This window comes from Equus asinus, chromosome 10 (assembly GCF_041296235.1).
Source record: "Equus asinus isolate D_3611 breed Donkey chromosome 10, EquAss-T2T_v2, whole genome shotgun sequence".
In the NCBI taxonomy this organism is placed as follows: Eukaryota; Metazoa; Chordata; class Mammalia; order Perissodactyla; family Equidae; genus Equus; species Equus asinus.
The window spans coordinates 16,540,422-16,677,790 of record NC_091799.1 but is presented as its reverse complement, the minus strand read 5'-3'; the positions used below and the strand labels follow the sequence as shown (position 1 = coordinate 16,677,790).

Genomic DNA, 137,369 nt, shown 5'->3' with positions numbered 1-137,369 from the left:
ACACCCAGACGGGGAGGTGAAGTGACTCAGAAAAGGAGAAGCAGCACCCAGAGTCCAGCTCCCACCCGGTGGAGGCCAGGAGGGAGGAGGGGCAGCCTGAGCCCGTGACACTGGAGGTGCAGTCTTGATGGGGACCAGTTGGAACTGGTGTGCCGACCTGGGGGTGGGGAGTTGGCACACTTCCACAGAGAGGACAGGCTCAGCACCCAGCTCACAGAAGCATAAGTTTCAGGACTAAAAGATGCAGGAACAAGACTCAGAATGGTTAGAGAACAAAAACAAAGTGAACAGATGAGTGGATAGTGGGTGAGTGGTAGGTGGACGGATGGATGGATACATGGGTGGGTGGGTGGTAGTTGGATGGGTGATGGCTAGATGACTGGACAAGTAGATGGATTAGTAAACGGGTAGGTAGATGAATAGACGGACGGATGGATGGATGGATGGGTGGAGGATAGATAGCAGATAGATGAGTGGGTGGGTAATGGGTGACAGGATGAATATGTGGATGGGAAAACGGATGGGTGAATGGGGTCATGGATGTGTGGGTGGGTGGGTGGGTGGGTGGATAGGTGGATGGAAGGATGGGTGTATGAGTGGGTGGATGGATGAGTGGATGGAGGTGTAGATGGGAAGATGGACAGGTGAATGGGTTCATGAATGGGTGGGTGGGTAAGTGGATAGATACACGGATGGATGGAAGATGGGTGGATGAGTGGGTGAATGGATGAGGGGATGGATGGGTGGTGGATGGACGAGTGGATGGAGGTATAGATGGGAAGGTGGACAGGTGAATGGGTTCGTGGATGGGCAGGTGGGTAAGTGGATAGGTGGAAGGATGGATGCGTTGATGGGTAGATGGGGAAATGGATGGATGAGTAGGTAGTGGGTGAGTGGCTAGATGGGCAGATGGATGGGTGGGAGGATAGGTGGATGGGTGAGAGGGTGGGTCGAGGTAGCACTGGCATGCAGCAAAGAGCACACTGGCTGTGGGTCAGAGAAGCTTGCCATTGCCCTGATTCTGACCCCAATGCCCTATGGGACTTGTAGTAAGTCATCTGGCCTTCTTGGGCTTCAGCTTCCTTATCTGTCTAAAGGGATAATAGTCCCTGCCCCCTACTACCCAAGGATCAGAAAAGATCCCTGGGCTGTGAGTGCCCCCTGACCCCATGGCCTCTCCAACCCTACTGACCCATCTCACCCTGCCCACATGCCTGTCCTGTGACAAGCTTCCTCTTTCCTGTGTCCACAGGGACCTTCTGTGCAGTTTCCATCAGCATGTTCTAATAGGGGTCAAGGGAATTCTGTTCACAGCCAAGTCCAACACGGGGAACACCCACCCCCTGAGTCTGGTCAAGCCCAGCTGATATGGCTGGGGTCAGGGGGCCATCTCTCAGTTCAAGAAGTGGGTTCTGTTCCCAGCTCTGGCGCTCAGTGTGCTGGGGCCCAAGGCAACTCACCGCCCCCCTCTGAGCCTCGCCTTCCTTATCTGAACACAGGGATAACAGCAGCACCCCACATGTGGGTGCTGGGCCCGTGTGGGGCCCAGGGCTGGGCTCACCCTGAACCGAATGGCCGCCCGCAGGGCTTGCCATTCCTCCTGCGAAGAAGGGCTGGGGGTACACAGGCTTCTGGAATGCGGGACTTCTGGGGGTCAAGAACCCCGGGGTCCAGGTGGTCTCAGCGCCACAGTAGCCAGCTCCGATGCCAGCTCCATGTGGCCACTCTGTGGCTTCACGTGCACCTCATCCTGAACAACCCAGGGCCCAGCTCCCCATTACCAGCTGGGTGACCCTGGGCAAGCGACTTCACCTCTCTGAGTCTTGGTTTCCTCACCTATGAAAGATGGCCTCAGAGGCCCCTGGTGGCTTTGCCGGTTCCTTCCCCATCACTGCCTGGTCTGCTGCCCAGCAAGGTGCGTGGGGCGGGCAGCCTCCACCACTGGAGATGCACATGCTGAGGTCCAGAGAGCTTCTGGACTTCACTCCAATGCGGAGCTGGATAAAAAGGCAGACCCCTCCCCAGCTTTGCCCCCAACCTGCCCTGAGGACTCCAGCGGAAGCCTGGAGCCCAAGGTTGGACTCTGGGGCCCCCGGGCTGCCCACAATCCCTCCTGCCACTCCTCCCTGCCAGCGCCTGGCATTTCCCGCTCAGCAGTGGAGTCCTGGCTGCGAGCTGGGGAGTCATGGGGTTCTCCTTGCAGTGGAGCCTTGAGACTTGAGACACTGCCCCCATTGTCCTACCCCCCAGGGGACCCCTGACACCTTGCAGACCCAAGGGGCACCCACAGAGTCCATGGGAAGTGGAGCAGCCCAAGCAACAGGGTTGTTGGGTCAGCTGCCCCCTCAGCCCTGCGCGACCTGGGCTGGGGAGAGGTGCCAGGTGGAGAGGAGCAGGGACACAGGGGCCCTGGGGGCAGCCAGCAACAATGCAAGGTCCCACCTCCTCCACCCCCGCTCCCTCCTCCCCTTCCCCAACTGCAGCAGACTCTGGTTAAAACAGCACCTCCGCCATCTGTCATCCCTCCCCCACTCGGTGGGCGCGGCTGTGACTGGGGGGCTGGCTTGCCTCATAAACAGGAGGCTGGCGGGTCCCCAGGGCCAGGCCGGTGATGGGCCTGGTGCTGGCGCGGTGCTGCCGAGCTGGGGGGAGCCCGCGGGTGGGCGGGCAGATGACCAGGTACCAGGAGGGTTCCACGCCCTCCTGGGATGGTGCCCCTTCTCCCCAGGGCTCCCCCTGCGGCCCCGACTCCCATCTGCGCCCACCCCCTTCCCCGGAGCTGCCCCCAGCTCCCCGGAGCTCCCACATCCTCCCCGCCTGGCTTCTGCTGCGTTTAGAGAATTCAAATCAACACTGGGGTGTAAGAGGCTCCCAGAGCCTCCCTCTCAAGGGCTGCCTCCCTGGGCAGCACGCACCCCGCCTCGGGCATCTTTGCTTAACAACCAGGGAAACTGAGGACAGACAGCAGGGCAGCGGGGAGCTGGGAGTGGACCAGGACTCCCCTCCGACCTGGCCCTGGCTTGGCCTTGCCTCCGGGTCAGAAGCAGGTGCGGGGAGGGAGGAGGCAGGACAAGAGGTCAGGGGCCTGAGTCCTGAACCTATAAACAAGCTTCCCGGCCTCACTTTCCCCATCTGAGGAATGGGGGAGCCAGGCTGCTCAGAGAGGGTATGTTCTGAGCCAGAGAACACACGGAGACTGGCCATCTGCAGCACGGGAGGGGCAGGGGAAGGCGGTGCCCCGCAGGCGTCTGTCCAGGTCAGGACCCTCCACATCCGTCCCGTGAGTTCCGCGGCTTCTCCCTCCCCCACCACAGCGCTGCCGGCGGCGGCCCCTCCTCTCCCGCCTTCTGACTGCCAGCTCCGCCGGCAGAGCCCCCAGACCCCAGCTGCAGTGCTTTTACAGCTTTGACCATCCGCGCAGCGCCCCTGCTCTCCCTCCTCCGCCTTCTACTCTCTCCTCCTCCCCCACCTCCGTCTTTCCCCCTCTCTCTATCCTCTCTCCTCCATCCTCTCCCCCTCCTCCTCTTCATCTTTCTCCCTCTCTTCTCCCCCTCTCCATCCTCTCCCCTCCTCCCCTGCGTCTCCCCCCTCCTCCCTCCTCCCTCTCTCCCCCCTCCCGCCTCCCTCCCCCCTCCTCCTTCCCGAGCTCTCCCTCCCTCCTCCCTCTCTCCGGGGGAAGAAAGGTCACCGTGCAGCTGATTACTCAGAGCTCAGTTGCTGTAGCAACCGGCGAGGGAAGTGGGACAGGCTGGCTTTGAGGACGCGTGAGGTCGGCCGCGGGCGGCTGGAGCCGGCGCGGGCCCCGGCGCTCCTGCGAGAGGGAGGCTGCCGGCGCCCGGCTCCTCGGCCGCCGCCGGCCGGCTCCGGGGTTTCATTTTTAATGAAGAATTCCTGCTACCCTCTAGTACCCCTCCCCGGCCCCCTGCCCCCCTCCCCGGGGTCTGGAGGGGAGCTTCGCCCCTCCTCGGGTGGGCTGCTTCTCTCTCTCTCTGGATGCCCGGCTCTGCCTCCCTGTCTGTCTCTCCCGCTCTGACACAGGCTCTGATGGCTTCTTTCTTCCTCCTCCTCTCGCACAGCTCAAAGGGACAAGCTCCTTCGCTGCAGACGGGTGCACAGAAACCAGCATTCACACACACACACACACACACACACGCATGCATGCCGCTTTCTCACCAGCTTGGTAAGGAGCCCAAGAAAGCCCTGGGCACCACCCCTGGAGCCCCCGGGATGCCTTTGTCACTGGCCTGGGAGACCCCCCCCCCCCAGGCTTCCTCAGTGCAGCCAGAGACGAGAGGCCACAGAGGGCCTGGCCGGCTGCTTCCTGGGGCACTGGCATTCACCTGGTACCCACTGTGTGCCCAGCCGGCCCTCCCAGAGCCGCTGAGCCCCTGGGAAGGCAGCCTCTGCTCAAAGAGGAAGCCAGACCCACAGTGGGGGGGCGGCTAATGCAGCCCAGGGGAGCTGCCTGCTCCTGGTGGGGGGGGGGTGCATCTCAGCCCCCTGCCTTCTCTTGGCTCCTTCTCCTGCCGTTCTGTCCAGGGAGCAAGGCCGGCCCTGAGCCGGTCAGGGAGGTCCAGGGCTTGGCAGTGAGGGACACAGGCTCTGGAGCGTGGGACCCTCCTCTGCTGCTGGTGGGGGGGTAAAGTGGCTCAGCCACTATGGAAAACACTGGGCAGCTTTTAAAAAAGTGAAACGCACACTTAGCATATGACCCGGTCATTCCTCTCCTAGGCGTTTATCCCAGAGAAATGAAAACTGAGGTCCACGCTGACTTGTACCCGGATGTTCACAGCATCTTTATGGGTAATAGGCAACACTGGGAACGGCCCACGATCCCTCTCCAGGCAGTCGTGCATCCCGACAGTGGAACACTGCTCAGCAATAAGAAGAAATGAACCACTGATGCACACGACACGGAGGAACCCCATGGTTGTTATGTTGAGTGAGGGGAGCCAGGCGACGAAGAATGTGTACTGTGTGATTCCACTCAGAGAAACTTCTAGAAAGTGCGAACTAACCTATAATGAGAGAAAGCAGCTCAGTGGTTGCCTGAGGACAGTGGGGCCCAGGAGGGACCACAAAGGGGCACGAGAAAACTTTCGGGGTGGTGGATATGTTTACTGTTTTGATGGTAGTAACCGTTTTATGGGTTACAGATGCCCAAACTCATCAAATTGTGCAATTTAAATATGTGCCGTTACTGTGTGTCTATTACACCTGAATAAACTGAAAAAACAAATTCCTGCTCTGCCATTCACCGGCTGAGTGACCTTGGGAGGGTCACCTCACTTCTCCCAGCCTCATTTATGAGAATGGGATAATGACAGTGGCAGCTTCACAGGATGGTCATGACGATTCAGTGAGATAATGTTAGTTAATTGCTCAGCTCCATCCAGAGCAAACCACCGGTGCCCCATCCAGGGCAGAGAACCACACTGTGTGACCCACCTGCTCCTTGCCAGACTGCAAGATGTACCCTGCTTTATGTTGTCCCCCGCCCACCACTCATGCCTTGACAATGAGAATGGGAACCCCCGCTCGATGCCAGGCCTGGCCACTTCCTGGGTAAACAGAGAACTCCATCCTAACTCCATCCTCATGGGCACATACTCTGGAGCTGCAGATACATCTCTGACCATTACAACACGAGGAAGAGACGTTCCAGCAGGTGCAAAGGCCCTGTGGCTGGTGGGAGTATGGTACTTCTCAGAATCCACAGGGAGGCTCAAATGGAGGCAGCAAGAGGGGCACAGACAGGCCGGATCGTGTGACATCTTGGATCATGTGACATCTTGCAGGCCCTGCTGAGGAGTCTGCAGGCCTCCTAAGGGCCACCAAGCCCCTGCGTGTGGTTTGCTGGAGACTGGGGCGTTGGCTCCATCTCGGTGCAAATCCTGGCTCCCAGTTCACTGCCACCTTCTCTAAGGCTCAGATTCCCCATCTGGCCAATGGGGGTAACGAGCCCTCATGGGGCCTGGCCCAGAGCTCAGTGATTAGGGGATCCAAGCTGTGCCCAAGTCCCTTGTCGTGTTTGTCACACCATGTTATAATGGTCAGCCTCTGGGTAGCTTGCCCGCCTGACTCTGGGCTCCGGGGGCAGCCCCTGCAGCCCCTCCAGCCTCTGCCCTCTGAACCTTCACCCCTGGCACAGATCAAGCAGCCCATAAACGTCTAAGGAGGCAAATTGAGGCACATGGGCAGCAGGGGCAAAGCCCCTGCCCGTCCGGGGTCCACTCTCTGGCTGGAAGACAAAGAGACGCCGCTTCTGTGGGTAGGCAGGCGAGGACCCCAGGGAGCACTCAGACGGTGTTGAGACCGCCCCCTCCATGCTCAGCTTCCATTTAGAGCCTTCTCTCAAATTTAGAGCAGACAGGGGCTATTTTCTTGGTTCTCTGAGCTAGGGTTGGTTCTGGTAGTTAATTGTGAACGACTTTGACCAGCCAGGTTTTCACCTTTTACTCACCTGAGAATGAGGTCCTGGAAAGGACGAGATTCTGAAGCTGCCATGACCAGCTGCCGAGAACCATCATGGTGGGATGCAGTTGACATGAGAGATTGTGGCCCACAGGGGCCAGGCCAGGAGGGGCTCAGCCAGCCCCCACCGCATGACCAGAGAGGCGGCACGCCTGGGCCAGGTGCACAGCGAGGCCCTGCCACAGCCTGCCTGGGACTCGCCGTCCAGTGCACTTCCCACAGGGTGGGCCAGTCTGCAGACCAGCTGCCCGATTCCTCTTCTGCCACTGAGGCTCACACGGGAGCTGCCCAGGTTTGCGCCAGGGAGAGAGAAGGAAAGCGCTACTCTGAGACCCCACAGCAGCATCTGCCAGGAAGGAGGGCCCTGGCCTCTGAGTGGCTCGTGTTCCCATGCCCCCTTCGAGGCTCCCTTCCCAAAGAGGGTGGAAGTGTGGCCGCCTTTCCCTGGGACTCAGCCCCATTCAATCACCAAGGGCAGGACAGCATCGGGGCTGAAGTCAGGCAAACAGCATTCAAACCTCAGCTCTGCCGCCTGCAAGCCGCGGGCCCTGGGCAAACCTCTCAGCTCCCTGTGCCTCCATTGTTTCATCTGTAAAATGGGGAGAATAACCACACACACCCCCCTCCCCCCACAGGGCCAGAGTAAGCAGTCCACAGAGTCAGGCCGGGCATAAGCAGCTCAGCCCGCATGCCCGGCACGTGGTAAGGGCTCAGGAAGTGGCAGCCTGTGAACAGCGTCAGCAGACGGCACCGTCAGCTGGATGTGGGGCCGTGCAAGGGGATGGGCGGGCGGAGGCCTGTGTCCAGAGGCAGGGCCCTGCTTACTTTCTGACCAACGAGGTGCATCCGTCTCCCTTCATCCCTGGGCTCCCTCTATCTCCAGCCTCTACCCTGCCTCTCTGCCGGGTCCAGGGACCCCGTCCCGTGTCAGGAAGTCCACTCCAGCAAGGCCCAGCACTCCCTCGACCTCACGTAATCTTCTAGCTTGGAAGACCTTAGAGAGCGTGGCATCCAGCCTCTCCAGCTGCCCCATCTACCAGATGTGGAGCTGAGGCTCAGAAGCAAAGGCACTTACCAGAGGCCCGACTCCTAGCCTGGCGCTCCTTGAGCGGGTCCTCGGATCACTCCTGCCGCGGCAGTTCTGGGGAGAATCCCCTTGCTGTGGGATGGCCTGTCATCCTCGGGCAGCGAGCTCCATGTGGGCAGGGACCATGACTGTCTTGTTCACGTTATGGGCCCCACCCAGGCCTGGAACCTGTGAATGAATGAATGATGAGTGAGTGAATAAATGAATGAGGCTGGAATCCATCTGCCTCCCAGGGCAGCATCCCAGGAGAAGCCGACTTTGGCTCCAGCCTCTGTGGGGTCACCAGGCCCGGCCCAGCCCAGAGGAGAGAGGTGGCCAAGGTTGCCATCGGTTCAGAGGCTTCCAAGAGTCTGTTGACGAAAGGATCACAGGAAGCAGATGACAGAAGGGCAGGAAATGGCTGCAGGGTGGGTGGGGGCGCAGAGCCCCCCGCCCAGGCCGGGATGAAAGAGGCACAGGAAAAGGACACAGATGGATCGGCCGTGGGGGGTGGAGGATGACAGGATGTGGACAGAGGGTCTCGGCCGCTTCCCTTGCACAGAGGATGGACTGGATGGCTTGCTCTCGCTGTAGGACCCCCCTTTCTGCTCCCCACCACCAGCATCCAGCCCCGGGCCCGGCACGCAGAGGATGATCAACAGGTATTTTCGGATTCACCGTGTGCACGAATGAACGGAAGCATTTGTCAGCTATTTCTGACCTGCCCAGAAGTCGAGGAGGGGGACAGGCAGGGGATTTTGACACAAAACCCCACTTGTTTCAAGGAGAATATTGTATTAACAGTAACTTTGACTATTATTACAGCCAGCGCTTACTGAGCAACTACTGTGTGCTCCAGCACGATATCTCTACATTATGTCCGCATTAGCTCAGTGACCTGTCACCACCTCTACAAAGTGTCCTTAGCTTCATCGTACAGATGAGGAAACTGAGGCTCAAGAAGAAGGGTCTTGCTCCCGGTCACCCAGCAAGTCAATGACAAAATTGAGATTCAAGTCAGAGTCTTTCCAAGTCTATAAACTCTGCTCTTAAATACATATTCTCAGGCTGACGGCAAAATGCCTTATCACTCATCCAGCCATGCCTTCGTTTACCCATTCATTCATCCCGCAGGCGTTTACTAGAATCCCACCCACGTCGTGCGCTGGGCACTCAGGGCAGCCGCCGTGAAGGAAGTAGTCGCGGTCCCTGTGCCCCGGGACTCCTCGTCTGGAGGGCAGACTCCACCCGAACAGTTAATTCCTTGTGATTTTGGAAAGTGCAGGAAGGAGAAAGCTGGGGTGCAGAGGTGGTGTCTGTGGGGACCTGCCCAGTCCGGGGGCCTCAGAAGATGCCTACCGTGTAGACTGCAGGATGGGAGGACATCACCAGTAGGGAGTTGTGGACAGGCGGTAGACAGTCAAGGACTGTGGAAGGGATGAAAGAAAGTAACAGTCATAATCCTGATCTGAGCAGGCACGGTTCCTTGAGGCCTTTCTCTCTGCAAGCTGCTTGCATGGATTCTTTTATAATCTTTACAAAAAGAGGGAGATATGGATGCCCTTATCATCATCCATCACCATCATAATTGGGTCATCAACATCAACATCATTGGAGAGACCAGCTTACGTGGCTGCTAAGAGGCAGAGTCAGGGGCTCTCTGATGCGGGGGTCTCAGCTCCCGACCCTGTACCCAGCGAGGGCAGGAGAAGAGACCCTCCCACCCACCGGCTGGGGGTGAGCTGGACCCACGGGGATGCAGTGCTCAGTGGAGGTGCTGCCACCCACCAGTCCTCCTCGGGCTGGGAAGGGCTTCGGGTCCAGAGCGGAATGTTTCGGGAGGGGACGTTTCGGAGCTCAGATCACCTGGTGCTGCATCAGGAGGGACAGAGAGCCCTGCCTGGCCTTCTGACCAGAGTTTGAGAGGCTGGGGTCTGCAAGGTAGACCCTGGCCTCCTGCTCTGGGCTGGTGGAGGCTGCCATGCTCCATGAAGGCAGCCGTGGGGCAGGGCTGCAAGACCCCCAATGTCACCTGGCTCTCCTGTCCCCAAGCCCTGAAGACTAAGCTGCTTTTCTATGTTTTCCTTGAAGGGAGGGAGGAGGCCCAAGATGCTCCCTAGCCTGGGCCGTGGGGCCCTGAGGGGTTGAGCTGGGGGTTGCTGTCTCTCAGTGCTTCTCCTCATCACCTAGAGGACGCAAGGCAGGGATGGAGGCCCCCACGATGCAGCCAGAGCTCTCCCCGGGCTTGGGCCTCAGCAGGTCCCTGCATCCCTTGGGAAAGTTCAAACAACCCCCGTCTGTAATGCCAATGATAACAGCACATACTTCCTGAGCATCAGCCATGTACCTGGCCCTGTGCTGAGCATCTCCCCAAAGTATCTCCCTGACTCCCAGGTGGCAGAGGCTGCTGGCTATTGCCCAGTATCCATTCTGCCATCTCTCCTTCAGTAACACAACATCCCTTCCTGGGTTTTAATGAGACACATGGCTGCCAGGCTAAATACTACATCTCCCAGTCTCCCTTGCAGCTAGGTGTTGTCATGTGATCAGTTCTGGCCAATGGGACGTAAGAGAGATGAACCATGCACCTTCCACCTTGCCCTTAAAAAGAAGAGGCGTCTCCCACCTCCTGGGTTCCCCCAACACACTGAGGAAAGAATGGAGGTGGGGAGGTGGTGGCCATCTTTGGCCTTGTAGATAGGAGAGACAGAAGGGGCCTGGGCCCTGGACCAGCTCCCAGGGCAGAGCCCCCTAGACCCACACGGGAGGGAAATGAGCCCCTCTCTGCTCCACCCACTGTTCCTTGGGTTCTGCAAGAGTGGGCGGGCGCATCCTAATGAGACACTGAGCCCACGTGAGCCTGGACCCGTGAGGCCAGACTTGAACTCAGGCCCAGGGGGGTGGACTCAGAGACTGTGCTCAAAGCCGCTGGGCTGACCACGCTGCTGCGTGCAGCGGATGCTCAGAACATGGTTTTCTCGGGCGGATGGATGAGTCAATGAACGGGGCCCAGGACACCTTCTAGGGAGGATCCCGCCCTGGAAGAACCGATTTCTTCCGGGCCCTAACTGTCACTCGGTTTCCCTGGGATGAGCCGCAGCCTTACTTCTAACTCCTGTGCCCAACATTCAGAGAGGATCCTGTTGACCATGTCTTCCGGTCTCTAAGGCACCTTCATACCCCCGTCAGCATCCACCTGACCCCTTGCTGGGACATCAGCAGGGAGCAGCCGTGCTCCCTCCACTTTCAGGTGACAGCAGCATGACCTCCGCACACGTGACCTGGCCCACGGCAACCGCTCGCTCGGGTCACGTCTTCCCGTTCCTTTAGGAATGTTCACTGAGTGATGTGTCACTCCTAATAGTCTTTAAAATATCGTTTTTAAAGAGGAATCGGATGTGGGAGGGCAGCAAAAGCCCACATGGAGGAGTCAGGAGACCCAGCGGTTGGTCGGTGGAACTGCTGGCGACCTTGACACGGCTCTCCCCCTCTCTGAAACGCGTTTCTCTGGTGTAAAATGAGGACGCTGGGTGAGATAGTCCCCTCTCCCCGTTCCCATTCCGGGTTCTGCTGCTCTGTCCCCCGGGGTTGGGAGTGGCCCGGGTCCTCGGCCCTCCACCGGCGTTTCCCAGCTCCCTTCCTGAGCCTGGCTCTGAGTCCTCTGGCTTCGAAGGTCAGCTCTCTGAGCCTCAGTGTCCTGGTCTGTAAAACGGGAATGACAGTAAATGTAAGGACATGGCTCACAGACTGTCATGTCTGCTATGTGTGTTTATACATACACAGCGCTTAGAATAGAGCCTGTCTCAGTAAGTGCTCAGTTCCTAGGTATTACGGCATTGATCGTGAGTTATCAGTAATATTATTATTAATCATTCTAATGAAAGGTTAATGGGCATTTGCGGATGACTGCAAGAGAGAGCAGCACATGGGAACATCCAGAAATGGCAGTTCTGTTGGAAGGCCAAGGGCTGGGGGCTTGGCTCGGTGGCCCTGGGGGCTCTCCAGGGTCTGCGGTTCCCAGCCTGGGCACCTTAACCTGCCACCTTCCCTCTGTTCGTTTTTCACATTGGCCCCACTTAGGCTGCTCAGTTATGTTAGGAATGGAAATTCCCAGGCTCTCAACACTGAAAAAGCTCTGCAAGTTGCCTCAGCCAGTGCTTTTCCCGAGTCATGGCTCTGTATACACACACACACACGCACGCACGCACCTCACCGATCCTTGAATATCTCCTCAGGTGGAGCGCTCACTACCTACAAGGCTAGCTTGACTATTAGATCATTTATCTTGTGAGGCAAAACCAACCTCTCTGGGTGGTGTCCCCCCTCAGGGACCAGGGGCAGCAGCCAGTAAATTGGCCCCTCCCCGCTGGAAACCTCCCGGGGCCTCGACTGCCCTCCTGGAGTGGGAGTCATGCTGCGCTTGCACAGGGCTCTGGCTCCGGGAGCGTCAGTGATACAGCCCCGCAGACAAGCCGAGGGGGCACGCGGCCGCAGCAGCGTCCACCCGCCCGCCCGCCAGCAGCCCCGCTTCTCTCCTCTTGCTGACCAGGCCCCTTCCCTTTTGCACCAGAACTGCTGGCAGAGAAAAGGCAAAGATTTGCCTGAAGCAAACACGTGAAATCCTTCCGCAAACACACATTCCCAGAACGCAGACTCCAAAGATACCAGGGAGAAGAGGCCGCCTGGATCAGATTTCTTTGGGGTCTGTCGCCTGAGTTGGTTGGCCATCTAAGCTCGGGGTCCCTGTATCGACTCTGCAGGGTGTCTGCTTTCTCCCAGCCATTCACAGGCTGCTGTCTCCGCTCTCAGATCCGGATGTTCTCGCGAGACCCTGGCCGTTTCGCTCCTGAGCTCAGTGGGCCCGCAGACAGCCTTCTGTCTCCAGCCTCCTCCTTCCCTGGTGCCGTGTCCCTCTGCAAGTCACTTTACCTCCCCAGGTCTCAGTTTCTCCATCTGTAAAATGGGACAACAATTGTCCCTGCCTCTTGGGGTTTTTGTGAGTGTCCAGTGAGGCAGGTCTCTGAAACCTCTGATCCAGTCCCAGGCACACAGTAGGTCTTTAATAAGCATTAGAAACGATTAGCTCTCAGCTGGAAGATGAGCTCGCTGCACTGGTAAAATGAGCCAGAATTAGGGGAAAAGAATCCCCTTTGGGAGAGGGGCTTGGTCTAGACCCACATTTGCTCTTTCTGGCTCTGGGTCACTGAGTCTCAAACTTTACTGAGCTTGAGACGCACCGAGGGAGCTGTAAAATGCAGAGCCCCAGGCCCTAGGCTCAGAGAGCCTGATTCAGTAGGTCCGGAGAGGCCCAGCAATCTGCAGTGTCACAACCTCTCCATCACCCCTGCCTCCTCCTCCTCCAGCCTGGACGAGATGTTACTGCTAAATGTGCTCCGACTGGCTGCTCCGTGCCTGTACTGGGCTGAGAACGGGGTGCAAGGCCAAAGCGGACAGATCCAGCCCCTGCCCCCAGGGAGCTCACCACCCAACAGGGGGTGTTCCCTCAAGGTCAGTGGAGGAGCTGGAGTTCTGGAGTGTGCAGGAAAAGCTGTGGGAATGAAAAGGTCAGAAGAGACCTACCTCCTGGTACTGTGTGGTTGTTGTCAGAAGTGAGAAAGGAGCCTCGGGGCATGAAGGCCTTGGGAGGGAGGGGCACAGGCTGGTCTCCCTGGCCTTGCCTGGGCTGGACCCGCGTGGGGACAGGTGACATGTGGCCTGCAGTCGAGGTGGTATGTGCTCTGAGGTAGTTCAGGGTGTTGCCTGTGGGGTAAGACCTCGGCTCGAATCCCAGCTTTGCTCTTTCCAGCTGTGTGACCGTGGGTCAGTGAGACCCCACCTAAGCTCTGTTTCCACCTCTGCAAAGGGATGGCTATTGTGTCACCCACGACAGAGGTGACTTACCAAGAAGCCAACGAAGCCTTGGTGCCAGGGACTCTCGCTGGCACGGCCCTGCCAAGGCCCTGGGCTCCATGGGAATGCAAAACTTGGCACCAGTTTTCTTAAAGAGGGTCCCCATATTGTAAACGTTCAGGCCCCATGGAACTTGGCTCTGCCAGGCCCACCTCACGCGGCCGGTGGAAGATCTGGTGGGAAGACACTGGGCCCTTCGGCAGGCCTGGGTCTGGCAACGGAAGCCCCTTCACTTCTGGGCCTTGGAAGGAGAGCAGACTGGCACCCTGGACAGGGCGAAGTCTGTCGGGGGAGGGAGGGCCAGGCACTGAGCCCGGTCCTGTTCTGACTGCCCCTTGCCCCCAGACCTCAGGGCTCCGACCTCTGGCCCAGCCTGGGAGCAGGGAGGAGCAGGCCTGGACAAGAGGGACCTGGGGAAGGGAGGAGGCTGGGGAGGAGGGCGTGGAGGACAGGAGACTGAGCTGGGGCAGGCCCCGCTGGCTGCCATCCGCAGCAGCCTTGGAAGGGCCAGGCTGGTGAGAAGCCAGCCAGAGGGAGGCCCCGGGCAGAGGCCTTGGGGTCGAGTTGGCTTTGTTAAGGACCCTCCAAAGTCTGAAACCAGGGGAGGCTGCAGGAAACCCAGGACCCACAGTTGGCGGGGATACTGGGGGCCTGGGCGTGCCCCCTCAGTGTGAAGAGAGGACCCACCTCCTACCCCCCACTCTGTGTCAGGTCTGGCCCAAGAGCCCCATTTCCCTGAACCCTGACCTCCACCTCCTTCAAGTCCTCACTCTGCTCATCTCTATCCTGTCCACGAGGAAGTGGAAGCTCAGAGAGGGCAAGTCCCTTGTCTAAGGGCACACAGGAGGGGAGAATACAATAGGAACCAGGATTTGGATCTGGTCCTAAGTCCAAATTCCTGCTCTTAACCCTCTCCTACCACCACCCTGGGCTGTGGGCATAGGGGCACTTGGTGGGCTCGCAATAAAGATGGAATGAATGAAGTAAGGAAGGAAAGAATTCACAGGCCAGACTCTTCCCACGCCCTCCCCCCACCTGCCCGTCGGCTCTTTCAAGCTACGGCCGCCTGTCCCCCCTTCCCCCTCCCCCTTCCCCGTCTAACTGGGAGGTTACGGACCGGCTCACCGGCTTCCGCAGGTTCCCCCGCGCTCCTCCCGGAGCCCACCCCGAGGCAGCTTTCTCGTGGGGACGCCTGAGGACCCCGAGGCCCCGCGGGAGAGCCGCGACCTCCAGCGGGGTGGTCTCCGCAGCCGCTTTCCCCTCCCGGCCTTCCCCGTCCCCACCCCGCCCCCTCCCTTCCCCGGGCAGCTAAATAATTGATTCGACCATAAATAACCGGTCTGTGTTGCGCCCGCGCCCTCTGGCCCCCAGGGTGCGGGGGGTTCCCCGCTAGGGTTCGGGGGAGTGGGGAGGGCCAGTGGACGGGGACCGCTGTGCCGCGCGCGCCCCTGGCGCACAGTTTCGCTCGACGGGCCTTTCTCTCTCCCTCTCTCCCTCTCTCCCTCTCGCCGGCTTTTTCCCTTTTTCTTTTTCCTTTTTTTCTTTCCTGGAGCGGAGCCCGGCGCCAGGAGTCTGGAACCAGCTTGACAAGCTTTTGAGTTATGGAGGGGGGAGGGGAGGGAGCGGGCGGGCGGGCGGGGTGGCGGCGCGGGGAGGGGAGCGGAGGGGAGGGGGCGGGGTGCGGGCGCGGCGGCGGGCTCCCGCGGGCAGGGGCGCGCGCACCCTCCCCCCCTTGGAGACGCCCCCCAACTTCGGGCGACCGTCGGGCGAGGGTCTGCCGGGGGCGGGCGCGGCGGCGGGGCGCGAGGGTGAGTCACCGGGGCCCGGCGAGCAGCCCGGCTGGCGGAACGCGCCCGGCTGGGGAGCCGCAATAAACGAGGCCCGGGCAGGGGGGGCTGCGCCGCCTCCCCGCCGAGCAAGACATTCCTTTCCGCTGAACCGGGCGCCCGGGGCGGGGAGGGCGCGGGGCACGCGGGAGCGAGGCCCGGGGCGGCCCCCTCGCCTCCGCGCGGCTCCCCGGGAGCGCACTGCATCTTCACCTGCCCCGAGGGAAGGGACCGGTAGGCCCGTGAGGGTCGTCATGCCGCGCGGGTCCCGCAGCTGCCTGCCCAGCGTGTCTGGTCCCCGCTCCTTTGCCCATCCACTCCCACTCCCCCTCCCCTGGTGGCGACTTGGGGCCTGGTACAGCCCTGGGGGCGCGGGGCCGGGCGCACGGTGGGGGCCCCCGTAGCCACCGGCTGATTTCCCAGGAGCCCCACTTCTGACTGCGGGGTGCCAGACGCCCCCGGCCCCAGGGTGGGTGGGAGACGTCTGGAATTCTTGGTGTACCAGGACCACTAGTAGAGAGAACTTTCCAGACTTCTTCAGGTCCAGAGCCCAGGAGGACACTTCTGGGATGCCAGGAGAGGCCCGAGTTCCAGGCACACCTTCCCCTGGACTGCAGAGTTCCTGGTCAAGCCTGGTTGACTTCTGTGTACACAGTTCCTTAGGGGCGCCCAGTGTTTCCGCCACGCGGCCACCGCTTGGTGCCTTCCTGCCCCGCCTGCTCCCAGCAGTGAGTGACCTGGAGCTACTGTCAAAGGCCTGGGCTTGCCCCCTGGCTGTGTGGCCTGGGGTGGCTGCCCTCCCCAGTCTGAGCCTCTCTCGCTCATCTGTGAGATGGGTTAGTAACAGTGCCAGCCTTGCCTGGATGCTGGAAAGTTCCATGAGGCCATGCAAGCCTTGACTTAGCACAGGGCTGGCACACAGTGAACACTGAAGACGCGGTCACTGCTGTTGGAGCTGGTTGTTGGTGGTGGTTGTTATTTCTGAGGGACTCACCTCGGCCTAGCCAGGCCCCCCTGCCCGTCCCCCCAAGCAGAGCCGTGAGAACGCCAAGGCTGTGGAGCGCCCGGCCCCTCCTCCCGGCCCCCGCTGAGCGGAGTGTCGAAATCATCCAGAGAAGCCGCTGAGCAGAAATTTCCAGTCTCCCTGGCAAAGCCGACGAGAGTTTGGGTGCGGCTCAGAGACAGTTGGGCAGGCTCTGCGGGGCCAGGGCAGGGGAGGGACCCCTGGAGGGTCTGCGAGACCCGCATCCCCGACCCTGGGGGGGCGCCTGGCCTCCAGCTCCAGCCCCAGATGCTCCAGCCCCAGCCCAAGCCTGTTGTCCCCCTTGTCACTGGAGGGCTCAGGCAGGAGCCGGGCTGGCTCAGCTCCCTTTACCAGGCCTGCACCCCGGGAGTCGAGTAAGCACCCCTGGGAGGGGGGATAAAAGCGTACCGGGAGGATGAAGGAGAGGGTGCCTGGGAGCACCAGCACAGCCCCTCGCACCCTGCCCCGGGAGGCCCACTTCTGCTGATTGCTTGGCCACCAGGAGGAGCAGAGGCCCCCATCAGGATGGTGGGTCTCACTGGGGCTGTGGGGACTGTGGGGTCCCTGTCCTAAGTGGCCTGGAGAACCCACAAGGAACCTGGCAGGCAGGCTGAGCTTCGCTTCGCTCACAAGGCTGTGTGACCCCAGGTGAGCAACTCAGCCTCTCTGGACCTTGTTCTCCCTCTCTGCAGAACACAGACAGTGGTCTGTGACCCTCACTCACCAGAGGGGAGTAAGGAGCACTGGAGTAGGAGGAGATGGGGGGCGTCGAGTCCCAGCACTGCCCCAAACTGAACGGTGACCTTGGAGAAGTCTGAATGAGACTAAATAAAATGAGACTGAATAACGCTAATAACTAGAACATGTCAGCCGCTCTCTGCTTCAGCCATGCTGCGTGTTTTACATTCACTGTTTCTCTTGGAGGAAGGTTTTATTATTAACTTTCTTTTCCAGATGAAGTCGCTGAGGCTCAGAGAGGTCGATTCACTTTCTCAAGGACACACAGCTAGGAAATGAACGAGTCAGTATTCAAATGCTGATCTCCTGGCTTAGAGCCTGAATCCCTAAAGAAAAAGCAAGTTGCATGTTTTCAAAAATGAACCATTTTGAGCACCTACTATGTGTAAGACGCCAAGGTGGGCAGCAACAAAAATAAGGATGCATGGCTGGGCCTTCAAGACGCTCTTAACTGAGTGAGGACACAAGACTCTAATGAGACTCTCACGAAGGAGAGGTCGGCTCCGTGGGGGGTGGAGGGAGAGGTAGGGAGCTGGCCAGGAGGCACAGAGTGGGGTTGGGGGGGGGACAGGAAAGGCTGGTCTTGAGCAATGAAGAGGAGTTTTAGTGGAGGGCACGGCCATCCCTGGAGGCAGGCCCAGCAACGGCAAAGGCAGGCAGCGTAAGAGGATGAAAGCTGCGGGGGGCCGGAGGGCGGTGCGGAGAGAAGCCGAGCCCGTTGCTGGCGCTGGGGGCTGGGCCTCGAAGGCCTTCCAGAGCCGCCGTTCTCTCTGAAAGCGGGGAGCCGCCGAGGGTCTTTGAGCAGAGGTGGACAGCGTCCTCTGGGAGCGTTAGAAGGACAGCTCTATTCTACAGGCAGAGAGGTGTCCTGGGCGCGCACACACACAACTAAAAGGACAGGGAGGGTCAGGATCCGTCGCATGAACTTTTACCGCGTTTCCTTTAAAAAATTTTTTTTGCCTTGTAGAGGTATAACGATTCCAAAAAAAAAAGAAAGAAAGAAAGAAAAAGAAAAAGAGGAAATTTTCAAAGGGAAGAGGGGGCCGGGAGGCAGGGAGATGGGGGAAGCCACAGCAGAGGGAGCCGGGATGGTTGGGCAGCTGCCTCTCTGGCGGCTGTTTGAGTGATGGGCGGTCAGGGGCTGCATCTCAGAGACCTACAGGGAGCTGAGCGGCCAGCTGCAGGCATGAGACCCTCCTCTTGCCCAGAGCCTTAGCGCCCCCGACCCAGGATGGCTTCAGCCCGTCCCTGCTCCTCCCAGATGTCTGTCCTCACCAGTCTCCTCCCCGCTGGCTCGGCCATAGGACATCGGCTGGACCTTAAATCCTATCATGGGCTAAATGGGGACGGAGCCCAGGCTCCCACTGTCCTTGAGGACAGACTGTCCCATGCAGGACCCCAGGCGCTGTCTAGGGGCCTTACCGCAGTGTCTCTTAGTCTGAATATAATCCACAAAAACGTGTGTTGCTCTCCCCGTTTGACAGCTGGGGAAATGGGGGCTCAGTGGCTCACTCCCCAAAGCTCTCACAGGGAGGCGGGAGTGGGATTCTCACCGGGGGTGGGGCGGGGGGGTGGGGTGGGGGGGGTGGTTCGCCTGAGAGTCCCTACACCAGGACGCCTGGCCTCAGGCTCTTCAGGAGAAAACCCGTCCCTGGGTCTCCCCAGATCTCATGCCTTCCGCCTGCCCGGGTCCTGGAATAGGGGCAAACTCCTACTCGACCTGCGGAGCCCCGTGAAACCCTTATTTCCTCTCCATAGAGTCCTGCACTGGACCTCCTGTCCCCTTATCTGTGTTGCGGTGGAGCTCCCCCGAGAGGGAAGGGAAGGCTCGGGGACATGGCTGGGACAGGAGTTCCAGCCCAGCGCCGCGTGGGTGGAGAGGCGGGAGCAAACAACCAGCTTGTTCTAGGTCTCAGAAGGCCAGCACTGGGGCAGGGTGGACGCGAGAGGGATGACAGCCTTGCTCAACCCTGGGAAAGGCGGATCAGCCAGCCCCTGGAATTATTTGGCTTAGAGGCGGAGGAGGACAAGTTCCAGAAGGCGGGAGAAGCAGAGACGCAGGCTGCTTAGCACGGCCTGGCGGCTCCCCACCAGCCCCAGGACGACGCAGCCCTTTTCTGCCCCCTCCTCCCGCGGCGCATGCGCACTCGGGACCGCTGCCGCAAGCCTGGGGCGGGGAGCCATCTTTAGGGCACAAGTGTCCCTAAGCCCACATCCCTGGTAGCATCCACACAAAGACGAAAAGCCCCCTCTTAGAGCCCAGAGGCCCCCCTGGGTGGAGAGGACCAGAATTGGGAACAGAACGTGGGCTCCTTGTAAATTCGGAGGATTCCCCAGCGCCAAGAACAGTGACTGGCATATAGCAGGCGCTTAAACATTTGTTGGATGAACGAATGAATGAATGATTTCCTGGCCTGAGGCCCAAGGAGGGCCAGGAGCCTGCCCCCTTGTGAAGCAAGACCTTCCTCCTGTGGAGCCCCTGGTGTGCAGGTGGCTGTGGGCAGGCTTCAGGGTGGGGGGCAAGGAGGGGTAACTGTTAGCCCAGCAAAGCGGCCCGGGGAGGGAGACAGCCGGTGAGCCGTGTTTCTGGGGAAGCACCCACTCTGTGCCTGGGCCTGAGGAACTGCCAGGTACCCCCAGATCACGCCGGTGGGGCCCCCCAACACATACACACAGGTTCCCAGGGGGCAGCACGGTGCCGTCCTGAAAGCCAGGGGCTCTGGACTCAGACGTTTCTGGGCTCCAGCCCCACCCCTCACTAGCTGGACCGGTTGCCTCAGTTTCCCCATCTGTGCAATCAGGCTCTGCTAACCCCAACAGCCTTGACCCTTCCCCCCAAGCCCAGGCCAGACAGGGACACACCCCCGCCTCCCTCAGCCCTGCACACAGCCCCCGGGGTTGCACAGACACACGTGTACATGCGCACACACACGCAGAGCACACACAGGCCCACAGCCACAGGCACATACGTGTGCACACAGACGTATATTCACACAGGCACAGGCGTGCACACACAGGCACAGCCACAGCACACACACTCTCACACATTTGCACACAGACCCCACAGGCACATCCTAGCTCACGCTCAGCCCCCACCCGCACCCAGTCCTCCCCCTCCCACCCTGGCCCTCGCCCACGGCACCCACACCCGCTCACACTCATGCGCACACTCACCCCCCCCCCAGATCTGTGTGCACCAACTGTTGGCGCGGGCGGGGCTGGGAGCGGGAGGGAAAATAACCCGCGATTCAGCCGGGGAAGAGGGGCGCGGGGGTGCGCGGGCGAGGGAGATGACAGCCCGCGGTCCCCCTCGAGTCTCGGCTCATGAATATTAATGCGGCGGTAATTAAAATGCAGGGACGCAGCAGGATGGATGCGGCTGCCTCCGGAGCGCTGGGAGCGCGGCGTCTTTGCAGGCGGGTGGAGCCCGCTCCTCGCCGGCGGCGGGGGGCCGGGCCGGGGCCGGGGTGGCCGAGCGGGGCGACCCGGCGTCCCCCGCGCCCTGGCCCAGGCCGGGCCGCCCGCCAGGCCGCGCTTCCCGGAGCCGGCCCCCTCCCGCCCTCGCGCCCGCTGATGTCATCGGCACAAAACTTTCCGCTTCCCGGCCCGGCTCGGCCCTGAGTCATCGCCGCCCCCGGCCCGGCCCAGCCCGGCCCGCGCCGTCTGTTTGTGCCGAGCCGGCCCGGCCTGACGTCAGGCTGGCAGGGCCTGGAGCCGCGTGGGGCGGTCCGCCCAGCGCTGGGGCCACCAGGGCAGGGACATCACTAGTTGGGGAGGGAGGGCTGGGGGGCAGGCCGCGGGGAAGGGCACACCCTGGGGTTCCAGGTTCAAACTTGGGAGTCTTTTACGCAGACTGCTTGACCTTGGGCCTGTCCTTTAGGCTCTCTGAACTTTAGTTTCCTCCTCTGCCCCTTAGCAGATGCTCAACTGATCTTCCCAGACTCAGGAAGTGAATTGCACAGCTGGGCGAGCCCAGGCCCAGAGATGGGAAGGGGCCTGCCCAAGGTCACACAGAAGGTGGGCCAGTCCAAGCTGGGTTTCTGGGCCCTGAGTTCCAAGTTCTTTCTGCGGGGCCACAGGCTGGTGCCCCGGTGTGAGGACCCTTTTAGGGTCTACGTGGAGAAAACCACACGCCTGGGTTTGCGTCCTGGCCAGGCCGTGGGCCTCTGGCCAGCGTTTTTGTCTCTAAAGCAGGAGTGATAATCTAGTATAATAACCATGCGGAATCTGGGAGGATGGAGGATCAAATGAGGAAAGACAGGTTGCCTGTGAAGTCGGGGGCAGCTGTTAGTGTGTGATTAAGATGATGCTCCAGCTGAAGTCAGCTGAGAGGGCCGTTTTGGAGTCGGTCGCCTGGGTCCACATCCTGGCTCCCGCTCTGCGCCCTTAGGCCAGTGGTGCCAACAGCCGAACCCTGTGCCAGGGCCCGTCGGCTTCTGCTCCTCCGGCCTCGTGGTGTGCTGGGAAAGCTTGTTACACCCACCCGGTCCTTGCCAGAGCCGCACGGAGAGTGTGCCAAAAACATCTGCAATTCTTCGGCTTTTTCTTGGGCCTCTGGCACATCATCCCGGGACGCAATTTCTAGATGGGAAACTAAGAAGCTGCTGCTCACAGAGGCTGAGCACTGAGTCAGCTCAGGGCTGGGGGCCCAGGCCCTGCAGCCTCCCACAAGCACGGCTGGGCTGCGGGAGGGAGGGCTCTGGCTCTTCCCCAGGCGCCAGGCACACCCTCAGCTCCACCCAGCATCTGCCCTGGTCCAGGCCCGCCCCTCCCACCTGGCCAGGTGGCTCAGCGCCTCTCTGCTCGTGCCCACACACCCCCTCAAGCTCACAGAGAAAGGCCTGCCCCACCGCCCCCATACCCTGGCCTCTCCCTACCCACCCCCAGGCTTCCGGGAACTCTTTCAAGTCCTCTGCTGCTCCAGGCTGCTCTTTGTGCCTCCAGGCCTTTGCACCTGCTGTTCCCCCTCCCTACTCGGAACACCCCGTGTCCTCTCCCCGCTTCCTGGTTAACATCTCCTCCTCCATCTCTCCTTAGCTCTTCCCCTGGGGAGTGTCCCACTTCCCACCACCCCACAACACACACACACACACACAGCACACACTCCCCCACATCACACAGGCCACACCACACAGAGGCACAGACACACCACACAGATCAGAGACACAAGGTGCACACACGTACTCGCACACTCCCTATGCCATAGGCCGCAGACACACGGACCCCACGCACGTCACGGACCATTCAGTACAAACGCCTTACGGACCCTGACCACACAGTAAACACACACGTTCACACACAGACCACACAGCACGCATCCAGGCGGCGTTGGTGCCCACACTCCCCCCCCACCCCCGCCGGGCTCCTCCAGCCTCTAATCTTGCCCCCTCACCCCCATCGTGGGGTTTACCCCCCAGTAAGCGCAGGGCCCCATCCTCCTCCTCCATTCCAGCACAGGGACTGGCATCAAGTCTCGCTGGTTGGTATCTCGACCCCTGACCCCCCCATGGTCAGTAGTGTCCCAGTCCCGCCCCCATCGAGGCCCTTTCAAACGAGTGCCTGCCCCCATTGCTGCCAGCAGCTGTCCTCCCTCCCTCCAGAGCTGCTCTGGGCCGGGCCCTGTCACCGCAGGTCACTCTGACCTGGCCTTTGGTCAGCCCCACTCCCACCCCAGACCACGGCTACTCAAGAGGAAGCACCAGTGTCCAGCTGCCCCCTGTCCCCACTCTGCCACCCCAGCCCAGGGCCTTGGGGCTATTTCGTGACTTCAACTGGGCCAGAGTCTTAAGGTCCCTTTTGTCTGGGGCCTCAACTTTCTCATCTGTAAAATGGGGCAGCACTGAAGGTACCTTGTAGCAACTAAGAAAAGTCATGGTGATATCAGCATGGCCACCGGTTTCCTGCCAGGCCGAGTTTGTGGGTGAACTGAGCTTTGCTGGGTGCAGCTCGGCCCCTCGCTGAGCCCCTTCCCCAAATGTCACGCCCTCCTGCAGACTGGGTCCCTGAGGCCCTTTGTGCCGGGCCCCCCAGGGTGGGGTGTTGGGTTGGGGTCCTGACAAGGAGCAGGCTTGTCTGTCCCTGGCGCTGCCCCTCGCGTTCAGCAGCCCTCGGGGGGCCTGGCCTGCAGCCCACATCCCCAGAGCACACCCTGGCTGCCCGGCCTGTCAGGAGAAACGCACAGAGAGGGAGGGCCAGCCTGTCCCGTTGGGTGACCAGCATCAGGAGGGAGAGGAAGGGGATGGGCGGACACAGGGAAGGAGCGAGTGGCCGGCCTTCGTCAGGGTGGACATGTTCAGGGGAGATGGACTTGGATGAGCTGCCCCATGACCGCACGCGCCTACTCTCGTCCTCACTGCCCCTTGGGTGCTAGGGCCCTCCCTTGGCCCAGGAGGAGCCCAGCAGCTCCCCTGAGCTCTGACTCGGAGTGGCACCCCCCCATCCCCATACGCAGAGGCCGGAGCGGGGAGCCAGGTTGCACAACCATCTGTCGCTCATGTGTTTTCATTCACAGGAGCCACTGGTGCCTTTCGTGTGCCCCGCACAGAATCACGTGCTGGGTCCACGGTGAGGAACAACCGGGTGCTGCCCTCGGAGTTGAGCAGAGTTGACAGATGACAAGCAGTGAGCAAACGGAGGCAGCAGGACAAAAGCAGGGAAGGAGAGGTGCTGGCATGGGGACGAGGAGGCACCCCTGCTCCTTTATAAACACTCCCATACACGGACCCACATGTGTGTCCCAGGGTTTCTCCCACAAATTTTCTGATCAGTTCACTCATCCTGTGTGTGAATATGTTTTGATCACCTTTGCGGAAGCAGGGGGCAGAGTGATTAACAGCAAAATCCAGGCTCCTCCTTCTGGCTGTGTGACTTTGGGCAAGTCGCTGTCCCTCTCTGAGCCTCCATGTCACGTCCTCTGTAAAATAGGTGGATATCTCACGGGGCTGTTGTGAAGAGTCCCTGAGATGGTGTGTGTGAAGCTCTTGGCCTGGGGACCCAAGCTTAACTCTGCTCCAAGTGTCCCCTGGCCCCTGACCTCTGCACTCAGGCCCCCCAGCACACCAGCCTCCAGTCTCTGCCTGAACCCCAACACCTGGCAGCCAGCTTATCTACATGGCCCGGCCTAGGAGGGCAGAGCAGCCCTCTGAGATGCAGGCCCAGCACAGCTGGCCGTGATGACCGACCGCCAGGCGCGACTTGGGTACCCGACCTGGTGCTCAGAGCGCCTGCCTCTCTGAGGTGGACTGCTGCCCATGGAGGTAAGTTCTAGAACCACAGGGTTAATTTGTTGGGGGAGCCACGGGCCCTGCCTCCTGCATTCTGGGACCCACTGGTTAAAAAAAGAAAATTGGCCATAGTTTCTAAGTACTGACCACCCCCAGCGGCGTGAGCCAGGCCCCATGAGCCCTTCTGACAGCCCCACGAGGCTTGTATGGGGCAGCACGGGTGAGGGGAACAAGGCCGGGCAGCGCCAGTTAAGGTGAAGGAGCCCGGATTCGCCCTCTTCTGAGCCCAAGGCCTGGCTCCACCCCCAGCCTACCCCTGCCTTTCTCTCGTCTGCAGAGAAATGAGTGTGTCCCGTGCCCACCTTGCCTAACTCACACCCCACTGTTCCCCACCCACCCAGCTCCTGGGCATCACCCCCGGGACCTCTGCAGAGAGCCTTTGCCTGTGACCTGGGGAGGGGGGCTGAGGGGAGGTGCTCCGCAAAGGGCAGATCATCAGGGGAACTTCCCAGGAGGGGTCATGAGACCCCAGGTTGTCAGAACTGGAAGGGACCTCAGGGATCACCACTTTGGCAACCCTATGTTGCACACACAGAAAAGCTTCAGCTCAGAGAGGTGGGGACCCTGGCCTGGGGACCCACAGCAAGGTACTGGCCCAGCTGGGGCTAGATAGGCGGAGGTGGCTGAGCTTTGGGACTCAGCTGCCCGCGTCTCAATCTGGGTCTGTGGCTTGCCAGCTGTGAGCCTGCGTCTGACCCCTGTGTGCCTCAGTGTCCTCGGTCTGTAGCATGCGGAGAGTGATAATTCCTGTTTCAAAGGCTGTTGGGAGACAGAAGTGAGTGAATACACAGACCGTGCTTAAAAACAGGGCCTGGTACACAGGGAGCATGCCACAGACATCAGTGGTCACTCTCAGTCTGCTGATTTCTAGTCCAGCCCAGACCCATCTGTCCGGTGAACCTTCAGTGTCGCCTGCTCCGGGCCAGGCGCCCCGCCGACACCGAGGATGGAGCAGTAAACAGGACTGACAGAGCCTGCCTCCTGGCGCTCACGGTCCCGGTGGGGAACACACCTGAAATAGGGAACACCAGAGTGAATCGGCTCATTACAGTGTGGTTTCTGCTGGTCTGGGGGGTCAGGGAGGGTCCCCCACTTAAGTTGAGATTGGCAGGATGAAGAGCAGAAAGCACGGTTCTAGGCAGAGGGAATACCATGCATGCGGGCCCAGGGCAGGAAGGACATCAAGCTGTCCAGATCAGAGAGGAGGCCCAAATCACTGGGGTTCAGAAGCCAAGGCGAGGCGAGGAGAAGAGAAGCTGGGGGGAGCAGACATGTGGAGCCTGGGGATGCTACACCGAGATCCCGAGAGCCAGGGCGCGTTAGGGAGGGAAGGAAGTGGTCAGGCTTGCAGTTTAGAAACATCTGTCTGGCTGACACAGAGGGCAGACTGGACGGGGAGAGGGCAGAGAGTGGGAGCGGGGAGCCTGGCCTGGCTAGGAGCCGGGCAGCGGGCGAGGGGTGAAGGGAGCTGACCCCTGTAGGTGGGCAGCTTCTCATGTCTTGCCAAGGATTGGGCTGGGGGCTGGGGAGGAGAAGTCAGGGATGGCACCTGGGCTCTGGCCAGGGTCGGGGTACATGGCTGGAAGGGATGGTCAGAAGCAAGTTCAAAGAAGACGGGAGACCCTGCGTCCAGCCTGGGACATCCCAGCTGCAGCAGCCCCTAGGGACCTCAACAGCACCCTCAGACCTGAGTCCCAGACCTCTGGCCCTTTTGCTGTACCCTTCCTCATGGGGAAAGGAATCCTTGTGACCAAGGGGACAGGCCCAGCTAGATCCAAGAGCTGGGCACCTGGGACCCTGGAATCCCCTGTTTAGTGGCCCCAGCCCACTTCCTGGGCCCATCCTCCGGAAGGTAGTCTGAGCTGCATTTGAGCACCCTAAGCCCCAGGGTGGCCCCGAGGTTGCTCTTTGCAGGGGATGTGGACAGAGTTTATGCACGCAGACTGGAAGGTCCACACCTGAGCACACAAAACCCTTCCTGGAAAAGGGGAAGAGAAGAGGGGCCGAGTCGGGGCTGCAGGCGGCGGGGGGGCCGGCTGGCCCCAGGCTGCCACTTCCAGTACTGGCCCAGGAGTCTGGATTCCAAACGCAAACCCAGCCTTCCAGGGGCATTTGTCCTTACGAAGGTGTATTTGTCAAAGAAAGAGGACAGAACATATTTTATTTAGCAGTTTGTAAGCGTGATTTATAACTCGTAAACACTCAGCCATGAGGTATGTGGGCCTCCTCTTGTGCTCCTGGCTCCCTGCTGCGCAGAGAGGACCCGCTTCCCTGGGCATCCGGCGGCTGACCCTAGACAAGCAGGTTGACTCCAGGGGATCCTCCAGACTTCGAGACCCCACTTAGTGCCTCCCCACTGTGCCCTGCCCAGTCCCTCTGCCTTTGTCTCAGGCTCCTCCCGCCCCTCCTCCTCCAGGAAGCCTTCCCTCCCTGGAGGCCCTGGCTCTCCAGCTTGTCACTGGTGTCATTTGGTCACAGTGATGCTTGGTGGTCTGACTGGCTGGGGAACGTGAGTCCTGTGCCTCCTGGGGGAGCAGGAGCTCGGAGAAGGAGCACCTCCCAGCAGAAGCAGGATCTTGCATTGGGTAGGAGTCAGGCTCAGAACGCACAGACACTCGGGGGTCAAATCCCAGCTCTGTGACTTTCCCGCTCTGTGACCTTGGGCGGCGGCTTCACCGCTCTGAGCCGCTTTCCTCGTCTGAAAGCCCATAATCATAACGGTACCTCTTGCAGCGAGGAGGCAGCGTGGGGTGCGGAGCCCACGTGCGCCCGGCGCTGGCAAGTACTCGGGGAAGGAATTACGAAGGGCAGGCGTTACATCATTCGCTTCTTTTTTACAGCTGAGAAAACAAGCGGAGGAGGCTCAGCGAGGTGAAGCCAGCTGCCCAAGGTCACACAGCTAGTAGCGGGGGAGTGGCCCACGCCAGGCTCTCTGACCTGTGCTCTAACCACTGAGAACCCCGGCCGCGGGCTCGCCCCCACGTCACCTTCCCCCGGTCTCCGTGGCCCTGGGGCTCCTGAAGGCCGCGTGGGCCGCGGAGGCAGGTGGCCGGCCAGGGCCGAGCCCGCGGGGCGGAAAGGGTTACCGGCTCGGCCGCAGTGGGCCGGCCTCTGGGGGAACCAGCCAATGGGTGCGCGCCGCGATGAGGTAATGCCGGGACCGCGCGGGGTGGGCGGAGCCGGCGGGCCCGCCCCTGCTCGAGTTCCTCCTCTCTCCGCCAACCCCTCACCTTTGACCTTGATGTCCCCCCCCAACCACGGCCGTACACCCGCAGAAACCCCGGGGCTGGAGCTGAGGGTCTCCGTCGGCCCTGGATCCTTTAAGGTCGGCGGCAGGAACCTGGAGACGTCCCGCCTCCTCTGGGCCTCAGTTTCCCCCTTTCGATGATGAGAGTCGATGATGGCTGAAGGCCGGAACAGCAGTGGACGTCCTTCGACCCCAGGACATTTTCAACCTCTCCTTGCCCTTGGCCACACTTAGCGGGCGCGGCCCTGGCCCTTCTCAGGCGGTGCCCAGCGCCAGGGGGCAGGGAGTCCTGTGGCCGGGTCACACCCTCCACGTGGCCCCATCCATGGATCCATCAGCCCCTCCCTATCTCTTGGGTTTCCGCGCCTGAGTGCCCTCTGAGGTCCCTTCGCTGCCACCAAGCCCCCGAGTTAGCTGCGTAAGCAGCTGGACAGGCCGGTTTGGTGGCCAGAGGTCAAAGTGCATCCAACCATCAGCATTAATTGAGCGTCTACTATGTGCGCTCAGAGCTTGGGGCTTGGGTGCTGCCCGGCCAGCCTCCGGGCGCCCCGCACCCCCTGCCGCCGTCCACGCCGCCGGGCACGAAGCGGTTAATAGCTTTCTCGCAGAGCTGGCACCGCTGCCGCCGGGCTTATTAGTCAGCTCGCAGGGAGGGGGCGGGGAGAGGAGGGGCTGGGCTGAGAACCGCAGAAAGCTATTCTCAGGGGCTCCCAAGTGTGGGGAGGGCGGCCCAGCAGGAGCTGCTGCTGCTTCCCAGAAAGTTGATTATTTTTAACCCAGGAAGAAGGAAGGAAGGAGGCGAGGGAGAAGGACTCAGAGAAAAGAGGGGAGAGCAGAGGAGAGGAGAGGAGAGGAGGCGGGGAGGGGATGAGGAAGGGGAATGGGGAACGGGGAGCAGAGGGGCCATGGAGGGGAGTGGAGGGAGGGGCTGGGCCAGCTGGGGTGGGGGGAGCCAGCTGGTGGGGTCTCTGGGAGGGGAATGGATGTGGAGGGGCGCTGCCCGCCTCCTCAGCCCTCCCCACACCCCTCTGGCTCCTCACCCGGGACCCCTGCTCTGTGGGCTCTCCTGCTGGACCCCCACCCAGGCTGTGCATCCTGCTGTTCCCCGTAGCAGCCCCAGCCCAGGGCTGTGCAGGCACGGTGGCTTGGAGAGTGGGGGTACAGGGCGGCCGCAGCCCTGCCCTTGGGTGCTCTCCAGCCATCAGGAGCACACCATGTCCTTGCCCTTGTGGGGACCGCTGCGGAGGGGACAAGGGGGGCTGCCCTGAAAACCCGTGACCTCCGCAGGGAGGGGCTCCTGGAGGGGAGGGAGGAAGGGACCTGGGGCTCCCCTTCTCCTGCCTTGGAGTGGAGTGAGGAGGGGGCCGGGGACACAGTGACAACAAGACAGACGCAGCCGGGCCCGCATGGGGCTCCCAGTCCTGCAGAGGAGGCAGAGGCTGCACAAACCATTATGAATAATGCATCATAATGACGAGAGGGCAGCGGGCTGGCAGGGGACAGTCAGGGAGCTGGGGGGGCTGGCCCCAGGGGCCTGCCCTCTGCAGGAGTCACAGGAGGGGTCCCTGAGGAGGGGTGCCTGAGGACCAGGAGTGTTAACTAGGTGAGGAGTGACTGGTGGAAAGGGCAGGGCCCCCGTGGATGAGGTCCCAGGGGCACAGACCTGAGCCTGAGAGAGGGTCATGTGGCTCTCGTCCTGGAGGCGGCCGGAAGCTTTGGAAGAGTTTTATAGAGCAGGGTGAGGAGAGCAGATCTGCAAAGGTCACTCAGGACGGTAGGGGACAAGAGTGGATGCAGGGAAGTGGTACCAAGGTCTCGAGATGGCAGCCTGGCCCAGGGAGGTGGCCTCTGAGACAGAGGGGAGGCTGGCCTTGGACAGATTCGGGAGGAACAGAGGACGGGAGTTGGTGCATCATGGTGTGAGGGGTGGAGGAGGTGTCAGGGAGGTGCTGGGCGCTGGCTTGTGCAACGAGCAAGGCTGGTGCTGTCCCCTGAGGCCGATGGTGGCCAAGGGGAGCAGGTTTGCAGAGTTCAGGCATGTGTGTTGGGACCTGGTGGGGACAGGCCGAGGGAACAGCTTGAGCAAAAGAACAGAGAGAAGGGAAGAGGGAACTGCATGTGGCACTGTGGATGTGCTGGAATCTTCCAGAAAGGCTGAGTCTGGTCGTGGTGGGCCCTGACAGCAGGCAGAGGGGTCTGAACTCAGCCTGTAGTCAGTGTTGAGCCGTGGAAGTGTGGGGGCAGCAGAAGGGCACGTTCCGGCGCTGGCCACGGCGAGGGCGCTCAGCAGGCCAATGGCCAGGGCCGGCCTGGGCTGAGTCCCCAGCAGCTGCCGCCTGTACCCCAAGGTGGAGGAGGGGATGTGGGAACGGGGGTGTGTCAGGGCTCCAGGTCTGGGCAGCCTACGAGTGTGAGTGTGTGAGAGTGGGTGTGTGAGTGTCCCTTGCACTGAGTGTCCTGCCCTCCACTTGAGGCAGGACCTAGGGGACACATCAGTGTGTCCAGGACCAGGGAATGGCCTGGCCAGGCTGGACAGGGGATGATGGAGGGAGGAGGACCTCAGCCCCAGCCACCGCTCTGCAAATCCAGCACGATCCCCTCCACTCCTGGTTATTCTGGAGCCCAGGACCAAATCTGACCCCTCCCCAAGGAGCCGGGGTGGGGGGCACTGGGTTATTGGCTGGAGGGCAATGTCTGTACCCTTAACCGCTGCAGGGTGCTGAGGAGGCCTTATTGGGGCATCCCAGGTCTGTCCCCTCCCAGGACGGGAAGGCAGGTCTGCTAGGCCTGGAGCTGCCCTTAATACCAGGGCCCAGGGGCTTAGCCAAGGCCAGGTTGCAGACAGCACTGGGGGCAGTGGCCTGGCCACCTGCAGCTCTGACCCTACCTGCAGACTCTTGGACCCATGGGCCTGTGGCTTTCCCGTCAGTCCTGCCACCGACCAGTAGCCCTCCCACCCCCAAGGTGGGTACACATCACAAAGTCGTGGTTAAGATGGTGAGACAAACCTGAATCCAAGCCCCTTGCTGACAGGCTGTGGGCTCTGGCCAGCGTTTCTGGCCTCTGTGTGCCTCAGTTTCTTCATCTGCAAAATGGAGATAATAATGGCAGAGGCAGGGAAAAGATGGAGGTGAGGCCCTTAGCAAGGGAAGTGGCCTGTCCCGGGTCACTTGGGGCCCTGAAGTCTTGCCAGGTGTGTGCTGAGGGCCATGGGCTGCAGCAGTACAAGAGGGGGAGATGTTCGTTTCCCACCCTCTCCGGGCGGGCAGGCCAGGTGGCAGAATTGTTCCTGCTTTGCAGATGAGAAAACCAAGGTTCAGAGAGGTTATCCCTGGCCCAGTGCCACACAGCAGAAAGGTGGGGGACTGGGCCTCAGACGCTGAGGGCTGCTCTGCCCTCGGGAACTCGGTTCCCTCTGTCACTGCCCTCCAAGTGAGAACCGCGTGCCGGACACACTCCCCTCCAGGACACCCACCCCTCCCTCCCAAAGGCACACGGTGACCCTAGCCTGGCCCCCTGGGCCCTGGAGGAGCCCTGTCTGTCCCCCTAGGGCATCTCTGAGCTGTGCTTTCCCGTCGATGGAGCACAAAGAGGGGGAGCCGGCAGAGAAAGAGCCCCACAGGCGAGGAGCCGGCTCCATGGGTGCTTTTCTCCGCTTTCTTCCTCTCCCGGCTCTTTGTTAAGCTCCCTTTCAGCTGAGCCGGCAGAGCCTGGGTGTTCTGAGCTGACAATAATTGCTGCGTCTAGACACTGTCTGGTTTGAGGCCTCCCTCTCCCGCCTGCTGGCCTCCCCAGGCTCCTGCCCCAGCCCCAAGGCCCTGCCCCGCGCTCTCCGGTTCCCACACCCCTCTCCTCTCTGGCTGCCTGGCCCGTCCTGCCTCCCTCCTGCTCCCACCCTCACATCCCTCTCTCCCTCTCTCCCCCGCCCACCCTCAGGAGCACACTGGCCCCATTCTGTCCCCAGGACCCGAAATCCAGGGGACAGAGTGACTTTGCATTTGGCTCTGGTTAGGAGGCCTTTGAGGAAACTGAGCCCAGGAAACCCTCCCCAGCTGTCAGCCCCCCGAGGAGCGGAGCCCGCTCACCTTGCTGGATGCTGGGCTGAGCTGGGGAGCTCTGGGATCCACCCCAATCCTTCCCTCATCTTTCCCTCCAGGCCCGGATGGGAACCCAGAGGAATCAGCTTAGGAGGGGCTTAGGATAGGTACAAGGAAGAACTTCCTGGTGACTCTGACCCTCACACACACATGGAGTGGTTTCAGGAGATGGATGTCTGGGAAGTCAATTTTCATAGGTTCTAAGATCCGTTCCTGCCCCAGCTCACATCAGCGCCTCTGAAAGATTTCCCAGAAGCTTGTGTCTCTTCACGGGTGTCAGAATTGAGGCCCTCACGGCGATCTGGAGACAGTAATAATGATATCCAGCCCTTTCCTGCTCCAACCACTGCAGAGACTCTTACACATATTCATTCGTTTAATCCTCCCAACAGCCCAAGGAGACAGAGAGAGAAAACACGCCTATGATTTGTCCCGTGTCACAGATGAGGAAACTGAGGCCCAGAGAGGTTAAGTAACTTACCCAAAGACACAGAGCCAACGAATGGATGAGCCTAGATTTGAAGGCGCAGAGGCGGGCTCCAGAGCCCCAGTAATCACCAATACTAGGAACATGCAATGCTTGCTGAGCACCTGGGGCTCCGGCTAGCACTTTACGTGCACTGGGTCCCTTATGCTCGCAACACTGTCACACAGGATCAGGATTCTGTCCATTACACAGATTAAAGAGAGTAGCCCAGGGCTGCTGGGCGTGGCCAGACGGTCACCTAACTCAGGGGCGGAAAGACCTAGAAATCCAGGCCCTCATCGTGGGGCTGTTGTTCCGCTTGTGAAAGGCTTGGCATCGAGTAGAAGCTCCACAAATGTTGCTGCCATTTCCCACTTCTTCCCCCTGGACTTTCTTAGTACCCCCTGGGCACACGGCCCCCGCCAGGCTGGGGAGACAGAGCCAGTGTGGGGCTCTGTCCTCAGGAGGCCATGGTCTAGAGGGGACTGGCCAGTCAGCCAGTTTCAATCTGGAAGGGGACTCATGATGACGCCAGGGATGCAGGGCCTCTGAGGGCCAAGGGGAGGGGCCCTAATTCCAAGAAGGCTTCCTGGAGGAGGGGAATCAACACCACGTCCTGGAGGATGAGTAAGAGTAAGGCAGGCAGAGAGGGGAGGGAACGGTGTTCCCGGCAGAGGGAACCACACAAAGGAAGGTCCCGAAGTGAGAGAGGAAAAGGGTAATCTCAGAGGACCAGAGAACCCTCAGCAGCTTTGTCAGGCTGAACAGGTGCAGGGGGCAGGGAGGGAATCGGGGAGAGCCATGCGGCTGGAGCCCAGCTGATCAGGACTGGCCTCCATCGCCAGGCCGGCTGGGAGCTGGGCCTTCCCCCCCCCCCCGCCCCCCGAGGCGGGGAGCCCAGGGGGAGCCAACTGCAGGGGCTGCGATGACCAGGAGGATGGGGAGGGGCGGGCTGGGTGGACTGGAGAGGCCCCGAGGAGTTAGAGAAAGGTGGCCTCCTCTGATCTTGGGGGCTGGCCTACAAGTTTGTCTTCAGTGCCATTCCAGACACGGGGAGCAGCGTGGACGAGGACCTGGGCGAGAGTGGCCCCCGGGAGGTGTGCTCTGGGAGGAAGCCGCTGGGGCCAGACACCGAGTCGCCTTCAGGAGGAAGGTGGAGGGAACGGCACAGTTTGGGGCCTCAAGTAGGAGGATTAATTAGGAAGATCAATCTGGAGCCTTTGCAGGATGGATTCGAGGGGCAAACCCCCGGGCAGGGAGGCCGCTGAGCGGTTTTCCTCTCCCAGCCACTCCTCCCTCCTGCAGAGCCGTTTTGGTTCTGCACCGTCTCCCTCCCCATGGCTGCCTCACCCCCTCCACCCCTAGCTGGGGAGGGAAGGCAGCCTCTCGCCATTCCTTCCTCATCCAGGCCATCGGTGGAGATGTCAGACAGCACGCGTCCACGCCTGGACACCTCTCGTGGCCTCCAGGGGCTGACACTGGCAGACCCATTAGTGGGCTCCATGCCGGCCACCTCCAAGCTGGCTTCAGAGCGGTGCGGCCACAGGCCGGGGTCGTGGCTTCTCTGGACTCGACTTGGGATGTGCCGCGTGGGCCTCGCGAGGGGCTGTGGGCAGGCGGAGACGGCACCTCCTGTCTGCAGACGGCGAAATGCCGTCCTGTTAGTTAACCTGCTACTGGGAGTTTACAGGCTGGTGAAAAAGAGACAGGAGGCGGCACGTGTGCTCAGGCAGGTGGGGATGGTCCAGGAGCGCTGACGGTGGTGCCTGGATCCCGCAGGCCCGCCACCCCTGACCCCAAATCCCTGGGCAGAGGGTTCCAGAATTCAGAATTTTTTCAGTCGCAGGAAGATAATGTGACACATATGCCACCTATTTGCTAACACCCCCATGAAGTGTGGGGCGGCCCCCGCAGTCAAACACATTAATACATCTGCAGCGAGGCGTCTGAACAAAGATGGGAAACACCCTCTGAATCTGTTTCTCATCTCTAAAGTTGGCAGTGATGGCACGCTGCTCACAGAGCCGCCCTGAGACCCTGATGCCCTCAGGATGCTGGCCGGCCTGTGGGGCCTCAGACCCCGGCTGGCGTCCCGCCCAGGCCCTTGGCACTCGCTGCTCCTTTCGGGAATATTCCTCCCAGAGAGAGGAATGGCTGTCTCACTTCCTTCAGGGCTCTGCTCCGATGGCACCCCCTCAGCTGGCTCGCCCTGGCCAGCCCCGCCTCCTGCCACCCTGCTGGCTCTCCTTTCTCCTCCTCCACAGCCCGGTCACCTGACATTCATTTAATCAATTACTCAGTTATCAATTGCCTGTTCTCCGGCAGCAGCATTCGAGCTCCAGGAGGGCGGGACTCTGTTCTGTCACCTGCTGTGCCTCCAGAACCTAGGACAGCACCTGCATGGGCGGGCACTCAGATCCGAAGGACCGATTGTTCATGCCTGGCACATCGAAAATGCTTAATGAAGCCCAGCTGGCACCATCACCATTATTGTTGTTATTGATGTTGCTGCTATTATTATCATTATCATCATTATCATGTTCCCGAGCTGATCCCAGACCTCAGTTCTCCTGTCTGTGAAATGGGCGTCCTGGGGACTGGGGCACCAGCCACCAGAAGTCCATCAGGTCCTTGCAGGACAGACAAAGAACGTGGCCCACCCCTCCCCGGGGGGAGCCTGCGCCCCTCACTGGAGAGAGAGGCCCGAGAGAAGCTTGGAGAACGCCAGCCCCAGTGAACAGGGCTGCCAGAAGGCCATACATAATTCATTGCCAAATGGGGCCGCGGGCGGCTCTCGGCGGTGCGCGCTGGGGCTCACTCTGCGCCTGGCACCTTGCTGACTGCTCCTCACACGTCGCCTCATTGCATCTTCACGGATTTGCAGGGTGCGATCCATCCCCCCACCCCGTTTCACCCAGGGGGAGCCTGAGGTTCAGAGAATGGGGCCACCTTGCAAGTCCCAGCTTCTCGGTGGCCACACAGGGTCAGCAGATTGGGATCCAGCAGCCCCCAGTCCCTGCCTCTCTGTGGTGGGAAAAGACACCTGGGGAGGGCTGGGAGGGACAGAGGAGACCCCCCCCCCCACCCCCAGGCAGGGCAGACGGAGGGCAAGCTCTAAAGAAGGCTCAGGGGGCCATTGCGTCCCAAGCCCCCAGCCCCCAGCCCACCTCCCACACCCGTGCCCTGCTCTCCTTGAGGAGGCGCTCCCTGCTGTGGCCACCGAGAGCGCTGGCTCTGGAGCTTCAGGGGCTCAGCCTGCTCAGCTGTAAAATGGGAACCACAGATGCCGCCTCCGGGGGCCATGAGATCATGCAGACACTGTGCTGGCTCCCAAAGTGGCATCTGCTGGGGGAAACAGCCAAACGCATAAGGTGACAGCTCCCTGATGCCGCTTAGACGACATTTTTAATTTTTTATTTTATTTTATTTTTTTGAGGAAGATTAGCCCTGAGCTAACGTCCACTGCCAATCCTCCTGTTTTTGCTGAGGAAGACTAGCCCTGAGCTAACATCTGTGCCCATCTTCCTCTACTTTATATGTGGGATGCCTACCATAGCGTGGCTTGCCAAGCGGTGCCATGTCTGCACCCGGGATCTGAACCGGTGAACCCCGGGTCGCCAAAGTGGAATGTGCGCACTTAACCGCTGCGCCACCAGGCTAACCTCAGATGACATTTTTGAAACAGCAAAAGTTTAGCCGTGGAGGTCAGATTGGAGGTTGCCAAGGATGCAGGAGGCGCCGGATGGGGGCGGTCTGGAGTATGGTCACAAGAACAGCAGGAGGGGGTCCTTGTGGCCATGGAGGTGTCCTGTGTCCTGACTGGGATGGAGGATACGCAGCCCTGGGGTCAGATGGCACAGAATGAACACACACACAACAGTATACTCAGCGCCGGGACATCTGAGAAGATCTGTGGAACGTGTCAACGTCCATACTCCACTTGGGAGATTGTCCTATGGTTCTAGATGTTTCCATAGGGGGAACTGTGTAAAGGGTAGCTGGCATCGCTGTTATTTCTTACAACTGCATGTCCATCTAGTTATCTCAATAAAATTGTCGATTAGAAGATGTCGTCTGCCTCTGCCCAGAAAGGGTTAACTGAGCCCCTGCCCTCAGTCCTCGCCCATCACGGAGGGCGCCCAGACGCAGCACCAGGGGGCATCTGCAGGCAGTGGGAGTTTTCCTCGGCTGTCAGTTGTCCTTCCTGCCTCGCTCTGAGTGCCCCTGCTCTTATTCCAGAATGTTCCTGTCCTCCTACACCTTCCCATGGACAGGAATTCAATACGGCCCCAGGGGACTCCAGAATAGACTCTGAGGAGAACAAGGAAGGCCTTTGTCGTCAGTCCCCATCTGCGTGGGTCTGGGAAACCCGGCCGGGCTCCGAGGCTCAGTCAGGGTTGTGGAAACCGCGAGCCCCTCCTCCCTCGGCCGCCTGTCTCCAAGAGAATGAGGGGCAGGGGGGAGAATGCTGACTGTCAGGCAGCGCGGGTCCCAGATCCCGCCAGGCTTCTGTGTCCCCACGTGACTCCAGACCATCCCTGTCCTCCCTTTGGTTCTTAGTGTCCTCGTTTGAAGCACAAAAGAATAGGACTAGATTACCCTTAAGAGTCATCCGGGCCCTTGAAGAGGTCGGCCTGGCCTCTATGCTGCTGGCCAAAGAGGGCTTTCCTTTGCGTTCTGTGTGGTTGGACAGGAATTGCTGGGCCCCAGGCCTGCCTCTGGCCCTTCCCTGCATGTGACCTTGGGCCCTCTCTGCCTTTCAGCAACAATACGGTGAGAAGGTTACACAAGCTCAGGTCATTCAGTCACTCAACAAACATTTATTGAGCACTCGCCAAATGCTAAGCACCGGCATAGACACTGGAAAAAAAAAAAGGTGGGGGGAAAAATGCCATCACTGCCTTCATGGAACTTGCAGTCTAGGAGGGAAGAGTGCCACAAATAAACCAAAAATTGCAGCTGGGATTGTACAAAGAAGACACGCGCTCAGCTAGGGTGGTGTGCCTCAGGGCCATGGTGGGGGCTTCTGTCTGAGGTCTGAGTGAGAACTTAACTCTAGCAAAGGGAAGGGCCGCAAGGGAGAGGCTGCTCCGAAACAGGGAGCAGGCGGAGCTGGGGGCCTGTGCAGAGGGCTGGCCCAGGGCGGGAGCTCGTGGTCCAGAGAGAGACCCCCGCTCCGGGGGATGACCAGGAGAGCAGGTGCAGGTGCGAGGTGAGGCTGGGAGGCCAGAGGGCTGGTTCAGGACCCTCGTCGCCGTCCCGACGGAGGGCAGCCTTTGCTTTAGGCAGAGGGGGTTACCACGCTGGCCTCGGGTTTTGAAAGTCGCCTCCTGTTTGCCATGAGGAGAAGGGAATCTGCTGGGCCCTCCTCGTGGCCTCGAGCGATCCTTACTGTGCTGTCACTTACACACGTACCAACACAAAACGAGGCATAAACTCCTTGTAGCTTTCACACAACCAGAAACCGAGACAAATGGATCCATCAAACACAAAATCAATTCAAATAGGATTAATTTTATGTGACATATTACGTCTTTTGTTTGAAACCCTGTCATCACCTACTGTGCAAATAAGTCCCAACCACGGGGGCTGTGAGCTTGTGGGGCGGAGCAGACCGGCCTTTGAAATCAGTGAGAAAAAGGCAGACGACTCAAGAGAAAAATGAGGGGGAATTCTTGGATTGAAGTATTTCACAGGAGAATATCCAAATGGCCAACAAACGCGTGAGAAGGTGCTCAGCCTCCCAAGTCGTCGGAGAAACACAAATGAAGGCAACAGGGAGCTGGCCGATCAGACACCAGGAAAGCTCACGCGGAGAAGACTGACGACACCGAGTGTCAATGAGCACGTGAAGCAACCAGAACGCACCGTGGCGGCGGGGATGTAAATCAGGACAACCCCGGCGGGAAGCGGGCGCCTGCTCCACTCAAAATGAGCACGTCCCACCCTCTGACCCCTTGCTTCCGCTCCGAGGCACAGACCCAACCCACGTGCACCCGTGTGTTCACCAGAGGACGTGACCTGGAATATTCAGAGCTGCTCTGTCTGTCACGGCCCTGCACGGAGTGAGTCCACAGGTCCTGCGCTGTGGAATGGATAAAGGAATTGTAGACTATTCATCCAGAGGGCGACTGGTGGCTTTAAGGATGAATAATCTACAACTATGCACAGTAATATGGACGAATCTCACAAACATCGTGTGCAAAAGATGTCATTTATATAAAGGACGAAAACAAGCGAAACTAGTCTATGGTGTTAGAAATTGGAGTAGAGGTTCCCCTCAGGTGGGAGGAGGGGTAGTGACTGGAGGGGTTTGGAGGATGGGGAGACCAATGGACTGGACAGTTAGGAAGTTGCTGGAAATCGCACTTTGGTCCTCAAGGCTCTGAACTGAACTGAGAGGCCAGATGTCGGAGGCAGGACTTACAGACATGCAGCTCATGGTCCTGGTCCCCCTTTCCTTGCCCACACAGACCACCAACTAGCAAGTGGTAACCTAGGGCCTATAGTCCACCCTGGGCTCATGGAGCCTCATGCACCCTCTCCTGCTCCACCCCCACGACACTGCCTTGTTGTCCTGCACCCACAACCTGCTGACTGAAGGCTGTGTGCTCTGGCTCGATCAGAGGGAGCTAGACGCCAGGCGTAAGAAAGGGGCTGACCGTCCAGGCCAGAGAGTAGGAGCTCCTCTGGCGGAAGAGGCCTTGCCTGCAGCCCACGGGCACTGGGAGATTGGTGGGCAGACCCCTGGCATCAGCTTCCAAGAAAGGGGAGGGCTCTGGGCAGCATGAGGTGTCTGCACTGGCCACAGGCTGTTGACCCCAGCCAGTCCTGGCTTTGAGGATCCATTTGCCTTAGCCTCCCCTCTCCACCCTGCTTCGGAGCAGGCAAAGGAGGAGGGCCACTCCCTGCTCCTGAAAAGTGAACAAATAACCCACATGCAGCCCTCAGTGAGGAAGGACCCGTCTGTCTGACACGAAGATGGTCCTCAACACCAGCTGCTTGGATGGATGCTCAGCTCTGGGCCGGATGCTGTGTGGGCAGCTGACGGGAGCCTCCCCACAGGAAGTTCACTGCCAGGCTTCCAGGAAAGTGGGATCGTAAAATAAGATCAGGGTTTTCACTTAAGAAGCACCCACCGTGGCCCGGCATGGTGCTCAGGGCTTTGATGCACAGCCGCATTCCATTCTCCCACTTAGACAGCCAGAACTCAGACATGGCTGTTTTTCAAATCAGATCTGACAATACCTGCCCTTCAGTTAGAGTTTCTAGTCCTTTTACATTTAGTGTATTTATTCCTGGGTTTACATCTCTTGTCTTTCTATTTGCTGTCTTTTTGTCCCCTCTCTTCTTTGTTCCTTTTTCCTCCTGTACTGCCCTCTGTCGGGTTAGTCAAGTATTTATAGACATTCCATTCTCCTCTGCTGTTTAGCTATCTCTCTTTATATTTTCACTTACTCTCTCAGGGGTTACAATATGCATTCTCAAGTTACCACAGTACCCCACTTCATGAATTCTGTTAGCGCTTTACCAAAGCAGAATTCCATTCCATCCTCTCCCGACTTTTGAGTTATTGTGGTCATATATTTTACTTTTAGATATGTTATAAATCCCAGAACACACTGTTATTTTTGCTTTAAGGAGTCGATTAATTTTTAAAGAAGTTAAGAAAAGAAAAATAGTCTTTTGCATCTATTCACATATTTACCATTCCCAGTGCTATTTTTTTCCCTGTAAATCTGAAATTCTATCTGATATCATTTCCCTTAACCCTTAAGACCTTCTTTAGCATTTCTTATAGTCTATGCATACTGGAAACTAATTCTCTGTTTTTATTTATGCAAGAATGTTTTCATTTTTCCTTTTTGAAAGATATTTTCACCAATAGCATTCTAAGTTGACAAATTTTTTCTTTCATCGCTTTTTAAGTGTTGTTCCATCGTCTTTTGACTTGCATTGTTTTTATGAGAAGTCCGCTGTCTTAGCATCATCGTTTTCCTGCACCTCATTGTCTTCTTTTTTTCCAGCTGCTTTCCAGATTCTCTCTTAATCTTTAGTTTCAGCAGTCTGACAATGATGCACCTAAGTATGGTTTTCTTTGTATTTATCCTGGGTTAGGGTTCATTGAATTTCTTGGACCTGTAGGTTAGTTTTTCAAATTTGGAACATTCTTATCCAATATTTCATCAAAATTTTTTTTGCCCCATTATCTCTCTTTCACTTCTGGGTCTCCAATGACATGTATGTTAAGACAGCTTGATGCTGCCCCATGGGTTATTGAGGCTCGGTTCGTGTATTCAATCATTTTTCTCTTCGTGCTTCAGCATGGATAATTTCCATTGATCTGTCTTTAAATTCATTGGTCCTTTTTTTATTGGGTCTAATCTCATCCAAGAAATGTTTATATGGCTGTTAATCCCATCCAATGAATGTTTGACTTCAGATCCTGTATTTTACAGTTTAGAATTTGATATGGTTCTTTTTCAAAAAAAAAAAAAAAAAGATTTCCATAACTCTCCTTGTTAGGAGTTGAATTACATCTCCCCCTCCTAAAAAGATATGTTGAAGTCTTAACTCCCAATACTTCAGAGCATGACCTGATTTAGAAATGGAGTTATTACAGATGCAATTAGCTAAGTGAAGATGAGGTCATATTGGAGTAAAATGGGCCCTTAATCCAATCTTACTGGTGTCCTCATAAGGAGGAGAGAGACACAGGGAGGACACCATGTGAAGATGGAGACAGAGATTGGAGCGGTGCATCCACAAGCCAAGGAAGGGCAAGGATCGCCAGCCATCACCAGCAGCCAGCAGAGTGGCCTGGAACCCATTCTCCCTCAGATGGAACTAACCTGCCGACATCTGGATTTCAGACTTCTAGCCTCTGGAACTGTGGGGGAATAAATATCTGTTGTTGTAAGTCATCCAGTTTGTGGCAGTTTGTTCTGGCAGCCCTGGGAAACTAATGCACTCCTGCAGTTTCCCATGTCTTCATCTATTATAATCACCTTTTCCTGTAGATCCTTTAACAAATTCATTGTAATTATTTAAAAGCCTGCCTATAATTCCAACATCCAGATTGTCTCTGGATCTGTTTCCACTGACTTTAAAAAAAAATCTTGTTTATGGGTCACATTTCCCTGTTTCTTCCCATATCTAGTAGTTTTTAATTCTATGCTAGACATTGTGATGATACAATGTAGCGCTTCTGGATTGTGTGATCTTCCTCTGAAGAATTTTGCATCTTGTTCTGCTTAATTGCCGGCCATTCGGCTTGATCCTGTGGAGGTTCGATTTTAGACTTTGCTAGAGCAGGTTTATTTTGATCCTTACTCCTAAGTCATGGTCTCCCAGGATCTCGATGAAAAGCCTGGCTTGTTTACCATGCCACTCTAACTTGGTGAGATCTGAACTAGAAAATCTGTCTCCTTAATGCCAAGCAGCAGCAGAAACCTCTGCTCAGTCCTTCCAGCCATCCAGCTGTGCTTTCCCCTGGGTTCCTTAGAGTCACACCACATGCCAAAATTAGCCAAGAACTGGAGGGGAGTTTTCTCTCTCTGTGGCTCTCTTTTCTGGGATTTTTCTCTCCCGATTTCTAGCTGCTCTGGGGGCCCTGAACTACAACGTTCCACTCCTCAGCCAATAAGCCTTCTGCTTTCCGCTTGAGCTCTATCCCCCATGCACTACATGAGCTAGGGAGTGCCCTTAAGGGAAAAGCCAGATAAATATGTCTCTCACCAGTGTGGTTTCCTTGTTTCCCCTCCAGTTTCTGCCTGCTTTTGGTCACTTTCCAGTAATCCCAAACAAATCTGTTTTATATATTTTGTCCAGATTTTATAATTGTTACCAGCAGAAAGTTAACCTGATATAAGCTATCCCTCCAGTACCAGCAAGTCTGTGCCTTGTAAATCCTTACATTATGCTGCCTAAGACTTATAATTTAGTGCTCGTGTTAGGTCTAGTTTTAGACTTGACTTTGGAAGTCACATGGTTTAGTAGAACATGCAGGCCATTTTGGGGGGTCTGAAGCCAGCCAGCCCTGATGTTGAGCCTTGACTCTGAAACTCTGCTGTGTGACCTTGAACACAGTCCTTCATCTCACTGAGCCTCAGTGGCCTCACCTATTGGAATCACAGTCCCTGCCTTGCGGGATGAGGAATGGAAGTAACTTGAGCAAAAGCCCCACCCCATGCCCACACATGGTAAAGTGCTCAGTAAATGGGAGCTGTTATTAACAGTGAATCACATGGTTCTCTTCTTGTAAATAAAGATCCCCAATGAGATGATGGTCAGCTGGACCCAATTCTTGGCCCTGAGTAAGTACCCACTCTACTCTGTTGACACATTTCAGGATACAAGGTGATGTCCTCAAGTTTGGTTCTCACGGTCGTGTCAGAGGTGCATCTGCTGAGTCCAGGGAGGGACGTCCATCCTCTGAGGTAGCCCACACTGTGCCTCTGGGCAGGAGAAAGTCCTCAGCTAGAAGACCAGCGAGGACTCCAGCCAGCTCACACCTGGGCAAAGTCAGGTCCTAGTTGAATGAGACGGGCCAGGTTGGGTGACATCACTCATGGGGCTTAAACAGCAACCCAGATAAGGAGAAATCAACACACTGGGTATTTACAGGGAGGGTCCCCTCTGAAGGGGCAGAGGCCACTGACACAGCCACAAAAACAAGCACCTTGGCAGAGGAGCCCATTGTCTTGAGGCAGAGCTGTGGGGGCCAAGGCTGCATTCTGGACCAGCTGGGTGGCCTTGGGCAAGTCCCTGTCCCTCTCTGGACCTCCTTTGACCATCTGCACAAAGAGATGACATCTCAGGGCCCTCTCAGCATGGGATCAGAAATCGGGGGCCCTGGCCCCTAGCTGTGGTCCTGCCTCCATCATGGCAAGTGAGGTACCCAACCTCACTCAATCATTCTGCCTCAGTTTCCCCATCTGTAACACAGGGCACGCATACTCAGTACTCCCTTCTGCACCAGGCTGTCATGGGTCCCTTAAACATAACAAAGTACTCTGAAAGCCAGAATATCAAACGTATATTGTGCCCCAAGATCTACAGCCTTGCACCGCGCTGGGCAAGCTCAATAGTCTCGCATTATAAGGGCAAGTAGGTGAAATGGAGCCAGCCCCCCTTGGGAAAAAAATGAGAGCTTTCAAAGAGAGACAAATAACTTGCAATTTAAATGCATAAGAGACCAGGCTGTGCCACCGCATATGCAGATAGATGCAAATGATATGCAAATGGCCCAGAATAAGCCTGAGTTTGCCAATGTCTTCTGCCAAGCAGCCACTTATGGGGTTCAGCCAGGTCTGGTCTGTGCCAGAAGCTCACATCTGGGGCCCAGAGGCCTTGGGGTGACTGTTCAGTTGCACCTCCTCCAGTAAGCTTTCCAAGACCCAGCAGGCTGCAGCCCCTTCCACGCCCCTCCCCAGGCCTGGAGCCTGCCTCCGGATTCTCTGCAAGGGTAGTACCTTCTCTCGCTCCAGACCATGAGCTCCCGAGGGCAGGGGCTCCGTCTCGCTCACCGTCGCACCCCCAGATCTGGCACCGAGCCTGACACTGAGTGGGCGCTCACGGGTTGCAGGCTGAGTGAACGCAGGAAGGCAGGATGGGGGGAGTGAGTTCATTTCCGAGTCCTCCTTGACCCAGGGGACAGGCTGAACCCTCCTCAGGAGCTTTCGGTTGTGCTGTCACCGATAATGGGTGACATTCAACATTGGTACGCTGTTACCTGTGAAGATGAAAGGGCTGAAATTTGCAAGGGACTTGCCTAATTTATGAATCAGGAAAGGCTGCACTTGGTTGATATAATGACCTCCTTACCCCTCCCTCTTTCCTTCTGCCGTCCTTTCTGGGCTGGGCCAGGGCCTGACCCAGAGGCAGTGGACAATAAATATGGTTGACGAACGAATGAATGAATGAATGAATGAGGGCCTGAATGAACAAAGGAAGTTTCAGCTAGCTTTCTAGAAACTGCCCATAAGCCACAGCCCATTCTGTCCACACCAGCCCTCAAGTTCAGCCACTGATCTCTGTCCACGTGCGGCAGCAATTCTGAATTCTTTTTGGTGTCTGTAAACTTCAGGGACCGTAGCAGACATTTTGTGCCCCATCACATCCCTCGTCCCACTTCTGATTTCAGCTGCAACAGATGGACAGCCCTGACTCCCGTGGACGAGTGCGCCACCCAAGCAGGCGCTTTTCTGCCATGGGGCTTTCCCCAAAGCCTCCTGAGCCACTAGACAGCTCAGAAGTGGGAAGCAAAGGCCCCGGGGTGACCTGCAGCGGTGGAGAGGAGCCAGTGGATAGATGCTCACTTCCCGTCTTCTGGAAGGCAGTCCTGGGAGGGTCTCCACATGCTTCTGGAGCTCCTGGTGGAAACCAGCCTCCTCTCGCCCACAGCAGAGGACGCCCCATCGCTCCTCCTCCTCCCCTGACTCGCTCTCCTGACTCCTGGAGTCACTCCCAAGTCCTAAACTCAAGTTCTGCTTTCAAGGGGCCCCAAATCAGGACAGGGGTAGCTCCCAAATCTGGTTGCACCCAGGGCTGTGCATCTCATGAATATGAGATACCTGCAAATGTAGAAAATGGATTGAGAATGGCTCATCCCCACAGCCAGAGAAACGGTTTCATCTATAAGCCAATGCCCCGTGGTCTTGGACAAGCGCTGGTTCACTCGCTCAGCACAGAATTCTTGGCCTCCTGTCTGTGCAGGATGCAGCAGACGAGGCCCCGCCCTGGCGCTGCTCACAGCCTAGTGGCGGTGTGACAAGGATACCGATGGGCGACCGGGAAGGGCTCTCTGTGAATCCTGAATCCTGAAAGCCACCCTGTTCCCCTGTGGGCACAACTGTGTCATTTACAGAGGAGGAACTGGGGCTCAGAGTGAAGGGACTTGTCTCAGGGACGGTCAGACAGCTCCTGGGTGGTACAGCAAGACCTAAACCCCCAGCATCTAAGCGGCGGCCTGCAGAGATGCCTCCTGTCCTGGAGCACGCCGCCCTGCTGGGGGCCCAGGGCGGTACAGGACGGAGGTCTGCTTGCGAGGCACGCGGCCCGGACTCTAGACCAGCCTGTCCAGTAGAAATAGGACACCAGCCACAAATGCACGTAGGCGATTTAAAATTTCCTGGTAGCCACATTAAAACAAAGTAAAAAGAAACTGGTGGCATTTATTGTAATAATATTTGTATTTAGTCTAATATATCCAAAATATTATCCTTTTGACATGTCATAAATATTTAAAATTATTAAGGAGATATTTACTTTTTTGTTTTTCATACTAAGTCTTGGAAATCTGGTGTGTGTTTTAGACTAAGGCGCATCTCAATTTGGACTGGCCACATTCCGTGTGCTTGCTAAGTGGTGACGTGTCGCTGATGGCTGCCAACTGGACAGTGCAGCCACACCACCACCACCACCACCCCCGCCCCCGGCCATGTGTGACCCCTGCCATGTGTGACCCCAGCAAAGTCCCTTCCCAGGGTTCCTTCATCAGAGGGAAAGTGCTTTGCAAACTCACCATGACTGGGGCACTAGGACCTTCCTCTCACTCATCCGCCCTGGCAGATGAGAGACCCACAGAGACAAAGTTTCGGAGGGCCACAGCTTTGGGGAGACATGCACCCAGGTCCCCTTGTGGTAAGAGATGTCTCTTCCCAAGCTTATGCCCTGGCACCCCGCCCACCCTGGAGAGGGGGACCGGAGGAGCTGGGGGAGGAGTCAGCGAGCAAATCTTTCCCTCCTGCTCAGCTCCCTCCTGCCCCTGCCCCAGGAGGAGACCCCGCAGCTCTGGGGAGGGCTAATTACAGTCCGTTTGAACCCAATGGCTGCCACCTCCCTATTAAAACGCCAGAGGCTAGTTCTGCTCCTACAGTGCAGGGCTGGGGTCTGCCACGCGGGAGGGAGGTTAAGGTGAGTTTAGCGACCCGGCTGTAACAGCTGCTTTAATTTTGTAAAATAGGAGGTCTGTGCTTGGAGCTGGTTCTGGGAGAATGCCGGCTCGCGCCTGCACGCATTAAACACGTTTATCGAGCGCCTCGGATGTTTATGCGTTACCGCGAGGATGCTGGAGATACAGACGGGAAAGGAACTGGGCCTGGCGCCGGGGAGTGCGAGTCCGGTGGACGAGGCTGGACGGCGAGCCAACAGCCCTGAAACTCCGTGCGGAGAGCTGCCAGGCGCTGGGGCCGCCACTCCGCCTGGGCCAGCGAGTTCAAAGAAGAGTGAGATGGGGCTGGTGGTCAGCTGTGTGCCTGGAGGGCAAGAGGCCTAGGAGGGTACCCACAGTAGGCTGGGGCCAGCCCAGGATGGATCTTAAATATTCTCTGAGACTCTTGCTCCAAACAGCAGGACTGCAGGAGGAACCCTGACTCTGCTGTGGCCCCTGGCAAAATCCCCAATTAGGTGGGAATGTGTCGATTCAATTCCATTTCCCCTTCCAGAGGCCTCTATTACTGCTCTGCTGTGGGGAACGCGGAGACGCACAAGACATCAGAAAACAGCAAACAGGCGGGACTTCCATTTCCAGCAGTATTGTGACTTAGACAGCAGAGAACCCGCCTGCTACAAAGTCCTCCTTGGAAATGGTGGCTAAAATATAACAAACACCCTTTTAAATGCATGGCTGAGCTTGCAGGAAAGGAGGGGCACTCCCCAGGGATCAAAACAAAGAAGCAGCTGAAAAGCAGAGCAGGAGGCAGGAGGGCTGGTGCTGTGCTGGGCGCGGGTAGGGCAGGGGCTGTGGTCTCAGCAGCCTGGGGGGTGGGCAGTGCAGTCCCTGTGGGGACAAGAAATCAGGCTTGGGGCTCCACAAAGCAGAGAGTTGAAAATGAGACCCGCCTGCGAGCCACTCTTCCATTCGCAGTGAAAAGGTGGATGAGAATAAAAATAAAAATTAAAAAACCATTCAGACGGATCACCAGGAAGCTGATCTGCCACAGCCAGGCCCTCCGGTAAGATACGGGGCTGCTCCAGGGATTCCTAACCAGAGACGTATCCTCAAGGGCTATGGGAGTTAAATTTACACCGTCGTGCTCTAGAGACCCTGAAAGCAAGAACTTAACACAAAAAGGGCTCCCTGGCTGGCGACACCCCTGGGCCCTGGGCAGAAACAATGCGAGCACCACGACCTGAACCCGGGCTGCCCAGGGTCCCGACCGACGAAGGTCCCTGCAGATGAGCTCACAGGGAAAAATCACAAAACAAGAGCCCGTCGTAAGTGAGAGTCAGTGGTGAAACCAATGGGAGGCGTGACCCTCCCAGGAACCTCGGATGGTAGATCGAGCAGATAGAGACCACAAATAGCTGTGATTAAAATGACTAAGAAGTTTGGGGAAATAGAAAAAAGAATTAAATATAATGAAAAAAAGAGCAGCCAGGGTTCCTGCTTAGAGCTAGAGATTAGACACAGGCATGTATCCCCACTCCCTCCAGAATCTCCTCCAGAACGGCACAAAAAGGAATTTTTAAAACATTACAGTGACAAAGAAAGTGGGGTAATTTTGAAATTGGAAAGCAGATTGATGAGTGGGAACTGACTTAGTGGGTGCAAAAAAAAAAAAAAATTTCCTCTCTGCCTAAGGTGGCAGTGAGGAAATTCCAGAACAAACAGAACCCCCAAGGGTCTGGAATCGAGTGCCAGGTACTTCTGGCAGCAGAGGCAAAAAGCAGATTGAACCACAGGGGATTTGTTGAAAGACAGTTTAAAGAGCAGTCAGTAACCAAGATCCCCCCACCCCCCAAGGTGACTGCCCCCACCGTATTCCCGCAGAAGACACATGGCTTATTCCCTGGAGGGGAGAACCAAGGGACTCTGTACAGGGGAAGAGCGGATCCAGCTGGGGCACGGGCATCTCTCTGAAGACAAGGGAAGTGGGAGAAGCTCTTCACTTTGAATACTGATACTACCAACTGGCAACCAGGCTTGGTGTGAGCCTCTGTGCAGGAGACTGAGAGGTAGCTCTCGGCAGATCTCAGAAGGCCTGGAGGAAAGACTTAAAGGCAGTGACATCAAGAGTCCCCCAATGAAAGAGCCCGGACAGATCAGCCTCCAGTGGGGTCCAGCGGGCAGCCAGCTCTGAGCTCTGTGCTTCCAAGCAGCCTCTGGGTGCAAAAGCCAAGGATCTCCAGGCTCATGAGGGAAGCCCCTCACCCAGAGCCAAGCAATAGCAAATGGAGAAAAAAGCAATTTGGAGGGGACTCAGATGATGATGACAAGAAGGAGGAGAAGATGCCAAAAAAAATATCATTAGTATCATCAAAGACAGAAGAGAGACAGCACACATTAAACAAGTACAGGATGTTTTTAAAAAGGAACGTTCTAAGAACAAAAAATATCTCTTGGATAGCACAAGTTAAAAGCTTAGTGGAAGGACTGGAAGATAAGGTTGCAGATGAGCAAATATTCCAGAAAACAGAGCAAAAGGACAAAGCATAGGAGAGAAAAGACATGAAAATGAGATAATCAAGATGGGAGATCTTGGGGCCGGCCCCATGGCCAAGTGGTTAAGTTCATACACTCCGCTTCGGTGGCCCAGGGTTTGGTGGGTTTGAATCCTGGGCATGGACATGGCACTGTTCATCAAGCCATGCTGAGGCAGCATCCCACATGCCACCACTAGAAGGACCCACAACTAAAAATACACAGCTATGTACCGGGGGGCTTTGGGGAGAAAAAGGAAAAATAAAATCTTTAAAAAAAACAAAAACAGGAGATCTAACATCCAAATAAGAGAAGTCCCACAAAGAACAGAGAAAATAGAAAATGGGGAGGGGGGGTGTTAAATAATCAAATAAGTTATTCAAATAAGTTTCTCTGAATTAAGTGATAAGAGTTCCCAGATTGGAAATATCCACCAAGTATCTAAAAAAATGGATGACAATATTTGCACAGTAAGACACATCCTTGTAAATTTCAGATCACTGAGAACAAATTAAAAATCACACACACACTCCCAGAGAAGGAAAAACCGGGTTAAATACAACAAATCAAGAACCGGAATGGCATCAGACTTCTCGACAGCGCCACTGGAGTTAGACCACATTGCAGCAAATGCCTTCAAAATCCTGAAAAAATTTTTTCAAACTTAGAATTCTATACCCAACCAAACCATCAATCAATTGTGAAGGTAGAAGAAAGATGTTTTCAGAAATAAGTGGGCTCAAAAAGTTTAACTCCCTTCTATTCTTTCTTGGGAATTTACTAGAGGATGTGCTCCATCGAAACAAGGTAGACCAAGAAAGAGGTTGAGGTGGGAAACCAATACATAAGAGAAACAATGGGAATCCTAAAGCTGATGAGGAAGGCAGATCCCAACAGGCCTGGAAAGCAGCCAGATGAGATTGGAACAGACCGGAAGGATCTGTGGAAAATGCTTCCAAGAGGATGCAACTGGGAGGTTGATGCACTTGGATGTATCAAGAGGCAGTTCGTGCTGCTGGGGAAGGGTTTGAGATGAATCCATGATAATTACTCAGGAAACTAAGCAAACTAATAAATAAAAACTAGACAATATTAACTACAAGGTAAACATAAGATTGTAGAAGAAAAGGAAAATAACTGTAGTGTTCTGCATGGCACAGGAGTGAAGAGGACCTATGTAATCATAATAATGTAGACTTTATTGTGATTTGACTATGCTGGAAGAATGGTGGACAGGGAGCATATGTGCAGAAGATGGAGGCAGGGTGGTGCTGATGAAAGGCAGCTAGTTCCTCATCTTCTGCTGGGGAAAGTTGGAAGATAATGCCTAAAATTGAAAGGAAAAAAAGGGATCAATAAAGCATGTTATTTAGCGATATAGAGGTAAATTCCAAAAACAGCAGTTAAAAGAATTGAAGTTGTTTGCCTCTGGGGAGCAGCAAATGGAGGAATTCAGGGACAGGGGACAGTTTTTCATAATAGCCTTGTGGACCTAGTTGATGCTTTAAGCCATATGCATGTATGCAAATGAAAATTTAAAAAACAGATGAGACAGACTGAACAGCACATTTCTCATGTACTCGTATTGCCATCTTGAATCCTTGCAGCTGCACCAGTCTATGAGAGTCTTGGCCAGTCATTCTGTCCCAAGCAATGCTGCATAGACAACTCCACACAGCACAACCTGACAGCATTTCTGCTTCTCCCGCCATGGGCTTCCTGTGGCTGCTGGTGCTTGAAATGCTGTGGGATCCACTCAATGCCCAGGCATGTGCAAGACGGTTCTACAGGATCAAGCAATCGGTCGTGATCAACATTGACCAGTGACCAGCTCAATAAGGCACCTTCATATTGGTTCTTCCACCTTTCTTTTTCTCTCACTCCAGCTTCCCTGGGACTGTACTCCCTAAACACTAGTGGCACTTCCTTTTCATCTCAGTTCTGCTTACTGAAGCTTAGAAAGTGGCTCTAGAAAGCAGACCCTTGGTTTGGAATTTGGTACTGGATTACTCACGTCACACTTAATGAAAGACCAACTGTTTTCCTGTGAAGATCAGGGACAAGGGTGTCTGCTCTCACTCCTCCTATTCAACACCGTAAGAGAATTCCTAGCCAGTGCAACAAACAAGCAAACAAGGCGTACAGCTTGGAAGGAAAGAAAGAAATCTCCTTCTATTCACACACAACATAATTATCTATATTAAAAAACCCATAAACTAATGAGTTTAGCAAGATCACGTAATATAAGTCAATATACACAAAAAAATGTATTCCTATATACTCACAATGAACAATTAGAATTGAAATTAAGAAACAGCACTGGGAAAAGTGAAATACTCAGGTATAAATCTGTATGCTGAAGACTAGAAAACACTAATGAAAGAAATTTTAAAACACCTAAATAAATGAAGAGATATACCATGTTCATGAATTGGAAGACTCAATTCTGTTAAGCTGTCAATTACCTCCAAATTGATCTACAGATTCAATCTAATCCCAAATAAAATCCTAGGAAAATTTTGGAAAAATCAATAAGCTAATTCTAAAATTTACACAGAAAGGCAAAGGGAGTAGAATAATCAAAACAATTTTTTTTTTGAGGAAGGTTAGCCCTGAGCTAACATCTGCTGTCAATCCTCCTCTTTTTGCTGAGGAAGATTGGCCCTGAGCTAACATCTGTGCCCATCTTCCTCTACTTTATATGTGGGACACCTACCACAGCATGGCGTGCCAAGCGGTGCCATGTCCACACCTGGGATCCAAACTGATGAACCCCGGGCCGCTGAAGCAGAATGTGCAAACTTAACCGCTGCACCACTGGGCTGGCCCCTAATCAAAATAACTTTTAAAAATAACAACAAGGTTTCAGGACTCACACTGCCTGAGATCAAGGCTTTCTGTAAAGCGACAGCACTCAGTGCGGAGTTGGTGAAGGGACAGACGCCTAGATCAGTGGAGCAGAGCAGAGAATCCAGAAATAGAACAACACAAATATGGCGAATTGACTTTTTGCAAAGGGGCACAGGCAAGTTAACTGAGAAAGGATCGCTGGGTTTTCTTTTTCCCCCCACAAATTGGGTTGAAAAACTTGGATAGTCATATGGAAAAAAAAAGACTGTCAATCTTTATCTCACATGTTATACAAAAACTAACTCAAAATTGATCACAGACCTAAATGATACATCTAAAACAATAAAACTTTTAGAAGAAAATATGGGGGGAAATCTCTGAGAACTTGGAATAAGCCAAGTGTTCTTAGATATGACACCAAAAGCATGGTATAGAAAGGAAAAAATTGATAACTTAGATTATATCAAAATTCAAAATTTTACTTCCGTAAAAGATACTGTTAAGAGACTAAAAAGATAAGCCACAGGTTGAGAAAAAACTTTGCCAACCACATATCCAATATAGGACTTATATCCAGAATATACAAAGAACTCTCAAAACTCAACAATAAAAAGACAAACAATACAATTTTTTAAATGGGCAAAAGATTTGAACAGTCACCTCACAAAAGAAGATGTGTGAGTGGTGAATAAGTGGATGAAAGATGCTCAATTTCATTCCTGAGTCTGAAGGGAAATTCATATTAAAACCACATGGGACACCATTACAGACTATTACAATGGCTAAATTTTAAAAAATAAACAATATCAAGTCATGTTGACAAACACTGACAAACATGTCCATAACACACCATGATCAAGTGAGGTTTATTTCAGGAAGCAAGGTGATTTAATAATTCTAAGAGATTTTTAAAAATCAACATATTTCACAATGTCGACAAAATAAAGGACCAAAATCATCTCAGTAGATGCATAAAAAGCATTCAGTAAAATTTAATATTCATTCAGAATAAAAAATCTTAACAACTAGAAATAGGCAGGAAATTTCCTTAATATGATACAATATCTAACATAAAGTACAGCAAACATCATACTTAACGGCAAAATATTGGAAGTTTTCCCCAGAGCTTAGGAGAAAGGCAAGGCTGTTCACTGTCACCACTTCTGTTCAACATTGTACAGGAGAGCCTATTCAGTGTACTAAAGCAAGAAAAGGATATTTAAAGGATAAAAATTGGACAGAAAGAACAAACCATCACTGTTCACAGACAACATGCCTGTATACACGGAAGCACTGAAAGAATTAACAAATACGTGATTACAATCAGTAAGTGAATTTAGCAAAGTTCCCGGGTGAAACGTCAACATTAAAAAAAAAAATCCATTGCCTTTCTAAATACTCGCCAATGATATCACTTACAATGCACCAGAAAACATCAAGTACTTGGGGGAAAATGAGGGACAAGATCTCTATACATAAAACTACAAAACATTACTGAGAAAAGTTAAAGGCGACCCAAATAAATATAGTGATATACTATGTTCATGGATCAGAAGACTCAATATGGGAAAGAATTACATTCTTTCCAAGTTGATCTGTGGATTCAATGTGATTCCAATAAAAATTTCAGCAAATATTTGTGGAAATTTACAAGCTGATTCTAAAATGTACAAGGAAATACAGAAGACCAATCACAGCCAAGACAATCCTAAAAAAGAACAGTTAAAAGACTCACATTATCATATATTAAGTATAAAGCAGAAGAAATTAAGCTGGTTGTGATATTGGCACAGGATAGAAAAACAGCCCCACAGAACCACAGAACAGCATAAAGGGCGCAGAAAAAGACCCATAAGTATAAGGTCACTTATTTTGTGACAAAGTTGTCCCTACAGGGCAATGGGAGGAACGTAGCTCTTTTCAATAGATGGTTCTGAGTCAAATGGATATCCATATGGGAAAAAATGAATCTTGACCCCTACCGCACCGTGTGTAGAAATAAATTTCAGTCGGATCATAGACTTGAATGTAAAAGGTAAAACAATAAGCCTTTGAGAAGGTAACATAGGAAAGAGACCTTGGACTAAGAAAAGATTTCTTAAGTAGCACACAAAAGGTTCTAATCTTGTTGTGTTTTGTTTTTGTTCTTGTTTTGAGGAAGATTAGCCCTGAGCTGATATCTGCTGCCAATCCTCCTCTTTTTGCTGAGGAAGACTGGCCCTGAGCTAACATCCATGCCCATCTTCCTCTACTTTATATATGGGACGCCTACCACAGCATGGCATGCCAAGTGGTGCCATGTCCGCACCCAGGATCCAAACCAGCAAACCCAGGGCCGCTGAAGCAGAATGTGTGCACTTAACCACTGAGCCACTGGGCCGGCCCCATAAAAGGTTCTAATCTTTAAAAAATAAGCAACAAATTAGACTTCACTGACATAAGAATTTTTGTTCATCAAAAAGAACATCAACAGGGGCTGGCCCCGTGGCCGAGTGGTTAAGTTCGCGCGCTCTGCAGCAGGCTGCCCAGGGTTTCATTGGTTCGAATCCTGGGTGCAGAAATGGCACTGCTCATCAAACCACGCTGAGGCGGCGTCCCACATGCCACAACTAGAAGGACCCACAACGAAAAATATGCAACTATGTACTGGGGGGCTTTGGGGAGAAAAAGGAAAAAATAAAATCTTAAAAAAAAAAAAGAACATCAACAGAATAAAAATGAAAATTACAGAGTGGGAGAAGATATTTGCAATACATATTTCCAACAAAGAACTCATGTCCAGAATATATGAGAAACTCCTGCAAACTAATGTGAAAAAGACAGCCTCATTTAGAAAATGGGCAAAAAGACTTGCATCAAAAAAGAGGACATCAAAAAAGAGGACATCCAAATGACCAATGCACATTGGAAAAGGTGTTCAACATCATTCGTTATCAAGAAAATGCAAGTTAAAGCCACTATGAGATACTGCACACACTAGGAATTTAAAATTTTTAATTGATAATATGGCAAGGATGCAGAGCAACTGGAACTCTCATATTCTGCTGGCTGGAGAATAAATTGGCACAAACACTTTGGAAAACAATTTGGCATAATCTACCAAAGCTGAATGTATGCATATACTTCCTAGGTATATACCCAGTAGAAATGTGTACATATATTTTACAGGACAGATATACCAATGTTCATGGCAGCCTATGAATAAATAGCCTGTCTTAGTGAATTCAGTCTGCTGTAACAGAATACTATAGACTGAGAAAATCTTAAAAGTGCCCCTGGAGGGGAAAAAAAGGTTACCACAAAGAAATGGCAAACCCATAGAATTCATAACTACAAAAGAGGCAAGAAAACAATGGAATAATACCTTCAGGGTGTTGAGGAAAATTAATTACTAACTTAGAATAATATACCTAGCTAAACCATCACTAAAGAGTGAAAGCTAAATGAAAACTTTTTCAAACTTACAAAATTCAAGAATTTTTCATCCCCCAAACTCTTGGTGAAAAACTCCTAAGGGATGTTCTCTGCCAAGAAGAAATATAAACCAAAAGGGAAAGAGTACTGAGAAGTAACCGTGAACAAATACATTGGCGAATGATACTGGTACTGCTAATTATTATGTTAGGATAGAGGTTTGGCTGATCTGACAGAGACCCAGTGTGCCAGTGGCTCACCAAGATAGAGCTTGATTTCTCCCCAAGTAACAGTCTGGGCATGAGTAGCTCATGTAACAGCTTCATGGTGTTCAGGACACAGCCTCCTTAGGTGTTTGTCATTCCACGATCCCTGTGGTGTTGCTCTTGTGCCCAGAGCAAGATGGCGCTCCACTGAATCCACCTTCCCATTAGTAGAAACAGAGAAAGGGAAAGACACCCTGTTTCCTTTTAACAGCATCATCTGTAAGTTGCACATCCATCACTCCCACTTGCACCCAACTGGATCTCCACATGGAAAAATAATGAGCCTCAATCCTTACCTCACACCTCACACAAAAACTAAATTGAAATGGATCATTGATCGAAGTTTAAAACGTAGACTAATGAAACTGCTGGAAGAAAATCTAGGAGAAAATCTTCTCAACCTTGGGGAAAGCGGATTTCTTAAACACATGAAAGTACAAACTGTAGGAGAGAAAATGGATAACTTTGACTCCATCAGTTTTAAAAAGCTTTTACCCTTCTAAAGACATCACTGAGAAAATGAAAAGACAAGCCCCAGACTGGGAGAAAATACGCACAACACAAATCTGACGAAAGGCTGGCGTCTGAAATATTTAAACAGCTACAACTCAATAAGAAAAAGGCAAATAACCCAATTAAAAGATTTGAACAAAGCCAGCCCTGATGGCCTAGTGGTTGAAGTTCGACACTCTCCACTTTAGTGACCTGGGTTCGGTTCCCAGGCGTGGAACCACACCACTCGTCTGTCAGTGGCCATGCTGTGGTGGTGGCTCACAGGGAAGAACTAGAAGGACCTACAGCTAGAATATACCAGGATGCACTGGGGCTTTGGGGAGGAAAAAACAAAGAAGATTGACAACAGATGTTAGTTCAGGGTGAATCTTTCCCAGCAAAAAAAAAAAAAAATGATTTGAACAGATACTGCACAAAAGAAGATATATGAATTTTTCATTGCATATTATCTCATCCATATATTATTTCATCCATAGGAAAATACGTATATTTTTTCATCCACATGAAAGAATGCTCAATATCATTAGTCATTAGGGAAATGTAAACTAAAACCCACAATGGGGGCCAAACCCATGGCCTAGTGGTTAAGTTCATCACGTTCCACTTCAGTGGCTCCCAGGTGCGAGCTGTACCACTCATCAGTGGCCATGCTGAGGCAGCGACCCATATACAAAATAGAGGAAGACTGGCACAGACGTTAGCTCAGGGCGAAACTTCCTCAAGCAAAAAGAGGAAGATTGGCAGCAGATGTTAGCTCAGGGTGATTTTTCTTCAGCAAAAAACAAAACAACCCACAACAAAATAGCGCTTCACATTACTAGAAAGGCTAGATTTAAAAAGACCGACCATACGAAGTGTTGGAGAGGACATGGAACAACTGGAACCCTCAGACAATACTGAGCAGGATGCAACGTGCCACAACCACGTGCGGCAGTTTCTTATAAACTTACTTACTCCTGCCGCACGCCCAGCCAGTCCGCTCTTCGGCATTTATTTACCCAAGAGAAATGCAAACGTGTCCACACAAAGACTTGTACACCAACGTTCACAGTGGCCTTTCCACGACAGCCCCAACCTAGAAACAGCCCAAATGTCCTCCAACAGGGGACTGCATAAAGAAAAATGACGCCTCCACACAAGGGAACAGCACCCAGGAATGAAAGGAACAAACCGGCAAACTACCGACACACACGATAACATGGATGACTCTCGAAAATGTTATGCTGAGTGACAGGAGCCAGACCCAAAACAGCACATCCTGTGTAAGTCCATTTATGTGAAATCTGGGGAAAGGCAAAATTAATCTAAAGTGAAAGAAAGCAAAAAATCAGCTGTTTGCTATCTTCTTTTCGGTGATGTTTACATGGATATATTCACTTATCAAAACTCATCGAAATTGTACATGGATTATATGTAAATTAGATATTGATAAAACTGATATTAAAAAAGAACAAGGAAGTGGGGAGGGGAATACAGAGGATACTGAATGTTCCAGTGCTTGTCTCCTGCTGAGGACAGAGGTACCCATAACTTCAGACACGTGGTAATGGAGCAGCCGCAGGCCACATGTGGCTCCTGAGCAGTGGAGACGGGGCTGGTCCGAGCTGAGATGAGCTGTAAGTGTAAAATACACAGCAGATTTCAAGAGTTAGCACAGAAAATGTAAATATCTCATTAATAATTTTACATTGATTAATACTATTTTTGATGTATGTTAAATAAAACATATTACTAAAATTCATTTCACCTGTTTCTTTTTACTTTTCACTGTGACTAGTAGAAAATATAAAATGATTCATGTGACTCATATTATATTTCTATTAGACTGTGCTGCTTTAGACATTGGGCATAGGAAAATATACTTCTAGGTAGCAATGTTAAAAATTTAAGGGCAACCCATTAAACAATAGAAATACATCCACAGTTTCTAAACTATCAAAGAAAAAAGAGGAAGAAAGAAAACTATAAATTTAACAGATGACAGAACATAAGAAGTAATAATTTTAAGAGTCAGGGTAAATAGATCAAGAAAATAAAATGGTAGAGGTAAGTCAAAATATATCAACAATCATTATAAATGTTAATTGAGCTCATTTGTCTGTTAAAAGACAGAGGATGTCATCTTGGATCAAAACAAACAAAACAAAACACAATATCATGCCGGTTAGGAGACATGCTCTAAAGCGAAAGAAAAAAGAAAGGCTGGAAATAAAATGATGGAAAAAGATACAGGAGGCAAATGCTAACCAAACAAAAGCCAATATGCTAATACTAATATCAGACAAAATACACTTTAGGCCAAGAAATACTAACTGAGATAAAGGGGGCCACTATAGGATGATTAAAATAAGAACCCACCAAAAAGGCCCAACAATAATAAGCTTTTTATACCTAACTCCATAGCCGCAAAATAAGGAAAGCAAAAACTGGAAGAATTACTCCAAAAAACTGAGAAGTCCATGAAAGGAATGGGGGATTCTAATACTCCCCAGAAACGAATAGATCAAGCAGAAAAAAATCTAAAGATCTGAAAGATTTGAACGACAGAATTAACAAGCCTGATGGGGTGGTGAGCACACACAGAGGCCGGCATGAACTTACGCACCTGCTCCGACAAGGAAGACACACCTGTGTTCCTCCCACAATTCCCATGCTGAAGCCCTAGCCCCCAGGACCTCAGAGGGTGACTGAGTTTGGAGAAGCAGCCTTTAAAGAGGTGGTTAAGTTAAAAGGCGGCCTTTCGGGTGAGCCCTAAGCCGATCCCAAGAAGAGGAAATTTGGACACCCCAAGAGTCACCAGGGTGCCACACAGAGGAGGGGCCCTGGGAGGACGCAGCAAGAAGGCGGTGGTCTGCAAGCCACGGAGAGAGGCTCCGCAGAAACCACCCCTGCCCACCACGCGCCGGTCTGGGACTTCCAGCCTCCAGACCCGCGAGAAAATAAACCTCTGTGGTTTAAGCGCCCGCTCGGTGGTGCTTTGTTACGGCGGCCCTGGCAAACCGATACAGCGCATGACCGTCAGGCACATGTGGAACATTTATAAAAACCGCCCTTCTGTCAGGTCATATGTGAAAGCCTAAACAAACGTCAGAGTTGAGGTAAAGCAGGCCACATCCTCTACCCACCATGCAGCAAAATTAGACGTCGACGACGATTACCAAGGCAGATTAAAACCAGCAACAGTTACATCTTTGACAATTAAAAAGCACACTCCTCAGTGACTCATAGGTCCAAGAGGAAATTGTTGTAGGAACATTTCTGTCCTAGTCCTGATGTTTCCATCCACGTGGAGGGAGCTGAATTAGAGTAACACTCCCAGTCTTTCTTCCTTTTGCATCCTCGGATCCAAAGAGGAAGAGAGTGACTTGGCCGATTGGTCCCTCCCGGGGCGGGGGTGGGGGAATAAAATGGCCTTGCCTGACTTACCAAGGCTGGAGTGAGCTGCCTGCAGGCAGCGGTCCTTCTCTGTTCCCCACCCACCTCCCACAGCATCACAGGGACTGGGGTGGAGGCTGCCACGTCCCCATTTTCAGTATTAGGGAGCCCACTTGCCTGTCACATCCACCCTCATCCTCCAACCTTGTCTTTATCAGTTAAAAATAAACAAAAGATGATCCCGGGCCCCCACTCTTCATCTTATCTCAGTTCAGAATCCAGGGGAGGAAAGGGAAATGATTTCCTGAGCCCCCTCAAAGACACAGACAGAAATCACAGTGGGAATTACAAAATATGTGGTACTGAGGATAAATGCAAAATAAAATTTGTAGAATGGAACTAAAATGACATTTATCGAGAAATATGTAGTCTTAAGTGCCTTTACTCTAAAACAAGAATGATTTAAACATTCATGAGTAGAGCTCTGACTAACTAAAGACGCTTTAAAAAAAAAAAACAGTGGAAAGAAGTAAACAATAAAGATAAGAGCAGAAATGAAAAGGAAATCAACAATCACAAAAATGGTCAACAAAGCCAAAAGCTGTTTCTTTGAAGAGACAATAAGATAGACAAACATCTAGCAAGATTAATGAAGGAAAAGAAGAATAAAGGCATAAATATCTAATATTAAGAATGAAAGGAATATGAAACTACAGATACAGTAGAAGTTTTAAGAATTATAAGAGAATCCCAGGACCAACTTTATGCTACTATATATGAAAATATATGAAATTGAGGATTTCTAGAAAAATCTTGATGATCAAAGTTTACTCAAGAAGAAGAAAAAAACTAAATAAGTCAATGACTATTAAAGAAAATGAATCGGTATTTTGAAAATCATCCCGCTCGCCTCCCCACAGCAGTGGAGAGGAATGAGGCCGAGCCGTTCCTCAGAGGCAGAAAGAAGCAGGCAGGAACAGCTGGAATCTGGAAGAGCCTGAGTCCCATGTCCCAGTCCTCACAGAGGTCTGCTCCATTCCTGCTCTTCTCACTGTTTGCTTTCACATGTGAGCTCATAGGCTCTCCTTTTTTCCTAAGCAAATTCAGCTGTATTGGGAACCCAAGTACCAGCAGAGGTACCACATGTCCCAGTCAATTTCAAGAAATGGAAGCCCCAAGAAAGAAGGTAGGCGTGGCACAGCGTCTCACACGGTCCCTGGACTCCTCTGTACATGGATTCTCTTCAAAATGCCACGTCCGTGGCCGTGGCCACCGTGAAAAACAAACTCGCCTTCTCTCTCTGCCCCTCAGATGCCTCCGTGGGGTCCCTCACTCCCAGTTGGTCCTGTTTACGTCTCCCTTTCTTTGCGTTGCCTCATCCCAATCCTGGAGTGGGGGCTTCTGCTCCTGCCTGCTGTTCTGCACTAGGATGGCCAGAGGATCTCAGACTCCATGCCAGGCACCCACGCCCAGGTCCGCAGTGCCCCAGGGAAATGAGGACTGCCCCCATCACTGAGGTTCAGCCCTGCCCGACACACAGCAGGTCCTTGCGCTGTATATGGGACATCTCCTTCATCCCCACCCCGATGCCAGCACAGGACTTGGCCAAGCAGCGCTTCCTCCAGGGAAAAATGTCCTCTGGGAGAAGCCAGAGAAGAGGAGCCTGAAACCACTGGACAGGACACCCCAGAGGATCGCTGAACTGGGAGTTTAAAGCGACCTCAGGGACCCACTTGCTCTTCAAACGAGAAGCGGAAAGGGAAAGACCTACACCGCGGGAGTGGGAAACAGGCCACTGCTGACCTAGAACTTTTCTTCTGGAAGAGTCTGGTATGCACAGTCCATCCCAGGAAGCTCCCAGCATGGAAGGAAGCAAGAGGACAGACAACGGACAAGACCTGGGGGCCCATTCTGTGCCCTTGGAACCCATGTCCCCAGCAGACAGTCTCCCAGCAGCTCTGTGCGCCCCAGGAGAGAGGAACCCCGTCTTGAAACGCCCTCGTTCATCTATTTCCACAGTGATGACGGCAGGGGTGAGTAACAATCAGGAAACCAGGAGCCAGTCGAACGTGTGCAGTAAATGTATTTTCAGGCACTGATAACTATTTAATTGGGGCTTAATTAATTAATGTTCACAGAGCGTTTGAGATGCCTGGGTGGAGGGCCCGCTGCAAGAGACAAGTGCTATTATTCTATCAGCCGTGGTATTTAAGGCGTTCGTGTTCATAGATGTGAGGGATCCTAGAAGACTAAATTCACTGAAAACGTACATGAAAATGAGCACCCTGCCTGACCCCGCCTTTCTCCACACCCCGTCTTCCCTCCTTCCTCCTTCCTCCTTCCAGAAACATCTTGGGTCTGTTAGAACCACTCTTGTGCGAATAAGCCTGTCTTAGACTCATGACATTTGACCCTTAGACTGGGAACTGGACTTTGGGATGGGGAGGTCCATGAGGGTAGCCCCGGGTCTCTCTGCTCCACCGCCACCTGGCACCGGGTCCCCAGCGGAGGGCTGCCCGCAGCACCAGGAGCCTGATAAATCTCGGCAGGAGGAGTGAGCGCAGGTTAGACTCACTGACTCAGAACCGCAGGCTCCGTCTCAGTGTTAGGATCACACACTGCTGGCCTCCCAGCTTCTTGCCCTGAAGGACCTAGAGAGGGGAGCAGCACCCCCATTTTTCAGGTGCAAAACCGAGGAGCTGTGGCTTCAGGGGCTTCTGCCAAGCACCCCTCTTGGTTGGAGGAGGGGAGGAGGGGAGTGGAGAGAATGGAGGGGAAGGGCGCAGGAAGTTTCCCTCCTGGTTATCAAGGGACTCCTGACGGGCTGGGGCAGTAAGAGGAGCCCCAGAACCCCTCAGTCCCCCGCCCTGCCCCCACTATGCCTGCCATGGGGCCGGGGTGGGGGGCAAGTCAGCTCTGGGACTTGGGAGGACCCAGCAGAAAGGCTGTGAGCTGGGCCAACTTCGGCTGCATTCTCCCCCTCGCCCACCTCTACTCCTCTCCCTCCACCCTCCTCCGGGAAGCCCAGCAGGAACTTTGGTGGCCGGTCACGGAGTCCTCACTGGCCTCTGGATGAGCACCTGGACACTCGTATTTAATTGCTGTTCTCCCCAGTCTGCCTTCCATTTCCTCTCAAATGCTCCACAGAACTCACAGGTTAAGGGTCAGCAGTTCCCTGGGGAGAGACCTATGGCCCGAGATGATGGAGAAAGAGCTCCAGCCAGGGCCAGGCCCCGCCCTCTCTGGGCCACGGTTTCTCTGTCTGGAAATGAGCTGTGGACAGGAAGCGCTCAGAGACCCCTTCCAGCTCCCACACGCTAAGATTTCCCTTTTTTAATGGACTCCACTCCTTGGCAGTGTGGCCTTGGGCAAGTCACTGAAGCAAAGCCTGCCAGCCCATCTGTGAAATGGGTGCATTGCCAGAGGCAGCCTGTCAGCTCGAGCGGGGTTTCCACCCCAACACACCCCTTGTTGCTGGTTTCTTGGTCCACCACGGAGGTGGCTCGGGGCACTTAGTTAAGGGTTTGGAGCTTGTTGTCCGGCAAAGCTGGCTCTGGGTTCCAGCTTCACAGATGGCTAAGTACATGAAGCAGCTTAAGCTCTCTGACCTTCAGTCTCCTCAACTGTAAAAAATGAACTTAACAGACACCTACTTCCTAGGATTGCTGGGAGACCATACCTGCAAGCTCACGGCACGTGCTAAGCGCTCGGTCAATGCCAACTGTCACTTTGTGGTTGGCTGAGGTGTCCTGCGGTCAAGGCACCCACTCTGGCCTGGATCCAGTCACCGGCTCAGAGCCTGAGCCAGAACTCCCTTTGACTGCAGACCAGTTCTTGAGTCCCCAGGTAGTGACACCAAGGCAGCAATGAATAGGATGCTCTGGACCCCCGTCCCTTTCCCCCTTGCCCTTGGACCATTTTCTGAGATGCCCAGGACCCCATGGGCACAAAGCTTCTGCAAGGACCTGATTCATCTCTGGAGGGGACCTGCATGCCAGGCCTCCCTCCCTCCCACCCTGGTCTGTCTCTCCCCTTGGTCTGTCCCTGCTGTCCCCACAGAGGCCAGCCCTCCTGGGGATGCAGCAGCAGGTCCTGCCTGCTGCTTTGCTGGTTCAGAGAAAACTGTGCTCCAGCCAGGTGGAGGGTGGAGGGTGCCCTCCGGGGTGCCAGCCCCCTGACCCAAACGGCCAGGCTCCCCCTGGCCCAGTTAAAGGACAGCTGCAGCCCTGACCTTGGTGGGTCCACGTGTATGTGTGCCTTAGGGAAGCCATGCGCTGGGCCTTCAGACGCGTGGCCCCTGAAGTGTCATGGCCCCCCACCAGCCCCCCAAGTCATCCTGCCTTCTGAGCCCTTGGCTTACTTAGGCGTCTTCAGCTGAGACACTCTCTTGTCGTGCCCAGCGCTCCAGTTACTTGTGGACTTCTTTATGGCCCAAATAGTAATAAAATGTCCCATTGAGAGAGCACCATTCTGCATTGTGCCAAAGCTGCCGGCCTTGTCTCCTTAAATGGGTCCAGCCAAGCCCCAAGAAGAGGCTCTTACTGCTAGTCTGTCCCCATCCGACAGCTGGGCAAACCGAGGTTCAGGGAGTAACTTGCCCAAGGACGCACACAGCCGGGAAGCAGAAGAACAGAAGTTAACCCTAAACGCAAATCTGCTGGACCCAGCTTCCACTCTGCCCGCAAGGACCTGAGTTCCCTGAGAGCAGGGGCTGCTTCCGGCTCAGCTCAGGTGCCCTCCAGGGCCCAGGGCCCGGTTCATGTCTAGTTGGAATCGACTGAGTACAGTGTCTATTGACAGAACCAGTTCAATGAGAGAGAGAGGGAGATAGAGGGAGAGGGGGAGGCAGTGAGGGGCCGGGGCTGGGGGGTTGCTCACAGGGCAGATGGTGTCTGGTCAGAAGCCCTTCAACCTCCAGCCCCAACCAGACAGGGGCACCGCAGGTGCGCAGGTGCTGGAGCGTTTTGACTTCACACTCCACTCGAGATACTGGACAGGACCCGAGGGTGTAAACTAGAATGTAGAGGCGGTAATAGGGAGCCGCAGATGGTCTGGGAGCAGGGGAGTGACGCAATGCAGAGGGGCGGAGGGACACGGCTTACACCACGTAATTGGGTGCCAGAGGCAACAGCCCAGTCCTTCAGAGCTCGGCAGACCCCGCGAGCCACGAGGGAAGGCGGGAACAGACGCCAGTGGCAGCCACCCTTCCCAAGTCATGGCGAACGCGACCGATCCGTCCGCCCTCACTGCAAGGCCTGGCTCCAGCCATACAACGGCCTTCTTGGGGAGAGGGGATGGTCAGCGGGGAGTCCCGGACACTAGGATTTGGGAAAGCGGGGTCCCTTCACCTGCCTTCTGAGGCAGAAAAGGGGAGCTGCGAAGGCAAGGCGAGGCCCCAGAGAGTACTGGATGGGGCGCGCAGAATAGAGACCCTCGGGCCGAGGTGCACAGGCTACAGCGCACCAGCTAGGGCGCTGCAGCGGGGGTGCAGGGGCCGGGGCGCGCAGGCTAGGGCGCTGGAGCGGGGGTGCAGGGGCCGGGGCGCGCAGGCTAGGGCGCTCGAGCTGGGGCGCAGGGGCCGGGGCGCCCCGGGGAGCCCGGCCCCCAGGCCCCCCCGGCCCGGCGGCCCCACAGCGGGCGGCAGCAGGAGGCTCCCTCGGAGAAGCCGTGTGTGCTGCTGGCGTGTAACCTGATATTTTTCTGCGCGGCCCCCAGAGGAATTTTTCCATTACCCAGGCAGCAGCACCGAGCGCCGCAGCCTTTTCTCGCTCCCCGCCTGGCTCGCCAGCCGCCACACTCCCCCCGCCCGCTCCCCTCCCCGCAGCCCCTCCGGGCCGGCTGCGCCGAGGCACTTTGTGCAAATGTAACCTTTCCGCAGGCCCCGCCTCCGCCAGGAAGCTGCGCGCCCGGTTGCCAGGAACGCGGCGCGGCGCACTTGGAGCTGGAAGGCGGCCCGTTAATCAGCGGCGGCTGACAGAAAATCAGACAGCCCGGGCGGCCGGCCGGCCTCGGCCTCTCCCTCCCGGCGCCGCCGCGCCTCGCTCGCTGCGCGCTCGCTCTTTGTTCCCCCGGCTGGCCCTGCTCTTCTCTCCAAGGGGCCGAGCCTCTCCATCACGCCCCTTCTCCTCTCTGATGCTCGCGTCTTCTCTCTTCCTCTCCTCCTGGCCCTGTGATTCCCGCTCTCTCCCCCTCCTGCCGGATCGCCCCATACTCGCTTCCTTTCCTCCTCCTGGAGAGCGGAAAGTAAAAGATAAGGGGCTCGTTCACCCCGTTCTTCGCCAGCCTGTTGGGGCAGGTTGGGCTCCCCAGTGTGCGTCTTGGTAACATCTTTGCCAACGTCTCCCCGGGATCTCAGGAAGCCCCCCTCCCCCAGGTAGAAAGATCTTAAGCTGAGCTTTATGGATGACCTTGGGATGGAAAGGTCCAGAAATCCCTGAAATTATACGTCACACTTTGGGTGCATTTGTTCATGGGTTTTTCAAAGACGTCAGTGGTTCAGAAAGGTTAAAAATCACAGCCCCAGAGATGCTTCCCGTGCATCTTATTAATTCATCTATTCAACAAATATTTATTAGACCTACTGTGTGCCGGGTGTGTGCTCAGTCCTGGGGACGCGGCCATGAACTCTAGATGAGACGCTCGGCCCACAGCATAGCCACCCCACTCCCAGCAGGAGCCACACCAGTGCAGCCAAAACTGCACTTAAAATACGCATGGGAGCCACCTATGGCCCCACTGTGTGCTCTCTGCAAGGTGGCAGTGACTGACCCCAAGGTCACTGAGTTACACATCAACAGGCTCAAAATGCGTGTTTGCAGTGAGAGCGTCCGCCAGCATTTATTGAGCGACTGCTATGTGGCGGTCACTGTGAGAAGCAATTGACCTCCATCCTCTTTCGCTCGTCTCTTCGCCCCTGTAACAAGCGTCTGTCAGCCCCCTCTCGCCGGCCCCTCGCCAGTGCTGAGGACTGCTCGCCACCTCAAGGCTCCTCGCCCTCGTGGAGCTCACAGTCTAGTGGAGAAGAGACAACAGACAAACAAATGAGTTAATGAAGGTCGTGGTCTGTGACGAGGGCTGCGGATGAAACAAGCACGGTAATGAGACAGGGGGCCAGGCAGGAAAGGGGTGGTGGCGACCTTGGATAGGGGTGGTCAGGGAGGGCATCCCCGAGGAGGAGGCATTGAAGCTGAGACCTACAGGGTGAGAAGGAGCTGGTCCCCTGAAGAGTCAGGGAGGAACTCCCCAGGCAGAGGGGACAGGCCGTGACGAGTTACTGCCACGCTCGCAACTACCTTGGGAGGCGGATACCACTACTGTGCCCATTTTACAGATCAGGAAACTGAGGCTCAGCACAGTGAAATTCCTTCTGGCCTGGGATCCCTCTGCTAGGACCGGGCAGAGCAGGCCCTGGAACCCAGGCCGTCCCCCCACACTCTCTGCTCTCCCCTCCTGCCCCTCCGGCCCCCTCCTGAGGACTGGCCAGCAGGCCCCTCGAGGAGGCAGCAGTGGGGGGCAGTGTGCAGCGGAATGCACTCTAGCCTGGACGAGGAGGCCTGAGTTCTAATCCTGTGTCCGCCTCTCCCAAGCAGCGTGACCTCAGCCGAGTCACCTACCCTCTCCGGGCCTCAGTTTCCCCCTCTGTGTAACGAAGATGATAAAGGCGCACCTCTCCTGAGGTGGCAGGCCAAGAAGGTCAAGGACCTAGAGTGTTTGGCAGCGGTCTCTGCCCCCAGAAAGAGTTCAGTGACATCACGGCTGTCGCCAGATTAAATGAAGTGTTGCTACCGAAGTGGTTTCCAGCCTGGTGAAAATTAGGCAGGATTCTTTTTGTTGCTGTGAGGCATAAACAAGAATGGCAGTCATGGGCTGCCTCACTCTTTTGCTAAAGGGCCTGTGGTGACACTGCCTGATGTCCCCTCCGCGCTCGCCTCCCCTGGCACCTGGCAACCGTGTACCTCCCCACCCTCGGCTCTCATCGGTGCCATCTGCAGGTTTGCCTTTCAAGAGGTGGCCAGGAGGAGCTTCTGCCCGCCGCCCCCGTCCTCAGCTAGAATTTACTCAGCCTCTCCTGGGCTCCCGGGCTGCGGTGTGGGAGAGACGAGGAGCAAGGGATGCGCGAGGACGGGAACCAAACGCTGCGCCTGGAGAAGGAGGAACCTCACGGTTGCTGGTTAGTTCCCAGCATGGCCTTGGAGTCAGGCAGCCCCGGGTTTGCTGTCTGGACTCCAACTTCTTGTCTAGAAAATGGGCGTGATGAAAACAGCGCTTTCTTCACAGCTGATCATGTTGGACAGGCCTTGGCCAGCTCCGGGCCCCAGCAAGGGCTCCGCTCTGTCGGTGAGCCTCTGTTACTGTGGTTCTTCTGCCCCGGGAGGTTGGCAGTCAGGATGAGGAGGCACCCTTTGAGCTGGACCTTGCAGGACAAAGACTGGAGAGTTCCAGGAAATAGAGTGGTGGCCAGAAGGTGCTCCTGGGCAGTGGCAGGTGGGTGAGTGGGAGTGACAAGGAAGAGAGTGGGCCAGGATCTGGGCAGCCTCAGGACCACACAAGGCAGGCCCGCTGGACGATACGCTGCATCGGTGAGGATGCTTCTGGCTGCAGGTAACAGGCATCCTGACTCAGGCTGGCGTCAGCAATAAGAACACCAGAACAAAACATAACAGGCAGCTCAGAGGTGGGGGCGGCCTCGGGGTTGGCCCTTTCCCAGCAAGACTGTAAGCTTCAGGGGACAGTGGAGGCCACCTGCTTGCTTCCTTCCTTGAGTCCAGTGGGAGAGAGGGTGCGCCGTGCCGCCTCCCTTCTGAACAGGCCAGGCTAGGTCTCCAGGAGACGCGTGTGCTGGTTGGCGTAGAACAGAGCCCCTGAACCCGGTGAGGAGCTGGCTTAGACACGAGGCCCTCCTTGCAGCTGGGGAAGCCCCACCCAGGGCTGCTACACATGGGGAGGGCTGGGTAGATGGTGGGGGGACACCAGACACATCAGAAAGCAGGGTCTTTTGTCCTGTTTCACAAAGACCATTAGCCTCAGGGTCAGGGGCCAGGAGTCTGACCTCTCCCTCTACCCAGTGCAAGGGGCTGAGTCCACCTCACCTTGGCGTCCACTGCATCCAGCCCAGGGCCTGACCTGGAGTGGGCGCTCCGTGAAGGCTTGTTAAATGAATGCTGAATGGTTCGCCATTTCTGTAAGTTCAGAGCATTGCAAGAGAGCAGCGATCAGTTAAATAAACAGACCTGCAGACTAAGGTTTCTCAGGAGAATGTCCGAGACCCTCTACGTTGGAGTCACAAGGGGGCTGGGTCATGGGCTGCATAATCGCCTCTAATCACATGCAGGTTGTAGTCCCTGGAACCTTGAACGTTACCCGGAAAAAGGGACATTGTGGATGTGATGAAATGAAGGATCCTGAGCTGGGCAGATCACCCGGGTTGTCTGGGCCCTAATGTAATCACAGGTGTCCTTATGAGAGGAGGGCAGAGGGGCATTGGATACACCGGCAGCAAAGGCGATGTGAGCGCAGAGGCAGAGACTGGAGTGATGCGGCCAGGAGCCCAGGCATGTGGGCTGCCGCCAGACGCTGGAAGAGGAGGGGGATTCTTCCCTGGAGCCTCCAGAAGGAACCGGCCCTGCCGACACCATGATTTTAGCCCCGTAAGACTCAGTTTGCACCTGGCTCTGCAGAACTGTGAGAGAATAAATTTCTGGGTTTTTTCTTTTTTTTTTTTTTGAGGAAGATTAGCCCTGAGTTAACATCTGCTGCCAATCCTCCTCTTTTTGCTGAGGAAGACTGGCCCTGAACTCACATCCATGCCCATCTTCCTCTACTTTATATGTGGGACGCCTACCACAGCATGGTGTGTCAAGTGGTGCCATGTCCGCACCTGGGATCCGAACCGGCGAACCCTGGGCCGCTGAAGCGGAAGGTGCACACTTAACTGATGTGCCACCGGGCCGGCCCAATTTCTGTTGCTTTGAGCCACCCAGTCCGTGGTCATTTGTCACGGTGGCCAAGGGACACGAAGACAGGGCGGTCATCAAAACGCAGATTACTGGGTCCCTCCCACAAACTGTCCAAACCAGAAGTACTGGATGCGAGGCCGGAGATTGCATTCTAAGCTCTCTGCCCCGCCCCCGCCCCACACGACTCACAGCACAGCGAGGAGTGCGAAGCTCTGCATTGGAGCAGAGGGTGACCCAGGCCTGGTCTGCGCAGGAGAACACTGACGAGAATTAACGTTGGCTCCTGGCAGCCTCTTTGGGGCCCTGAGGACTCAGTCCTGGGGAACTCGCCGGTTCTCAGGCCAGCCCGACCTGCAGCTCTCCTGGGAGCCCTGCCCCAAGGCCTCGCATGTGCTGTTCCTGGCCTGGGAAAGCCTGCGGCCCCTCCCCTCCTTCCCTCATCTCTCACCCACCTCCTCTACCCTTGAGTGCTCCCACACGGCCAGGGTCCCTCATCCCAGCCCTGCAGCTCTGCCTCCTGTCCCAGGCTGTGAGCTGCCCAGGGTGGGGCGGGGTCTAGCTTGACCCCCAGGTGTCCCCACCTGGTCACGTTACTCCTGACATTCTAAGGGCTCAGTAAACGCTGAACGTGCCAATGATGTCACTGACCCTTCTGTACCCACCAGCTTCCAGCGGTGGGGCGGGGGTGGGGCTATCCGGTCCCTTTTCTCTGCCCCCTCCTGCAGAACAGGCCAGCCCCCTGAGAGCCACACAGGAGTGCAGGCAGAGCCCCTTCACACCCACCCTGCCTCTGCCCCCGCCCACCCTGGGCAGCCGCTGGCAGGCAGAGAGGAGAGGAGTAGAGGAGCCCGCCCCCTGCAGCCTGGCTCTTTGGGGCTGGAAGGGATGGGCGTTTGGGAAGGCAGTGTGAGGGGAGCCAGCTCCATTCTGGACTCGGGACACTCATTCTCACCTGTGTCTGCCTCTGCCCAGCTGGCTGACTGACCACGGGCAGGTCCCCTCGCCTCTCTGGTCCTCCGTCCTCCAGCCAATGGGGCTCAACCCCAGGGGCCCCACAGAGCCTGGAGCCAGGCCCTGCATGCCGTTGGAAGGCACAATGTCCAAGTGTTTGCTTTTAGTGCTAATGTTGTTTGTGGGGACACGTACTCGCCAGTTCAAAGCAGGCTCTGCGGCCCCTGCTGTTACCTCAACCTGCCGCTTTCCCCCCGCTGAACTGGCCCAACTCCAAGGACTTGTGGGTCTTTCCCCGCCTGCTCCCAGCCATAAAGCGACCTTGCAGATACGTGTGGCAGTTTCCCAGCCCACAGAAAGCTGACGGCAAAAGGATCAGATCCAGCCCTTCTCTCGACGGGCCCAGGCTTGATTGGCACTGCTGGCTACCTCCCTATCACTCCCCTCCTCGAAGTCTCCATGGCTCCCCATTGCCTACAGCCCGGTTTCCAGACTTCCCTTTCGAGCAGGGAGACTGTCCTTCTACACCTATTTTTATGAAACAATGAAAGCTGAGCAGCTCAGGTTGAGGCAGGAGTGAGGGGAGAGTATGGACTCCACCCCGCCCTCCCGCTTCTTGAAGCACAAGCCTGATGGCAAACCGTTAGCTAAAAGATAACCAAGGTCGGAGTGGTCCACGCATCTCCCAGCCCCCATGGGCTCCCAGCCCTCCTTGGCTGGTCTTCTGGGCCACGGGCCATGGTTGCAGGAAGCCTCCCGGGGAAGGCGGCACTTCTGGGCCCAGCCAGGTCCTCACCTCCCAATGCCTACAGATGCAGCCACAGATGCTTGGGTGAGCACCATGCCCTGTGCTGGTCACTGGGATACACAAGGCAGAAGTGTCAGCCTTCAGAGAGCAGGAAACTTCCAGTAGGGGCCTGGCACCCAAGAAACAAGTACAGAGAGAAGACGGCTGCAAATGGCAATAAACGATACAAAGGAAACAAAACCAAAGAATGAAATCTGACCTGAGGGGTGGGGGACATCCTTAGACCAGGTGGTCAGAGAGGGCTCTCTGGGAAGGTGACATTTAAGCTGAGACCTGAAGGATGAGAAGGAACCAGCCACACCAAGGACAGGGAGCAGTGTTCAGGCAGAAGGAACAGCATGTGCAAAGGCCCTGTGTCTCTGCATGCACCTAGGCAGGAACTGAGGTATAAACAAAAGTGTCACGTCAAGTCCCTCCCTCTCCACAAAAGGACAGGTACACAGATGTTCATGGCAGCTTCACTCATCGGAGTCTGAGACCAGAAATGACTGGATGGGCGTTGATGGGAGAAGAGAGAAACAACAAAACACAGCAGAGCAACGAACAAGGACAGCCAGTGATACGGGCAACATCACGGACAAATTCTCAAAAAGCCGGGCGCAAGAGAGAACATGCTCCGATTGCATTTGTATGAAAAGGCAAGTGTCCATGGCCATGGAGATCAGACTCGTGGTTCTGTCTGGGGTGGGGGTGTGACTGGGAACTTTCTGGAGTGACTCGAATGTTCGGTATCTTGCTCAGGTCACACAGTGACACAAATGTGAGAAATCGCAGAGCTGTGCACTTAAAACCAGAGCATTTTATCTCAGGTAAAGCAGACCCCGAGAAAGGATTGAAAATAAGGTAGATACTGTTTGCCCTGTTTGGGAAGAAAAGGTGCCCCCCTGCTGCCAGCCGGCCTCGTGCCCATCAGGAGTCACCCCCCCAGCTTCATCTGAGGTCAGGAGACAGGAGTCCTGGCCTCTTCTGAAAAAAGGAACCCGGAACCCAGCCCCCATTGTCAGGATGAGGGGTCTGTCCTTCTGCCCATCTCTCCCTCCTCCCCCCAGCTCCTCCCCCCCCCCCCCAGGCCAAAGGGATGGGGTGGACCCTGAGACCAGCCTTCCGGAATGTTCCGTGTCAGGCTGGGAAGGGCCGGGCTCCCACCCGAGCAGCCGGGCTGTAACCTGAGCCTCCGGTTAAGCGGATTTCTCCCGGGGCAGGACCCCCTCTGGTTCTGGAATGCAGCCTGGGGCGTGGGGGTGGGGCCGGGAAGGGATAACAAAGGGTGAAGCGGCTTTGAAATTCTGCTTCCTGCCCCGCCAGCCCCCGAGCTGAGCCGACACGCCCGCTCCTCCCCTTTGTGGGGAGTGGAGGGAGCTGGCCTCTCCGCCACTGAACCTTCCCCCTCCCGGGCTGGGGTGGCGGCTTCCCCCGCAACCCCCCATCCTCCAGGCCCAGCTGCCTGAAGCCCACCCCCGGCTCCCACAGGGCCAGAGTGGGAGCCACTGCGCCTGCTCCCTAACCTGATGGGGCGCTAATGCTGGGCCCACCGTCAGGATGCAGACTCGGCCCCACGGGGTGGTGGGGGGAGGCTCCCGCAGCGATCGAGGCTGCCCAGCGGGGCCTGGTAAGGAGACCTCACAGGACAAGACATCCTTTGTGATGGAGCCAGTCAGGCCTTAGGCATGAGAGCAAGGAAGCAGCAGTACACACACAGTGAGACACACACACAATGCACAAGCATTGTTCAGGTACACAAGTGCCTGCCCGTCGCCGCCCCCCACCCCGCACTGGCCCCCAGCTCCCAGGCCCATCCCAACAATTGAACCCCTGCAGTGTCCTCTGAGAAGCCCCCATGGCTCCCACCACTTTCCCAGGAGACACCTGGCCCCCCACCGCCCCCACTGCCGTGGTCCCAGCATCGCTAGCCCGTCTTCCTGTGTTCAGTCTGCTTTTTCCCCTTCTTTCTGTCTCCCCTCCCTGCCGTCCCCTGCTCACCCTGAGAACCCATCTCCTTCCAAGCCCCTCCTTGCCCTCCCATTGCCCTTTCATGGCTGAACCCCACCTTCATCCCCCAATTCCCACCTGTACCCCAGGCCTAGCACACAAGACTCCCCCGAGCCCAGATTGTCCCCTTCTCGTGCCAGGGACAAGACCTCCAGATGGTCCCCAGAGCCGCTCCATCCAGGAAGCCTCCCCTGGAACAGGACCTCCACCGCAGCTGTGCACCCACTGGACCCCAAGAGGCGACCCCTCCCTCCCTCCTTCTCAGCCTGTATGTCAGGCCTCCCTGGGACCCTCCTCATCCGCCAGGAGTATTGCCTGAGGCCAGGTGGTGGGATGGAGGTGGTGGGGTGGCAGAACCATGGGTGGCAATCTCCAACTTAGACTCTTTGAGAGAGGAAAGCAAGGATAGAGGTCAGCTTGATGGTACCATCCCTGATGCTGCAGAAATTGAGCTGGGATGGGGCGGGGCTGAGAGCCTGACCACGGCCCCCCACACCACACAAACCAGTGCCATGTGGTCCAGCCACATCCCTGTGGTCCAGAGAGGCAGGTCTTCTCCCGGGCCTCACCTTCTCCAGGCAGCTTCGCCAACTTCACCCAGCTGGCCTGGGGGTCTCCTCTGTGCTCCCCTAGACTCCTCTGCTGCCTCTGCCACAGCACTGACCCCTCTGGACTGTCCTTGTCTCCACTGCCCGGTCTGCTCACCAGCTGAATCTCCAGAGTTCTGTTCATCATCAAGCACAGAGTGAGAAGGGAATGAATGAATGAAGAGCCTCTCCACATTGACAGGCTCCCCTGCCCTTGCAGGTCATGCCCACCCTCCGGGGAGGAATTTGCCCCCTCCCCAGCTTTGTGCTGGTCATTAACTCAGTGCCGGGACTTGTTGGTTAATGAATAATTAAGCTGGACAGGGGCTGACCTCGGGCTGACCTTGAGCCTCCCCGGCAAGTCCTCCCCTAGTCTGATGTGTGACGGCCCCAGTGACCCTTCTCCTCCTCCTCCCTATTGGTGGGTTCTGAATCCTGGGGATTCAGACCACAAAGTCCTGCCCCAGCCCCCAAGCCTGCCCCAGCCTGCCCACGAGGCCATCCCCCAGGACATGGGGAGCAGGGACTTCTTTTTCCCCACACTCCTCGCCACAGCCCAGAAGAGCAGAACTGAGTGGGCACAGAGGCCTCGAGCTGGGCTGTGTCACTGATGTGCTAAGTGACCCGGGGGCCCATCTATTCTCCTCCATCCCCAATCCTCCTCCCGCTGGGCCTCAGTTTCCCCATCAGTCAATTCTATTCATTCACTCACTCATTCATGCATTCAGTGGATATGTTAGGCAGGGCTGAGCATGAGGGGAGGGGGTCTTGCCTTCAGGGACTACGTCAGCCATCCCAGGCGGCTGCCATCCAGAGCAACTTGTGCTCAGGGGCAGCTTCACAGAGGCGAGGGGCCCCTTCCCCTACCTGAGAGGTGAGATGGCATCCTGGAGCAGGTGTCATCTATGCTGAGGCCTAGAGGGGAAGAGAAGACGGGGAGCAGGAGCTCCTGGAGGAGTAATAGCACGAGCACAGGCCCCACAGAGAGAGAGGGACCCCCTGGGAAAATCACAGGCAGTTCAGTTTGGTTGGCTGTATCAAGACCTGAGGAGCAGGGGGTGGGAGTATGAAATGAACCCAAAGACGATGAGGAGCAAGAAGGTTAGAGGCTGGGGAGGGGAGTGGCCAGATTGCAACCTGGAAAGTCCCTCTGGCGACTGCTGCATGGAGATGGTTTGAATGGAGCAGAGACATGGCCCTGGGGGGCTATGGTGTCCCCCCAGGCAAGAGGTAATGGGGTCTGGATAAGGGCAGAGAGTGGGAGATAAGTTGATGGATTCAAGAGTTATTACGAAGTGGAATCGTCAGAACTTGGTGACTAACTTCCACTTGTGGCCAAGATCCAGCAACAGAGGCCTGATTTACTATCCCACTTGAAACAACTAATAACCTCTAATCAATAATTAGAGGGAAGAGTGTGCGGTGCTCACACAGGGCTAGGAATAGTGCCTGTTCCCACCAGCCAGACTGGAAAACCCATAAGTCAGAGGGCAGTGGGTAGAGCCCTCAGGAGATTGTGGCCTCAGGTTGGGGATAATTAGCCCCAGATGAGCATTGCTAGAAACCCACCCAACAAACCATAAAGCAAAATCCAAATGGATCAATTGGTTCCCAAGTAATTCAACTGCTCCCCAGAACAAAGCTCGAGAAGATTTACAAGAGTACAAAATATGCCCACATCACAATGTCTAGAATCCAACAGAAAATTTCTAGGCATGCAAAGAAGCAGTAAAACATGACCCATAAAGAAAACAATAATTAATCAATTGAAACTGACCCAGAACTGACCCAGATGTTAGAATTAGCAGAGAAGGATTCTAAAGAAGTCTTTATAACTGCATTCTACATTTTGAAAACATTAACTAGAGACAGGAAGATATAAAAAAGATCCAAATTGAACTTTTAAGAGTTGAAAATCATGACGTCTGAGATGAAAAAGGCACTGAATGGGATCCATGGCAGATTAGACAAGGCAGAAGAAAAAGTTAGTGAACTTGAAGGCATAGCAAAAACTATCCAAAATGAAACATAGGGAAAGAAGACCCCCTGGCCCCCCCAAATGGAAAGAGCACAGTGAGCTGCAGGGAAGTTCCAAGCAGCCTAATAGAGGGATAATTGGGGTCCCAGAGGAGAGGAGGAAGGGGAAGAGAAAAAATATTGGAAGAAATAAAGATTTAACTTTTTCCAAACAATGAAATCTATATCCAAGAAGCTCAATGACCCCTGAGCACAGACGCTTGGTGACCAACAGGATGCGGAGGGTGAGGGAGAAGGGGCAGGCCAGGGTGAGGTCTAGCTTCCTGCCCGGAAGACCATGGCTGGGGACCATTCTCTGAGGGGGAGGCCTGGAGGAGGGGCAGGAAGGGTGGGATCAGGGTGGGAAGGACCTGTAGGCTGCAGGGACACAGACAGAGGTGTGCAAGGACAGCGAACGTGATGGGTCTGGTGTTCAGATGGCGAGGGACTGAGGATGGAAGCCCAGGAGGCCGTGGACGCGGTGGGCACTGCAGGGAGAGCTGAGGGCCAGGGGCAGACCCCAGGACACACCATCAGTTAATCAAGAGGCAAAGCCAGACGGGCCACATGGGGAGCCTGAGAAGGGACAAGCAGAGAAGGAGGACAGTGTCCAGATGGACTGACCATGATGAGAGACTGGTCCAGTGGCCATGCTGACACTCAGAGGGCAAGTCTGGTGAGGCTGGCTCAGCCCTAGGGCGGGACTGTCTCAGGATATTGTACAGGAAGTGATGGACGTGGGGAGTCCTGGGGAGGGGTGGGACCTAAGGGGACAGCGGGGTCTGGAAGAGGGTGGCAGGCATAAGGTACTTCTCAGGAGAGTGAAGGCTGGGTGGGTGGGAGGTGGGGTGGAGGCAGGGAAGATGGAATTTCAGATCTCGGAGGTGCAGCCGAGCAAGCAGTGACCAGTCAGGGTGGACCATGGTGCAGGGGCCAAGCTGAGGGCCCTGGGGATAACAGGACGGAGAAAGAAAGAGGCCAGCATGTTGGCTAGGGGTCCTCATGGTACCCAGGAGGGACATTCTGAGTGGGGGGAAGAGGACTCTGGGAGGCCCCCAAATCTTCTGAGGATGAAGGGTCGTGCCAGGGATGAGTAAGTGACCCCGCAGACCAGGATGCAGGATTCACAAAAGGGTGAGGGAGTCGGGCAGGGGTGGGGGAGAGGCGAGCTGTGGTGGATGGAAGGGCATCACAGACTCCGGTTAGGAATCATGGAGAAAGAGGAGAGAGAGAGGGAGAGAGCGAGCTGGTTTTCTGCACATTGGACCCCGTCGCTGCCACCCAGATGGGCAGCTTGAGGAAGGATACGCTTGTGCATCTGGCCTCACGGGCAGCTCCAGCTGCTCCGAAGAGCCCTGGCCCAACCCCAGCCTGGGCTTTGAAGCCAGGGCTGCAGGATGGAGAGACAGTTGAGGAGCGAGGAGCCAGGCCCCACAGCCTGCCACCGGAGCCCCACGCTCCAAGCTTGGAGCTGGGCGCAGACGTGAGGCCCGAGCAAGGATGTGGCAGGTAGCAGCGTGCCTCTGAAGCTCAGAGGCTCAGGACAGCCTCCCTTGGCAAGGGGCCCGGGGAGGCCTCAGCCTGCTCAGCAAGGCCACCTGCTGTCTCCTGTCCCTGCCAGCGCTGGGGGTCTGGGGCAAGTGGGGAGGAGGCCATCTCCCTGGATCTCAGCTGGGCGCAGGGGGCGGCTTCTGCTTCCCTCTCCCCAGCAAGGAGCCGCTAAGCACCACTCCCCCTCCCGCCCCGGTCTCTCAGTCCTCTAGCGCTCTGCTGAAACATCCAGAAATAGTCTCCTCCCCACGGCAGTGTGCTGTGCTCCCAAATGAATACGGGATTACACACACCCAGGGCACCCATGCTCAGAATGTGCGTGGAAGAGAACAGACACAGGCGTGAGCACAAGCAGTCTCAGAAATGTGCACACACTTGGGAGCAGCTACCGCCAGCACTGCACACACATGTAGAGAAATGACATACACAAACAAGCACATGCGTGAAACCACGGAGGTGGGTCCATGCAACATGTGCACCTGCACACGTGTGCCAGTGTGCACCGATATGCACCCAGAATGCAAACATACATCAGACAGACGTGCACACACGGCCATTTCCCTTACATCCGGGCAACTCTGTGCATCCAGGCAAGTGCCCATTCCACGAGCTGATAAGCATTCACTTGTGCGGGAAGATGTCCCCCCACAACCCAAACGCACAGTGAAAACCAAGTACAAACAGATGTACGCAGGCACATGCAAGATGCACATAAAACACGCACAAAGATGCACCTATACATAAATGCACACGTGCATAGGAAGATGCGCAGTATTTCCGCACATGTGGCACTGCTCACACTTAGACACACGGACATGCGGAATCAGCGAGACACGCACAGTCTTCCCATGTGCACAATGCACAGAAACTTCCACACATACAGAGATCTCCCTGCAAATGCACACGCGTCCGCAGATATACCTGCATGCATATCAAAGTCTACCTGTGGGTACTCACACACGTCCCTGCGGATTCACACTCAGATGCACATTTGCACGCTACATGGAAAGCCCCATGAGGGCAGGGACCACGGTCCCCTGGTTCACGGCTGCATCCCTGATGCCCAGCGCAGGCCTGGTGCACAGGGGTTTGCTAGGTGGGACATCAGGGAACAGCCTGAGCAAAGGCTCAGAGGCATGAGGGCAACGGACAGTCTGGAGAGTGGCCAGGAGTCCTAGCGCCTGAATGAGGGTGGGACGGGCCTGGGTGGCCATGGCCTTGGGTGTCCTGCTGGGGAGGGGCATTCAGGGCCTGGTTACTCCTTGACTTCCTCTTCCTCCCCTCCTTCCTCACCCACACACCTCTGCTCCCCCTCTGTGTACTGACAGCAGGTGGAATGTCAGGTGTCGGCATAGCAGGGGAAGCTGGGGCAGGCATGAGAGGGGGTCACAGAAAACATGCGACCTTGCGGCCAGGGAGGCAGGTCTTGTTTCAGATCTCGGCTTCATTAGTGCTGGCGACCAGCTCAGGCCACTGACTGTCTCTGTGCCTGTTTTCTTACCCGGCCAGTGGGAAGACCACATGGTTTGGATGCATAGATGCCATTGAGTTTCCTCCCTCGGTGGCCTTCCTAGCACAAGCTAGGGCCCAGGAATCCTGGGAACCGCAAGGTGGGCTCTTCAGGCCTGGGGGAGCTGGCGGCAGGACCCTCTCCAGGGCGCACAGGCCTGGCTCCCTCTGGACGCCCGGGCAGGTCGAACCAGGAGGACTCGATTCTCCTGAGCCTCACTCGTGTCTTCTGCCAAATGGGATGCTCGCTCCTGTGTCACAGGCTGTTGTCGTGAGCCACTAGCAGCTCCGAGGACAGAACCAGTCGGACTGTTTGTTGAAGGGTATCCCCCACACACGGAGGGACATCCCACGTGTTTGGCCGTAAGAATTTTTACAAAGTGAACCCACCTGTATAACTAGCCAGCATCCACATCAAGAAATAGAACACGTCCCCAGAAGCCAGGTGAGGGGCCTTTTTTACAGAACATAAAGCAGACCCGGTCCCCATGGGCCAGCCTGTCCCCCTAGGTTTCTGCTTTCCCTTGCAGCCAGCAGGGGACACGCGGTCTCCTCTACTCAGGACCCCTTTGCCACAGGGCCACCCCACCCTCTCCTCAATTTGGCCAGGTCCCTGCAACCCACAGGCGGGTCAGCCTGCAGCAGCCCCCTTGTCCTGCCTCTCGCAGGCCAGGCCTGGGCTCCCGCGGCCAGCGGAGGGGCGGCCTCCCCGAGCAGGGAGACCGAGTTCTGGGTCTTAAGCACCGCCCCCCCCCCCAGAGCTCCATTTGGGGAGCTAGGAAAGCTGGGGAGGACCACACAGACCCTGAGTTTCTATGCTGCCCTGCCCCTTTGAGCCACTTGTTGACATGGCCCAAGGTCCCACGGCTTCAAGGGAACACTCGAACCCAGGGCTGACGCACTCAAAGCCCACAGCCCCTATAACAGTGGGGATCATTATCTCTATTTTATAGACGAGGAAACTGAGGCTGAGAGAGGCCAAGAACAGAGCCAGGTCTGCAGCTTGGGGCAGAACCTGACCCTGCCATTCTCCTGCTCCAACCCCTCCCTGCTGCTGGGCTGGGACTGACCTCCTTCACCACCCCAGGCCCTCCCTGGCCTGGCCCCACCCACCGCCCCTCCTCTCCTGCCCTCCAGCGCACTGGCCTTTCCCAGTTTCCCCAGTGCTGGAATAGAGTGGCCGTCCCCTGTCTCCCCTCTCTCTCCCTCCTCCCTGGAGGCTGGAAAGCCAGGCACCAGGTGGGTTGGGAGACCCTGACCTGACCCCTTTCCTCCCACCACGCCCCCATCCCAGGCATGCACATGTCAGCACCCCACTGAGAAAACCCGCCTCCACCTCCCCTCTGAGAGCTGGGTTCTGGAGTCATGGGGCCGCTCGCTTGCTGTCTGGCCGTGGACTATGTGTGTCCCCTCTCTGAGCTTAGTTTACCCATCCATAAAATGGGGATAGGAACCATGTACTAGTGTCGCTGGGAAGACTCGGTGGTATAAATGCCATATAAACCCCCAACACGCTTCCGGGCAGCGAGGAGTGCTGGCATTTCTCACGACCCCCTCATTTCATCCCCAACAACCACCCCCCTTTATAGATGAGGAAACTGAGGCTCAGACAGGTCACGCACTTTCCCAGGCGGCAAGGCTCCAAACCCGGGCCTACTGGGGCACGGCTGGCTCCACCCCTGCACCGGCCATCCTCTCTCCGTGGGAGCCACCCTGCACCCTCCCCTCCTCCCCCCCCCCCCCCCCCCCCGCCCACGTTTGTCGGTCCTTCCCGCCAGCTCGCGGGCTCCCTCGGGGCCGGGCCCACACGTGTGGGGCGCCGGTGCCAGGCCCGCGGGCGGAGGGGGGGCGGCCGTGGGTCGATACCGCGGTGGGATGAATGGGAGAGGAGCGAGCAGAGCGGCAGGGAGGGCGCGGGGAGGAGGTGCGCGGAGGAGGAGGTGGAGGACGGCGGGGGAGGGCGGGGGAGGGCGGAGGGCCCCCCGCCCTGCGGGGCCCGGCCGGGTCTGCAGCCGTCAGCGCCGAGCCCGGCCCCGCGGCCCCGCCGAGGGATCGATAACTAATTTCACCGCAGCAACCGCCCCAGTTTTTTCCCGATAATTGTGCGCCGGCAGCTGCGAGCGAGGCCCCCAGCCCGGCGTGCGGCCCCCGCCCGCGCCCGATCAATTGACACCGCCACCGGGCGGCAGGAAAACTCATTTTTCTCCAGCTCCCCTGCTCCCGGGGAGCGCGGGCTGAGCTCCGCCTCCGGCGCGGGTCGAGGAGGCGGCCGGTTCCCGGACGGACTCGGGTTTGGGAAGGTGGCTCCTAGGGAAGCCGGGGAGCCTCAGTTTCCCTATTTCACGAGTAGGGGCGTGGCCGATGTCCTCGCTGCTGGACTGACCCCGCCCTCCTCTGCTGGTCCAGCGCCGGCCAGCGATGCACCGCCCCTGACTGCTGGGAGCAAGGGCTAAGAGCGCGCGCTGCGGCCTGGACGGCCTGGACGTGTGGGTTCGACTCCAGTCCCCACCGCTTACCAGTGCGTGACCTCGGACTCGCTCTTTCCTTTGGGCTCTTCCTCTCCGAGCCTCAGTTTCCCCATCTTCCCACTTCCCTGGCACAGTCCCCAGCACACAGAGCTGTGATTGGAGGCAGCACGTGATGCAAGAGTTAGGCGCTCGCCAGTCAATGGTGGCTGTCATCAGAAAGCTGAGGAAATCTTCCTCCATCAGTTGTTCCCTGAGCACCTACTGTGTGCCAGGCACCCTTCTGGGCGTTGGGGACAGAGCGGTGGTCACTGGGCAAAAAAACGCTGTCCTTGTGGAACTGACATTCTAACGCGGGGTGGACAATAGACATAACACATAATGGGAGAAGATGAGAAACGCCGCAGAGAAAAACAAAGCAGAGCAAGTGGGACACGGTGTGTGCCTGGGGGGGTGCGAAGGCAGGGTTGGCCCCCAGGACCACCTGGGCAGGGCTTCATCGGGAGGGGCCCCTTTGCAAAGCTCTGAGCTGCTGGCTCCCAACCTGCTGGCTGCTCAAGGTCGAGGGAAGCTGTAGAATTGGCATGGCGGGAGCGGGGGGGGGGGGGGGGGGGGGGGGGGGGGGTAGAAGTGGGGAGAAAGAAGGCGAGATGTGAGATGTGGGGCGGAGGGAGTCCCTAGGGGGCCAGAGAGAGAGGTGTGGTGGGGACCGCAGGGGATCCAGAGAGAAAGAGAGGTGGTCCAGACGGAGGGAGAAGGGAGGACACAGCTCCGACAGCTGACGGGAGAGTCCTGGAGGGAGGGTCAAGGTCAGGAGGGACTCAGGTAGCTGGCCTGCCTCAGCTGGTCCACGGAGGCTCAGAGAGGGGCAAGGGGTGTGCCCAAGGCCACAGCACAAGTGGGGGACAGAGGTGGGCTCCTGTGTCCTGCCTCCAGACCCTGGAGAATGGTGAGAGGGCCAGAGAGAAGAGAAGAGAGACTCATGGAGGGGAGTGGGTGGGGTGGGGGGCAGCCTACAGGCTGGGTGGGGGGCTGGGAGCCCTGCTGTGCCTCTCACAGGCCAGCCAGAGTGACCTTGGAGCTACCTGGGTTGTGCCAGGACATCTTGGGAAGGGCTCTGAATGACTCAGGGGACCCAATCTGCTGACCGGACTCCCCCACCCGTCCCCCCCAGTTCCCAACTCCTGGGAGGAGTCCTTGGCTGCCCGTGGTGGTGGGCGAGCCAGGCAGGGAATGGCCCGAGGCTGCTGGGGAGGTGGGGCGTTCCAGGGCTGAGCAAACCTCAGGACTCTTGCCCTGCCTCAGTTTCCTCATCTTGAAAGCAGAGCTGATGGTGAGGTTCCCAGGTTCTGTCACTCTTTCTTCCCTCCAAATTCCTGGCACACCGGCCCCATCACGGGGTTGAGAGCAGTGACTTGGCAGAAATGAGAGCGAGCCGCCTAGCAACCAAATGAGGTTAGCAGAGGAGGGAGGGACCAGCCGGCACCGAGCTGGGTCTCCCCTACCTGTTTGTCCGTTTGTCCATCCATCCACCCACCCAGACATTCATTCAGTCAATCAGCAAATACTTAGCAAGCACCTATGATGTATGAGGCACATGGAGGGGAGCGGGTGTAAGGTCCCCACCTCTGCTACCCTCTCCCTCTCCCCACGACCCCCACATTTTCTCAGCATTGGGAGTCTAGATAGGACACAGGACCCCTGGGTGGCCTCTCTGTGCCTTGGCTGGACTAACAACAACCGAGTTGAGGGCCTGGCTCCTGGGAGCTCATCGGTCCCTCAGTCCCCCATGGGGCAAGACGAAGGAACAGAGACCAGGACTCATCCAGGGTCCCACGGCCTGGAGGCTGTCTGACCAGAGCCCTGCCTGCTGTCTGGGCCCGAGGGGAAGGTTATCCTGTCAGGAAGGACCCTAGGAGCCTGGGCAGAAGCCAGGCCATGGGGTGGGGACCAAGGGATCTCAGAGTCCCCGTGTCCCGCCGCTCCGTCAGTGGCTTTGGCTGCCACTCATCTCAGGAAGGCCTCTGTGGGTCAGCCTCGCAGCTGCCCCTTCACCCACCCCAAGCGTGGCTGATGGCCCCAGGGGCCATGGAGGGCAACTTCAGCCCCCACACTGTTCGCTGAGCCTGACCAGGCAGAGACCCACTCTCCCTTTCTAAGGAGACGGGTGCTCAGTCAGCTGTGAGAGGCAGGCGGGACAGCCTTCCTCTCGGTTAAGGGCACAGGATGTATAAGGCTTGGGTCCCCACGCGGCTGATGTCCACTAGCACTGTGCTCTTGTGCAAACTGCCTCTCTTCCCTGAGCCTCAGGGTCCCTGTCTGGAAGATGGGCATGTCGTAGCTCAGTAGGGGCCCACCGAGCCAGACACTGTGCTGCACCCACCCACTGTTGCACCCCTCAGAACTCCAGACCCTGCACGTATGCCAGCCGCAGCGACGGCTCTGGACCACCCACAGAATGCCATGGCACTGCCACATCCACGGCCTTACAGAATCTGGAGATGTGGGATCCCGTCCACCTGTGCCTCGGATCAAGGGACACACTTTATGGCAAAGGGGGAGCCCAGTGGGTTCACGGGCAAGGTATCCACTGGTCTCACCTGCAGCCATGGGCCTGAGGGAATGCTGGGGCGGCTAGCCCATGTGACACCCTGCACATGGAGCCCACAGCCAGTCAGTGGTGCTGTCCCCAGGAGCTAGGATGTACAGTCCGGGAACAAGCTGTGGAAATAGGATTGCCCCCTCTCCATCACGTCCAGGGCTTCGCTTGGGGATTTGTACTTCTCGTCCCTGCAACCCTGGCTTTTGTCAGATAAGAGGTCCTGGTCACCTGAGACAGGAGAGGGGGGAAGGGAGCAGGGAAGAGAGGTGGAGGGCTCAGGGGGCACAGTCTGGGTCCCACTGAACTAAAAAGCTTCGACTGCCATCTGACCATTTGGGGTCCTTGTGCTGGGGACCAGCAGGCAGAGAAAGGAGTCACCGTTCAGGGGTGGGTAGATAGCCCCGGAGGCTGCTGCCTGTTTAGCGTCTTGTGTAGTCTTTGCAGGAACCGCAGGTAGCTGGCTCCTTGCAGGGGACTGCAGTGGACTGGACCCAGTGGAGGGCAGGGTGGAGCTGAGTGGGGCAAAGGGTGGACTGCGTTGGACCCTTCTCATGCACTGTTTCAATCCTCTTGCTTTGCCTCCTAATCCAGGTGAACAGCTCCGAAGGCTCTGGCTGGCTCCAGGCGGCTGTCCCCAGTGATGCCTCTCCCGTGGCCCACTCCCGAGGCCCACGACTTGCATCTCGCTTCCTGCCCTGGGACTTCCCTGAGGCCCCAGTATGGGATACCCACCTGCCCCAGGCCCCTGCTCAGCAGGCAGTGTGCTCAACTCGAACACCCTACAGGCCAACCCTCGATCCATGGGAGACGGAGGCAGGGGATAAACGCCTCCCCCTTCCCCCACCCCTGGGCAGAGGTCCTGAGACACATTTCACAAGGAGTCGCCAATGCTCCGGGGACTAGGCGCCCAGACCTCCACTCATGTGGGTATTAGTTCTCTTTCCTCTCATGTTTTGCTCTCCCCACTCGCTCATCCCTCACTCCTGCCCCTGGGAATGCTCTTCCAAACAAACGGCATGTACATCAGCCTTTATTTTAGCCTACTTTCAGGGAGCCCAGACCAAAACCGGTGTTGTGGGGTGAATTGCATCCCCAATTTGTAGGTTGACCTCAGAATGTGACTGTGTTTGGAGAGCGGGTCTTTAAAGAGGTGATGAAGTTAAAACGAGGTCATATGGGCAGGCCCTAGTCCAGTATGACTGGTGTCCTTATAAGAAGAGGAAATTAGGACACAGCCACGTACGGAGGAAGGACCCCGTGCAGATGCAGCGAGAAGACGGCCGCCTACAAGCCAAGGGGAGAGGCTCAGAAGAAACCAGCCCTGCCCACACCTTGGTCTTGGACTTCCAGCCTCCAGAACGGGAGGAAGTAAATTTCTGTAGTTAAGCCCCCCGGTCTGGGGTCCTTTGGTGTGGGGGCCCTGGGAAGCGAAGACACAGGCATTTTCTACAGTCATCTCTATCTTACAACCAAAGAAACTGAGGCTTCGAGCGGCAAAGGACCCAGGGTCACAGAGGCAGTAAGTGGCAGAGCCCAGGTTCAAGCAAGGGTCTCTGGGGGGGGGGGGGGGTGCGGAGCGCAGGCGCTCAGCGTTAGGAATGCCCGGAACCAAGCGGGTCTTCAGATCTGGATCCCTCGGTTCGTCCCCCAGGTCTGGGAAGCCCGGTCCATCCAGGCCCACCCTCCTTCTCCTGCTTGATTGTGGGGGGCCTTGTGAGGCCCCCTCCCGCCCCTGGGCCTCCGGCTTCCCTGTTGCTGCAGTGCCGAGCTTTTCCAGCTCCTTCCCTCCCTCCCTGCCAGCTTTACACACTCACACACATACTCACACACTCAGCCTCAACCCCTTGTGGCAGCCTGTCTGGGTGCTCTTTACTGCCTTCCCTAACGCCTCCTGCAGACCAGCTGCAGCGTGGCTTTGGGGCGTCCCCTGAAGACTTCACCCCCCATCGCCCCGTGGGCACCTGTTGCCCAGGTGAGTGCCCTCCTGCCCAAGCAGGGTGCTGTGTGAGCCCCATGCCAGGAGCTGAGCACAGATGGTCTTGCTGACTCCCACCCCTCGCAGTGGGGACTAGTATTGTCTCCATTTTCTACATGAGGAACCAAGGCCCAGAGAGGGGTAGGGCTCTGCCTAAGGATGCACAGCAACGAGTGGTGGAGCTGGGATTCATCCCAGGTCTCAAGACCTGTCTCTCTCCAGCAGGGGCCAAACTCAGAGAAGTGGATTAATTTCCATATGTCCTGGCTAATGCAGGCCCTTCCTGAGGGCAGGCTGTGACATGGGGCAGAGGGCAGGGATGGGGCACACAGACCCAGAGGTCACCCTGCTCCTGCCACTGCCCTGATCCTCTCCCCATGGGTGCTCCGTTCCCAGAAGGACAAGTGTGAACCTCCACCCAGTCCACGCTGCCTCCTGTGTGGCCGCCTGGCCCCTGGCACCGGGGTGCTCTGCAGACAGCCTCAGAGACGCCTCTCCAGGGGGAGGATGCTGGCAATGGCCAGTCTCTATGGAGTACCTCCCACATGCCAGGCTCCTTGCTGCTTAGCGACTGCAGGGGGAGCCGAGCCGGGCTGCCCTACAGAGCACACGGCCTCGGGCGGAAACACACCCATTATCCCATAGGCAGCTGTGACTCTCTGACCTGGACCAACGCTGGGAGGGAGAGGGGGCGGGCTGAGGCAGTCGATAATGGGGGGATTCAACCCAGTCTAAGGAGAGGTAGGGGAAGGCTTCCCAGAGGGAGTGGCCTAGAGCCGAGATCTGGAGAATGAGCAAGAGTTACCCAGCTGAAGAGGGAGGGAACAGCATTACAGCTTGAGGGAACAGCATGTGCCAAGGGCATGGACAGGGAGGGCCACGGGGAGGAGCAGGAGCAGAGAGGGATCCTAGGCAGTAGAGCTGCTGGGGGCTTCGACACAAGGCTGGAAAGGCTCCCAAGGGCCCTGCGAGCCACGACGTTAAAGACGCTTGTCTTTATCGGGCAGAGATTTCTGTTTTGAAGACCCGTGTGCCGGCCCGGTGTGACAGAGACTCAGGTCAAAGTGCAAAGCAGGCAGCCAAGTGAGAGGCTGGCTCGTGGTCCAGGTGAGAGACTTGGGGACGCATCAGCTGGCATGAATGTTCAAAAAAATAGGACCCAAGACTCGGCATGGCAGCGACCATGACATCCAGTCCTGATTTCAAAGCAGAAGGACTGGGGATTCCTGGTTTGTGGACAGTTTTCAATTTTTTTTTTTTTTTTTTGAGGAAGATCAGCCCTGAGCTAACTGCTGCCAATCCTCCTCTTTTTGCTGAGGAAGACTGGCCCTGAGCTAACATCTGTGCCCATCTTCCTGCACTTTATATGTGGGACGTCTACCACAGCATGGCTTGACAAGCACTGCCATGTCCACACCCGGGATCCGAACCGGCAAACCCCGGGCCGCCAAAGCGGAATGTGCACACTTAACCGCTGGGCCACCAGGCTGGCTCCTGTGGACAGTTTTACACATCGGCAAACTGAGGCCCAGAGAGGGGAAGCGCTTTACCCCGCAATGGCTCTGCTGGTTCATTCATTCGACAAACATTATTTGAGCAGCTGCTAGGTGCCAGACTCTGTGCCGGGGGCTGGGGATAGAGAGAAGACAAATCTGTCCCTCTGCCAGGGGTGCACTGGGGCCAAACCTGCGTGTCCTGAATGCAGGAAGGCGACAGGGAGGGAGGGAGGAAGGGGGGGAGGGAGAGAGAGGGGAAACAATCGTGATGATGACAAAATTGTACTTACTGAGCATTTTCCACGGCAGCCACGGCATCAAGCCTTCTGTAAACATTATCTCATTGATCGCTCCTCGCGGCAAGGAAGTGCTGTTGTGCCATTTTACAGACGACGGGATTAAGGGTCAGAGAGGGGGAGTGACCCGCCTCGCCCAGGCACGAGTGAGGGACAGGGCAGGCTGTCCGGACTACAGGCTGGCTGAGCCCTCGCCCCACCTTCCCCGGAGTTAGGGCCCCGGCTTGCCCGCCTCGGGCCTGACCAGGTCCTCCCCAGGGCCCAGGCGGAGCTGGGGGGATGATGCAGGGGGCGGGGCCGGAGCACAGCTGGGCTGGGCATCCCCTGGGGCCACCGGGACGTCCCTGCCTCTTCTCCAACTCAGTGGAGGGGCCCGGGCTGGGCGATGGAGGTCACAGGGAGGTCACAGAGGAAGGAAGGAGCAGACCGTGTCAGCACTGAAGGCTGCCGGCATCCGCTGCCCTCTCTCTCCACACTACCCTCCCCCTCCAACGAGGCAGCAACCGCAATGAGTCCACTGTCTGCGCAGGCAGAGGCGACCAGGACGGGGGCCGGTGCTCTGGCCTCCCCCTGCTCCAGCCCCCTCCTTGGCCAAACTGCTGTCGCCCAGCTCTCACTGCAGGAGCCCACGTCTGTACACTGTCCTGCGGTGAGCAAGCACGCACGTGCACATGTCTGTAATGCGGCCTCCTTGCTCATGCAGCCAGACAGCATTCATTCATTCATTTGTTTGTTCGTCATTCAACAGTGTTCTGAGCATCTGCTCTGGGCTGGACCCTGTGCTGGGCACTGGGTGACAGGGGAGACAGAGGCATCCTGGCTTCCTGCCCTCAGGGGGCACAGGGCCTTGGAGGGAAGAAGGAACCTGAGGAGTGATCGTTGTACAATGTGGTTAGTGCTGAGACCAGGGGAGCACACGGGAGGGAGGTCCCACAGGGTCAAAGGGGAGGGGCAGTCGCTCCAGTGGGGGTGGCAGTCAGGGAAGGCTCCCTGGAGGAGGCCGCAGCTTTCCAAGATCCAAAGACTGAGGAGCCAGTCGGTGAGGAGGAAAAGGGACAAGTGTCCCAAACAGAGGGAACAGCACATTATTTCTTTTCTTTTGGGAACATCGGAGCTGGCTAAGGCCTGCCAGAAGAGCTGCTGCAATGCTCCGTGTCAGTTTCCTGTCGCTGCGGAAACAACACTCGCAAATTTAGTGGCTTCAACAACACCAATGTATCCTCTTATGGTTTAGAGGCCAGAAGTCCCACAGTCAAGGCGTTGGCCGGGCTGTGTTCCTTCTGTGTGTCTAGGGAGAATCCGTTTCCTAGCTTCTTCTGGCTTCTGGAGGCTGCCCACATTCCTTGGCTTGTGGCCCCATCCTCCTTCAGAAACAGCAGCACAGCACCTTCCATCGCTCTCTCTGGCTCTGACCTTCCTGCTCTCTCTGTGATTACCATGCGCCCGCCCCCCAGGCTGCCTGTAAACCCCCGGGGGATTGAACAGCGCCTCTCCTGCATCCCCCTCCCCACCCACCACTCATGCCCGGGACAGGGACGGCCCAGCCCTGCTGCCTAGAAGTCAGGCAGACCCTGTCCGCGCCCTCTGGGAAGGCGTCAGGATGCTCCGAGGTCTCGAGGTCTCGGGCTCTCTGGGCCCAGACCGGAGGACCACCTCCCCACTCCCTTGCAGAAGGAAGAGCCGCTTCAGGAGCAGTTGAAGCTTGAGCTGGCGGGGACTCCTAACTCCTGTATGGAGTCCCTGAGGCCTAACTGGTACCTCCTGCTTTGGGGAAATGGTGCCGGGAGCCAATTAGCTGGGCCCCACCAGGCTCTGGACCTCTCCCCCAAGGGGTGAAGGGGACAGTACTCCAGGACTTGGGACCAAGGACACTTCCAGGGAACTTGGAGCAGGGAATCCCCGCTCTGCCATGTACCTGCTGGGCCACCCCTGGGGGGGTCTTGCTCCCTCTCTGAGCCCCAGGGACCCATTTGGAAAATGGATATAAGCATGGAGCCCTCCTCCCGGGTCTCAGGGGGATTCAGTGCAGGTGGCTGAGCACATACTGCGTATCAGGAATGGTTCAGGATGCTGGAGACAAATAGCTGGACAGAGGCCTTCGTGGGGCCTGCCCTCTACCGTGAAAGCAGCAATGTCTCTGCCTGGATCCCGGACAGGAGGTGGTACAAAGGTTCTGCTGCCGACCTGCACCTCAGCCGACGCCTGACTCGAGCAAGACGCAGGCCTTGGTGGTTAGGGGCAGCTGCACCTGCAGCTTGGTGGGTAGCACAGCAGAACCAGGTAGGGGCTGACGCTCTCCGTCTCCCAGCTGGGTCCAGCTCGGGCTGGTGCACTCCTGCCTGCCCTCTTTCTGACCTTCCTCTTCCATCAGGGACCCCAGGCTGGAAGCCAGTCAGCAAGCTGGCTCCGCCCTCTCCCTCCATTTCCGCGCAGTCCAGGACTCCTCCCCCTTAGCTACTGGCCCCGCCCCCAACCTCCCTTTCCTGCCCTCCCAGAATTCCACACTTGCGGGGGGAACGTCTGTACCCCACTTATCGGAGCAGGGGAGAGGTCCTTAGCCTGGGGCGTGGCATGGAGAGAACCCAGGGCATTCACGGCCTTGGGAGAGACTGACATCTTCGCGTTCACTGCCTTCTCACTACAGCTCAGCATCTCCTTCAGTGACAACGTGCCGGGCGCGCCCTGACCTCAGCGCCACCCGCGGCTCTGAACCCGGTCGAAATCACTGGTATCCTCAGACCACATCAAAGTCGATGCGGATTTCTCAAAGTCTGGCCCATCGCTCCTTCGTTTTAGACCCGCTGCTGGATCTTGTTAATGCTTAAGGAAGAAGCGTATTCACTATTTCATCACAAATGCGGTTTTAAGAAAGATCTTGATAGCTGTATTTCAAATCAATGGGCTTCCGGTGTAATCCTACGTATTCGTTATGTGTTTACAAACAATACGGGGTACGAAGGTCTCCCCAAATGCCACGGTGGGTGGTCCGTGGCACAGAAAAAGTCACGACCCCCCAGTGCAGGGACAGGGATGGGGACCTCCGGGCCCGGAGCGCAGGCGGGAGGCCTGGGGGAATCTGGCAGGGGCCTGGCAGCCGGGCGATCGGTGTCCAAGTGGGGCTGGGGGGCAGAAGCCGGGGTGGGGGGAGAGACGAGGGGCTGGGGGGATTGAGCAGGAAAACGTCCAGGGGAGGCGCTCCGTGGCAGAGACCCTGTGGGGGAGGCAGCCACGGCCCCAGCCCAGAGAGAGCGCTGGGGGACCGCTGGGCAGGCTCCTGCAGGGCAAGGCAAGAGCCCCCATGCCACCTGCATCTCCGACCTGTCCCCCCAGGATCGGGACACCCCAGCGGCCAGAAGCTGGGGTAGTGCCACCCCAGACTCCGCCCTGCCCTGGGAAGGTCTTCTGTCCACGCTGGCTCAGTCCCAGAGGCTGCCTCCATGCCCCCCTCCCCCTGGTTCTCTGGAACTCTCCGTCACAGCTGTCCCTTCCATCCCAATGGCAAAGCCCCCACCCCAACCGGGAGCTGGCCTCTCCTAGTCTCCTCCGTCAGGCCAGGCTCGGTCCTGGGGGCCACAGCCCAGGCGCTGAGCCAGCCCGAGGGACAGAGAGAGGAACCCACACGGAGGGATGCCCAGTCCACTTATGGGGCACGTGGGACAAGAGGAAATTCAGTGCAGTCAGTGGTTCACTCTACGGCGACGTAGCGGGCACTGCAGAGAAGCAGACATGTGAGCTCTGGAGCCGGTCGGCCGAGGTGCAGATCCTGGCCCCGCTCCTCACTAGCCAGGTGGCCCTGGGGGGGGAGGTGGGCAACTGCACCAATACTGCCCCCCGGGTCCCCACCTTGAGGGTTATCGTGAGGATTAAATGAATGACCCTAAATAAAGTCCTAAACACACGTCAGCTGTTATTTTCATTATCATTATGAGCCAGGAGGTGGAGGCTGTGGCACAGGTTGTGGGTCACTTCTCCCCTCTCCCAGGAGAACAGCACCCCCAGTCCTTAGCTGGGCACCTGGCCGCCTGGCCTGCAGGCCCAGCTTCCCCTGCAGCTAGATGTGGCCACGTGACCAGGTCCTGGCCAACGGATGTGGGCAGAAGTGGTCTGGATCACTTCCTGGGAGTTTCCTTAAAGGACAGGGGGACACCTCCTCCCTTTTTGTCCCTTCTGCTGACCGGAATGCGAGCACTGAGACGGGAGCTGGAGCAGCCATGGAGCACCATGAGGGTGCCACCACGCGTTGAAGATGGCAGAGCACCGAGACACTAGGAGCCCCGGTCCCTGAGGGCCACCAGGCCCCATACCAGCCCTGACTGCCTCTACTTCCTCCAACGAGAAACAAACCCTTTTCTTGTTTAAATCACCATGATCTGAAGCACAACCAAATCCTTTTTAACACAAGGACACAGCTGTGAGCAGGATGCACCGCCCCTGCCTTCCAGAAACCTCCGTGTGCTTGGGGAGAGTTGATAACCACATAAATAAACAGGGAAAAAACTGCAGTTGTGAAAAGAGCTATGAAGGAGATGAAGGGAGGAGGGAGAACATGCTGGGGAGTGGTGGAGGCGCAGAGCCACTCTGGGAGGGCCTCCTGGAGGAGGGGACCCCTGGGCTGAGAGCTAGCAGTTGGGAGCAGCAGGGAAGAGTAGGTCTGCAAGCGACCCCACCCTGCCCGGAGCACAGAGGGAGGGGACCCAGCTCGGCATTCAGGGCCAGGGTGGCGTCGGGTGGTCCCGGGCCCCCAGCCTGGCCGCACCCCTTCCCAGCGGTGGGACCTGGGCCAGCGGGTTCTCTCTGAGGCAAAGCGCTCAGCAAGTCCCTGACACAGAGGAGGTGTTCAGTGGCAGATGGCTGCTTTTAGATCTTTCTAAGGATCTTGCGACCACAGAGGGGAAGAGCCTGGGGGTCTGGGGAGGCTTCCCAGGAGAGGGGCCATTTAGATCGGGTCCTGGGGGAGGGAGGAGCTTGACCAAGGTGGCGGGAAGGCAGGGTAGTCTAGGAGAGCGGGCCACAGGCTCTTTCCACTTGCCCTCCAGTGGGGGCCAGCCCCACCCATCGCCCCTCCTCAGAGCCTGGCTTGGGTGTCTCCGCTTCAGCCTCTGGCCAGTCCCTTCCAGGCGGGGTCTGAAGTCCAGGCTGGGAGTCTCTTCTAACCCCAGCGGAACCTCTCCTGCTTCTCTGGGTCCCAGTCACCGAGTTCCCCCAGCTGGGGAGTGGGCACACCCTGGGCCAGAGTCTGTGGGTTCCCTGCTCAGCCAGGGCCCTGCCCAGACTCCTGCTGCCCCCAGGCCTCTGTTGTCCATCCTCCAGCAAGTCGTTCCTTGCTTTCCCACTCGGACAATCCAGCCCACTCACTCCTCGGCCTCCACACTCTTCCCCTCCCACCCCTCACTCTCCTCCCCCTGGCCTTTGTTTTCAAGTCATCTGTGCCACTTCCTCCAGGAAGCCTTCCCTGATGTCTGTGTCTGGATTACAGCCTTTTCTCAGAGCTGCCTGGAGTCCCACAGTTAGCCCTTATTTATGGGTCTATTTGGCTCAACTCTGTGCTCTATCCCATCCACAGAGAATCTGCACACTTAGCACAGGGTTGCCACGTAACTGGTGCTCAGTGAGCATTTGTTAAAGGAAAGAAGGAGAATTACTCTAGCGCGCTCCAGGAAAGATGAGAAAAGAGGCTGAGAAGCTTGGCCCAGGGGCCAGCTGGGCTCCTGCCTGCTCCCCCCACCCCCAGGGCCAGCCCTCCATTCCCTCTCCCCTCCCCCCTCTGTCTGCTGAACCCCAGAGAGAGCAGAGAGTGGGCTGGGGGTGGGGGGTGCAGGCGGTGGTGGCAGGGAGCTGCACACAGAAGCCCCAGCACCCGGGGGAGGGAGGGAGGCTGATGCTCACACCTGGTTTCACCCACCCAGACCATCCCTGCATCTCTACCACCCCAACACCCCCCTAACCCCACGCTCTTCCCTCCTGGAGAGGCAGCGGAGGGCCCGTCTGGGGGTGGGGGGGCCTGGGATCTGTGTGCCTGACAGCCAGTTATGTGGCGCCCAGTGAGCATCAGCTCCTGAGATGAAGCCCTGGAACCTCCCTGGAGGCACGCAGCCTGTTTGCTCTCATGTTTGCTATCTGGAAGCCCCCCCAAGCACGGTGCCTGGGCCCTCCCGCTCTCCCAGGAGGCCCCGGTTGAATGGAGGCCGCGGGGGGGGGGGGGGGTCCTCTCTTTCCTGAGGCCAATCACCACCAGCTCTGTCCCTCCAGCTCTGGGACCTGGACCCCTCTGTGGACCTCGGGGTCCCCATCTGCAACTCGGAACTAAAACTCCGTCCGCAGCCTGCCTCTTGGGTGCTGGGAGAGGCCCGGGAAATCAGGGGGGGGCTCGGGGAGGCAGCCGCAGAGCATCCTGGGACCATGGGCAGGGCAGCAGGAGGCCGGGGCTGTCCGGGCCTGAGCCCAGGGCTGAGGCAGCAGCAGGGGGGCGCTCACAGGGAGGGCAAGCCCGGGCGGGAGGCGGGGACAAGGGCCACCCAGCTTTGTAATCCGAGGACAGGGCGCCCCAGGAACCTGTGATGTACTCCAGGATTCTCTCCGGGGGGGGGTGGGGGGAGCCCCCTCAGACTGACGGCCCTAAGACATTATTATCAGAAGGCCTCCTTCTCCCTGGTTCCCGGGCACCCACCGCGCTGGCCGGGCTGGGGATGGAAGGACGCCCTCCTGGAGCTCACAGCCAGGACCCTGGGTGGGGAAATCACTAGTCTGTGCTGCCATGGGGGTCGCCGCCGCAGCGGGGTTTCCAGGAAGGGCACCAGAAGAGAGGAAGCCCCAGCCGAGGAGCTGACCCTGAGGCCGGCAGGAAAAGATGGGAAAGGCGTTCCAGGCAGGAGGAACAGCGTGTGCTAGGGCCCGAGATGGGGCAGTACCCGGGAACCACGGTTATTCTGTGTGGCCCAGGGGCGAGTGGGAGCGTGGCAACGGGTGGCGGAGGCAGGGCCTTGAATGCCGAGGACAACCCCCGCGTCGCCCCTTGTTGGGGGCTCTCGGGGCCTCGGCGCCCCCTCTCCCGCCTCCTCCCTCCTCCCCTCCAGGGCGGGTCCGGGGAAGGCTGGGCGGCCCGCGGCTGCCCTTTCAAGTCGGCCTCCCGGAGGCTCCCGAGCCGGCGGCATGGGGCCGCTCGGCGACATCAAAGCCCGCCGCCGGGGCCTGAGCCGGCTGCGGAAGGGCGGGCGAGCCGGCCGGGAGGCAGCTTTCGGCGGACTCCCCTTTCATCCCGGCTCGGCGGCGCAGACCCCCGGGAGGCCCCGCGTCCCCGCTGGGCGCGTCCCTGCAGGCCCGGCGGCCGCGGGGCAGGGGCTGCGGGGCCACCAGGCGGCGCCGCTGGGGACCTGGCCGGGCTGCGCGACCTCAGGCCGGGCCGGCCCTTCTCTGTGCCTCGCTGCCCTCCTCCCTGCCCAGGAAGCCTTCTCGGGGAGGGGGGGGCCTTCACGGGGAGGGGGACCCTTCTTGGGGAGGGCGGGTCCTTTTCGGGGCGGGGGTCATTTTCGGGGGGGGTCGTTCTCGGGGAGGCGTTCGTTCTCCGGGAGGGGGGATTCCCTTTCGGGGCGAGGGGCTTTCCTTTTCGTGGAGGGGGGTCCTTCTCGGGGAGGGGGGCCTCATGAGGGGGAGGGGGGCCGTCTCGGGGGGGCCTTCTCAGGGGGGGAGTCCTTCTCGTGGAGGGGGGTCCTTCTCGGGGAGAGGGGTGTCGTTCTCGAGGAAGGGTTCGTTCTCCGGGAGGGGGGATTCCCTTTCGGGGCGGGGGGGGGCTTTCCTTCTTGGGGAGGGTGATCCCTCTCGGGGCGGAGGGGGTCCGTCCCGGGGCGGGGGTCCTTTTCGCTGAGAGGGGGGTCGTTCTTGGGGAGGGGTTCGTTCTCCGGGAGGGGGTGTTCCCTCTGGGGGGGGTTCCTTCTGGGGAAGGAGGGACCTTCTTGGGGAGGAGCATTTGTGAAGATGCCCTGGTGTCCGGTGGCTGAGATCCAGCAGGAAGCCAGGGCTCACCTCGGGGTGCCTGCTCCTTAGTCCCCCTCCCCCGACCCCATCCAAGAGGAGGGTCCTCTCCGAGACTGCGGTGTGTCTCAGGGATTCTATGTGACCCACCGTCCCCGCTCTGGGCTCAGCTTCCTAGAAGCTTGATGGGGTAGACACTGAACATCCTTGCTCACTGATGAGACCGAACCATCCCTTCTTGAGGCCGGTTTCCCCATCAGTGAACTAGGGGTTCAGGGAAATGGCCCTTCTTTTTGATGTAACAACAACAGTAATAATAACAATGGCGTCTTCCTATAACCAGCCACACCCGGTCCCACATGAGCATCACACTGCCCTATGTGGTCCATTAAAGACAGCCTTTCTCGGGTGAACACCCTGAGGCTCAGAGAGGGGACTCGCCCCAGGTCGCACAGCCTGGAAAGTGGGACCAGACACGAGCCCAGGAGAGGACGCATTGGTTCCCTGGATTCTCTCCTCACTGCGCATGCCTGCTGCCCCCTTGCTGATCACCGTTGTGGTGGGGTGAGGCCGGGCTGGGAATAACGGCAGCAGACACTGATGTGGCACTGAGTGCAGGTAGGTGTCCCTCTCACCCCCATTTTACAGGTGGGAAAATTGAGGCACTAGACGGTCACACAGCCAGCTAAGCGGCAGAGCTGGGTATTGACCTGGGTTTTTTGTCTCCAGAGACTTGAGGCTTAGCCACTGCCTTGCAGGGCCCCTGACCCCCAGAACCCAGGCAGGGACCCATCTCAGTCAGCCTGAGAACCCCAGCTGGGAGGTGCCGATATTCTGCCCATTATGCGGCCGAGGGACCGAGGCACAGAGAAGGGAAGGGACCGAGCCAGAATTTGAAGCCAGCCTGTCTGGCTCCTGAGCGCTAGTGCCCGGCTCAGTAGCTCTGGACACAGAGAGCAGTGCCACCCCCCCCACCATCCCCCACGGGCCAAACAGCACACGGTGCCGAGCCCTTGAAGGGTTTCTGGTGCCAGGCCTCACCCGCCAAGAGGAGGCCGCCCCAGGGTGTCAGGTGCAATGTGGTTGGGGGATGGGCTGGGCGCCCGGGTATCCGGCAGATGCCACCCCACCCAGAGATTTAACATTCCTCCCTAGAAAATCAGATAATCAAGGAAGTCACATACCGTGAAATGAGTGTGATCCTCGCCAGAAACCCAGAGGGAGCACTGGAGAATCAACGCACGGGAAGTGCAGGAGTGGGACCCAGCCCCTCGTCTTACAGGCAGGGAAACTGAGGCTCAGAACCCAGCAGGAAGAGCACACAGAGAGGCTCCCACCCCCTTGCCCAGCATTTATTGAGGGTCTTCTGTGTGGCAGGTTCTGTGTTAGGGGCCTGTTCAATCCCTGTGCTCCCGGAGCTCAGGGTCTGCTGAGAGGGGTCCTCTGTGAGCCAGTCCTATTACCATTGTTCAATTCTGATCCAGGAGGGCTTCCCTGAGGAGGAGACCTCAGCTTCACTGAGAACTGATGTTAAGTAGGAGTTGGTGACGCTGGTGGGAAGAGCATTTCAGGCAGAGGGTGAAACATGTGCAAAGGCCCTGGGGCATGAAGGAGTTTGGCTCAGGAGAGTAGAAAAGAAGCGAGAAGCCTGCTGCAGAGTGAGGGGGAGCATGGAGGGAGGAGTCAGGGAGGAGGCAGAGCCGCAGGACCTGGGGCTTGGAGGAGCAGCCTGCCTGGGCCGGTCAGTGCTGGGGTGGGGGTGGAGAGTCAAGACTGGCAACCAGGGATCCAGCCTGCAGCGGCCACCTCAGGGCCAGCCCAGGACCTCACACCTCAGGAGAACCCTGGCTGGGAGCAGGACTGAGGAGGGAGCCCGCTCCAGTCCTGTTCTAAACCCTGCTCAGCTGCTGTGAAAAGAAGGAGGAAGATCAGAAAGGAAAATTTACAAGTTAGATTTACCCACAATTCTATTAAACCACCAAAAGCTGTTGGAAAATACTATTAGGGCCCTAACTCCACAAATGCTGGCGATCCCCGCCTGGATGGTGGAAGCTGCTGCATCTGCCCTGTCGTGGGGAGGAGAGAGGGTGGCACAGGCTCCATGGGGGGGGTGGGGGGGAGGGCGGCCTGGCCTGGTTTGTGGGCTCAGCCAAGTGCAAATGGGGAACAAGCAGTGGCTCCCCTCACGTGGTCTGGGCTTCTCAGAAGTGCACTGTGGACAGGGCTGGGCCATTAGGCCATAGGCTGAGCACGGCTGCTTATAGGGGGCGAGCAAGGCTCATCCTTCTCTGGGAGGGTGTTGGGGGGGGAGGAAGGGAGAGGGGGAGCCAGCAGGAAGGGGAGGCAGAGAAGGAGAGAGAGGGAGGGAGGAGGGAATCAGAGGGCAGGAGGAAGGAGAGGAGGGAGGAGTCTGTGTGGATGGCAGTCACTGTGAGGGGGGCCTGCCCCCCCAGTCTGTTCCTTCCTCCCAGTACTATCAGCTCCCCCCACCCCAAGTGGAGCCCCTGCGCTGGGCCGAGACTCTCCATGCGGGTCTTATCTGATCCTCACAAGGACCACACCCTGTCACCCAGCTTGGCCAGACCCCAAGCCCAAGCGCATTACCTGGGGCTCTCCACCCCGGGTTCACCCTGGGCCTAACCCACAGGTTTACTCAGGGGCCAGGCACCATGCATGTGCTTGTGTGCATGTGCATGCCTCTGTGCGCATGTGTGCATGTTAGGTTGAGAGTACAGACTGGGCTAGATTGGCTGGGCTTAGATCCTGGCTTAGCCACTTGCCAGCTGTGTGACCTTGGGCAAGTGAGCCAACCTCTCTGTGCCTCAATTATGAGGAGCAAATGAGTTAATCTGAGGAAACCCACGGTACAGCCCCTGAAACAGAGCAAGTGCTCAATTTTAGCGACTATGATTAGGAAAAGGCTGAGTGTGGGATTCCCTTAGGAACCGGCTCTAAGCTGGAGGGAGGGCTCTGAATGGGTCTCAGAAGGTCCTAGAAGCTCCTGGAATTGGCTGAAAGCTCAGTGTGCAGATACGTTTTTCTGGACAGATGAGGCCCTTAGCTTTCATCACATGACCCCCCCCCCCATCAGTTGACCCTCCGGTGCCAGCCTTGACGGCGTCCCTGGTACCTGGAGGTTCCGTCTTGGCACAGGGTTTGAGGGCTGCCTGTCGCCTGGCCCAGCGCGGCCGGAGCAGAAGGGTGTCGGGCCGTCCTGTCCTGCAGACCCACCACAGACACCAGCACCTGAGGGGCCACCTGTGCTCAGGGATGATGAGCCCCCAACTCAAGGGGAATCATTTTTAAGGCTGAGACAACACAGCATGTTGTAGCCAAACCAGCTCCCTTCTCTGGGATGGGAAGGTGCGAAAACAGATTTCAAAGGCAAGCGTGGAATAAACAAAACACAATGAAAATAACACTTCGAACCCAAACGCTGACTCGAAGCCCCAGGCACGGTCGACCAGCTGATGCCAGCCTTCCTGGCGACAGGCGTGGGCCGCCCCGGGGTGTGCCAGGAGCCTCCGTGCAGCTGGGGCCTAGGGGGCCGGGTACCCACACCTGCCCCGCCCCCCAGGCCTTGCTGGGACGCCCGCCAGCTCATCCTGCTGGCTGTCAGCTGGAAGGGTCCTTTGCCCAATTCTCACCCACTGAAGTCGGGGCTTCCCCATCTGGCACCGAGGACGCTGTGAGTATATGGCAAAGAGTCTTGTACCCCCCGGGAACGTGAACCTGTTCCTGGCAGGTAGTGCAGCTTCGCAGGTTCCAGTCTTGGTTCAGCTGTGTGACCCCAGGACGGTGGGTGCACCTCTCTGAGCCTCATGGAGAAATGGGGATCGTCACAGTACCTCCCTCTCAGGACAGAGCTCTGGCTCCTTTCACGGTAGTCCTGAAACTAGGACAGGAGGGAGGCTGAGGGGGAGGGCTGGGGCGGAATCACACAAAGGGATGCAGAGTGCACTGTGCCGAGGCCAGGAGCCGCCCGTGGGTGACCAGAACCCCCACACTGGCAGTGTGACCCCCTGGGTCCCAATTTCTCCATCTACACAATTAAAGGCCCTAAAAGAGCCTTCAGTGGTCTCGAAGTTAGAGGTGAAATGAGAAGGCCAAGCACAGGAAAGCGGTGCGGCCAGCGAGATGCGAAATCACCACCGGAAACACACATGGGCGCCCACGGCCTTGTCTCCGGAAGACAGGGCAGGGCGATTCCTAACGTCCTTCTGGAACTCAGCTGGGCCTGACCTCCTGTCTGACACCGGCCCAGCTCCCAGGGAGCTGCCCCCAGGGATCCAGGGACCCAGGTCAGGATTTGGGGTCAGGACAAAGCCCACTTCCGGGCCGATCCGTTACTGCCTCTGAGAAACCCTCCTGGACCCTGGGCCCGCCCTCCCCAAGGCCCCAGCCCAGCTCTGCCGCAGCTGAAGGTCTGCGTCCACCGCCAGCTACACAATTTGCAAGGCCCGGGGCAAAATGGAAACGCAGGGTCAAATTTAGTCAAATTTGGGGACTGGCCGGTGGTGCAGTGGTTAAGTTCACACGTTCCGCTTCGGTGGCCTGGGGTTCTATATCCCCGGCACGGACCTAAACACCACTCATCAAGCCATGCTGTGGCAGGCGTCCCACATATAAAACAGAGGAAGATGGGCACGGATGTGAGCTCAGGGCCAGTCTTCCTCAGCAAAAAGAGGAGGATTGGTGGTAGATGTTAGCTCAGGGCTAATCTGCCTCAAAAATATAAGTAAATAAAAGTAAGTCAAATTTGATTAAGAGTTTCAAGATGACAACAGCAGGGCATCAAACCCAGTGCGGGGCCCCTCTGACCTAGGAGCTCTGTGCACCTGACGGGGGGGGTCATACGCCTGCGTCTCCGTCACCAAGAAGGGGGCTCCTTGAGGCGGGAACACGTGTCCACAGGGCCCGGCACGAAGCTGGATACTCGTGGAGGCTCAAAAAACTGTGTTCAGTGAATGAAGAAGAAGGAACAGAACCGAGGTGTGCACAGAGCTTGCCATCTGGAGTTTGGAACCTCGGTTTCAGAGGAGGCAGCTGCCCTGGGCTCCCCAAGCACCTGCCTGTGCTTCCCCGTCCCAGCTCTCATCACTGATATCCTATCTGGAGCTCAGCTGTGTGACCCTGGGAAAGTGACTTAACCTCTCTGTGCCTTGGTTTCTTCATCTCAGTGGCTTATGAGAGAACACCACAGCCCGGACTTGACTCCCTGACTTCTCTGGGCCTGTTTCCTTATCTGCTAAGGAGATGGCCTCGCAGTGGGTGGAGAGGCCCAGTGAGGCGGGGACGCTCAGGAGAAAGGAGCAGTGGTTTCCTGCCTCCCCCATCCCTTCCTTCCACCCTGGGCTGGGAGTCATTCCTCCCCCTCCGCCACCCCCAGACCAGACCCAGCTCCCATTGCCCCGCACTCCAGTTTGGCACAGGGGCGGTTTGGCACAGGGCTGCCCCTGGCCAGGGCGGGGGGGGGGGGACTGCTCAGAGTTAGAAGGACAGACAGGAACTGTAGAAGCCAGTAGGGGGGGTGCCCCTGCCCCGCTCCCAGACGTCCAGGGGCTCTGAGGTTTGGGGAGCAGGAGCTGGAGCCCCACTTTCCGGGCCTTCCAGCCACTGCCCCCTGGAGCCCAGGAGGGACCGCCACCCGCCATCCTGAGTGGACATGTACCAGGAAGAGGACCCTAACTGGGAGCCCTGGTGCGGGGGTGAGACTGAGGACCTGGGACAGCTGGAAGGGGGCCCAGCCCTCACTGCATCCCCCGCCCCCCTCAGCCTTCCTGGTCGCCGGGGGTCAGGATCAAGCTGCACCTGTGCTGGGGGAGGGGCCTGTCGGTGGACAGAGCTAGGAGGGTGGCATGGGGGAGGGGGGCGCATCTCAGCCTCCGGGTCAGCAGGTGGACCCCAGAATGTGGGGGCTGCGGTCACTGGGAGACGCTAACTGTGGGAGGGTAGGCATGTGTGTGTCTGTAAGTGTATGGTGTTTCCAGGTGTGTGTGGTGTGGGTCTCTGCGTATGCACAGGTGTGGGCACGTGCTTGTGCGTCTGTCTGTGTGTGCATGCGTGGCTGGTGTCTGGGGGGCATGTTTTTGTGGGGTGTGTCTCTGTGGAGTGTGCATCTCTTGTGTAGTGCATGTTTCTCTGATGTCTGTGTGTGTCTCTGGTGTCTCCGTGTGGTGTCTTTGCTGTGTGTGGTGTCTGTGTGCCATGTGTGTCTCCATGGGCCCTGCCTTCTGCTGTGTGTGTGTGTACTGTGCATCTCCATGGACCCCATCTGTGAGTGTCTGTGTGTCTGTGTGTGTGTCTGCGTGTGTGCAGGTGTTTGTGTGTGTGGTGTGCACAGTGAGCATCTCCGTGGGCCCTGTCTGTGGGTGTCCGTGTGTGTCTGCGTGTGTGCAGGTGTTTGTGTGTGTGGTGTGCACAGTGAGCATCTCCGTGGGCCCTGTCTGTGGGTGTCTGTGTGTCTGTGTGTGTGTCTGCGTGTGTGCAGGTGTTTGTGTGTGTGGTGTGCACAGTGTGCATCTCCGTGGGCCCTGTCTGTGGGTGTCCGTGTGTGTCTGCGTGTGTGCAGGTGTTTGTGTGTGTGGTGTGCACAGTGAGCATCTCCGTGGGCCCTGTCTGTGAGTGTCTGTGTGTCCGTGTGTGTGTCTGCGTGTGTGCAGGTGTTTGTGTGTGTGGTGTGCACAGTGAGCATCTCCGTGGGCCCTGTCTGTGTGTCCGTGTGTGTCTGCGTGTGTGCAGGTGTTTGTGTGTGTGGTGTGCACAGTGAGCATCTCCGCGGGCCCTGTCTGTGTGTCCGTGTGTGTGTCTGCGTGTGTGCAGGTGTTTGTGTGTGTGGTGTGCACAGTGAGCATCTCCGCAGGCCCTGTCTGTGGGTGTCCGTGTGTGTCTGCGTGTGTGCAGGTGTCTGTGTGTGTGGTGTGCACAGTGAGCATCTCCGTGGGCCCTGTCTGTGGGTGTCCGTGTGTGTCTGCGTGTGTGCAGGTGTTTGTGTGTGTGGTGTGCACAGTGAGCATCTCCGCAGGCCCTGTCTGTGGGTGTCCGTGTGTGTCTGCGTGTGTGCAGGTGTCTGTGTGTGTGGTGTGCACAGTGAGCATCTCCGTGGGCCCTGTCTGTGGGTGTCCGTGTGTGTCTGCGTGTGTGCAGGTGTTTGTGTGTGTGGTGTGCACAGTGAGCATCTCCGTGGGCCCTGTCTGTGGGTGTCCGTGTGTGTCTGCGTGTGTGCAGGTGTTTGTGTGTGTGGTGTGCACAGTGAGCATCTCCGTGGGCCCTGTCTGTGTGTCTGCGTGTGTGCAGGTGTCTGTGTGTGTGGTGTGCACAGTGTGCATCTCCGTGGGCCCTGTCTGTGTGTCTGTGTGTGTGTCTGTGTGTGTGCAGGTGTCTGTGTGTGTGGTGTGCACAGTGTGCATCTCCGCAGGCCCTGTCTGTGGGTGTCCGTGTGTGTCTGCGTGTGTGCAGGTGTTTGTGTGTGTGGTGTGCACAGTGAGCATCTCCGCGGGCCCTGTCTGTGGGTGTCCGTGTGTGTCTGCGTGTGTGCAGGTGTTTGTGTGTGTGGTGTGCACAGTGAGCATCTCCGTGGGCCCTGTCTGTGGGTGTCCGTGTGTGTCTGCGTGTGTGCAGGTGTTTGTGTGTGTGGTGTGCACAGTGAGCATCTCCGTGGGCCCTGTCTGTGGGTGTCCGTGTGTGTCTGCGTGTGTGTCTGCGTGTGTGCAGGTGTTTGTGTGTGTGGTGTGCACAGTGAGCATCTCCGTGGGCCCTGTCTGTGGGTGTCCGTGTGTGTCTGCGTGTGTGCAGGTGTCTGTGTGTGTGGTGTGCACAGTGAGCATCTCCGTGGGCCCTGTCTGTGAGTGTCTGTGTGTCTGTGTGTGTGTCTGCGTGTGTGCAGGTGTTTGTGTGTGTGGTGTGCACAGTGTGCATCTCCGCGGGCCCTGTCTGCGGGTGTCTGTGTGTGCGGCGTGTTTGCCGTGTGTGTGTGTGTGTGTGTGTGTGTGTGTGTCGGGTGCGTCTCCGCGGCCCCGTGCGCGGGTGTCCCCGAGTGTCGCTGGGTCTGCGCTGTGACTGGCGGGATGAGAGGCTCGAGCTGATGCTCAAGGTCCTCTTGACACAGAATCCGTGTTCGTGAGCAGGGGGAGGAGGAGCAGCGCGGAGCGGGGACAGCGGGGCGGGAAGGATTTCGAAAAGGAGGCCGGGGCCCGGACGAGGAAGGCGAGGCGGGCAAGGCGGGTGGGCGGGGGGGGCGGGGGTCCGCCGCGCTCTTGGGGCGCGAGGGGGTGCAGGGACCCCGCATCGCCCCCGCCCGCCTGCGCCTCCGCGGAGGGGCCCAGGCTGGCGAGTCCCCACCCCCACCCCCGTCTGGTGCCCGCTGGCGCCCCTCCATCCGCCCGGCCACCCCGCCGCCGCCCCGCCTCGGGGGCCCCAGACGCGCCGAGGGCTCCCCAGCCGCCCCGGCCCTGCGCGCCCCCCGCGGGACTCGGCTCCCAGTGCTCGCTGCGGACCGCACCGGCGCCGTCGCAGGCCGGGCAGTTTCTGGTGCCAGAGAGACAGGCTGGTCCGGGCAGGTGGCGGGAGGGGCGCGGGGAAAAGTTTCCGACCCTCGAGCCAGAGGCCGAGAAGTTTCGGCCGCGCCGGGCGGCGCCAAAGCCAGGCCAACACTGCCCCCGCGTGGGCGCGGCGCGGCGCGGCAGGCGGCGGAGGGGCGGGGGCCCGGCACGGGCCCCGGGGGAAACTGAGGCTCGGAGAGGGTGAGGCGGGCTGCGCCAGGTCACCGGGGGAGGTGCGGTAGGAGTAGGGGTCCTCTGAGACCCGCAGGCTCTCCCGGAAATAGAAACCCTGGGCGGGGGCGTGCCAGTCCAGAAAAGGAGGCGGAGGGGAGAGTTCTTGCCCCGGGTTGAAACCCCACTCCAGCCCCGAGTGAAAAGCGGCTGCAGCCCTGCCCCCTCCCATCCCCACAGGGCTTCTGCAAACCGGGCCTAGACCTGTGGCCTTTCTTCTGGAGCCAGAGCACCCCTTCAAGACAGGCCTCCCCCATCCACACGCCGCCCTGGCCCTAAGATCCCCACCGCTCGTCCCCCCAGATCCCACCCTTCCCAGATCAGCGTGGCGCCAGGGCCTGGATCCCGTGGCTCTTTCCTCCCTGGCCAGGAGGCGGCGATAAAGACCCGGATCCTGGGCCTGGCGAGGGGTGGGGCCGAGGCGCCGCTTCAAGGAGAGAGGGGCGGGGATGGGGCGCGAACCTCCTTCTGGAGGTTAGAACCCAGGTGTGGCCAAACCTGCAGACAGGCGGATGCGGGTGGCCCTGCGGGGTCAGTGCGGCGGTCAGATAAACTCGGGCGGTACCTGCACCTCTTGACGTGGCCACTTTGAACACTGCCACTTCCCCCCACGACTGGGAAGCATCTGGCCCAGCTGCACCCAGATGCTTGCCCACCAGGGACCAGATGGTGTGACCCTGGCCTGCGGAACACAGAAGACAAACGTTCATGCCCACACAGAGCTCCTTTCCCTCTGGGGAGTCTGGACGCCCTCGCCCCACAGTGGAGGTCAGCAAGCAGCCTTTGGTTCCAGTTGAAGAGAGAGGCTGGGGGCAGGTGGCTGTTTCAGGTATGGGCTGATCTAGGTCGATAGAGGCTTGGTCCCAGGTTTAAGGTGTGTGAAGGGTCTCCCACATTCCAGAAGAGGGGTTTACTTGAACGAACCTTGACCCCTGGGGATGCCTCACCCCACTCTCAGACTCATCCCAGCCCACTCCGCCTCCTCCTTCCCCTTGGTCCAGGCCCCGGGGAGACCAGCAACCAGGCACTTGGAGAGGCTTGTAGGGGGAGACCAGGCAGCAGGTCCCGGCCTGGGCTGTGCGTTTATTTGTGGGGCAGGGAAGGCCTCCCCTCACCCCTGGGCCGTGTCCAGGCCTGGGCTTGGGCTCCGGTGGCCATTCACCACTGAGCCTGCTGCGAGGTTGCAGAGGGCAGGAGGAGCTGGTACCCCTTAGGGCAGTCTTGCTTCAGGACCGTGTGCAGCACCAAGCTGGGCGGGAAGGACTCCTAGAGGGAGAAGGACGACCAGCTGGGGGCTGTGGGGACCTCCAGGCAGGAGATGGGGTTCCCCAGGCACAGGGGGATTCTGCACCGCAGCCCGAGGGGGCAGGCACCGTGGTCAGCCCCATTTTACAGATGAGGAAACAAACGCAGAAAGTCCCCCCTGCTTGCAAGTGTGGAGCTGGGACCTGAACCCAGGCAGCCCAGTTCTGGAGCCACCACGTAGCCAAGGGCTTAGGTCAGGCTTTACCCGGTGACAGCCACCCCACCCAGCTCCAGGCAGCTGGCTGCCGGCAGGTGCTCACCAGCTTCTGGCTCCAGGAGCAGGGCGATTTGCCCACTTGCTCCAGGATTCTGTGGGTGTCTGGGAAGGTTTTGAGGTCCCCCTGCTGCCTCTGGGTGGTGGCCCTGGGGATGACGGGCAGCCTGCTCTTCATGGAGGCGTCCTCAGAGAGGTGGCCCTGCGGCTCCTGGGTGCACCTGAGGGGGACAGGAGCCTGTGAGCTGCATGGACCCTGAGTGCCAGATCCACCCTCAAGGGCCCAGACCCTCAGCCTGCCCACGGCTGGACGGGAGGTCCACAGGGTGAGGAGGGGGAGGCCCGGCACGGTGCATGGCGCCTCACCGGCAGGGGTAGTTCCAGCTGAATGGGGAGCCGGCCACGGCCTCCGCCTTGGCGCTGGAGTACAGGTCTTTGGGCAGATTCTCCAGCCATCTCCCCAGGCTCCCGAACGCCCGCTCTGATGCCAACGACCGGGTGGCCGTCCCGTTCTTGAGGCTGCCCTGCTGGACTGGAGGAGCAAGGGCACAGGTGAGATCTCTACCGGGAGGGGGCACCCGCGCCCCCACTCTCCTCCCTCTGGCAGGCGAGGCCAGGCAGAGCCCTGTCTCCATGGCAACCCCGGGCTCCCCAGCACCTTCTGGCTGCCTCCAGAGAAGCCTCCGGTTTTAAAACTATATTGCGTGACTGTTTCTGCCTTTATTACCCAAGCTGTGCCCCCCCCCAAACACACCCTCCCACTCCTGCTCCAGCCCGAAAAGGGCCCCCTTTCCCATAGCAGGGGGGCCAGTCACTCCCCTATGGAAATCTGAGGCTGAGACTCCTACAGGGATGGAGGGTATCTTGGGGCTTGGAGTCTGTCTTGTCCAACAGCTGCCCTTTTGGCTGGTTGGAGACCCCAAATTCCCCAGCGGCTGCCTCAGGATGGAGGGGGCTGGGAAGCAGCCAGCCGAGCTCCACTCTGCCGCCCTGGGGTGTGACCACAGCCCCTCGAGGCCAGTGGCTGACAAGGCAGCGTCTCCCAGGCCAGCCAACTGCCCTTCGCATGACACTGTTTCTCAGGCACCTCCTCCTTTCCCTGGCTTCCCAGGAGTGGCCGGGGGCACCTGGCTTCTAGGCTGCCGTGTCACCTGCTCCCAGGGCCTCGGCTTCCCCAGCAGACAACCAGAAGTTGTGCAAAGTTCCAGCTTCTATCTCCAACTTCCTGTGGCCCCAGGGGGCTGGGCAGGGGCCCTCCTGAATCAGGGAGGGTCCTGGATTTTTAGAGCTTTACCCACAGCCAGGCTTTGGGGCAGCTATTTCCTGACACTGCATGCAGTAGGCGCTCGGTAAATGGATGCAAGCTGTTGATTGACTGTTGGAAGCCCTGGGGCTGCTGGATGCTGAGAAGAGAAGAGGCCGGGCAGATGGGGAAAGGGGGGGCTGGTGAAGGGCACACCAGAGCATAGACAGGTATCTTCCCACCTGCCTCCTGACGCCCACTTCAGAAAACACTGGAAACTGTGCCCACGGACACCATCGCATCCATCCCCAGAGGGCTGAGCACGCACATCTGCAGGGGACTTGGCCTGTGGTTCCCAGTTTCTCTGCCATACCATGTGGTGCTGCCCCTCCCCAGGAGAGAGAAGGCTCTATCTTCTGGACCTTTCTGGGCCCCTCCTCCTCCAGGTCCCTGAGGTCTGCCTTCCTGGATATGGGGAGAAGATGCTTCTGGTGCTTTCCAACCATCTCCAGCCCCTGTAGGCCGTGTGTGGGGCCAGGCGTGGGGTCGGGGGGCTGCAGGCGCAGCTTCCAAGGTGGGTAGACGTGGCGGTGGGAACCCTTGGCAAGGAGGAGTCCTTCAGTGGTGGCCAGGCCTGGGCAGCCTGTGTCTCCTGGGCCACCACTGCAGCTGCCCTCTGGTGCCACCTGCCGTGGGACATCTCTGCTGGGCCTGGGACACTCTACTTGGCCCTTGAAGGTCACCCTGACATGCTTTGGAGAGGCCAGTTCAGGTGCCTCCCCGGCAGGGCCAGTAGCCTCTTAACCTCTGCAGGCTGCTGCCTTACGCTGGGAGCCAGGGCCTTAGCCTCTGCTCTCCCTGCTCCAGGCTGGAACCTTCTGGGGTCCCGGGGCTCCCCATCCTGTCTGCTTACCCGCACAGCTGCGCTCCCAGTAGCGGAGTGCTGTGTCCCGCAGGGTCTCGTCAGCGAACCGCACTCGGAACGGAGAGCACCGCCTGCAGTGCCCTGAGCCTTCCTCCGAGGAGCTGTGGGGGACACAGCCTTGAGCCGGGGGGCCTGTGTGCTGTGGGGCCTGCTGAGAGGCCCGGGGGCAGGGGAGGGCCCCTGACAGTCACAACAGCTGACCAAGCGTGTCAGGTCACAAGCATTGGACACCATCAGCCCACTCAGCCACACAGCCCTGTGAGATGCGATTATTACTCCCATTTTACAGATGAAGAAACTGAGGCACAGAGATTTTTTGCAACTTGCCGAAGAGCACACAGCTGGTAAGGGGCGGAGCCAAGATTTGAATCCTGACTCCAAAGCCAGTGCTCTTCCACATCAAGCCATTCAGCAGAGAGAATAGGGTATGAACTCCGGATTCAGGCAGTCCTGGGTTTCAGCCTTAACCCTTTTGAGCCTCATTTTCTTTATCAGTAAAATGGGGATCATCGTTGTGCCCACCATACAGGGCTGTGAAGAGATGAAATGGGCTGCAGAGCACCCCACCCAGGGTCTGCGGGGCCCACAGTAAACATCTCCAACTGGGAACTATTCTTAGTATAATCGTCCATCTCAGTCACGCCCCTGCCCAGCGCGTGACTTGGGCAGACCACCGTCCTGTCTCCATTTTGCAGGTCTCCCCTTTAAATTATGCATTATATATTGTAGGCACGATGACAGCATCCTTGTAAGAGTTTGGTGAGTATCACATAACTTACGTTAGGCATCCAGGACAGGGCCTGGCGCCGGGCCTGCGCTCAGTAAAGGGTGTCTGTTATTGTTACTTCTGTTGTTATTAATTTTCAGCCTCAAGGGCAAAGCTGCAGGAGAGCCTGCCTGACCCGTCCGTGGCTCTGTGGTTCAGAAATGCCGTGTTTGACCTCAAGTACATACACAGTGATGTATCTGCATCCACTTATCTAACCACATCTTCACGTCTGTGTGGACACAGACGGGATGCTTCTCCTCAGCCCAGTGAAGAGCGAGGTGGCCAGGGAGGTGTCCCAGACAGCCCCTGGCTACAGGCACTGGGACCTGGTTACCAAGCTATCTGCTTATCAATCCTTCTCTGCGCTGGCCTCCGGGCCAGGCCAAGGCACGCCCCAGCTCTGCCCACAGGTCTGAAATCTCAGCTTCTCCTCTCAAAGGCTGCTGGGGCCCATTCTAATGCTCCTGGTGTCCCCCGGAGGGCCTACCAGCCAATCTCACACACCGGACGGTGCTCACGTATTAGCTCTTGAGTAGGAAACAGTGGGAACGTGTCCAGCCCTGCTGTTGCTTGCATTTGAGATAATGAATTCCATACTTTCGTTTACCATATCTTGTGCGAAGTAGTGTGTTTATTTGGGCTGATTGATTGAAAGTTCCTGGGTTGGCAAATGTGCTTCATTTCTGGCACCTACTCTGATCCATCAGTGGTGTCTGCCTGGAGCACTGTGTCAGGAAGGGTTCTGAGGCCCAGCCGGGAAAAGTGCTGTGATCAACGAGTACTGTCTGCCATGGGTCCCGAATGAGAAGGAATGGCATGTATGTTCCATTTGTACATTTTACAGTATATTTGCTCTCTCTGGTCTTTGAATTCATGGCAGTGCTATCCACGCTTCACCCCGTTTGAGCCTATTTAAGCTGGAGGAATTCTTTCTGCATTCTCTCCTGCTCCATCAGAGCTACAGCATCCAGGCCCAGGAAGCTCTAAGGCTCAGGCTCTTCTCCTATCTCCACTCCTTATTTTATTCCCCCCAAGATTTGAAATATAGTAAAACCTGATAAAAGTTAGAGGAAGAAATGGATGAATGAATGGTGGCATGGGCAAAAGGGTGGAAGAGTGGTGGGTGGGTGGGTAGGCGGGTGGACTGATGGATGAATTAATGAAAAGGTCGGAATAGAGGGACTGGATCTTAGGAGAATGGGTGGATGTATGGAGGGTGCATGAATGATTATGCAAATGGGTATGCAGACTTGCAGGTGGCTCCATGACTAGATCAGAGATGGACAGCATCCTGGATTTATAAGTGGAGGGGAGGATTTGTAGATGACTGCTCATTGGATTCATGGATGGGTGGGTAGAATTCTGGGAGTTTGTGAACAGATGGAGGACTAGCTAGACGGATGGATGGGGAGATTCAGGGATGGATTATGGGTGCTTTGGCAGAAGACCTGATTCATGGACGCACACATAGATGGATGAATTGGTGGCTAAATGTATAAACTCATGGGTGGAAGACAAAGGCAAGGAAGGGAAGAAATGCTCTTCTCCCCACTCTCCTACCCCCATCCTCCCAGAACTCACTGGCTGGCCTTCTTGATCGTAGTGAATTGTGAGTGGTCTCTCTTCGAGGTCCCCAGGGCAGGTATCTGATGGAGCAAAATCTTCTTAAGACTGTTCCGGATGAATGATGACTTGCCCCTTGAAGACAAATAGGCCACTCCTGGCATGAGTGGTCAGAGTCGCCCCCCACCCTCCGAGCGTCCACGGTCACCCTGTCCCCACCAACATGTCACCAACACTTACTGCAGGTCTGGGAGGAAGGAGGCTCTGGGACAGCAAGGACACCTCTGGCTGCGCTCTGACACACTCCTTTGGTGTTGCGCTGCTGAGGATGCTGGGAGCCAGAAGGAGGTGGAAAGAGTTATGAGCATTTGCTTGGGGACAGTCCTTACTAGGCTCTTCCTAGTCATATGGCCTTGGGTCTCAGCTTCCTCATCTGTACAATAGGGGCAATGGTGGACCCGCCCTCAAGGGGGAGCTGCCAGCGCTCTGCTAGGCACACAGACCAACATTAGCATCCTTCTGCGCATCCTGGCGGCCCCCGCTGGAAGTGCCTCAGCCCCGCCCTTGCCCCGCCCCCTGGGGACCCCGGCAGGGCCTCACTCCGCGGCCGCGGCTGCTCCGCACGCTCCACGCCCAGCTGGCGTAGGAACTCCCGGAACCTGCTGGGGAGGAACTCTCCTAGGAGGGCGCCCAAGGAGTCCGCGGCCTCCTTGGCCGGGCCCCTCCGGGGGTCCTCGCACTCTCGAGGCTCGGGGCGCGGGGGCGCCGGTGCCCGGGCCGCGCGGGCCAGGAGCAGGGGTGGCAGCAGCAGCGACCTCAGCCCTGTCCGGTCCCGTGCCGCCCGCGGGGCCACGGTGGGCAGGGCGGGCAGGCGCGGCGGGGGGCTCCTGACGCCCTCCCCAGGCGCCGCGGGCGAGGCCTGGCCCCGGGGGGTCTGCCACCACCCTGCGCCGCCCCCCGAGGCCCTCGAACCCCCTAAGCCGTCCGCGCCCCAAGATGCTCGCAGCTCGGGCGGAGGCAGCCTGGGCAGCAGCGGGGGTCTCCTGCGGCTGGCGCCGTCGCCCTCGTCCGGGAACCCCTTGGGCGCCACCCACTGGGCCCCTGGCTTGGGGTGACGCCTGGGCATGTCCGGCCCTGCTCTCGGCTCAGGGCATCCTCACGTCAGTGGGGGCGGGGAGGTGCTGTGGGAGGTGGAGAGGAGGGCATGGACCAGCCCCCAGGCCATCGTGCCCAGAGCGGGGCAGTGTGGTTTGGGGGCAAGCCCGCCGGCTCCCCCAACAGTGAGTGGTTCAGGCTGGAGCTCGCCAGCTTCTGTTTCCTCACCTGAAAAATGGTGACGGAGAGACTACCCACCTTTCTGAGCTGCTGTGACGTTTAAATGAGCAAGCATGTGCCAGTAGCTTAGAATAGTGGCAGGCACGTCGTACCTGCTGCAACAAAGACTAGCCGCTCTTTTTACTTTCAAATTATTATTATTTAGGATTTAATTTCAGCTCCACTACTTAGTAGCTTTGTAACCTTGTAACCTAACCTTGTAACTCTGTAACCTAGGGAGCCAATGAATTCCCTTCTCGCAGCGCCCTCATCTGTAGAATGGGGATAACAGAGCACCTGCTCCTTTGTAAGAAGGAATAAACATCGTGGGAGAGAGCTCTCTATGTGGTAGGGAGGGCCTAGCGCTGGAGTGTTCAGTCCTGGAGGCTGTCACTGTTGGGTGAGCTCCACTGGGAATTGGGAAACCAGAACCATCTTGAAAGGAGAGACCAGCCCAGCTGCTGTCTGGTCCTGCTGGAGCCTCAGAGTCCCTTGGGGTGGGGCACTTGTTGAAAATACAGGTGCCTCAGATTCTGATTCAGTAGGTCTGGGGTGGGGCCAAGACTTTCTCTTTTTTTGAGGAAGATTAGCCCTGAGCTAACATCCACCACCAATCCTCCTCTTTTTGCTGAGGAAGACTGGCCCTGAGCTAACATCCGTGCCCATCTTCCTCTACTTTATATGTGGGATGCCTGCCACAGCATGGCTTGAGAAGCAGTGCATAGGTCCATACCCGGGATCTGAACTGGCGAACCCCGGGCCACTGAAGTGGAACGTGCAAACTTAAGCGCTGTGCCGTGGGGCCAGCCCCCAAGACACGTATTTTTATATGTGAGGCAGACCCCCCAGACCTGCCCCCTGCTTCTGTCACTGGGGGTCTTCGAGTGTGCCCCTCCCCATCACGCCCACTCCCAGTCTGTTGTCAGCTCTGAGCTGGCTCCTAGCGTCCCACTCACCCTGGTGGGGTCTGGGTGGGGCCAGAGAAGGTGCTGTGAGTTTAGAGCCCCGTAACAGGTGGGCTGGTCCTTGGGAGAGCCCATCTTCCTGGTCTGGTCCCTCTGCGGGGCCCCTCCCTGCTGCCTCCAGGGCCTCCTCAGGGTCATTGTGATCCGCCCCCACCCAAGGCCAGGAAAGGAGCAGAGGGCACTGAGGCCTGGGGGCAGAGGGCGGGGCTGTTGTGCTCAGGATACCAAGACTGCAGTCACAAGCCAGTGGCAGGACTCCTGACCAGGAGGGACAGAGGGCCCAGGGTCCCACTACCCCTTCCTGATCCGGAGGCCCAGGTGGGTCATGTTTGGGCTGGGCAGTAAGAACGCAGTGGGCCTGGAAACAAAGAGAACCAGCTTCGAGTCCATGCTGTGCTTGTGTTTGCTGTGTGATGCTGGACAAGTCTCTTTTGTCAGGGCTCCATGGTCAAATGGACTGGTGGGCCGCGTTGGTGATTCTCGGCTGGGCAGGGGCAGGGAAGAAGCTTGTACTGTGAAAATGGAGTGGGGGACAAGGGTAGTTTGGACCAGTAATTTCACTGGCCTGGTGTAATTTTATAATTTGAAAAATGAAAAAATGACTTTGTAATTCAAATCACAGGGCGTCTGCCTGGAGGAGGCATGACAGACAATGTGTGCCATTGTCTGCAAATACTCCTCCCCTAGGGATGGAAGGGCTACCTCCTTGGGAAGTTAGAATCGTGAATGGGGAAGGTGAGAAATTTTGATATTTATTCTAAGGGCATGTGAGTTTTTAAGAACTGGACGAGGAACGCCAGATTAACTAGATGATTTCTAAGGAGCTCTCCAGCTCTCGCCCGCCGCAGACATTTATTGAGCAACTACTACGTGTGATGCTCGGGGACTCGACGCAAGAGGCTCTGAGGTCAGGGGCTGGCCAGACCTGGGAAGGCCTTGGAACCCAGGTGTGGGGAAGAGACTTTCTCTTCCATCAACAGGAAAAAAATGTAGGGTGGATTTTCAGGCATCCCAGGAGAGCTCAGAGCTGCCCCCAAAAGAAGATTATGGACACCCCCAGCAATTGAGATAGCCCAGGCTTTATCCCTTTCCCTTGGAGACGTGGAAAATGAAGCTTGGGAGAGGGGCCCAGGCCAGGGAACCACGTCTGACCTGGAGTCCGCTAGAGAGGGTGCCAGATAATATGTACATAGGCAGATGTGGGGGACTCTGCTGTGGGTGGGGCTTTTCAACACCCCCTCACACCCCCATAACTTTCGCTTCATTAGAGTGTACACACTTTAAGCACCTCCTATGTGTAGCGCCCGGAGGAAGGCACTGTAAATCTAAAACCAGGATGTCAGTTTAGGAAAAATGAACTTATGATGAATATTGTCATTATAACAGCTTCTGTTTACTGAGAGCCAGCGGCAAGCGCAGGACTGAAGGCTTGACTACAATATCCCACAAGTTTAACCCTCGGAGCGTTGAAAGGTGAGTAATTATCACATCTGTCTAGCAGAAGAGGAGACTGAGGCTCGGAGAGGTTCACAAGGTCTAGCCACCTGCAAAATTACATCTCCATCAAGGCTGCTTCAAGGACTGCGCCAGAATTTCTATATATGGCAGGAGCCTAGGGAGGGCAACCTTTTTGAAATAGAAATATCATGGACTTGTTCTGCTTATTTGGGGTGGCAACCCCTTGGCACTGCCAAAGGTATTCTTTTTGGCTTTGTGTTTTGGATGTGTATATTATTTTAAGATGCTAATCGTTGAGGGTTGGATTTGAGGTATAAGGCTTTTTCCTCCCCTTTTTACCCAGTGGGAAACCCCTAGAACTCTCGTTTTTAAAAGTCCAGGCTTGCAGCCTCCAAAAGAACTGGTGCGGATGCTGGGGTCGGGAGAGGGTCGGCGCGGCGGCCCCTTTAAGTCGGGGAGGTCCTTCCAGGTCAGGACACAATGGGCGGGGCAAGCCGATCGCGGGGCGGAGCCCGCCGAGGCCCCGCCCCCGGGCGACCGGAAGTGACGTGCGCAGACAAAGGCGGCGTGCGCCGCGCGGTGGCGCGTCTGGCCGCGGTCTCACGGAGCTGGTGTGGGCTGGTGCGGGCTTCCCTGCCGCCCCCTTCCTCTTCCGCGTCCTCTTCTCCGCGTCCCGGGAGCCCCCGCCCGGGGTGAGTAGCGCGCGGCGGAGCGGGGGCGGCGGCGCCGGTAGAGGGGAGGCCCGGCCCCCAACTGCCCGGGCGCCCAGGCCCCGGCCCGTCACGTGACCCCGGCGCCAGCCGGCGCGGCCGCACGTGCGCGCCTGGGGGCTCCGCGAGCCGGACCTGGGCCGGGGTAGGGGTAGAGGAGGAAGGCTGAGGCCCCCAGCGCCTGGGTGGTCGCTCCCCCACGCCGGCCCCCGGGCCGCAGCAAGTCCCTTTCCCTCCCTGAGCCTCAGTTTCCCCTCTGAGAGACGGGGGTAAGGAGAGCACCCGCTCGGAGCGTGAGGGTGAGGATTCAGTGCAGTGCCCAGTTCCGAGCCGACACAGGGTAGCGCCCGTTGCATAGGAGTTGCTATCGGATTTCACCTTGGACCCAGCCCCAGGAACGGCCCGACACAGGTGCCGCTCAAAAGACAGCTGGCCGCCGAGAGCCCTTGGAGCCAAGGTCAGCCTGTTGGCAGAGAGGCTGCCATATCGAAAGGCCCAGGCTTTGCTGCCCGTCAGCTGTGTGCGGTGTCTGGACGCTGGTTTCTCCGTCTGTACAATAAGGAATAGAAACAGTGGGTCAGGCCCTGCTGGTGGGTGGGGCGGTATTGTCCATGGTCAGAGTGTACAGGATCTTTGCCCAGAGAGAGAGGATGAGCCCCTGGGAAGACTAGGGCTTTGAGTGGGGTGAGAAGTTTGGATTCCCTCCTTATTCTGTTCCTGGTTCCCTGTGTGTTTTTTAAGGTGCATCACTCCTTTAGTCCTGTAAACTTTTCTGTCCTGTAAACCGGGGACTGGGAGGGTTGGAGGTACAAGCATTGGTGGAGACCGGAAGCCACAGAATCACAAGAGATAGCTGTCTCCAGAATCTGCGGTGTTTCTGTGTTTACACGGATGGGAAGCTGGCTCCCTTCCTCTGCAGACTGGCAGAGCTGAGTGTGCTGGATTGACCACCCAGCGTGACAGTAATGATCCCTGAGATGTGTACAGCACCCTACAATTTTTAAGGCATTTCAGTGCATTTTTCTCATTTGATCTTCACAATTGGCAGAGAAAATTGACGAGACTCTCATTTGACAGAGATTTATAAAGTCAAGATAATATGTGCCCAGTACTGTCTGGATCACTTTATGCTTTTATATCCACATTTAATCGTCACAGCCTTCCTGTAAAGTCAATATTGCTGTTCCCATTTTGTAGATAAAGAAACTTACTTAACTGAGTTTAGGTGTCTTAGTTGAGCTTACACAACCGGTGAGAAGCAAGGCCAGGATTCAGACCTGATTCCATCAGAGCCTTGTTTTTACATTCTTCCTCTGTTATTTTTACTCCCTCCCTCCTTTTCTTTCTTTTTCATAGAGCACCCTGCCATTCTCATCTGTGCAGCTGCTCCCGCACAGATCCAGGGAACAGCCCTGTCCAGCAGGCTTCGAGAGGGAGGAGGGGACTTCAGGTAGGCTCTTGCCTCCTCTTGCTGCCAGGCCGCTTCTTAGAGCAGGTAAATGGGGAGGATGAGATGACTCTGCAGAGCACTGATGGTGACAGTTCAAACACCATTCTCTTCCATGGATCTTGGGAGAAGAGAAGGTGGCTGGGGCGGCTGCCCAGGTGTCACCTCGAATACCTTGGGGTCGGGGGGAGGTGGCCAGATGACCATGAAGGATGCACAGACAAATTCTACCATTGAGGAGCAGAAGTTCAATGAGCGAAGGATTTCTCTTCCCCTCCGAGCTATCCCAGAGCACACACAGAGCCAGGTTGTGCCCAGGCCCCTCCCCATCCCTGTAGCCATGCAGCGCCTTGCTGTGCTGTGGACAGAGTATGGAAGGACTTGCTGCTATGTGATGACCCCGCCGTTCCTCCACCCCTGCCCACTCCAATCTGGACACTGGGAGGCACAGTGCAGACAGGGCCCCCAGAGTCATGTTTACTAATGAATCAGCTTTTAGAACAAATGTCAAAGTTATACTCGCTATTTCCCGGCCTAGATATGCCTCCCCTGGCTTGTTCCTAGAATCCGCCTGTAAGTGGAATTCCTGTAAATTAAATTATTCGGGGAACCTTGACATTTAAAGGAATCATGTTTAAAGGCTTTTGGTAAAGCAAAAAATTATATTGTCGGTAATGGCCTTCAGTGTTGTCAGTTCTGAATGGTTAGATTCTTGGCTGTAGGATTTTCTTAAAAGTGGAAAAGGACTGTAGCCGCACAAAGCTCATTCTTTGATTCGTTCGACAGCTGATTAGTAAACACCCACTTTGTATCAGGTACTGGGCTAATGGTGTGCAAGGTCATGGCCCTGCCCCCAGGAAGCGTACATCCTGGGCGGGAAGGCAGACAGGGCAGAGAGAGTACAGCCAGGTACGTGTTTGGCTCCAGATTTACTCTGAGTGAACTTTCTGTTGAATACCTAGGTGCTGCGTGGGATGCAAAAGAAATACAGCATTACATCTTGGTGTTGCCTCTGCAAGGAGCTCCCAGTCCAGTGGGGAGATAGATTTGAATACAGAACCGGAAGTTTGCTGAGGGAGGGGGCAGGGAGGAGCATGGGGCAGGCCGACGTCACTGAGCTCCAGTCTGAGTGGGAGTGCTGCGGGTGCGGCCTGGCAGAGTCGGCTTTGACGGTGTCCCTCCTGGGCAGTGGTGGAGGGGCTGACACGGGTGCTGTGGTGCTTGTTGGCAGCCACTTGACCTTTCAGACCGCACCCACATAAGCAGCCCCCAAACCCAGCTATGTGGTGACATCAGACTGGTCCCTTCATGTCAGCCCTCCGGGAGCTACTGGGAGGCCCACTCTGCTGCAGGGAGCATTCTTGGGGGCTGGACGGCCTCCACATTCTTCTGCTTGCCCTGCACCTCAGGGTTGGAGTGAGAGTTTGTTCTTGGAAGCAGTGTGCCACCCTTTCTTCCCGGGTTGGGGAGGACGGCTTCAGGCGCTGGGACCTGTGGGACGCTCGTGAGCCAGGATGGGAGGGGGCAGCATTTAGAACCGAGGCCCCCCGGCTGTTAGCCCAGAGGGCTCTTCAGTCAGTACAGCGATTGGAACTTGTCTTCGTTGTGGTGCCAACCCTTGTCCCTGAATAGTGAAGTGTTTCAGTTGGTTCCATTTTCCCCATCTCTCCTAGTGGACGGGAAGCTCTCGGGGTCAGCCTTTCTCAACTAGCCTCACAGCAGCCGGAGCGCACCTGAACGTCGTGGATGTTTGTTGGGGAGTGCCCTTGCCTGGGGGAGAGGTGTGGGCCTTCTCTCACCCCTGGTGTGAGGTGGCCAGGCTGCTGCACGTGGCGCTGCCCAGCCGTCCTCCCTCTGCTGAGCACCGCCATGGGCCTGTGCCCCGCTGCCCGGCCGTCCTCCCTCTGCTGAGCACCGCCATGGGCCTGTGCCCCGCTGACCGGCTGTCCTCCCTCTGCTGAGCGCCTCCGTGGGCCTGCGCCCCGCTGCCCGGCCGTCCTCCCTCTGCTGAGCGCCGCCGTGGGCCTGCGCCCCGCTGCCTGGCCGTGTTCTGCACGCCCCTCCGTCCGTTCCGCTCACACGCTCCCGGGGGCTGCTGCACTCTTGCCCGCACAGTCCCCACAGCTGCCAGCAGTCTTCCAGAGCATACCTCTTCGTGCCCACTGCCCTGCAGGGCGCCGTCTGATCCCCTCCATGGGACCCACAGGGGCTCCCTGCATGCTCCTTTCTTCCTGGAGCAGTCTGCCCACCCGGTTCGCCGAGCCAGCCCTGCCTCATCCCGAGTTTCAGCCGGGGTGTCCCTTCCCCGGGCTGCCTTCCTGACCCCAGTGAAGTCGGGCTCCTCCGGGGTCTGCTCCTCCAGCACCTCGTACTGCTCCGCAGCCCTCGCACAGCTGTGATTCCTGTGTCTGTAGCTATCTTCCGTCTGGCTGTCTCCCCGGTTCTCAGCAGGGTGCCTGACACGGGCCGGTCACGGTTAACGAGGGACCGGCCCCCTCAGTGAGCTTGTTCCTGTGCACACGCTGGAGTGAGAGGGAGGGAGGCATGGGGACTCCGCCGGCCCCTCCAGGACCCGAGGCAATGTCCATGCAGGACACTTGGGTTCCCTGTGTCGCTCTCCTTTCTCGAGTGTAGATCAGGTTTTCTGTATTCTCAGATCAGAAGCCATTAAGTCAAGTGTCATGTAGAGCAAGGAAAGCACTAGAAACCAGGACGCTGGCTCCCCTGCTCTGATAGGAAGAGAGCTTTGCAAAACGACTTGAAGAGACAGAAGGCACTGTCTCCAGGGGCAGCAGCAGATTTGGGGACACTGAACGTTCCTCTGCCTCAGGCAGGACTGTGTGACCGGCGAGAAGCACGGTGTGAGGCCGGGGTTCTCGACCTGGCTGATTTCACTCCTTTTCTTCATTCAGGAGGTGCCGCTGCTGAGTTGGGTGCCTGAGCAGAGACGTGGCTGGTGACAGCATGACGAGCGAGGTGATAGAAGATGAGAAACAATTCTATTCGAAGGCCAAGACGTACTGGAAAGAAGTCCCGCCCACGGTGGACGGCATGCTCGGGGGGTATGGCCACATCTCCAGCATCGACATCAACAGCTCCCGGAAGTTCCTGCAGAGGTTTTTGAGGGTAGGCAGGTCTGGTGTGCTCTCCAGGAGGAGAGGATGTGGCGCTGGTGGCACTGCCCGTCTGCGTGGGGCACCACCTTTCCATGTACACTGCAGGGTCTCTGGTCATCCGTCAGTGTCTACCACCCAGGCCTGGAAGAGCAGGGTGGGGCGGGGGCAGCTGCTATTCTGTGCTCAAGCGACCAGGCAGGAGCCGGCCGCAATGCTGGCGACTCCCGGAGGCCAGAACAGAGTAGTCTTCCTTTCACCTGTCGGTTTGGCCAGGAGCGAAACCTCTGCTCTCCTGCCATGTCCGTGGCATCTGGGCTGTTCTGCTGAACACAGGCTCTGAGTCCCTGCCCCCGCCGCCCTCTCGTCTCTCCCTTGGCAAGCACGGGAGGCTGCTGCTGCCCTGTCTGTCCAGGGTCTCCCCACCCACTTGCCACCTTCCCCAGTTAGTTAGAATCTGGTGTTTGCTCATTGCCCTCTTCCATTCTTTCACTGCTTGAATTCTTTTCATTCTCTCTGCTGTCGTTTCAATGGGCCTCAGGACTGAGATGAGTGCACCTGATCGAGCTGTCACCTCTAAGTAGAAGTGGCTTTCATTTTAGAAGCGTGTGGCCCAGGAAAAGTGTGTGCGGTGCTCATACCCACTCATGTCCCCACTAGCGCCGGCCACCAGCCTGTGCCCAGTCCTATTTGAGTGATTCTGGGGCTCATGAGGAATTTGCAGTGACAGCGTCCTTCTGGCTCTCCAGCCCTTCCTTAGCGTCTGTGCTCCGCTTTTTAGGAAGGCCCAAACAAGACGGGAACCTCCTGCGCTCTGGACTGCGGAGCCGGCATTGGAAGGATCACCAAGAGGCTGCTCTTGCCGCTCTTCGGAGTGGTGGACATGGTGGACGTGACGGAGGACTTTCTGGTCAAAGCTAAGACCTACCTGGGGGAGGAGGGCAAGAGGGTGCGGAACTACTACTGCTGCGGGCTCCAGGACTTCAGCCCCGAGCCCAGCTCCTACGACGTGATCTGGATCCAGTGGGTGATAGGTGCGCGTTCCCCTCCTTCCCCACCTCCCTGCGCTGTCCCGCTGCGCAGCCAGGCTGCCCATGCGGGCCTGGGAGCGGGGGCAGGCGGGCCGCGGGGCTTCCTCAGCTCCCCCGGGGCTCCCAGGACGGGCGGAGACCCTGCCTAGAAAGGACATCTCCTTCTTTCCTTTGTTTCAACTTAATACCTGCTGCAGCCCATTTAGGGGCAGTTTTTTGTTGAAAAAATTTAATTGACCAATAACTTACTTCATTCAGAAATGTGGAGGTGCGTTATAGTAAGGATTTCTTAAATAAGAGAAGTGGAAGCCCTGGCTGTCTCTGCTGTTGGCAGTGGGGGGTGCTGCCTTGCCGTCCTGCCGTGCATCCGCGCAGCCCAGCAGTGCGCCCAGGGTGCCCTTCCTGGGCTGCGGGCCTGGCGCAGCCTGTGCCAGCGGTCGGCCAGCCGCTGCACGGGGGACAGTGCAGCCCTTTGGGAACACCCTCGGTCTGGCCCTGTGTTCTGTGGTCCAGAGAAGCTGCAGTCTGGAGTTTTAATAGAGGGAAAGAACTGTTTGGTGCCCTCCCTGTGATCCAGGCCTGGGAGGGGCGGGTGGCATGGGCTGTAGGTGTCGGGCGGGGCCTGCCAGTCACCCCAGTCGAGGCAAACTCCCAGCTGCATACTTGGCGATTGCCCTCGGGTAGGTGACTTCTGAGCCAGCTTCTTACATAAAACGGGGCTTAGTAAACCCCCCGTGGACTGTTGAGAGTGCCAGTGAGGCCCTGTGTGTTAAGCAGAGAGTAAGTGCTCAGTAAGTGGTGGCTGAAAGAAACGTGCGGTGGTAACCACACCTCTGTCTTCGCCAGGCCACCTGACCGACCAGCACCTGGCTGAGTTCCTGCGGCGCTGCAAGCGGGGCCTGCGCCCCAATGGCATCATTGTCATCAAAGACAACATGGCCCAGGAGGGCGTGATCCTGGACGACGTGGACAGCAGCGTGTGCCGGGACCTCGAGGTGGTCCACAGGATCATCCGCAGTGCAGGCCTCAGCCTCCTGGCACAGGAGCGGCAGGAGAACCTCCCCGATGAGATCTACCATGTCTACAGCTTGGCCCTGAGATGAGCGGGGGCTGGCAGGAGAAACCGAGGGACCAGTGGGGGTGGGGGGAGCTGGCTGCCGGGCGAGACCCAGAGGCTCCACGTTGGTGGTTTGGGAGTGTTGAGTGAGGCCACCAAATATACCTGTCTGCTGTTCACTCACTATACAGGCTTTTTTAAAAAGGCATAATGGGGCCCAGCGGGGAGGGGTGTGGCTACGGGGCAGTGAGGCGGTAGCCTGGCTGTGCAGCCCCCAGAGGCGAGGCCTGGGCAGGGAAGCCCTGCATAGAAATAGGCCGTCAGATCACCTATGGCCTCGGGCCTGGCGGCCTTAAGAGCAGCAGAGCCCTTAACGTGGCTGTGCAGGACTTGACCTCGGGGGGCCGGGCTGGGCGCTGCGAGCCTGCTGTCTCCTGCAGCTGGGGGGGCGTTCGTGTTGAGTCCTATTTGGTGAGGGGGCTCTGGTGACCTCAGTGATCGTCACGACAGCCTGCAGCATGGGGAGAGGTCTGTTTCCTCACTCTTGGCTGTGCCTGAGGCTCCTCCTTGGTGGGCATTTTCAATCAAAAATAAAAGGTGACCCCTGTGCCGTGAAGGCCCGAGCCAGTCTGCAGTGGTGCTGTCCTTTACTGGCCACGGGGCCACATTCCCCCAAAACCGCCCCCACGTGCTGCACCTCCGCACTACCACCTCTTTTGACTGGCGAAGGGGGGTCCTTCACTGTGAATTGGGGCGGGGAGGGGGTGGAAATGTACACAAGGAGCTTGCTGGCCGAGAGAAATCCATTTAATTTTATAATATAAATATATCACGTTGTTGCCTCCACTTATCCCTAAGGTGTTTACACAGTTCACTGTGACTTGAGAACAGCTTTGTGGGGGCTCCGCTTGGGGCAGGACAGTCGGCTTTCAGTCTTGGGAGCTTCCACTTGGGTGAACCCCTCATAAAACAAGACATTTTGGACAGGGTTATCCCTGGTCATGCATGATTGCTCTGTTGTAGAAGGCGTGGTCCCCAAGACCTCAGGTTTGGCACAAACAGCTGCCACCAAAGCCCACCCGTGTGCCTTGGCCGGGGGGCTCCCCGGGGACCTGGTCCCAGAGCTGCAGAAGCCAGCAGGGTCAGCTCAGCCTTCTCCCCAGTCCACCAGAAGCCTCAGTGAGCGCCAGTCGAGAGCAGGGAAGGGGTTCAGCCAGGCTGCACCTGCAGAGCCCCGCCCCGCTTCCTGCCAGCTTCTGCCACGTCCGTGCGGGACGGACCACCTCCCGCAGCTCAGGAGCACCCAGACCCGCAGCCTCCCTGCTGAGGGGTGAGCTTGTCCCGAATCTAAGCCCTCTCCTCTTTCCAGGGTGGGTGAGACTGAGGGTGCTACCAGAGAGGGGGCTGTCACCCTGGGGCAGAGCAGCCTTCTCCCACCGGACTGAAGGCAGCTGCGGCACTCCACTGGGCTCTCCGTCTCAGAGGACCAAGTCTGGCTTCAGCCTGCCACCTTCTGACAGCCGGGACCCGAGGTCCTCCCCGAAGGTGGCTGTGGGGACTTGACCACCAACAGGCTGAGCGCCCAGCCCGCTCCCCTCAGTCCGGACTGTCAGATGCTATCTTCCACACTGCCGCTGTGCTCGCTGAGGAGGTACCACTTCAGCCGGTCGGGCAGAGGGAGGGCTCTGACCTTCGCGTCCACAGGCCACGGCTGAAGGTGGAGCCGGATGTAAACGCGACACAGGTGCTTGAGGGGCGGCGGGTAGCTCTCCAGCTGCCTCAAGGAGACGTGCAGGGCCTGGATCTTCTCTGCCAGGCTGCCCACAGGATGGATGTCGAAGTTTTCCGGCAGCTGGAGTTTCTGGGAATTAGTCACCATGAGATCCAGGATGGTCTCGGCTTTCCGCAGGAGGTCCACGTGGCTCTCGTCCTCAGCGCAGCCCGGGTGCGAACACAGCCTCTCGAAGACGATGTGGAAGCCAGACCAGCAGGACGCCCCGTGCAGGGAGCAGTTATAGGCGGCTCCGGACTCCAGCAGGAAGCGCAGGAGAGGGAAGTGGAGTTTAAAGCTCTTGAGGCAGATGTGGGTGAGGGACTCGTGCGCCGGGCACTCGCTGGGGTCGGCCCCGTGAGCCAGCAGCAGCTGCGTGACTTGGAAGCAGAAGCGGTTGATCATCTCGGCCTCCTCTTTGTCCCCTCCCACCGTCTCCCCAAGCAGGAAGATGATGCAGGTAAACACGGTGTCCCCATCTTTGGTGGTAGCCTTGACGTCTGCCCCTGGAAGAGCCAGCAGGGAGAAGGCCTCACCCCCGGCACAGGAACGCTGACGGCGTACGGGAGGAGCCTGCAGACACGGGAGTGTGGGGCCAAGGGGGAAGCTGGACAGCCTGGGGACGCGCCTCACCTCCTTCCAGCAAGAGCCGGATGTTCTCAGTGTTGTGGATCTGCACGCCGTCACTGCTGGCCAGGGCGTGGAGCAGAGCAGTCTTTCCTGCGGAGGGAGAGGGGAGCGGAGGCCCGGGAGCCGAGGTCAGGGCAACCCACAGGGAGGGGAGATACAGCGGCTCGGGGTCAGAAAATGACCTTGAAAAAGGACCGACCTCAGCTAGGGCTGAGGGTGACAGGCTCCTGGCCATTCTCTTTCCACTCATAGAGGAAAGGAGCAGAAGGGCCAGCAGAGGAGGACTCCTGACCCAGACACAGCACCCTCAGGTGGGGCATGCACACGGTGTCTCCTCCCACTGACAGTCTCAAGGGGTTGGCAGACGATGACCGCACTGCCTCTTTAAAGCCTCTGAAAGCCAGCAAAGTGCCCCTGCGTGCCTGGCCATGCTGCACCCTCAGACAGGCCGCAGCCAGCCTGCCCGCCTGCCGCTGTCCTGGGGCACCTGGGCCCAGCCCGCCTGCTTCCCGTGGGAGGCACCCACCATGCTTGTCAGCTGCATTGACGTCAGCACCGAGGTCCAGCAGGCGCTGCAGGCAGGGCAGGCGCTCCGGCTCCTCGCTGGCCAGGTCCAGGGGGCTGCTCTCGTGGATCTGAGCCAAGAAAGCACAGCCGGGTTGGCCCGGGAGCCTGGGAGGCTGCTCACGGCCCCCACCACGCCCCCGCAGAGCAGGCTGGAGCTGGCTCACCCGGTCCCTCCGGTTAATGTCAGCCCCATGGCGCACCAGCAGCTCCACCATGTCCGGCTGGTTTCGCAAGACGGCGATGTGCAGGGCCGTGTAGTAGGTGACTGGGTCTGAAGGCACGGACACAGCTCACGTCAGTCCGGCACATTCTCGCAGGATCCCGGGAGCCAGCCTGGCAGCCCAGCCCCAGCACTCCCACCTGAAGAGGCCCAGGCTCCGGTCACCGTGAGGGTCAGGACAGAGTCGTCCTCAGGGGATGCCAGAGCGTGGGTTCCAGTCAGACCTGGGTTCAGGCCCTGGGGGCATTTTAGTGGGCGAGGCACTCAATCTGTTTGGGATTTACTTCCCTCCTCTGGGAAATGGGACCATGAAACAGGGCATCTCCTCTCGGGCTGTTTGGGAGGAACACCCAGAGTGCCGGCTCCTTAAGCCCGGCAGTAACAGCCAAGTTCTCAGAGCTGGCTCTTCAAGTGACGGACTTCAGAACAGCCTCCCCCTCCTCCGCTCCCTGATGCTCCGGGAGCCCAGCAGTCTCGGAGCCTGTCCTCAGATAGGGAGGGGAGAGGGGCCTGGTCACATCCTGTGTCAGCACAAAGACCCCATTCGGTCACAGTCCCCCTGCATGTCTCCCTGCCCTCTCCTGGCAAAAGCCAGAGAAGAAAGGAAAATGGTTCTACCCGCCCCCACCCCCCGGAACTTACAAGCTAAAAGCCAACACATCCTGCAGTGACTTACACCCAACGTGGCTTATCTGTCTCCCCCTCCCTATGGCAGGAACGGAAATGCAAGATGGCTCAGAATAAGTGGCAGAAAATTACTTTCCCTTAGCTCTGGGCACGGGGCCAGCAGCCACATTTTCACATTAATGGAAGCGGGGACTTGGCTGGGGGCTGGACAAGGTTTGCTAAATCCATCACAAGAGAGAAGCAGCAACAAACTGGCTCTCGGAGCAGAGGTGGCTGTGGCCATCTGCAAGTCCCCAGGAGACGGCAGGCCACCGACCTGTTTCCTTCGTCATCACCCACGGAAGAAGTGAGGACGCTAGCTCCTAGGAGAACAGTGAAAGCAGAGCCCAGAGGCCTGGCCGCCCACACTTGGGCCCCCACCCACCCAGCCCCTCGGGTTCCAGCTGACCTTCAAAGTTGAGGTTGGCCCCGTTCCGCAGGAGGACGTCGGCTGCGCGGGTCAGCCCCAGCTCGGCCATCTTCAGCAGGGCGTTGCTCACGCCCTCCTGGTAAAATGGAGAGTGGGCCTTTCTCTCCAGCAGCTCAGTGAGAACAAGGAGTCGGCTCTCCTCGCTGGCGACATAACTGGGCCTGGGGCAAGAGAGGCGAGGGTGGAAAGAGCTGTGGGACCAGCCAGCCTGGGCACCCTGTGGTGGCTTTTAGTCTCCTGCTGTCAACGCCCCCCAGCAGGGCCCTGGCTCTATGGGGCAGAAAGTCTCTTCGGAAGAGGGCTGGGAGAGGGCGGGCCCAGGTGGACCCTGTAACTGGAGCAGACTCCTCGGGTTTGCTGAGAAAGGACTGGGGCTGTCTTCAGCCTCCTCCCAAGTTGCCCAGAGAATCTGGTCCCTGGCTTGGGTACAAACCCTCACCCACCTGGGCTGTCGGGACTGAAGGGCACCCTTGCCGGCAGAAGCAAGAACCAGACCCAGACCCTGCTTCCTCCGACACTGACCGTCCCTGAGCTGCAGAGGGTGCCAGCCCAGCCCAGGCAGCCGTCAGCGGCCCTCCTTCCCAGCTCACGCGTACCCACACGTTTAGCCCCTGGCCTCCCGAAGGCTGAATACACACAGGCCCTTCACACCCCAGCCCCAACCCACCCACCTCCCCCGCCAGCACTGCCCACTAGGAACTGCCTCGACTTTCCCTCAGAATGCAGGCTTGGGGGCAGCTCCACGACCACGCACGCAGACCCCTCTCAGGCCACCATCTCCTCCTCCTGGGGAGGCTCCCCTTCCCCTCGGGTGCTCCCCCCACCCCCTTAGTCTCCCCATCAGCACCCTTTCAACTAGTGGGATCAAGGGTCCATCGTACTGCCTGGCAGGATTCCGTCTCACCCCCCAGCCAAGAGTGCCCTCTGCACCATGGGTGCAAGGCAAACATCCTGAGTCAGAACTCCTGCCTCATGTCTGGGGCTAGAAAAGGCCAAGAAGCCCCCGAGGCAGCCCCACCCTCCCCCAGGACGACCATGGAGGTGAGGAAACACCTCACGCTGCATTTTCAGGACAAACCTCAGAGGGGGCGGAATAGTGACAAAGAAAGCCTCCCTTACCACCCAAGGTCCTGAGGAGACTCACAATAATCACCGTGTTTGAAATTCCACAGGATCCCCCCCAACACACACGGTCCCCCTTTCCTCTGCTTTGTTCCCCGTTACACCTCCCACACTACACACTGTATTTACATTACAGGCTCGCTCCTCGGAGCACAAGCATCGCGGAGGCTGGCGTTCTGTCTAGCTCACTGATGTACCCTGAACAATTCACGTTCTAGCACCTTCCCCGCAGGTTCACGAACAGACCTGCTCCTGTCTACATCAAGTGCAAACTCAGCTACAGAAAGTTCCCTCTCGCGCCGCTCTGGGGTGAAAGCTGAGGGCCTCACAGATGCCAGCCTGCTCCTCTGCAGCTGCAGGAGGAGGGCACAGGACAGGCAGGGCACGGGGTGGGGCCCCGGGGCGGAGGCCCTGCCGACACCCGCCGCTCCCCCCCCCACCGCCCCGCGCCCTCCCTGCCCGCCTGCCCGCCCGCGCCGGCCCGGGGCACCCTCCGCCCTGCAAGGCGCGGCAGCCGAGCCGGCGCCCAGGAGCTCGCGCTCGAAGCCGCGCAACTCCGGCCTCCTCCTCCGTAAGGTGGGGACATGGCCACCCAGCCCCGCCCCGCCCGCAGTGACAATGAAAGGGCCGCAGCGCCGGTGGCAGCGGAGCGAGTTACCCGTCCAGGGGCTCCTGCCGCTCGGGGTCCTGGACGCCCAGGGAGCCCAGAATCGCATCCACCAGCGGCTGGTACTCGAAGATGATCCTGCGGAAGCCATGCAAGAACGGCATCTCGGCGGCCGGGCGCGATCCGGCGGCCACCGCCCCGCTGGCCTCCGCCTCTCAGGCGCCCGCGTCCGGCCCGCTCACCCGCCCGGCCCGCTGCCTGCCCGCGCCGGAAGTGGCCCTCGCACTTCCGGTCCGCGCCGGCCCTGGGAAGCGAGCGGTGGCGCCAGCGCCCCCTGTGGGCTCGGAGGACCACGGCGCGTCCGGGAGCGCGAGCTGGCGCCGTCCTGGAGGAGCGGCCCCGCGGGAGGGAGCGCGGGGACCGCTGCCCAGCCCGTCGGAACCCCGCCGCGGGCCCGCCCCTTCCCGCCCCTTCCCGCCCCGGCCCAGCCTGGCCCTGCGCCGCCCTGCGATCCCGCCCGCGGCCGCAGGGCGCCGTCCGAGCTCCGCCCATGGCGCGCCGCGGCCCGGCTCCCCCGGGCGGAGGAGGTGACTGAACCCGGGCCCCGAGCCACCCTGGACACGGATCGGACCACGGCCCCTGCCGGCGTGGCCTGGCTGTCGCCTCCCCAAACGCTGACTGCACGCCCACCCACCCTGACCCTTCCTTGGTCTCTGTCCCGGGAGCTCGTGGCCCAGCAGGCTGCTGGCTCCTCCCACTTTCTGCGTGATGGACTGGGTGAACTTGAATTTCTCCATCTGCAAAACCGGGATCATCGCACCCACCCAAGGTCTTGGATCGAGAGCTCTGTAAGCGTCGGTGAAGTGGAGTCGAGCAGGAAGGAACCAAGCCTGGCGCCACTTTTCTGGGGTTTGGGCATCTTCCCTTAGGCCACCCATTTAGGCCTCCCCAACCTCGAGTCCCACAGTGGAGCCTTGATGTCTTCGCGATTCTAGAAAGTCCGTTATGAAGAGGTGTCCCCGTCCCAGCGGTGCACATCTCGCCTTGGCCTCCCACCCCCGACCGTGCGGGCTTGGGGGTCTCTCCCGCTGCAACCTACCGGAAAGGAGAGTTGTCCAGTGGAGGAGAAAAAGTTAGAGGCACGTTTAAAGACAACCGGATGTGTTTTAGGATTAACCATAAAAAATAGGAGAGTGGGTCTCCTCCACCAAGAGCAAAACAGATTTCAGGAGAAAACCCAATCCAAAGCATGCCCAGGTCCAGCTGTGGGGACCCAGTAGGTCAAGTATGCAGCAGGGGCTGGATAAATTGCTCGCTGTTATTAAATTTGCAAGGTTGTGGTGCAGATCAAAAGACAAGCTATCAAAACCCCCGTTGCTCCAAAGCCTCATTTGGCCTCCCCCTCCATTACCTAAAGGGGCAAAAAGGAGGGGTGGGCAGCCAGGGTGAAGCCCCTTTAGGACAGGCCACCTTGAGCTTCCAGAAGGGTCTCGGGACCACAGGGTCCATGGCTCCCAGCCCACGTCTGCCTGGGTTCTTGCTCTAGGAAAGAAGTGTGTGCTCCTTGGCTGAAATCAGGAGATTTTGCTCACACAGGAATGGAGGTTTCCAGCTTATCTTGTCAAGTCAGGAGATAGGGCACCCGGCCCAGACTCCTGTCTGGCAACAATGAGCATCTGGACGGGGCACTTGCTCCGAGGTGCCTCAGTGTCCCCAGGCACTGCCCTGGGGCATGGGAATATCTCTCCCTGTTCTGAGGCTCCACACCCCATCTCTCAACTGATCCCCAGGCCCTGGATGGCGCAGCAGCTCACAGGCGACCCAGGGGCTTCACAGCCTCTGTCATTTGATCCAGGGTCCCTTGCTCTGAACTCAGTGTTGGCAGGGCCGTGCTCCCTCCGGAGGTGCCAGAGGAGCCTCCTTTCTTGCCTCTTCCGGTGTCTGGCGGCCCCCGGTGTCCCTGGCTTGTGGTGGCGCCACTCCTGTCTCTGGCTCCCTCTGTCTTCACACAGCCCTCTTCCCTGTGTCCGTGTCTCTGTCCAGATCTCCCTGTCCTTTCTACATGACACCAGTCATTGGATTTAGGGCCCACCTTAATCCAGTATGAGCTCATGTTAACTGGATCACATTTGCAAAGACCCCATTTCCAAGTGAGGCGACCGTCCTGGGGGTCAGGGGCTACGGCTGGATTCACCTCCTTCGGGGACACGAAGCCGCTCTAATGGAGGACCCCAGGCTTGGTCCTTCTGGTCTCTGGGCCTTAGTTTCCTCTCCTGTAACCTGGAGACCCTTGGAGCCAATGAAGAGGTCCTTGGTGTCGCTGGTGGGCTCTGCCAAGAGGAAAACTATCGCTGTCCTGTGACCAGGATAGCACCAATAAGGAGTTAACTTTTTTTTTTTTTTGAGGAAGATTAGCCCTGAGCTAACATCTGCCTCCAATCCTCCTCTTTTTGCTGAGGAAGACTGGCCCTGAGCTAACATCTGTGCCCATCTTCCTCTACTTTATATGTGGGACACCTACCACAGCATGGCTTGCCAAGCGCTGCCGTGTCCGCCCCCAGGATCCGAACCAGTGAATCCCCGGCCGCTGAAGAGGAACGTGCTCTCTTAACTGCTACACCACTGGGCTGGCCCCAGGAGTTAACTTTTATTTACTGAGCCATTTCAATGTGCCAGCTGTGCGAAAGGCTTGACATCACAATCTCAATAGATCCTGTTAAGTAGGTGATGGTATTGTCATTTTTCCAACAGGGAAACTGAGATTCAGAGAGGATTAGGTGCTTGCCCAATGTTGCACAGCTAGGTTGGGACTCCAGCTCAGATCTGGGGCACTCTTGCATATGTCTGGCCTCTGGGGCTTGGATTCCCTGCAGCTCCTCCGCCTCTGGGCCTGAGAGGGTCTGGACATGCGGGGGTGGGGGGAGCTGACCCCCACTCTGTCACAGCCCTTCGGCACCACCCTTTGGAGCCAGGCCCTGCCGCCGACTTGTCGCCCAGGCTCCTATCTTTGGAAAGCTCTGTGACCCCTGACCTTCCTCCTGTCAGCAAGAGCAACCTCGTTTCCTCCATCTGCCTCCCATTAAGGCTCTGTCTCTCAGAGCCTCTGACTTCAGCTCTGGACCTCTCTCTTCTTTCCTTGTCACTGCCTCTCACTGCCCTGATAACCTTGCCACTTCCTGCTGCCCAACTCCAGGGTTCCTTCACAGGCTGGGGGTCCTGGGGCCAAGCCCCCAGTGCTCAGATCCTGGCAGGTTCTGTCCCTGCCTTCTACTCCCCAGGGAGTCTGGGAGTCACTCTGACTATCCAATGTACAGAGGGAGATAACCTTCATATATAAAGAATTATGAAAAATCAACAAGAAGAAGGCAAAAAACACTAACAGAAAAATGGGCAAAGGACACACACAGGTGAGTCACAAAGCATGAAAAACCATCAACACACATAAGGAGAGTTTACCCTCTCCAGCTGTCCAACACCAACAGTGATAACAGCTGACGCATGGGACTGACTAGGTGCCAGACTGCCCCACAGCAGCTCAACAAAGCGAGCTGCAGAATAGTAGGTACTGTGTGATCCCATGGAGGAAAAGCGTGTGTGTGCCCGCCTGCATGTGTGCATGTATGCATGTACATGTGGGCAGGGCTAATTCTTGACGGCCACATGCTGGGGTGGTAGCGGTGATTGTTTCTAGGGCTGGGATCCGGGGAACCTTTATCTTCTTTGTGCTTCTGAAGATATTTTCTACCTTTTTACAAGTCAGTGTGTCTTACCTAAGACTCAGAACAGTAAATCAGCCACAGCCCGGGAATCAGGCCAGCACACTCCTCTGATACCTGGGGTTCAGGGTTCACAGCCATGAACAGCAGAGCAAGGCCTGGGCTGCCCACAAAGCCTTTTCTCTTCCCCACTCCGTCTAGTGACATCCTTCCCAGCATGCAGGTCACCTCTGCCAGAGGCCCTCCTGAATGGCCCTCCTTGGGGCCCTCCCAGCCTGGACTGTGCCTCACTCGCTGACCTCCCCAGCGCGCTGGGTACCATGGGCCCAGCCCGGCCGTACAAACCATCAGTTGAGAACAATAGCAGCCTTTGGCTGAGTGCGTCCTGCGCCCCAGGAATTAGATGGGGAGCTTGACACGCGTCACCTCATTGACTTGTCCTCACACCCAGGAAGGAAGCGACAGCAGAGTCCCGTGTCATCGTCCAGGAGACCGAGGCTCAGAGAGAACTGACCAACTGGAGCTTGGCCGGCTGCTGAGGCCCAGGTGGGATTCGAACCCAGAGCCTGGTGCTCCCCTCTCCTCAGAGCCCAGCTCAGGACACTATTGCCCACCCAGCCCGCCCTCGGGGCCCGCAGCTGAAGGGCAGGGCCCTGATTCTTTGCTCCCAGACACCCTGCCCTCGATGGGCTCAGGGGGAAACTGAGGCACCAGGAGGCTGGGAGCAGGAGCCAGTGGTAGGACTTTGGCTGGGCCAGGGCAAGACTTTCTTGTCCCCTTCCTCATTCCATTTGCTCTTCTAAGGGCACCCAGGAGAACTTTGGGGACCCCGACGCTCAGGAAAGTCAAGCTCTAGGGACCTCTGTGCTCCCAGGGGCCTGCCCCGCTCCTCCCCATCATACACCCCTCCAGGACACCTGCCCCTGCTGGCCAGAGCCCCCTGCTCCAAGACCAGCCTCCTCGCTCATGTGGCCCCCCCCTCCACACCAGACACGCCCAGGTGGTCCTGGTGCTCGGCTAGGCCATGGGGCCTGTGAGAGCCAGTTTGGGGCTCTGGTGAAGCCCCCAGGTAGGCAGCCCAGAGCCTCAGAGGGGACACTGAGGGACCCGCCTTTCTCTGCCATCCCCGTGTGCCCACATCAGAGGCCCTGCCTGACCCTCAGCCTCTTCCATGTGAGGCGAGCGTTCAGGGCCTCAGAAGCCCAGGAGAACAGCGTGAGCAGGTACTTAGAGCCTGTCTTAGCCGGCCCAGGCTGCTGTACAAAATGCAGTGGGCTGGGGGCCTTAAACAACAGACATTCATTTCTCACAGTTCTGGAGTCGGGGAAGTTCAAGATCAAGGTGTCAGCAAGGTAGGATCCATCCTGCAGCCTCGCCTGTTGGCCCACAGGTGGCCACCATCTGGCTGGGTGCTCACACAACCTCGTCCTGCCTGCGGGCGGGGAGAGAGCCCTCTGCTGTCTCTTCCTCTGCTTAGAAGGGCGCTAATCCCATCGTGGGGGCTCCACCCTCATGACTGCATCTAACCTGCCTACCTTCCAATGGCCCCACCCCTACCTGGAGGTTAGGGCTTCAGATATGAATTTGGGGGCCGGGGACACAAATATTCAGTCCATACAGAGCCCCCCAGATCCCTCATCCCAAGACGGGAGGGAGTCTGGGGCCTGGGCTCTGGCCTGGCCCTCTCCCAGCCCCCTGCCCCATTCACACAAGAAGACGCTGGTTCCAAGGTTTGCCTAGGTTCCTTCCCACTCCGGCATCAGAGGTCCTACCGAGAGTCACCCTGAGCTCCACATGGGGGAACCATCCCAAGAAATAGTCTGGGCCCCTCTGCAGACCCACCCTCCTAACCTCTAGTCAACCTGCCTCTGCCTCTCCCGGCCCTGAAGAGCAGATCTGTGTGATCCTGGCCCAGGCCCTGCCCTCTCTGAGCCTTGGTCTCTCAGACTGCCAAATGGATGGGTGGAGGGTGCCCAGGAGGTCTGAGGCTGCCCGCTCTCTGGCTGGTCTGTGAGCTCCAAGTCTTGATCCCAGAGACTCCCCCATCGGAGCCCCTGGTGCCCACTTGGCATCAGTTCCTGCCAGGCCAGACCTGAGACAGACCTCAAAGGAAGGGACCGGTGGGCCTCCTCCAGCCACCGCAGCTGGGCCCAGTCGGGCTCTGCCAAAGGAGAGCCCAGGAGGGCTCCGAGCCCATGGGGAAGGAGGGAGGGCCGGGGTGGGGGCAGGGCAGGGTCCTTTGTGCTCCCCAGGAAGCCCCCCGCCACCCCCACGGGCGCAGCTTGGCAAAGCTGACGGCAGGAAGAGTCCCGTCGGCCATCCGTCAGGGAGACAGAGTGGGCCGGTCGAGGAGGGGAGCCGGGAAATTTGATCATTAAGAAACCCTCCTGGCTGTCTGGGGGAATTTAATTAAATTGCTGGAGAGGGCCGTGAGAGAGGGCCACATCTGGAACCAATATGTGGGCTTTGATTTTTTTCCCTCCTCTCTGTCTCTCTCCTTCCCTCCCTCCCTCTTCCCATCCCACTGCTGTAAGAGAGAACGCAGTCGAGCCCTGGAGTACTGGTTCCTCCGGGACAGACTTCCTGGCAGGCAGAGACAGAGAAACCAAAGGCAGGGAAACTGTGGTGGAGACGCAGACAGAGGCAGGAGAGCGGAGAGAGAGGACTGCTGAGCCAGAGACAGAGATGGGAGAGCCAGGAGGGGAGAGGGGGTGTGACCGGCCTGTGCCTTGGGATTTGGCTGTGGGGTGTCAGCAGTGACAAGAGGTAAAGGTCCACTTGACAGACCAGGAGAGTAAGTTCCAGAGGTTTCCAGAAATCACCAGGCCCAGGAGAGTCCCTTGGTGCCAGCGTTTATCAAGGCCCTGCCTGACACACGCATCATGGGGACTCCTCTTCCCGACACCCCTGAGGTGTAGACGCCTGTATTCACCCCATTTGCAGATGAGAGCGGAAATGACCTGCCCAAGGTCACGGAGCCCACGAGTGGCAGTGCTGGGGTTTGCCCCCAGGCCTGTCTGGATGCTGTCCAGACGCGCCGCGTGGCTTGCCGGGACAGTCAGGACTTCCCTCAGCAGCTGTTTATTTCGTGCTCGTGGTGCATCCAGCTCAGCTCTCGGGAGGCAGCAGTGAGGGAGGCAGGCAGGGGCTCCCAGCCAGGCCCAGAGATGCTGACCTTGCCTGGGCAGCCAGCGGTGGTGACAGCGGGTGCCACGCGTGGGCAGGAGTTGGCTGAGAGAGGAGGTGGGGCCAGGGGCATTGGTCTCTCTCTTGCCCCTGTGGAGCAGGACCCCCCAGGCCCCAGGCCCCAGCCCACAGCCGGGCCAGAGTGGGTGCTTGTAGACCTTGGAATGAGTAGATGGCTTCCCAGCCTTGACCCCCATGGCCAAACCCTCGGACACGGCCTCCAGCCAGCTTCCCGAATTTAGCAATCCTGCCTAGGGTCTCCAAGACCATTTCCCCCCGGCCCCGAGCCCCCAGGCGCACACAGGGCTCCCACAGCTCCTCGAGACAGGGCTGTAGGCAGAGAACACGCTCTCCACTCTGGGCCCACGACCATCCTCCTCCTCAGAAAACTGGATGGCTGAAGGCAGCTCTGAGTTGAACATCGTCTTGGCTGTTCCTCTGTAAGCTGAGAGCCGCGAGGACAGGGGCCAGCTCCAACCTGGTCCCCAGGGCAGCCCCTGGACCCGCCCAGAGTGGGCACAGGAAGGAGCACAGTGCACACTTGTGGAAGGGATGTCTCCTGACCTTGGTGCGTGCAGAGCAGTTTAAAAACATAATTCGAGTTCTTGGCCTGGAGGGGAAAGTGAGGCACAGTGAGACCAGAAAGGATGCTCCGGCTGGCCCTGGCCCCTTGGAGCAGGTAAGGTTGGAGGCTCTACGGTCCTTTGCATGTACTGGGTCTCCTGCCTGGTGGCCCCGAGACCCCGCCCCCTGTCACCTGCTACGTTCTGGTCATGCTGCAAGAGCCAGCTTAACACCCCTTCCTTCGGGAAGTCCTCTCTGACCCATCCTCCAGCCCATGCCCCACAGTTCCCCTCATCTTGCTGCGTATTTCCCTACCCAGATTGGCGTATTGCCGTCTCTGTGGAACGGGGCTGTCTGCATCACTGCTCTCTCCCTTGTGCCCCAGCGCTGTGCAGGCCCTGGATAAAAACGTGTTGATAGAGGTGCTAAGCCCCCGTTCAGGTCCAGCTCGTGAGCTGCAGGGAGCGGGGCACAGCACGGGCCCTGCGCTCAGCTCTGCTCTAGGTCTGGGGAAGCAGTGAAGGTGGGGACAGCGGCCGCTGCCGTCAGTGGACATGTGCCGTGAGCCGGGCACCAGGCAGATGCTAGGGATGCTCAGCAGAACCTTCTGGCAGCCTCAGGGAATCCCGGGGGTGGAGAGATAACAAGAGTTAGACAGATAAAGAAATGAAAGTTTGGGGAAACTGGGTAGCTGGCTTCCGGTCACAGGGCTGGTGGCCGAGCTGGGACTGGAACTCAGTTCTGCCTGGGGCAGAGTCCTTGGCATAACCACAGAGCCGTACTTCCTCCTGGGGAGGGAGGAAGGCCTCCAGGAACCTGAGGGGCCAGCACGGAGCAGCAGGAGGCCGAGGTGGGGTGGGAAGGTAAAGGACCTGCGGCCGATGGGCTGGACCAAGATCTGAGTGACCAGAGGGAACGGGGGCTGGGGAGCGGGCACAAAATGCAGCGGTGAAGGCTGCACTAGGGATGGGGGCAGACCAGTGGCAACGAGAGCCAGCCAGCCTGCGGGGCCATCCGCACAGCCCGCTAACCAGAAACAAGCCACAAGGGAGACGGGGTCCCACTCAGCGTCCCTGACGGGGTGATGATATACAGAGTTTTAATAAATGTATCTCATTAGGGACGCATTGTCTGGTGAGAGAAAAATGATGCCCTTCCCCACCCCTGCCTCCCGTGTCCAAAAAAATCCACAGCCACAGCTCAAAAGGAAATGGCATTAATACAGATTGTTTTATTTAAAAAACCTTGACCTCCACTTCAAAAAAAGTCATTAGACATTCTCCTCAAAGGCCCGGAGTGAGCGCGGAGGCCTGTCCATTCCTCAATGACTTACTGTTCCCGCGCCGCCCGGGGAAATGTGTGAGGAGCCGCCTGTAATTGAAGGCTCCCTGCAGAAAGGTGTGTAAATCTTTGCACGTCTAAAGAAACTTTACCAGACCACGAAGTCCGAGGAAAAGAAAACTGGAAAGGCCCCCCCCTCCATTTTCCATTTCTTTCCTTTGCAACTCTGATCTCTTTGATCGTAAAAAATGGTCATATTTCACCCCCAAAATATCAGCAATCAGCAAACTAAGGAAGTGGGAGCCCACGGGGAGTTTCACCGCCGATTAGGTCTCGGTGTAATTATTTAACGCCCGCCTGGACGGTGCAGGCGGCGAACGCACTCTCCTGGTGAGGCTTCAAGAGCAAGTTATAAATAATAATAACTATTATATCCCCAATTAAGCCGGGGAGCTGAGAGCCTCGTCCCCGTCCTTCAGCCCCTCCTTGTCCTCGGCCACAGCACCCCCATCCTTGTGCGTGGCCGACCCCCCCCCCCCCCCCGCCCCCGGGCCGTGTGTGATGGAGAGCCTCGCACGGCTCCCCTCCGCTCACCGCTCACCGCAGAGTAATCACAACAAGATGTTGCAGGCCCAGGAGGGAGCGAGGGCAGGGCCTGGGGCTCTGCAAGCCTTTGTGACGGCTCCGGCTCCCCGAGGCCTTGGCCTGAGCCCCTCAACCCAGCATCCCTCGCCTGACTCCGTGGGAAGGCAGGGTGGGAGCGGGCAAGGGCAGTTCGCCAGGAGAGAATTCCAGAGAGCTGTGGTTCAGGCTGGGTCCCAGGCTTGGGGTTGGTCCTTTCGCCTCTGAGCCTCAGTTTCTCCACCTGTAACAGGAGGGAGTTGTCCAGCAAGGGTTGTCCTGGGAGTCACAGCGGTGCCAGAAACCCAAAGCCCACGGCTCGGAAGTTGTCTTTCTTGTAACAGAATGATCGGCCCATCTGAGTTTAGTCTGTGGTGCTCAAGCTGCCGCAGCTGGACCACAGCATCTCCTCAGACAGTCCTGCCAGGGTCCATGGCCTGGTGCTCACCGGGGATGCCTCAGGATACAGTAGGTACTCAATAAATCACTGTAGAATGAGTTGTTCAGGACGATGTCCATCAATCTGTCCTGTGAAGCCTGCAGCCCCCTGAGGGCAGCAGGGGAGTCTAGAGTGGAGTGTGTGCAAAGGCTGTGCCCACCGGCAGCCCTGTATGCAGTAGGTGCCTAACAGGAGCTTGCTGTTTGGCCCCAGACCCTGATCCAGGCCTGTCCCAGCCCTGTCATGTCCTCGGGACCCCAGACCCACCTTAATGCCACCCTGGCACTGGCCCAGTCGTAGTCCACCATGCTGGCCACCATCTCCTGGGCCACAGGGAATCTGACCACCAGCCCTTCAATCTTAGAATAACCATGTATGGAGCCCTACTGTGTGCCAGGCCAGGGCCTGCATCACTTTTCCTCCCTTCTCCTGTGCCAGCTCTGGGGACATGATGGTGAAAAGGACAGAACAGGCAGTTTACAGAGGGAAAGCCAGGGCTCAGAGAAGGAAGCAAGTGACC

At 57.6% G+C, this 137,369-nt stretch overlaps 3 protein-coding genes and 2 long non-coding RNA genes across 27 annotated transcripts; 1 reads left to right on the top strand and 4 right to left on the bottom strand.

Moving 5' to 3' along the window:
* Nucleotides 1-4,883: 4,883 nt before the first annotated feature.
* On the bottom strand, nucleotides 4,884-15,072 carry LOC123289275 (uncharacterized). Of its 4 annotated transcripts, XR_011506200.1 has the most exons (6): nucleotides 14,568-15,071; nucleotides 10,647-11,242; nucleotides 8,900-8,967; nucleotides 7,550-7,729; nucleotides 6,464-6,758; nucleotides 4,884-5,018 (listed from the first exon to the last, which is right to left on the bottom strand). It is a non-coding gene; the product is annotated as an uncharacterized lncRNA (long non-coding RNA). The 4 variants fall into 4 exon arrangements; XR_011506197.1 differs by having other exon boundaries at nucleotides 6,464-7,729; nucleotides 14,568-15,072; XR_011506199.1 differs by having other exon boundaries at nucleotides 6,464-7,729; nucleotides 14,576-15,072.
* Nucleotides 15,073-43,590: 28,518 nt separating this feature from the next.
* Nucleotides 43,591-88,060, bottom strand: LOC106845409 (uncharacterized). 6 transcript variants are annotated; one of them, XR_011506195.1, is made up of 8 exons: nucleotides 87,171-88,060; nucleotides 82,089-82,246; nucleotides 80,859-81,155; nucleotides 78,335-78,429; nucleotides 73,249-73,403; nucleotides 68,065-68,154; nucleotides 64,844-65,986; nucleotides 49,891-57,214 (listed from the first exon to the last, which is right to left on the bottom strand). It is a non-coding gene; the product is annotated as an uncharacterized lncRNA (long non-coding RNA). The 6 variants fall into 6 exon arrangements; XR_011506196.1 differs by lacking the exons at nucleotides 80,859-81,155; nucleotides 82,089-82,246; nucleotides 87,171-88,060 and adding an exon at nucleotides 43,591-49,884 and having other exon boundaries at nucleotides 57,075-57,214; nucleotides 73,249-80,852; XR_011506194.1 differs by lacking the exons at nucleotides 78,335-78,429; nucleotides 80,859-81,155; nucleotides 82,089-82,246 and having other exon boundaries at nucleotides 73,249-74,181; nucleotides 87,171-88,058.
* A 16,888-nt stretch (nucleotides 88,061-104,948) lies between these two features.
* On the bottom strand, nucleotides 104,949-111,192 carry C10H9orf50 (chromosome 10 C9orf50 homolog). 3 transcript variants are annotated; one of them, XR_011506192.1, is made up of 8 exons: nucleotides 110,535-111,192; nucleotides 110,175-110,265; nucleotides 109,953-110,069; nucleotides 107,591-107,703; nucleotides 106,729-106,837; nucleotides 105,801-105,966; nucleotides 105,481-105,655; nucleotides 104,958-105,181 (listed from the first exon to the last, which is right to left on the bottom strand). XR_011506192.1 is itself a non-coding variant. In XM_070518526.1 (7 exons), exons 1-7 carry the CDS (start codon nucleotides 111,058-111,060, stop codon nucleotides 105,074-105,076), a joined length of 924 nt encoding a protein of 307 aa, XP_070374627.1. In that variant the 5' UTR covers nucleotides 111,061-111,179; the 3' UTR covers nucleotides 104,949-105,073. The 3 variants fall into 3 exon arrangements, 2 of the variants coding, with proteins under 2 accessions (XP_070374627.1, XP_044634507.2); XM_070518526.1 differs by lacking the exon at nucleotides 106,729-106,837 and having other exon boundaries at nucleotides 104,949-105,181; nucleotides 110,907-111,179; XM_044778572.2 differs by lacking the exon at nucleotides 106,729-106,837 and having other exon boundaries at nucleotides 110,535-111,183.
* Nucleotides 111,193-113,479: 2,287 nt separating this feature from the next.
* Nucleotides 113,480-121,659, top strand: NTMT1 (N-terminal Xaa-Pro-Lys N-methyltransferase 1). 12 transcript variants are annotated; one of them, XM_070518527.1, is made up of 6 exons: nucleotides 114,207-114,363; nucleotides 115,738-115,831; nucleotides 117,502-117,609; nucleotides 118,741-118,954; nucleotides 119,723-119,975; nucleotides 120,819-121,659. In XM_070518527.1, exons 4-6 carry the CDS (start codon nucleotides 118,793-118,795, stop codon nucleotides 121,073-121,075), a joined length of 672 nt encoding a protein of 223 aa, XP_070374628.1. In that variant the 5' UTR covers nucleotides 114,207-114,363; nucleotides 115,738-115,831; nucleotides 117,502-117,609; nucleotides 118,741-118,792; the 3' UTR covers nucleotides 121,076-121,659. The 12 variants fall into 12 exon arrangements, with proteins under 12 accessions (XP_070374631.1, XP_044634518.1, XP_044634515.1 ...); XM_070518530.1 differs by lacking the exons at nucleotides 114,207-114,363; nucleotides 117,502-117,609 and adding an exon at nucleotides 113,480-113,686 and having other exon boundaries at nucleotides 118,741-118,890; XM_044778583.2 differs by lacking the exons at nucleotides 114,207-114,363; nucleotides 117,502-117,609 and adding an exon at nucleotides 113,614-113,686 and having other exon boundaries at nucleotides 115,738-115,876.
* Nucleotides 121,660-121,815: 156 nt separating this feature from the next.
* Nucleotides 121,816-127,330, bottom strand: ASB6 (ankyrin repeat and SOCS box containing 6). Of its 2 annotated transcripts, XM_044778574.2 has the most exons (6): nucleotides 127,094-127,327; nucleotides 125,293-125,474; nucleotides 124,162-124,268; nucleotides 123,957-124,065; nucleotides 123,434-123,520; nucleotides 121,816-123,306 (listed from the first exon to the last, which is right to left on the bottom strand). In XM_044778574.2, the coding sequence occupies exons 1-6, from the start codon at nucleotides 127,204-127,206 to the stop codon at nucleotides 122,639-122,641; spliced, it is 1,266 nt and encodes a 421-aa protein (XP_044634509.1). In that variant the 5' UTR covers nucleotides 127,207-127,327; the 3' UTR covers nucleotides 121,816-122,638. The 2 variants fall into 2 exon arrangements, with proteins under 2 accessions (XP_044634509.1, XP_044634514.1); XM_044778579.2 differs by lacking the exon at nucleotides 123,957-124,065 and having other exon boundaries at nucleotides 121,817-123,306; nucleotides 127,094-127,330.
* Nucleotides 127,331-137,369: the final 10,039 nt, after the last annotated feature.

What these genes read in the sequence shown, in the direction of transcription:
- ASB6 (XM_044778574.2), bottom strand. Translation starts at nt 127,206, where the DNA reads ATGCCGTTCTTGCATGGCTTCCGCAGGATCATCTTCGAGTACCAGCCG. An exon ending in CAATGCAGCTGACAAGCATG is followed by an intron (nt 123,521 to 123,956) that starts GTGGGTGCCTCC and finishes CTCCCTCCGCAG; the next exon opens with GAAAGACTGCTCTGCTCCAC. An exon ending in CCGGCTCTTGCTGGAAGGAG is followed by an intron (nt 123,307 to 123,433) that starts GTGAGGCGCGTC and finishes TGGCTCTTCCAG; the next exon opens with GGGCAGACGTCAAGGCTACC.
- NTMT1 (XM_044778583.2), top strand. Translation starts at nt 118,793, where the DNA reads ATGACGAGCGAGGTGATAGAAGATGAGAAACAATTCTATTCGAAGGCC. An exon ending in TCCTGCAGAGGTTTTTGAGG is followed by an intron (nt 118,955 to 119,722) that starts GTAGGCAGGTCT and finishes TCCGCTTTTTAG; the next exon opens with GAAGGCCCAAACAAGACGGG. An exon ending in CTGGATCCAGTGGGTGATAG is followed by an intron (nt 119,976 to 120,818) that starts GTGCGCGTTCCC and finishes TGTCTTCGCCAG; the next exon opens with GCCACCTGACCGACCAGCAC.
- C10H9orf50 (XM_044778572.2), bottom strand. Translation starts at nt 111,060, where the DNA reads ATGCCCAGGCGTCACCCCAAGCCAGGGGCCCAGTGGGTGGCGCCCAAG. An exon ending in AGCTGGAACTACCCCTGCCG is followed by an intron (nt 105,656 to 105,800) that starts GTGAGGCGCCAT and finishes TGTCCCCCTCAG; the next exon opens with GTGCACCCAGGAGCCGCAGG. An exon ending in GCTCCTGGAGCCAGAAGCTG is followed by an intron (nt 105,182 to 105,480) that starts GTGAGCACCTGC and finishes TTCTCCCTCTAG; the next exon opens with GAGTCCTTCCCGCCCAGCTT.